At 49.7% G+C, this 144,179-nt stretch overlaps 3 protein-coding genes across 6 annotated transcripts in view; all 3 read left to right on the top strand.

Moving 5' to 3' along the window:
* Positions 1 to 22,439: 22,439 nt before the first annotated feature.
* On the top strand, positions 22,440 to 44,195 carry LOC142310816 (glutathione S-transferase omega-1-like). The gene is made up of 7 exons (XM_075348536.1): positions 22,440 to 22,492; positions 22,571 to 22,630; positions 29,255 to 29,363; positions 30,009 to 30,231; positions 33,624 to 33,725; positions 39,081 to 39,187; positions 43,951 to 44,195. Exons 2-7 carry the CDS (start codon positions 22,600 to 22,602, stop codon positions 44,105 to 44,107), a joined length of 729 nt encoding a protein of 242 aa, XP_075204651.1. The 5' UTR covers positions 22,440 to 22,492; positions 22,571 to 22,599; the 3' UTR covers positions 44,108 to 44,195.
* A 1,619-nt stretch (positions 44,196 to 45,814) lies between these two features.
* On the top strand, positions 45,815 to 69,198 carry LOC142310818 (glutathione S-transferase omega-1-like). 2 transcript variants are annotated; one of them, XM_075348538.1, is made up of 6 exons: positions 45,815 to 45,954; positions 63,612 to 63,720; positions 64,182 to 64,404; positions 64,534 to 64,635; positions 67,866 to 67,972; positions 68,942 to 69,198. In XM_075348538.1, exons 1-6 carry the CDS (start codon positions 45,945 to 45,947, stop codon positions 69,096 to 69,098), a joined length of 708 nt encoding a protein of 235 aa, XP_075204653.1. In that variant the 5' UTR covers positions 45,815 to 45,944; the 3' UTR covers positions 69,099 to 69,198. The 2 variants fall into 2 exon arrangements, with proteins under 2 accessions (XP_075204653.1, XP_075204652.1); XM_075348537.1 differs by lacking the exon at positions 45,815 to 45,954 and adding an exon at positions 60,955 to 61,016.
* Positions 69,199 to 91,101: 21,903 nt separating this feature from the next.
* LOC142310819 (glutathione S-transferase omega-1-like) overlaps positions 91,102 to 144,179 on the top strand; it is a 55,761-nt gene continuing 2,683 nt past the window's right edge. Inside the window, exons 1-6 of one of the 3 annotated variants that reach the window (XM_075348540.1) lie at positions 91,102 to 91,342; positions 94,022 to 94,130; positions 95,052 to 95,274; positions 98,992 to 99,093; positions 100,524 to 100,630; positions 102,643 to 102,893. In XM_075348540.1, coding sequence (XP_075204655.1) covers positions 91,312 to 91,342; positions 94,022 to 94,130; positions 95,052 to 95,274; positions 98,992 to 99,093; positions 100,524 to 100,630; positions 102,643 to 102,826 — 756 coding nt within the window. In that variant the 5' untranslated portion in view covers positions 91,102 to 91,311 and the 3' untranslated portion in view covers positions 102,827 to 102,893. Of the gene's footprint in view, positions 91,343 to 94,021; positions 94,131 to 95,051; positions 95,275 to 98,991; positions 99,094 to 100,523; positions 100,631 to 102,642; positions 102,894 to 137,481; positions 137,589 to 141,778; positions 141,888 to 142,604; positions 142,828 to 144,179 lie in introns of those variants that run through there. The other 2 variants (XM_075348543.1, XM_075348539.1) reach the window with 2 other exon arrangements.

A 144,179-nucleotide genomic window follows, 5' to 3' on the forward strand; every position in this document is an offset into this window, starting at 1 on the left:
CCGGCGGGCCACCGCCCGTCCCCGGTCCTACGGTTCCGCGTCAATCGACCTCTCCTGCAGACGGCCACCACCGTCTGCCAACCTTGCTCTTGGTGCCCGGGCCACGTACCCGGACACGGTCAGTCTGCTCCTCAACTACAACTTCCCTCCTTCTCCTTCACTCTCCCTAACTGTTCTGACTTCCTTTCCCGCCTCCAGGACTGTGAACTCCTCAGTGGGTGGGGCCAACCACCTGGCTCCACCCCACCTGGTGTGGACATCAGCCCCTGGAGGGAGGCAACAAGGATTTGTGTGTGAGTGTGAGACGTGCCTATCTCAGGGTGTGCGGTGTGTTGTAGTACCTGTGACGACCTGGCTTGTCCAGGGCGCCACATTCCCCTTTGGTTAAATGCAGACCGTCCGCGGGCTGCCCGTCCATCACCGGTTTTATTTTGTAAAAGAGGTAGAAAAACAGAACCATTAAACACAAGCATTTTTTATCAATCTTCCCCCCCTAACTGGAGGCACGGTCCTTTTTAATGTTACAACACACATTTTTATTAACAGTTGGCTTCTGCTCTCTCCCGCCCAAACAACCTGGCCCTGATGCTGCCCCTAAGAAGTGGGCAGCACCCCTTGACCCCAGTCCATATCCAGGCTGCCCGAGCGGGTACGGTATTTCATACCCTACGGTGACTTCAGGGGACCCATGTCCATGGGGAATCCCTGACCCCCGGAGGATCGCCACCGGTTGCGGTAGTTGCGGGCCTGGGCCATCCATTTCCTCCAGGCCCATCCTCCAAAACAGCCTCTCCAGAGGCGGTAACGGAATCATGCCAATATTTACATTCCACAAGTTTGTGGTTGCCCTGCAAGTTCTTGGGCATGTCTGTAAGTAGTTCCTTACGCACGGTGCAAAGGGTCCCTACGGGGACAACTTGCCGGCAACGGCCGGTTCAATCACGGTTGATAATCTGGTAACATTTTGGTTGATTCACTCAATCAGTGGACTGCACCCCTAAATGGTAGTTTCCCTGTACCTAAGCGGGGGTCGACCTACGTTGGGACGTGTGGACCTGCGGGGCCCAATGGCAGTGGGACAGAGGGAACAACTGGTTCCTCTTCCCGTCTATCGTGTGGGGCAGGCAGAGGCATAGGGGAGCTGGGTACAGGTGCATCCCTGGGCACTAGCTCATCATCGACCACTTCCATCACTTTCTCATCCCCGGGTTGTGGGAACAGTATCACTGGAAGAATCACTGCGCCATTCTGTGTAGGCCAATCTGCCGGGAAATCTCCCATCATGGTGTGGATTACCCCTTTTTCTTTCTCCTCAGCCGGTCTGGGGACCGGAGCTTCAGTTGCCACCCTCAATGGTGGTGGGCACCTCTTCACGGTTTCCATGGACCACCTGGCCAAGGTCTTCCCCTGGTCACGACTGATCTGGTAGGCCTTCCCATTCGGTGGGTTTGATAACATACGGGGTCTTCTCCCATTGATCATCCAGCTTATGGGTCCTCCCCTTTCGCTTCAGCACTACATCCCCAGGCTGGAAGGGACCTGCAGGAGCCTTCTTGTTGAAGCACTGCTCCTGCTGTTCTCTACTCCGGCACAAGTTCTTTTCTACATATTCTTGAACCTGTCAGTACTGTGCCCTTCGCTGGGCGTCCCATCTAGCAGTTGAAGGGAGGGCTTCTGGGGCTTCCAGACCCATTTTCCAGGTCCACTGGCAGCCGACCGGGCCGAGCTCTCAGGTACGCCGGGGTGCACTTCGTAATGCTGGAAGGGGATGTTGTTGTACATATCGACCAGGTCAGGTAGCTTTTCTGGCCACAGGTTCCGCTCTTCCAGTGGTAATGTCTTGAGAAGGCCCAGGACCAGGTGGTTCATCTTTTCACACATGCCATTGGTCTGTGCATGGTAAGGCGTGGTCCGAATTTTCTTGCAGCCGTACAACTGACAGAATTCCTGAAACACCTCCGCTTCAAAAGCCGGGCCCCGGTCGGTAAGCACCCTCTCCGGGTACCCGTGCGGTCGGCAGAAATAAGCCTGGAATGCTCTAGCGGCGGTACGGCCGGTCAGGTCCTTGACTGGGACAACCACCATGAATCTTGAATAGTGGTCTACAATGGTCAGAGCGTAGGTATACCCACTTCGGCTAGGGGTGAGCTTCACGTGGTCGAGGGCAACCAGCTCCAGCGGCTGGTGCGTAATGATTGGGCGCAGCGGGGCTTTCTGACTGGCCTCATCCCTTCTTCTCAGTGCACAGGGACCACATTCTTGCCACCAGGCCTCCACAGACTCCCGCATCCCACTCCAATAGAACCGCTCCCTCAGCAGCATCTCTAGCTTCTTCCACCCAAAGTGCCTGGCACAGTCATGGTATGCCTGCAGGACAGTGGGCACACTAGTCTGGGGAATCATCAGCTGGCGAACCTTCTCGTGGGTCTTCGGGTTGATGCTTTCCCTGGTGCAGGTACAGCCGGGCTCATTCCTTCCACAGTCCTTGGGCCTCGGCGGGGGCAGCAGGGTCTATCCCGGCGGAGCCCTGTTCCACCAGGGTCTTGACCAAGTGGACGGCAGGTGCCCGATCCTGGGCTTCTTGCCACCCTTGGCTAGGTAGCGGGTCTAAGTTCACCTGTTGTTGATGGACATGTAACTTCTCGGCTGGCGGCCAGTGGAACGCAGGCAACTTGATCTCTTCGAGGTCATCATCGTCCGGCCCTTCTCCCAACAGGTGGGGCATCCGGGAGAGTGCGTCTACATTAGCATTCTTACGGCCGGCTCGGTACTTGATGGTGAAATCATAATTAGCCAACCTGGCCACCCACCGCTGCTCCAATGCACCCAGCTTAGCTGTATCCAGATGGGTTAGCGGGTTGTTGTCCGTATAAGCGGTGAACTTGGCCGCTGCTAGGTAATGGCGGAATCGCTCGGTGATGGCCCACACCAGTGCTAAGAGCTCAAGCTTGAAAGAGCTGTAGTTCTCAGGATTCCTTTCCGTAGGTCGGAGTTTCCTGCTAGCATAAGCGATCACCTTCTCTCTTCCGTCCTGGATCTGGGACAAGACCGCTCCCAAGCCTACATTACTGGCATCGGTGTAGAGGATGAATGGGAGACTGTAGTCTGGGTACGCCAGGATTTCTTCCCCAGTCAAAGCAGTCTTCAGCTGACGGAAGGACTCTTCATGCTTTTCTTCCCACACCAACGGGGTTCCAGGGGACCTGCCACCCTTGGTCTGTCCTACGAGGAGGTCTTGCATGGGGGCAGCCATTTTCGTGTATCCCTTAATGAAGCGGCGATAGTAGCCCACCAGACCCAGAAACTGTCTCACCTCTCTCACCGTGGTCGGCCTCGGCCAGTCTTGAATGGCAGTGATCTTTTCGGGGTCTAGGGTGACGCCTTCCGCGCCCACCACATGTCCGAGGTACTGCACCCTGGGCTTCAATAGATGACACTTTGAGGGCTTAAATTTCATCCCATACTTGGCAAGGGACGCGAACACCTCAGCTAGGTGCTCCAGGTGGGCTTCATACGTCTGTGAGTACACAATTACATCGTCCAGGTACAACAAGACGGTCTCAAAATTCAGATGTCCTAGACAGCATTCCATCAGCTATTGGAAGGTTCCAGGGGCGTTACACAGCCCGAATGGCATGCTGTTGAACTCACAGAGACCCATGGGGGTAGCGAAGGCGGTCTTCTCGCGGTCTTCAGGCGCCACGGCCACCTGCCAGTAGCCACTGGTGAGGTCAAGGGTAGAGAAGTAGTTAGCGGTTCTCAGCGCGGCCAGGGACTCTTCAATACGGGGCAGAGGGTAGGCATCCTTATGGGTTATCTGGTTAATCTTCCGGTAATCCACACACATCCTCATGGTGCAATCCTTCTTTTTGACCAGCACCAACGGGGCGTCCCAGGGACTACAGCTATCCCTAATAACCCCCGCCTCCTTCATGTTCCTCAACATGTCTTTGGCACATTGGTAGTGTGCAGGGGGAATAGGTCTGTATCTCTGTTTAATAGGGGGATGTTCACCAGTGGGGATGTGGTGTTGGACCCCTTTAATCCGCCCAAAATCTAATGAATGTTTGCTGAAAACTCACTCATACTCCTGTACCACCCTATATACCCCTTCTTTGTGATGTGTGGGGGTATCATCAGTGCCTACGTGTAACTCTTGACACCACTCATCTAACCGCCCCGGGGATGGGTGAGGACTGGCAGTAGGCGGTGAGGTCGGAGGGACGGCCTCCTGGATGGTGTGGGGGTCTAGAGTAAGCAACTTGGCGAGGGTAGCGTACCGGGGAAGCCTAACCTCCTCCTCCCCACAGTTTAATACCCTTACGGGCACTCTCCCTTTCTTGACGTCTACAACCCCCCTGGCGGCCATTACTGTGGGCCAGTGTTCAGAGGGCATGGGCTCCACCATGGCGGGGTAGTCTGGGGACCTACCGCTGCCCTACACCAACTCATCATCTCGCTCCTGGGAGGCACAATCAAAGGGGCCGCATCCATCACTCTCACTCCCCCAATCTCCCCTCCTGTTGAGTTCACTTGCTGCCAATACATCAAGGCCCGGATCACACACTGCACAGCCCTGTGTCGGCCTCCTGCTGCTGTCGCAGTAGGGTCAACACCTCACTCATGCAGTGCTCCATCACATTAGTCCCTAGCACTACCTTTGGGTTATGATCGCTGGGCTCATTCATTATCACAATCATTCCCTGGTGCTGCAGTTCAGCCCGTCCTACGGTCATGGCCACTTGTTTGTACCCCACTTGGGTCAAGGGGAGTCCATCGGCTGCGACCAATGTCATGCTACTGTCTGGAGGGGCAAGTTCATCAGTTCCCCAATACCGCTGATACAGTGTGTAGGGTATCGTAGTTACCTGGGATCCAGTGTCCAGGAGTGCCATCAGTGGGACGCCATCCACAACCAGGGGGATGATGAGCCGGGCCCCAATGTACCGGTCCCGCCAGTCGGGGGGGCCACTAGGTTCTACTCCTGAGGATTGGCCCGTGGCCCCAGGGGTTGCTCGTTTAACGGACACTGTCGGGAGTAGTGGCCAGGCTTGCTGCACCTGTAACAAATTGGAGGTCCATATCGTGAGTCATTGGGCCTTCTCCGCTGCATCCATGGGATGTCCTCCGGGCTGTCGGCGAGCTGCATCCTCCCCGGGGGCTGGGATCTTGTCGGAGGCTGGAGTGCGGCGAGGATCTTGGCGAGGTCTCCATCCATGCGACGGACCTGGGCAGCCAGCTCCTCCATCATTCCGCCAGGGGTTGCAGGCGCCGAGGGGGCGGGGAGAGAAGGGGCCACCACGATGGGAGCCGTCTCAGCTGACCATGGGGCCGCTTCAGGTACGTCAGATGCTGGGGGTTGCAAAGCTTTGATGGCCCGTTCTTTCAGCACGGCGAAATCCATGTTGGGGTGTTCTAGGGCCCACAGCCATAGCTGCTTGCGGTCCTCCGGGGATCCCATCCCCTGTACGAACTGCTCGACTAAGATTTTGTTACTGTCCGCATCATTAATGGTATCCACCCACTTCAGTGTGCGGAGGGCGGTTTGCAGGCGCAAGGCATAGTCTCTTAATATTATCTGTAGGCCGCTGTCGGCATTGATAAAACTGCATCCACAGCTCGGCTTCTGTGCTGGTCTCGAAGGCAATCTGCAGCTTCTCAAAGATAGTGGCCATGGAGGACCAGTCCCCCTCAGCCCAGGTCTCCGCCTCCTGCTCAGCCGCGCCGGTTAGCTGCCCCAGCACTACCGCTGCACGTTGCTTATCGGTCAGGGGGTACAATTCTAGGACCGGGTTAAGCTTCTTCCGGAAGACCTGTAAAGCATCAGGTTTCCCGTAGTACTGCGGCAACCAGGTAGCTCCGGGCACATAGGGCAAGGAAAACGGCATCAGCTGAGCAATGGCGGGGGCCGCGACCTCCCCTGCTCGTGCGGCCGGAGCACGGCCAGGCCCATTCTCATTCGCGGGCACCGCTGCGACCGCCGCTTCTCCTGCGGCCTCGTCGGGCGCAGACATCTTGTTTCCGCCCCCCTTGGTCTTTTCTCAGCACCTCCTCTTCAGGGGCGGAGCTTCGGCTTTCGCACCTCCACTGCTCTTGAAGACGCTCGAGCGGTAAAATCTTCGCGCCCAAGATGGCGGCTTCTGAAATTTTTCGTCCGGACACCGCCGGCGGGACACAAGGCACACTTCTACTAGCCGGTAGAACGGTAAGAATCCTGTTTGTGACGCCAAGTTGTCACGAGCGGGGAGGGGGACGCTGCGCTCACCACGCTCTGGTCCGGCGCTGCTGCTGCTTGCTGCTCGGTGGCTCGATCAGTAGGCCGGATCCGGGGACTCGAGCGGCGCTCCTCGCCCGTGAGTGAAAGGGGTGGTTTTTGGGTTTGTGGAGTTGGTTTGTGATGCCACCCACGGTGTGTGGTGAGGTTGGGGGCACCACCGCTGCTCTGGACGGGGATCCGTCCGGGAGCGATGACAGGGAGCAGCCGAGATGTTTCTTTCCCCTCCGTGGGTAGGGGGATTTGGTGGTCCCGGGGCCCGGTGAGGTGAGACGGGGGAGAGGCAGGGTTGGTGAGGTGCAGGGTCGCGGGGGGCAGCGCGGTGCCAGATGGCACGGTGGTAGTCACTCAGCCAAGAATGGATACAGAGTCTCCGGTAAAACAAACGGCTGGATGGACGGGTCTCGCAGCCGGCTGCTGTGGTTACTGCCGGACGGTTGGTGGTGGCTGCCTTTCCCTGCACCTGTTGTGTATCTTCGGTCACGATGGCTTCCCACCGGTAACCCGCTCCGCAGCTTGGATATGTGCCGGAGGAGCCCCTCTTGCCCGCACGCTCTGGCCCTGGGAATTCTAGCTGTGGCGGTAGCTGTATTTCCCTTTCTCGGTTTGGACAGTTGCCTTCAATCGGGTCTTTGCTGCTAGGAAACCCCAGAGGTTCCAGTCGCTAACGGATTTGACCGGTTTAACGGTGACTCCAAGCCTGGTCGAGGTCCGTAGGCCCTGCCGGTTTGTGCTGGCTTCTCTTCGTTCCCCGGTTCGGTACCGGCGGGCCACCGCCCGTCCCCGGTGCTACTGTTCCGCGTCGATCGGCCTCTCCTGCAGACGGCCACCACCGTCTGCCAACCTTGCTTTTGGTGCCCGGGCCACGTACCCGGACACGGTCAGTCTGCTCCTCAACTACAACTTCCCTCCTTCTCCTTCACTCTCCCTAACTGTTCTGACTTCCTTTCCCGCCTCCAGGACTGTGAACTCCTCAGTGGGTGGAGCCAACTGCCTGGCTCCACCCCACCTGGTGTGGACATCAGCCCCTGGAGGGAGGCAACAAGGATTTGTGTGTGACTGATGTGCCTATCTCGGGGTGTGTTGTTGTAGTACCTGTGACGACCTGGCTTGTCCAGGGCACCACATATCTGTCATAGGAGCCCGTTTGCCCGCAGACGCTGGCCCTTTGGATCTCTGGCCCTTGGCGGTGGCACTTATCTGGAATGGTTGGGCTGTTGCCTTCAATCGGGACTTAGGTGGGAATGAACCCCTGAGGTCCAGACCGCAATCAGTTAATTTGACTATGGTGGTGGCTTATAGCCTAGTTCGGGGTCTGAGTACCCTGCCTGGTGCTCCAGTATCCAGTTGGCTCCCCGGTTTGGTTCCGGCGGGCCACTACCCTGTCCCGATCCCTTACGGTTCCACCGGTCATATTCCCGGTCTCCTGCAGGCGGCCACTACCGTCTGCCTCCTTGCCAATGGTGACTGGGCCCCAACCCAGCTTCCTTCACTGTCCAAAACCCACTCTCTACACTGACTTGAACTTGACTTTTTGGTTCCAGCCTCCAGGCCTGTGAACTCCTCGGTGGGTGGAGCCTGAATAAGCGGTGATGTTACAGCTGGAGGTTCCCACGGTCCTTCACCTGTGATTGCAGGTAACCTGAGCTCAGGTGAGGTCACAGAGTTCACAACATGCGTCTCCTGGCAGGAAACCACAGTCTTTGTCTGCACCAAATTTGCACCTCCTGGCAAAAAGTGTTTTGCATTTTTGAGCCAAGAAATGCAAATTGGGTGATTACATTTTTACACCATATTCAGGCCCCCAATCTATACCTCCTGGCAAAAAAAACCTCCTTTATTTGGATAAAATACAAAAGAACCCTATTTCACCACTTTATTAACCGCAACCTACCCCTGCAGTTCCAACATTATCCACACGTTCATCTGACTCTCTGGTGTCATTCTTTCACACATGCACTTGATCCATATCAATTAGGCCAGGAGCAGGCAACTAGGGGACACTCGTAGTGTCCACCCTAACACTGGTATGTATTGCCCCCTCCTAGTATATATGTCCCCATCCCGAGCACATTTTGGTAAATATCCCGCCCACCCATCCTGGCTTCTGCCCCCTTCCTGGTATATATCCTCTTCCTGGACCACGGACCACTTCTGGCATTTGTGTGCTACAAAAAACAAACATTTTACTCACCCTCCTTTGCTCCCACATCGCATGGTATCCTCTCTGAGCGGCGCTTCATTTCAGCTGGATGTGCGCCCACAGACGTGCATCCAGCTGAAGCAGGGGCTGGGGTGAGCTGGCCCTCTCCTCTGTCGGCGATCGTCTTCAGCTCAACAAAGTGCTATCCTGCAGCCCGCGTCCTCCTCACTTCCCGGCTCGGTTACTTGCAGATTTGCCTGTGAGTGGGGCCTGGTGAAAGAGGGGGGCTCAATCCAGTGCTTAGCTTTATTAAGTAAATACCCTGGGCCCCCCTCTTCACCGAGCCTCATACAAGTCATGCTTGTCATGCCCTGATGGCAGTCCTCTCCTGTCTGGAAGTAATAGGTTTTTGTGCTGCTAGCTAATTCTTATCAGTACTGTGGTTCCTGTATCCTCCACAGTCTGATAACTGATAATGATAGACATACTGGGAGTTGTAGGGTGATACAAATGGATATAGGTCTGACCTTACATTACAATTGATGTAGCAAATAAGTAAAAAGTGGCATAAACATTCAATTTGTTCCACTCAATTTCTTTTATATATTCTTTACATATAGCCACAAAACAATTCAGGAAATACATATTTATCATTTTTGTAATAATCAGTATTCCCCATAGTGAATAAGGAACACACTGCCCTCAGTCCATATGCGCCAGTTGGAGGCATGAATGCTGTAGTAGAGGCCGAGACACTGACCTGACGATCCAAGGTCTGCACCTCTCGGGATCGTGGGGTTCACAGTGGTCAGATCTGCAGCAATTGGAAAACTATCCCTTATCTTCTGGATAGGAGGAAACTTCCAAACTTGGGATAACCCATCAAAACAGGTTTTTCCAGACTCTGTTATTGGCCCATAATAATTTAAAAAATAATAACCTAATGATCATCCTCCTAATGACTAATGCCACCCCTGCAACTGACAACAGGACAGGAGAAGTGGTACTGTGCAGTATGTGTATGTATGTATGTATGTATGTATGTGTGTGTATATATATATATATATATATATATATATATATATATATATTGTGTGTTGAGAAGTACACCCAGTATACAGGATAGGAGTGGTGGTACTATACAGAATAATACAGATACTGAGAATTTCCTCCTGTATACAGGACAGGAAAGGTGGTACTGTGCGATGTATTTATACAAGGCAGGAAAAGTGGTACAGTGCAGTATGTATATACAGAATAATACAGACACTGTGGGTTACACCAAGTATATAGGATAGGAAAAGTGGTACTGTGCAGTGTACAGTCATGGCCAAAAGTTTTGAGAATGATACCAAAATTATTTTTTCACATGATTTGTTGCTCTCTGGTTTTTAATTGTGTTTGTCTGATGTTTACATCACATACAGAAATATAATTGCAATCATATTATGAGTACCAAAAGGTTATATTGACAGTTAGAATGAGTTAATGCAGCAAGTCAGTATTTGCAGTGTTGACCCTTCTTCTTCAGGACCTCTGCAATTCTCCCTGGCATGCTCTTGTGAAGCCCCGCCGGTGTTGTGTCGGTGTCGGTGCGTTACCTTCAGGGACTCCACGTTGCTGGATCTCCGTCACTGGTAGGAAATCTTCTGTTTTGATCGTGACGCCACTCTCAGTATTGCGGCCAGTAGGGACCGCCACTGCAGGTTGAGGGTCGCCTGGGGCTGATGGTGTGTGCAGTTAGATGTAGTAGCCTCCTGAGAGTGAGGCAAGCCCCAGGGCCCTGTGTAGGTTTGTAGTACCACAAGTCGCAGGATGACCACACAGGCAGGATGTCTTTCAGGGTTTTTACTCACTTCAGGTGGCAGGGTGAGTAACCCGGGCGTAGCTGGGATGAACCAGGTGGGAACCAGGTATCCTTCAGGCTGACTTTATGAGGGTGACTACTGACTCGCCTTCCTTAGCCCTTGGTGGTTTGGGGTGACCCCGACTTTGAGTCCCTATGGGGGTCACCCAGGGAAGATGCTCCAAGCCTCTCTCCCCTTCTTGTTTCGCCGTGTGCTTGTTCCCCGGACCAGGCCACTCCAGCCTCTTGCCTCCTGTGACCTATGGGCCCAATCTTGCGGTTACGTGGCTGCGGCTTTTGTAGTGTTGTGGTGTGGGCTTTAAGAGCCCCACACCGGCAGGTTTAGCAGGGAAAGGTGAATCTATCCTCGCTTCGGGATCTGCCGCCCGGTTGGGCCTGGTGCTCTCTAGAAGTCTCCTTACTTCCCACTCCGTGCACTCTCTAGCTGAAGCTGGCTTTCAGGCAGCACTCCTAGTTGACCGTTCTCCCCCGTCTGTAGCCACTGCGCGGGCGCTGTTAGACAGCAACAGCCCCACAGGTCTGCTCCTCACTGAGCCCTATGGAGTTCTCTGCTCTAACTGACTCACTGCTCCTCCTCTCCTGTTCTTGCCTACGCCACCTAGCAACCAGACTCTCTTACCACACCCCTTGAGAGGAGATGGAGGCTCTACCCCCTCCACTATTCCAGTGAAGGTCAAGGCTTTTCCCCCTCCTGGGATCCCCAGGGGTCCTCTCATGGGTACATGTGTGAGACCTGATCACTATGCGCCTGTGTTCCACACCCCGGTCAGCCTTCTGGATTACCTGTATTGTACTGTCCCCAGCATGGGTGCAGTACTCAGTGGTGCCTGACCAGGTCAGGGGCGCCACATTCCCCCTTAGTTATCACCAGCACGTCCTCGGGCTGCAAGACAACATTTTAAAATGCATAAAACATTAAAACATGTAAAACATTTTTAAAACCACCAGGTATCAGACATCACCACCCTCCACCCACAAGTCCGTTAACCCACCCAAAACCCTCTCAGGAGGCAGGTCACCGGTCCTGTTGGTAACCAGGTCTGGGCCATCCGTTTCCCCAGACCTTTCCTCCAAACTTCCTCTCCCGTTGGCCGCGGCTTCAGCCACTTCTGGCAGGATGTAGAGGCGGCTTACATGGGCTGGTGGTTTCAGGGTATACCTGGCCTGGTGGATCCGCGCCGTCAGCCTCTTCTGGCAGGATGCAGAGGCGGCCTCCACAGTTGGTGCTGACCAGGTACCCTCTTTGTGGTGGTGAGCCAAGGCCCCATAAACAGGCGTGCTCTCTGGTCGCAGGTGAGCCAAGGCCCTTTTCTACGGACGGGCCCCATGGTTGCAGACGAGCCAAGCCCCTAAACAGGCTGGCCCTGGTGGTGGTGCCACTGGTGTAACTATTTACACTGCGAGAGTTTGTGGCTATAGCCAGTTCATAGCCTTAAGGTTTATTTCTCACAATAGTTTTTGTGGGCGCATTTCTTTAACGTTGCAAACAAAACTTGTCAAAACTTCAACTGGTAACTTGCTGTATTTCTTTACTTCTCTCTACTCTACTATTCCTCTGTAAAGGGGTCCTCTAGCCTGGGCTTCAGACCTTCTTAGGCACCTTTTCTCCTCCAGGTCTCTGGCTGTGACTTCCCTCTGCTCTGGAGACTGTGGTGTTGGAGGACGCTTTGATCTGCTGCGCCGTGTCTTGCGGGCTGGGTTCTGTAGAGGGCAGCTCACAAACTCCCAGGTGAGGTCTTGGGGCTGATCTTCGTCAGCAGACGGTGTCAGGTCTTCCTCATCCCAGCGGGAGTATGGCAGCATTTCCGGCTCTGAATACACATCTGCTGCGGGTGGCACTGGAGTCGGAGTCAACCCTTCTGCTTCCTGGCCTCCTCTCCCCCTTAGTTCTTCTTGGCACTCCGGCTGTGGCAGTGCTGGGGATGGATGCTCTTCAGCCGGCCCAGGTGGGGGACTCTTTGGTGTAGCTGCTGCAGGAGTTATCAGGAGACTCTTTGGGGTATGCGGAGGGGGTATGTACTGGCTCACCAACCATTGTGGAAATTTGGCCTCCATGTCAGCCCTCATCTGCCAATATGCAGGGTCTTCACCCACCGTGGGCTGCCTATCAGGGACCTCTGTGGACCGGGGAGCGGTGTCTCCTCTGGCCTTACAGGCCGGGGTAAATGATGAGGTAGTCTTTTCTTGGCGGGCCGCGCCCTGTATGGCGGCGGCCTGGTCTTGGCGGGCCGCGCCCTGTATGGCGGCGGCCTGGTCTTGGCAGGCCGCGCCCTGTATGGCGGCGGCCTGGTCCAGCATCGCGGTTGCAGCTTGCGTTGCAGTGGGCATCACCACTGCGGCCGGTTCTTGGCGGGCCGGACTGGGCATTGCAGCCGCGGTCTCAATTAGCGTCGCAGCCTCGATGGGGTCCGTGCAGGCTGAGCCGGGCGTCGCTGCAGTGACCGTAGCTTGACGGGCCGCACCCGGCGGGGCTGCGGCCTGGTTCAGCATATCACTTGCGGCGCGGACGAGCGTCGCTGCTGCGTTGGGGTCTTGGCGGACCGGGTTCAGCAGGGTGGCAGCCTGGGTCAGCGTCACACCTGCAGCACGGATGAGCACTGCCGTGGTGGTCGGAGCCCTGCGGGACAGGCGGGGCATGGCTGCAGCAGCCTGGATTTGGCGGGCCGCTTCTAGCGTGGCTGCGGCCTGGTCCAGCGTCGCCGCGCCGGGCGCCTCTTCTGGGACCGCGGGCGTGGCAGCAGGGGTCGGGGCACTTGCGCTGGCCGGGGCATCTCTGGACTCACCCACCGGTAGCAGCATCGGGGTCTGCGTCGTCGCCGCTCGGTCTGGCAGGCGTCGCGTGGCTCCCTCCTCGTAGGTCCGTACCGCCGCAGCCATCTCCAGGAGCTCCGTGCGTTCTTCTCTGATCTGCTCTATGACCCGGGTCTCCAGTCGGTCACAGAACTGGGCCAGCTCCCGATACCACCAGGCAGCGGAGCCTGGTTCTGGGTTCCTGCGGTCAGACGCCATTTCTTCTGCGCCGTCTTCTGCACGATCTCCCAGCAGTGGACTCTTCGCTGCCTCCTGTAACAAGCTGTCCAGTTTCTGCTCTGCCTCTTTCAGCAGCTCCACTCCCAGCAGCAGGCTTGTGGCTCCCTTTCTGTTCCGCCGTTTCTCGACGCTTCCACTCTCATAGCTGGCAAGGTCAGAACTCCGCAGGGGATCTCTGGGTAGCCACACCTCTTCGTGGGCGGTAACTTCTTCCAGCGCGGGCTGCTGTTGTTTTTCAGCGCGCTTTTCATGGTGGCAATATGGCGGCGCTTCCAATTTTTCAAGCGGACCGCCCAGGCACATGGTCACCTGTCTCAACAGGTCTAGTCCTTATCCTGTTCGTGACGCCAGATGTGAAGCCCCGCCGGTGTTGTGTCGGTGTCGGTGCGTTACCTTCAGGGACTCCACGTTGCTGGATCTCCGTCACTGGTAGGAAATCTTCTGTTTTGATCGTGACGCCACTCTCAGTATTGCGGCCAGTAGGGACCGCCACTGCAGGTTGAGGGTCGCCTGGGGCTGATGGTGTGTGCAGTTAGATGTAGTAGCCTCCTGAGAGTGAGGCAAGCCCCAGGGCCCTGTGTAGGTTTGTAGTACCACAAGTCGCAGGATGACCACACAGGCAGGATGTCTTTCAGGGTTTTTACTCACTTCAGGTGGCAGGGTGAGTAACCCGGGCGTAGCTGGGATGAACCAGGTGGGAACCAGGTATCCTTCAGGCTGACTTTATGAGGGTGACTACTGACTCGCCTTCCTTAGCCCTTGGTGGTTTGGGGTGACCCCGACTTTGAGTCCCTATGGGGGTCACCCAGGGAAGATGCTCCAAGCCTCTCTCCCCTTCTTGTTTCGCCGTGTGCTTGTTCCCCGGACCAGGCCACTCCAGCCTCTTGCCTCCTGTGACCTATGGGCCCAATCTTGCGGTTACGTGGCTGCGGCTTTTGTAGTGTTGTGGTGTGGGCTTTAAGAGCCCCACACCGGCAGGTTTAGCAGGGAAAGGTGAATCTATCCTCGCTTCGGGATCTGCCGCCCGGTTGGGCCTGGTGCTCTCTAGAAGTCTCCTTACTTCCCACTCCGTGCACTCTCTAGCTGAAGCTGGCTTTCAGGCAGCACTCCTAGTTGACCGTTCTCCCCCGTCTGTAGCCACTGCGCGGGCGCTGTTAGACAGCAACAGCCCCACAGGTCTGCTCCTCACTGAGCCCTATGGAGTTCTCTGCTCTAACTGACTCACTGCTCCTCCTCTCCTGTTCTTGCCTACGCCACCTAGCAACCAGACTCTCTTACCACACCCCTTGAGAGGAGATGGAGGCTCTACCCCCTCCACTATTCCAGTGAAGGTCAAGGCTTTTCCCCCTCCTGGGATCCCCAGGGGTCCTCTCATGGGTACATGTGTGAGACCTGATCACTATGCGCCTGTGTTCCACACCCCGGTCAGCCTTCTGGATTACCTGTATTGTACTGTCCCCAGCATGGGTGCAGTACTCAGTGGTGCCTGACCAGGTCAGGGGCGCCACACTCTCAATCAACTTCTGGAGCAAATCCTGACTGATAGCTGTCCATTCTTGCATAAGCAATGCTTGCATTTTGCCAGAATTTGTTGGTTTTTGTTTGTCCACCCGTCTCTTGATGATTGCCCACAAGTTCTCAATGGGATTAAGATCTGGGGAGTTTCCAGGCCATGGACCCAAAATCTCTATGTTTTGTTCCATGAGCCATTTAGTGATCACCTTTGCTTTATGGCAAGGTGCTCCATCATGCTGGAACAGGCATTGTTGGGCGCCAAACTGCTCTTGGACAGTTGGGAGAAGTTGCTCTTGGAGGACATTCTGGTACCATTCTTTATTCATGGCTGTGTTTTTAGGCAAGACTGTGAGTGGTGCGATTCCCTTGGCTGAGAAGCAACCCCACACATGAATCGTTTCAGGATGCTTAACAGTTGGCATGAGACAAGACTGGTGGTAGTGCTCACCTCTTCTTCTCCTAATAAGCTGTTTTCCAGATGTCCCAAACAGTCGAAAAGGGGATTCATCTGAGAAAATGACTTTACCCCAGTCCTCAGCAGTCCACTCCCTGTGCCTTTTGCAGAATATCAGTCGGTCCCTGATGTTTTTTCTGGAGAGAAGTGGCTTCTTTGCTGCCCTCCTTGAAACCAGGCCTTGCTCAAAGAGTCTCCGCCTCACAGTGCGTGCAGAAGCACTCACACCAGCCTGCTGCCATTGATGAGCTAGCTCAGCACTGCTGATAGTCCAATCCCGCAGCTGAAACAGTTTTAAGATACGGTCATGGCGTTTGCTGGTCCTTCTTGGGCGCCCTGGAGCCTTTTTGGATACAATGGAAGCTCCCTCCTTGAAGTTCTTGATGATGTGATAGATTGTTGACTGAGGTGCAATCTTTGTAGCTGCGATACTCTTCCCTGTTAGGCCATTTTTGTGCAGAGCAATGATGGCTGCACGTGTTTCTTTAGAGATAACCATGGTTAACTGAAGACAATGATACCAAGCACCAGCCTCCTTTTAAAGTGTCCAGTGGTGTCATTCTTACTTAATCATGACTGATCGCCAGCCCTGTCCTCATCAACACCCACACCTGTGTTAATGGAACAATCACTAAAACAATGTTAGCTGCTCCTTTTAAGGCAGGAATGCAATACTGTTGAAATGTGTTTTGGGGGTTAAAGTTCATTTTCTTAGCCAATATTGACTTTGCAAGTAATTGCTGTTAAGCTTATCACTCTTTATGACATTCTGGAGTATATGCAAATTGCCATTAGAAAAACTTAAGCAGTAGACTTTGTAAAAATTAATATTTGTAGCATTCTCAAAACGTTTGGCCATGACTGTATATATTCAAAATAATACAGGTGCTGAGAATTACACTCAGTATACTGGACAGAAGTGGTACTATGCAGTGTGTATACAGTGCCTACAAGTAGTATTCAACCCCCTGCAGATTTAGCAGGTTTACACATTCGGAATTAACTTGGCATTGTGACATTTGGACTGTATATCAGCCTGGAAGTGTGAAATGCACTGCAGCAAAAAAGAATGTTATTTCTTTTTTTATTTTTTTTTTAATTGAGAAAAGTTTATTCAGAGGGTCATTTATTATTCAACCCCTCAAACCACCAGAATTCTGTTTGGTTCCCTTAAAGTATTAAGAAGTATTTCAGGCACAAAGAACAATGAGCTTCACATGTTTGGATTAATTATCTCTTTTTCCAGCCTTTTCTGACTAATTAAGACCCTCCCCAAACTTGTGAACAGCACTCATACATGGTCAACATGGGAAAGACAAAGGAGCATTCCAAGGCCATCAGAGACAAGATCGTGTAGGGTCACAAGGCTGGCAAGGGGTACAAAACTCTTTCCAAGGAGTTGGGCATACCTGTCTCCACTGTTGGGAGCATCATCCGGAAGTGGAAGGCTTATGGAACTACTGTTAGCCTTCCACGGCCTGGACAACCTTTGAAAGTTTCCTCCCGTGCCAAGGCCAGGCTTGTCCGAAGAGTCAAGGCTAACCCAAGGACAACAAAGAAGGAGCTCCGGGAAAATCTCATGGCAGTGGGGACATTGGTTTCAGTCAATACAATAAGTAACGTACTCCACCGCAATGGTCTCCGTTCCAGACGAGCCCATAAGGTACCTTTACTTTCAAAGCGTCATGTCAAGGCTCGTCTACAGTTTGCTCATGATCACTTGGAGGACTCTGAGACAGACTGGTTCAAGGTTCTCTGGTCTGATGAGACCAAGATCGAGATCTTTGGTGCCAACCACACACGTGACGTTTGGAGACTGGATGGCACTGCATATGACCCCAAGAATACCATCCCTACAGTCAAGCATGGTGGTGGCAGCATCATGCTGTGGGGCTGTTTCTCAGCCAAGGGGCCTGGCCATCTGGTCCGTATCCATGGGAAGATGGATAGCACGGCCTACCTGGAGATTTTGGCCAAGAACCTCCGCTCCTCCATCAAGGATCTTAAGATGGGTCATCATTTCATCTTCCAACAAGACAACGACCCAAAGCACACAGCCAAGAAAACCAAGGCCTTGTTCAAGAGGGAAAAAAATCAAGGTGTTGCAGTGGCCTAGTCAGTCTCCTGACCTTAACCCAATTGAAAACTTGTGGAAGGAGCTCAAGATTAAGGTCCACATGACACACCCAAAGAACATAGATAACTTGGAGAAGATCTGCATGGAGGAGTGGGCCAAGATAACTCCAGAGACCTGTGCCGGCCTGATCAGGTCTTATAAAAGACGATTATTAGCTGTAATTGCAAACAAGGGTTATTCCACAAAATATTAAACCTAGGGGTTGAATAATAATTGACCCACACTTTTATGTTGAAAATTTATTAAAAATTAACTGAGCAACATAACTTGTTGGTTTGTAAGATTTATGCATCTGTTAATAAATCCTGCTCTTGTTTGAAGTTTGCAGGCTCTAACTTATTTGCATCTTATCAAACCTGCTAAATATGCAGGGGGTTGAATACTACTTGTAGGCACTGTATATACAGAATAATACAGATACTGAGAATTACACCCACTATACAGGACAGGAGGAGTGGTACTGTGCAGTGTATATATATATATATAGAATAATAGAGATACTGAGAATTACACCCAGTATACAGGCAGGAGAAGTGGTACTGTGCAGTGTATATATACAGAATAATACAGGTGCTGAGAATTACACTCAGTATACTGGACAGAGGTGGTACTGTGCCGTGTATATATACAGAATAATACAGACACTGAGAACTACACCCAGTATACAGGACAGGAGAAGTGGTACTGTGCAGTGTATATATATAGAATAATACAGATACTGAGAACTACACTCAGTATACAGGACAGGAGAAGTGGTACTGTGCAGTGGATATACAGAATAATACAGATACTGAGAATTACACTCAGTATACAGGACAGGAGAAGTGGTACTGTGCAGTGGATATACAGAATAATACAGATACTGAGAATTACACCCAGTATACAGGACAGAAGGAGTGGTACTGTGCAGTGTATATACAGAATAATACAGATACTGAGAATTACACTCAGTATACAGGCAGGAGAAGTGGTACTGTGCAGTGTATATATACAGAATAATACAGGTGCTGAGAATTACACTCAGTATACTGGACAGAAGTGGTACTGTGCCGTGTATATATACAGAATAATACAGACACTGAGAACTACACCCAGTATACAGGACAGGAGAAGTGGTACTGTGCAGTGTATATATATAGAATAATACAGATACTGAGAACTACACCCAGTATACAGGACAGGAGGAGTGGTACTGTGCAGTGTATATACAGAATAATACAGATACTGAGAATTACACTCAGTATACAGGACAGGAGAAGTGGTACTGTGCAGTGGATATACAGAATAATACAGATACTGAGAATTACACCCAGTATACAGGACAGAAGGAGTGGTACTGTGCAGTGTATATACAGAATAATACAGATACTGAGAATTACACCCAGTATACAGGACAGGAGAAGTGGTACTGTGCAGTGTATATATACAGAATAATACAGATACTGAGAATTACACCCAGTATACAGGACAGGAGAAGTGGTACTGTGCAGTGGATATACAGAATAATACAGATACTGAGAATTACACCCAGTATACAGGACAGGAGAAGTGGTACTGTGCAGTATCATTGAGTTGTATGCAACTGGGTGAACTCAGTCACAGTGTAGCTGAGGCCTAAGCCTCATTCTGTGTGTAGTGGGTGGGCCTACCCCCTACCAGTACCAACAGAGTTAACCCGGAATTGTTAAAGTTGTTTTAATAAAAATGTATTGTAATATGTTGTAGTGTTAGGGCACCCCTAGTGGCCGGGTGGGACGGCTGTTGCCACCGGGGAAGGAGGAGTCGGCTGGATGTCTAGGGAAGGTGTGTGTGTGTGTGGGGAGAGAGATCCGGGACAGCGGTGTGTGAACATCGGTGGCAGTGTGTGTGAGCAGAACATCAGGGGACGCCGGAGCAACGGAGGGGAACGTAACCTCAAGGTCTGATTCCGCTGGTGTGGGTCCGGTGTGTGCTTGACCTAGGAGTGGGAGCCCGGAGAAGCGGAGTACCCAGGGCATATCCCCACTAGAGGGCGCGTTTGGGCAGGTTGTCCCCAGCTCCACAGAAAGTGCCGAATTCTGCTGACCGGATTGTTTTTTTTTTGTTTTGTGCAAATAAATGTCATCTTTTATTATAACCAGCTTTTGCCTGAAGACTGTTTGTGTCCCATCCGGCGAAGACACCGTCACACACTGCCCCACAAGAACAGAGCCTGATTTTCCCGTAATGGTGGAGCCAGGGGTAAGTCAGTCCTCCAGGGCCACGACTACAAGGTCAGAGGCGCCCCTGGCCCATCACTACATGTGGCGTAGTCGGCAGGATGCGAGTCCCCTGCCAGGGACCCACGAAGCTGGAGATCAGGTGGTGCCTGGGGCACAGGATCCCGACTACGAGAGAAGATTTCCAGTCCCCTGGTGGGAAGAAAACGAAGAAAAGGCGCGAAAAGCCGGCGCTAAAAGAAGAGCCTGGGGCTGGCCGGTGCCGAAGAAGAGGTACAGAGTACTCCGCCCAAAGAGGGGAGGCGCCAGTCCCAGGGCATTGTGGAAGACACACGAAGTGGGCGGTATTCAGAAGAAAAAGAAGTACCGCCGCGGAGGAGTCAAGATGATGCGTGAGGCTGGGGGTGGAATCTGTTTAAGAGCGGGAAACAAAGGCCCGCCTCCACTTTCCTCAGTCTCAGCTTTGACGCCGCCGCCACTGCTAGCACGTCGATCGGAGACAATAATGGAAAATTCCGGACAGCCAGAAGAACTTGCCACCACCATGGCTCTGGTTAGCCTGGGCCGGGGGCGCGCCAAGTTTGCTCCCGCAAGTGAGGCATCCCTTGTAGACCTTCCGACCGGACCGGGAGGTTCCACGCGTCCTGAGAAGGTGTCCTGGAAAACCACTTGGGATGCGAAGACCGGAGGTACAATTACAGAAGTACGGGCGACGTATGCCACCCCGCCACCAGGGAGCCGGCCTTTGGGGATTACGGACTTCCCTTGGGAGACCCCACAGCTTGGTGCCGCCGCCGCACCATCTGCCCCCGTGCGGGAGCCGGCTGAAGTGGCTGCCGAGCGGCTGGAGGAAGACTACCTGGGCTTCGTCTGGGACCCGGTAATCGTCCCGTCCACCGCACCGCACCCCAGAGCTCCGTCCCCGGTACCCGACCCTGTCCGAGAACGCCTGCTTGCCGAAACCATTGTCCGGGAAATGTTGTCCGGTCCCGGCGGTGAGGAGCTGGCCCTGCAATTCACCACTGGCATAGTGGTGAAATTTAACCAGCAGGAGGGCTAGGGTTTATCCGCGAGGCAAACACCGGGGACGACTACTTCTACAACCGGGTCCATCTAGACGTAGAGGGGCTGCCGAAAAGGCTCCACACGCTGTATCCGGGCGAGAAGGTTCAATTTTTGCCCGATGCCGGTAGTCGCGGTCTGTTTGCGGTGGGGGTCACGCGGATGCCGACCGCCCGGGAAGCGGCCCAGTGGCAGCAAGAGCTGGAGTGGGAGGAACAACAGGAACGGCGCCGGAACCATCCAAAGCCGGTGCCGACCGCGGCCCCTCACTCCAGGCGCACCTTGGCAGTTCCACCGGAAGTACCATCTGGCACGATCGCCGACCCGGAAAGAGCTGCTCCGGTGATAGCGGTGAGTCAGAATGTGACCAACAGACCGGTCATAGTCCTGGACGCGCCGCCACCCGCGCCACCACCATCCCGGGTAGCGACGCCATCACCCCCGCCGGGAGCTGAAGAAGCTATGCCAGCAGAGCCACCTTTTGCCCCCGTGTCGTTCCGGAGAGTCCGCCGCCAACCTGGACAGTCCCTGGGTGCCTACATCCAGGCACAAGCGGAGGAGTGGAAGCGGTCCTGGCCTCCGGAATAGGTCGCTCCAGCTGGCTGATTCTAAAAAGACCGGTAGTGTTGTTCGACCGGCAAAGTTTAAAGTTTTGTGAAAGTTTGCAGTTGATATGCCTGCTGCTCGCCATCGTAAGACCGGGAGCGCTGTTGAGCCTCCGGGCGCCATCGCAAGACCGGGAGCGCTGTTGAGCCTCCGGGCGCCATCACAAGACCGGGAGCGCTGTTGAGCCTCCGGGCGCCATCGCAAGACCGGGAGCGCTGTTGAGCCTCCGGGCGTTTCCCAAAAGACCGGGAGCGCTGTTGCGTCGCCCATTGTGGACTGGGCCGAAGGGTAGTCTTTTATGCTATGTTCTTTGCTGAAGTTACATGTTTTTTATAAGTAGAGCCTTGCCGGGAGGCTCGGATTTTAAGAGGGGAGGCATGTAGTGGGTGGGCCTACCCCCTACCAGTACCAACAGAGTTAACCCGGAATTGTTAAAGTTGTTTTAATAAAAATGTATTGTAATATGTTGTAGTGTTAGGGCACCCCTAGTGGCCGGGTGGGACGGCTGTTGCCACCGGGGAAGGAGGAGTCGGCTGGATGTCTAGGGAAGGTGTGTGTGTGTGTGGGGAGAGAGATCCGGGACAGCGGTGTGTGAACATCGGTGGCAGTGTGTGTGAGCAGAACATCAGGGGACGCCGGAGCAACGGAGGGGAACGTAACCTCAAGGTCTGATTCCGCTGGTGTGGGTCCGGTGTGTGCTTGACCTAGGAGTGGGAGCCCGGAGAAGCGGAGTACCCAGGGCATATCCCCACTAGAGGGCGCGTTTGGGCAGGTTGTCCCCAGCTCCACAGAAAGTGCCGAATTCTGCTGACCGGATTGTTTTTTTTTTGTTTTGTGCAAATAAATGTCATCTTTTATTATAACCAGCTTTTGCCTGAAGACTGTTTGTGTCCCATCCGGCGAAGACACCGTCACACACTGCCCCACAAGAACAGAGCCTGATTTTCCCGTAATGGTGGAGCCAGGGGTAAGTCAGTCCTCCAGGGCCACGACTACAAGGTCAGAGGCGCCCCTGGCCCATCACTACATGTGTGCACAGTTATCTTTGGTTATATACATGCGAGTAATCACATGGGGGCTCATATGTGATCACTGCCACAGATGGAGGAGCTGGGACTGGATTTGGTGGATCATTAGCTGGGAGGGAGGGCACTGGTTCCTCCATAGACAGCAGAGTGGGGGCTGTGGTGTGCAGGCCTCCTCCTGGTAAGTCAGGCTTTATTATACAGAATACACTGCTGCACTCAGTCACTAACATATGTGTGCTCTCTGCTCATTACACAGGGCTCTCCAGTGACAGATCGTCTGCAGCCATGACCGGATCACAGAGGAGTTTGGCCAAAGGTAAGGAACGATCTGAGAACCTGAGCATCTCCTTATATTAGAGAAATGGGCTTTATACAGGAGGAGGTTATCTCTGGCTGTATATCTAGGATAATTGCTGTAAAGAACAAAGGGGAAGTCATCGAGGAATTGCCATCAGGTCGGCAGGTTCTTTGTGTTGGGTCTGGAGGCAGTTTCCTCGATGTTCCGCTTGTAATCGCCTTCGGTTGGAAACCAAATATCCTACAAGATGGCAAAAAGCATTGGAAGGAGATAAGAGAACCATGTGATAAGAAAGTGTCTAAGAAAGGCTTTGTTGTCTAACAGCTGGTATGGAAGTAGTCTTTCCCACTGTATATAAGGCAGGGGCCAATATATTGGTGCAGCCGCACAGGGGTCCAGGAGGTAGGGGGCCACAACCACCTCCAAAGCAGGAGGAATTGAGCTTTTAGTATGTGCTAGTGGATAGCAATTATAAATATATGTGATTGAGTATTTTCAGCAATCAGGGCCGGCCTAAGCCTGAATGGTGCCCTGTGCACATCTGCTCTTGGGTGCCCCCACCCTACTGATTTTTTATCCAGTTTCCCCGGAAACAAACGAGGACAGGAGGCCATTTTTTCTTTTGTATCCTAAGACAATTGATCTCTTCAAATGTGTGGTATAATAAACTCCTCCAGATTTGTGCTGGAAAATCTGCACCTCAAATCCACATTAATTCAACCACAACTGAGCTCGTCCTTAAAGGGGTCTTCTGATCTCGTCCATTTATGTTGTATCCCTGGATATTATATTATGAATGGTACATACGGATCTCACCAATGGGGTGCACATGTGTCTGGAGAATGAGGCACTGCTGCTCTTCGTGGAGAGATGGTATAAATTCCTGTACAATTAGATGGGAGTTCGGTCATCTCTTGACTGAGAGCAGCGCACGTCGTGGCCACATTAGTGGTATCAGCATCTATTATACAAATCCAGTGCATATGATATAAATGTACAGGATGAGAATACAAAATATTGCACAATGTAGCCAGTGGCCTGTAGTGCTTAGACAAAAAAGGCCCAAATACAGCTGTTAAAGGGGATTGTACAAACTTAGAAAAAATCTCTGCTTTCTCCATAATAATGTGTCCTGGAGTGATATTTGGTGCTGCCTCTCAGCCCCACTGACCTGAGCAGACTGAGGTGCAGTACCACATACATACCATGAGGATGGAGGGCGCTGTGTATGTGTCGCTGCTTCTCAGCTCCACTGACCTAATCAGGCTGAGGTGGAGCATCACATACACACCATGAGGACAGGGTGTGCTGTGTATTTGTCGCTGCTTCTGAGCTCCAATGACCTAAACACACTGAGATGCAGTACTACATACACACCATGAGGATGGGGGGGAGGGCGCTGTGTATGTATCGCTGCCTCTGAGCTCCAGTGACCTGAAGAGACTAAGGTGAAGACCACATACACACTATTAGGATGAGGGGGCGCTGTGTATGTGTTGCTACCTCTGAGCTCCAATGACCTGAACACACTGAGGTGCAGTACCACATACACACTATGAGTACAGAAGGGGGGCTGTGTATGGAAGAACTATGGCATATATTACCATAATCCCTTTATTAACCAGTCTGGCCTCACCCCATTTGGCAATGCTGCAAATAAATTTGTTGGAAAATTTGCAAGACTAATCCATGTTTAATCATATGATATTCTGCAGCACCTCATCATATATGCCTCAGCTGCTGCAGAACCTCATCATACACACCCCAACTGCTGCAGAACCTCATCATACACACCCTAGCTGCTGCAGCACCTCATCATACACACCTCAGCTTCTACAGAACCTCATCATACACACCTCAGCTATTACAGAACCTCATCATAATACATCAGCTGCTGCAGAGCCTCATCATACACACTTGAGCTGCTGCAAAATCTCATCATACACACATTAGCTGCTGGAGAACCTCATCATACACACCTCAGCTGCTGCAGAACCTCATCATACACACCTTAGCTGCTGGAGAACCTCATCATACACATCTTAGCTGCTGGAGAACCTCATCATACACACGTTAGCTGCTGGAGAACCTCATCATACACATCTTAGCTGCTGCAGAACCTCATCATACACACCTCAGCTGCTGGAGAACCTTATCATATATACCTCAGCTGCTGTAGAACCTCATTATACATACCTCAGCTGTTGCGGAACCTCATAATACACATCTCAGCTGCTGCAGAACCTCATAATACATCTCAGCTGCAGCAGAACCCCATAACACAGAGCTAAGCTGCTGCAGAACTTCATATTACACCTCAGCTGCTGGTGATGCATTACATTGTTAGAATGGCTTTTATACCCACAATAAACCATTGCATGTGATGTGCAGACAGCAGTGACGCCATGTAAAGTATGAGACCCCAATGTTATTTTGCCACAATATAAGGAACCTGACAGCTGATTCCTCCTGCACGACCCCCGAATGGAAGGAATCAGACATCCGCTCCATTATTGCAGTTGTGTATATTTTACTCTGATGCTGCCGCGTTTCAAATAAAACATACATGTAACATCTGGCCAGGGATGATGCCACCAGGATGACGAGCCTGGGAGGCCGGTGCCTAATGGTTTCTCCCTGCTCTGATGTCCTAGACTGACAGGTGTCGCCCCTGTGTTTGACATTCTGCGCATTACTCAGTTCACTTGCCTATATGAGTGGTCATCATCTGATTGCTCACATGGGATTAGCAGACTTGGGGGTCATTTGCCGAATAACGTCTCCTCCTGCTTCTCTCATTATTATAAATTTTCAGTTGAGAGAAACCGGAGGGGACCACAAGTCTGCAAATCACTTGTAAGAAATCATATGATGACCACTCAAATCGGCAAGTGAAATCCTAACAGAGCGCATATTACACACCTTTAGGATATAGGAGGTCAATATTCAGAATTACAAACATGTAAATTACACAAAGAGGAAACAAAGAGTAGTCATAAATGGTACATTCTCTAAATGGGCTATAGTCAGCAGTGGGGTGCCGCAGGGATCTGTGCTGGGAGCAGTGGGGTGCCGCAGGGATCTGCGCTAGGACCAATTCTTTTTAATCTCTTTTTATTAATGACCTTGTGGATGGGATTGATAGTAAAGTGTCAGTCTTTGCTGATGACACCAAACTATGTAGGATATTAAAAACTGACCTTGATTGTGCAATATTATAAAAAGATCTGGATAAGATGTCAGAATGGGCAGATACTTGGCAAATGAGATTTAATGTTGATAAATGTAAAGTAATGCACCTAGGACGGAGTAATCCTATAGCTGCGTATACATTAAATGGAAGTAAACTTAGGAGTACAGAACAGGAGAAGGACTTGGGTATTCTCATTACAAATAAGCTGAGCAGCAGCACTCAATGTCAAGCAGCAGCTGCAAAAGCAAACAAGATTCTAGGGTGTATAAAAAGAGAGATTAGATCCCGTGATCCCAACGTATTGTTACCCCTCTATAAATCACTTGTAAGGCCACATCTGGAATATGGGATCCAGTTTTGGGCTCCAGATTTTAAAAAGGACATTCAGAAGTTAGAGTCAGTTCAAAGCCGGGTAACTAGACTATTACAAGGAATGGAGGCCGCCCATATGATGAGGTGGAAAAAGTTAGATATGTTTAGCTTAGAAAAAAGACGTCTCAGAGGAGATCTCATTTCTATATATAAATACATGTGTGGTCAATATAAAGGACTGGCACATGACTTATTCCTTCCAAAGACAAACTAAGGAATAGGGGGCACTCACTGCAAGTGGAAGAAAAGCGATTCCGACAGCTACCGTATTTTTCGGACCATAAGATGTATTTTTTTTCCCCCAAATGTTGGGGGAAAGTGGGGGGTGCGTCTAATGGTCTGAATATAGGGCTGCGGCCGGGAATGAGGGTGCTGCGGTGGAGCGGGTCATCGGCGGCATGAGCAGGCTGTGGCAGCGCCTGCCGTAACCACGTGGGCCTGCTCATTTCATATGCACTCCCTTCATCTCTCAGCGCTGAAGCCGGCACTGACAGGTGGGAAGGATGATGGGAGGGGGTGCGCGCATTGTAAGCAGCCGGCCGTGATCACCCCTGGCAACCACAGCCTGGAGTGATCATGTGCGGCTGTATTCACTGCCCCCGCGCATCATCATCAGCGCGGGGTGCAGTGAATCAGTACGGCATACTCACCATTCCCCTGCAGCATCGCAATGTCCTCCTGTCTGTGCCGGTCAGCTGATCTGTGTAGAGAGCGGTGAACACAGCGATGACGTCATCGCTGTGCGCGCCGCTAGTCACGCAGGTCAGCTGACCGGCACAGATGGGAGGACATCGCGATGCTGCAGGGATGTGACCGGTGACGGCTCCACACTCCAGCGTCGCTGCTGCCGCTACAGAGAGGGGGAGAAGCAATGTTGCATGGAATGAGGAAAGGTGAGTATAAACTTTTTTTTTTTTTTTTTTTTGTGTGATACAGAATACATGCCATATACCAGGATGGGGTTATTTATCAGGATGGGGGTATATAGCAGGATGGGGGTATATAGCAGGATGTGGCAATATAGCAGGATGGATGGGGTATATAGCAGTATGGATGGATGGGTGTATATAGCAGGATGGGAATATATAGCAGGATGGGAATATATACCAGGATGGGGGCATATAGCAGGATGGCAGTATATAGCAGGATGGGTGTATATAGCAGGATAAGGGCATATACCAGGATGGGGTACATATACAAGGCAGGTGGATCATTGTCAGGATGAGGTACCTTAGCAGAGAATTTGGGGACATTACCCCCATAACAGTGTCAGCAGCAGATCCTCGCCCCATAACAGTGTGTCATGACCACATTTTTTGCTTAAAATTTTATTTTCCTATTTTCCTCCTCTAAAACCAGGGTGCGTCTTATGGTCTGGTGCATCTTATAGTCCGAAAAATACGGTAAATAGGAAAGGGTTCTTTACAGTTAGAGCAGTCAGACCGTGGGATGCCGACCACAAGAGGTAGTAATGGCAGATACTATAACAGCTTTTAATAAAGGGCAGGATGATTTCCTCACTACACAACATTGTTGGTTATAAATGACTTAGTGACAAAATATAGAGTTGGTGGAGGAAGGTTGAACTAGACGGAACTAGGTCTTTTTTCAACCTAAGTAATTATATGTAACTATGTACACCAATATAATACACACATACACATTACACACTATACGTGACAGGTACAGGACAGGAGACCCCCACACAGCCTCCTACGCACAGCAGGGGCCTCCTCATAGTCTCCTATACACAGTAGGGGCCCCCACATAGCCTCCTATGTATATACAGTAGGGGCCCCCACATCATGGTTTGTCAGATGCCTAGGCACGGGAGTGCTAGCTGATGCAAGTACCTAAGTAATAGCAGTGCATTATTGGACAAACTACCATATGATCCAAGGACCACATATAAAAGTGACCCTGTGAACAAGGGTACACTGGCCGAAACATCAAAATAATTGGTCGTTCACCTGGTCCTATGTTTTTTCTATTTCATCTATTAAAACGTCATCATGGTTAGGCAAAATAGTGTGCAGTGTTTTTCCACAGATCCCATAGACATTGAAAAATAAGTAAAAATCTGATTTTCTCACCTAATCCTGATTCCCAGCACTGCAGCCGCCGTCTCCTCTTCTATGGTGGCCTGCAGAGGCAGTGCGATGCAATGACGTCACTGCGCTGCCCTCGTGGGCACACCGAGGTCTCCTAAGACACAAGCCTGTAGCGGTCTGCGGCTTAGGAGACGGGCAGTGATAGCGCATGGAGCTCTATCACAGGATTGAACTGTATCGGGGGCAACATGACGTCGACGCAGTTCAATGCGGTGGTCGCAGAAGATTTGGGGCTCTGGCCAAGACGTTAGGGGCCGGAGCCCTGGATCTTTGATGCCAGCGACGTACCCGGCCGGCGGGTCCCCTCTTTCTCCGGTTTGGGGGCCCACCGGGGTTTTGACTGGTGACTCAGTGTGCCAGACCGACACTGGATAGATGATATTTAGACAAATGCATATCAGACAGATAGATAGACACACATGTCTTATACATAACATATAAAGACAGCACATAATACATTACAGATATGACACACAGCACGTTATACTTGCATACATACAGTAAAAGTCTTCTTCCTTCCTTCCCAGCCTCCAGGAGAGCAGTGGGTCTGTAGTAGCAGCTTCTATGGCCGAAGCAGTGCCATTGCCCACTTTCTTTCTGGTGAAGACAAGATGCAGAGCACAGAGGAAGGGAGGGTGCCCCCTGCTGGATCCTGGGCACCACAGGAGCAGCAAGTGAAAGTGAATTTCTGCTCCCTGCGGCGCCCCCTCTGCTGTCTGCCAGCCGGCGCCCTGTGCGACCGCACCACTCGCACATAGTTAAAGCCGGCCATGTCTGCATTTACCATACTGGTGGTGTTTTAGAAAAGATCCCATGTGCGTGTTACTTGGAATAATTATATGGGTCTGAGCTTCAGTAATCAGTGTTTTAGCCCTTTCTCCACAGTTGGCCTACGTTTCATTTACACAGTATGATCTGTACCTGAGACCTTACTGATCTCAATACACTTAATATTTACTTTTGCAGGCAGTGCTGCCCCAGGACCGGTACCGGAGGGAGTAATTCGACTTTACAGCATGAGATTCTGCCCTTTTGCCCAGAGAGTGAGGCTTGTCTTGGCTGCTAAAGGAATCAAGTAGGCACCAAATTTTATACCATTTCTGGAGATTTGATGTCTTTTCACCTTTTTCTTATTTCTAAAGTTTTTGTGGATATATATATATATATATATATGTGTGTATATATGTATATGTGTGTATGTTTATAGATTGGGAATATCCTTTTTGCTCATATAGGGCCAGACCACTGGGATGGCAGCTCCTGGCTAGTTCCATAGGCAGTGAGAGGAGTGGAGGCCGAATATGCAGTGCCTCTGCTTCATTCAGGCCAAGAATACAGCTCCGGTCTTGGGATCACAAGGGGTCCCAGTCCTCGCCCTTCCAGCAAGTCAGCAAGTTATCCCCTATTCTTAGGACTATCCAAAACATTTTTTCTTTTGGGGAATAGCCCTTTAATGTATGTTGTTTGGTAATTGGTTCTTTTTCAGTGAAGTAAGTTGATTTCTTGTAGGCCGTAATAGGGGTTGCAGTCAGACTTCGGCAGTGGTTCATCTGTCTCATTAGTGGTGACACTTGGAGCCTTGTTGCAAATCTTGTATTTGGGCTAAGGAGCTTTAACCCCTTAAAGACGCAGCCATTTTCATATTCACCCTTTTTTTTTTGTCTACAGAGAGACTGTAATACTTTTCACCTGAAGTGACCGGTTTTCTTTTTCTATTCAGACATGAAATTGTCAACATTAACCTTAAGAACAAGCCGGATTGGTTTTTTGAGAAAAGTCCTCTGGGATTGGTGCCATCTATTGAAATGTTCGATGGTAAAATCATCTACGAATCTCCAATAGTTTGCAATTACCTGGATGAAGTATTTCCTGAGAATAAGCTGACCCCGGCCGATTTCTATGAGAAAGCCCAACAGAAGATGCTCCTGCTACTGTTCTCTGTGGTAGGTACTTTCTGTTTTGTTGGAAATATAAAACCCACTTTAATGGTCTCAGAGTTTAGGAAAAAGACTGCCTTCTTCCAAAAAACTATTTCATTGTATTGAAGGGTTTCATCTAAAGCGGGCTTTACACGCTACGATATATCATACGATATGTCGTCGGGGTCACATCGTTAGTGACGCACATCCGGCATCATTTGACATATTGTAGCGTGTAACAGCTACGAGCGAGTGTGAACGAGTAAAAATACTCACCTTATCGTTGCTCGTTGACACGTCGCTCATCTTCAAAATATCGAACATCCTTCTGCGTGCCGGTTGTTCATCGTTCCCATGGCAGCACACATCGCTCCATGTGACACCCCGGGAATGATGAACTGCAGCTTACCTGCGTTCCACCGGCAATGCGGAAGGAAGTGGGCGGGATGTTTACTTCCCGCTCATCTCCGCCCCTCCGCTTTTATTGGCCGGCCGCTGTGTGACGTCGCTGTGACGCTGAACGTCCCTCCCCCTTCAGGAAGTGGATGTTCGCTGCCCACAGTGAGGTCGTTTGGAAGGTAAGTACGTGTGACGGGGGGTTACGACATTGTGTGACACCTGCAACAAATTGCCCGTGACGCACAAACGATGGGGCAGGGTGCGATCGCAAATGCGATCGCACGATTAATTGCAGCGTTTTTAAACAGGCTTTAATCCCCCAAAAAGGTCTGTTCAGCCATGACTCCTTTTGGTTCTCATTTGACACTCTAAAAAATGGGAATTTGATGAAAATTCCAAGAATCATGGATGTGGTACAAAACCTACTGAGAACCCAGCTTAAGTAGTTTTTCATTTTTGTTAACATGTTGAGGGGGGGGGGGAAAGGGGCAGTAGTCATGGGTGACGGGGTGCTTCTGCCTCTGGATAGCTCTCCATCGATCATCTGCGTTCCAGGCCACCTCCACTGTGCAAACAGGGTTAACGTGGTCATAAGATTTCCTGAGGGAAGACACTAAAACAAAGCTCTTTACTGGCAACATCATGCAACAGTGACTGAGCTTATATCTTGCGGGCTTGCTTGTTAAACATTCGAGAACCATATAGTTCACATTTATTTAAAACTTAGTAGCAGTCTGCTCCCCTGGCTCCGGTTTCTTATTTTTCTTTTACTTGACTCATGATTTTCCCATCTAACGTCACTGTTACGTCAAATAGTCTGCAAGGCTTCAGTCCTGTCCCACCCACAGAGATTTTGCTCCGAAAAACTAATGGGACAGCTGTGAGACGCGGCTCATTCAGTAATGCGTTGATGGCCCGTTCCCCCAAATCTCAGTTAAAGGGGACCTCAACACGGTACCGGAGGGAGACCGTTGTAACCTGGTTACATTCTCCTAAGAGTTCGGCGTTGTTCCACATGGGCAGATAACTGAACTAAGTTTTTTTCCTTTTCATATATTCTACATGTCCAGAGCCCGGACAGGTCGGTCCAAAGTTATGTTCCTTAGCCACTGCTCGCCACACCTCCCACAGATGCAGCTTCCTAATCCTCTCCTCCTTTCATACAACTCCTAACTCAAAAATGGCTGAGGCCTACCTACCTTTATGTACTAAGCTCCCCACTACAGGGCTTTGTCTATAAATCTTAACCTCCTCACCAACTTATTAAGGAACCAGGGAGCAGTCATTAAAATCCTTGCCACTAGATGGCCACATTACACATAATAATCAAATACTCTCAATATACATTTTATACTGAGACCTACTATGCATCATGGTACAATACAAATTAGTTCACTTCTCATTACTCTTCTTATACCATAAGAATCTACTGAGGAAATGTAAAGGTGGTCGAGTCCCCACTGTTTTATGCTATTTTGTCTACTTGTACTGTGAAAGGTGTTTTATACTAAATATATTTACATGGTGTTGGTTGTTTTATAATTCTGTTTTATAAGCGTGTATTAACATGTAAATGCTGCTGGTCGAGTACAGGTTTTCGATGTAGCAGATCCGGAGCTATTTAGAAATTCCGAATAATTCAAATGACCCAAATTCTCATGAAACATTAAATTCTTTATTATTTTATTTAGACAAACACACAAGAAAAATATTAAAAAGATGGGTAATGATATAAAAATATCCTGGGTTCAACAAGTGTTAATTTTTCTTTATTTTAATATTGTACAAGATAAATTCACACAGGTTCATCACACAATTTTTTTGAACAAATTTTTTGTACATATGTTTTTGTGAAGTTGGTCTCTTGCAAAAGTATTCAACCCCTAATCCGCCCGCATCAAGGTCAACTATAATATATAATTTGTGATCTATAGGAAAGTGCTAGTGCATTAGCATACAGCTAAAAAAGAATAAACAATTTTTAATATTTTTTTTAATATTTTTCTTGTGTGTTTTGTCTAAATAAAATAATAAAGAATTTAATGTTTCATGAGAATTTGGGTCATTTGAATTATTCGGAATTTCTGATATTTGATGACCCTGAAAATAGTTTGATAAGTTGGAAATTTTTCCGGAGCTATTTAATAGCGGGCACCACCTGGCGGGATGGAGCAGAGGTAGATTTGATATTAGATAGGACAGGGTTAAGTTGAGTTAGAGGAGTGACAGGTGCCAAGTGGGTTGGCTAGTAGTGCGGCCCTCTTCGGGTGCCATTTCTGGATAGAGGTCGAGTAAGAGACATCAGGGAACCCCTGTAGTAACCTTAAGAGGTCCACAAATCTACGGCTCACCCCGGCGGGCTTAGAGTCGTGTGACTAGAGAGCCATAGGGGCCCAGAAGCTGGTAAAGGTGTAAGGAGGAAGGGGGGAGAAACGGAAACAGACCCAGCAGCTTGACAAGGTCCAAGATTGCGGGGGACAGGTCGAGAGAATACCCCAAAAACAGTAGAATTATAATGGTGAGGAGTGAGGCTATGTCTGTTATAATGTGTGTGAAGAATAAAGTGAGCAAATTTGGCTGCCAAGTGAACTCGTGTTGACTCGGTTAGTATTTCGTCTACGACAGGGACCAGCAGTGGGTGATAGAGACCTATTTGAAGGAACCAGTAAGTGTGATGCACCCCACCCGAAGTCCCACCCGTACACTGAGTCTCCTTGGTGAAAGAGCGCGGTGCCCGTATGGCCCAGCATCCGAGCCTTCTTTCAGAAGCAGTGTCTCGCCGGGGCGGCAGAGCCTTACACCCCCTTTCAACTGTATTGCTGCTTCACAAAACTGTCCAAAGGAGGTTCACTATTTGGTGATTTTTAGAGTTGAAGGAGGAGTAATGTTAGTTTTATTCTTACATTACTGCATTTTTTGTATTATTTATTTTTCCCAGTAAAGGGTTTTATAAACGTCTGTATTAGGAAATGCCTAATGAGACAAGTAATGTGGTTTTGTGTGCTTGACTTCTTCAGGTTACCGACGCTCTGTACAAGGTTATGCAAGCCAAAAAGGAAAATGAAGATACAACTGAAGTAAAGGCGCAGTTTTTTGAGAAATATCAAAAACTTGAAGAGGTAGGAAAAGTTTTTGCAAGATGTAAAGATCAAGAAAGTTTTTGGTGACATGTTAACTTTTGAATCACACTAGGATAATTTGTGTAACTGGGGAGGGGAAGCCAAGAAAAAAAAATATTTAAAAAAAAATGGTCACCATTGTTTTGCCCCCTAATCTGAGATCAACATAATGTATAGAGACCCTGAATCTAGCGATGTTGCTTACTGGGCTGTCTTCTGTAGTTTTGATTCTTTAATCAGCAGGAGTTTTACTAGTAAACCTGCTGCCATGTACTGTACCGCCCCGTGTCAGCAGCCGGTCTGCTCGGATCCGGATCGCGGTGGCTCGAGGGGTGTCCGGACCTGGGGATCGTGAGGCCACTCAAATGAAGGGGTTATTTACAGGGGATTGTGTTAGAGTTTGTGATGCCACCCGTGGTATGTGGTAATGTGGAGTACCACCGCTGCGGTTGGGAGTACCCGGGGGTGATGGAGTGGTGCAGCCAGGTGTTACAACCCTCCACGGGTAGGGGAATGCCCCGGGGCTCGGTGATGGTGTTGGGGGAGTGCCGTGGGGAGTGAAGGGGTCACTTGCGTACTTACTCAGTCCATAACGCTGACACCGACAACTAGATAAACCAAAGTTCTGGATACCACTGCCGCTGAGGGGAGCTAGTTCGGGTCCCATCCCCTATGGTGTTGTCTGGTGATCCGTGACCTGCCTCCTGGCACTGAGTTTACTTCTCTGTTGGTCCCGGTAGTATGGAACTAACTTGCCGGGTTCCGCTCCCCAGTATGGCTAACTGTGGGAGCTCACTATCAAGGTTCATGCTTGGGATTTTCTGGACCGTTTTAGTGGAAAGTCCTATCCCCCTCGTTGCGCTAGTACCTCGATTCTGGAGCAGGTCGAGAGCGGATTTTGAAGGCTCCATTCTCGTCGGGTAAATTGTCAGGTTTCCTGAAGCTACTCCCTGACCTAGGGTCCATGTACCCCGTCCTGCCCTGGTCCCAGCCCGGTGATGGTACAAGGCCGCCGGCTGTCCTCCTCGACAGTTCCGTGCCCCTTGTCACGATCCCCTGGGACAGGGGGTCTAGCTCCTCTAGGCCCAGACCACCGTCTGCTACCTCGATGGCTTCCTAGGAGCCCTGCTCCTGACCTAGTCTCTCCTTCACTTCCAAACTACTTCTCTCTCTTCCTGACACTCCTGACCTCCCCTAACCAACCCCCAAAGTTGGCGACCCTATTCCACTCAGGCTGTCCACTGGTGTGTCTGGTGGGTGTTGTGCAGAGTGTACCTAGGATTTTAATCAGCTGATGTAGGCAACACCATATAGTTGGGGACCCATAACCAAGAAGGAGGTGGACATTGCACGGGTGGGCAGATTGCACAATACCCTGTGATGACCTGATAGTCCAGGGGCGTCACATTCCCCCTTGGTTAAATGTAGCTTGTCCTCGAGCTACAGGACATCAGAGGTTTTATTTTATTTTTTTTTTTTCAAACTGCAAAGGTAGAAAAAGGAAAATTTTTATTTACAAGATATTTCCCACATTAGGGAGGCTGGGTGCTTGAACATTACGTAATTTAGAGTTCACCATTCCAACGATGGAACGCTACTGGTTTAGTTAGTAGCTGAGGCTCAACCTGCTCCATTGCAGCCTCTTCCTGCATCAGTCCAGTCCCAATGTCCCAGATCCCATTAACCCGCCACCCAAACAACCTGACCCGCTGCATACCTATTGTGGGTCCATGACCAGGTTAAGGTCCCGGTTGTTGTAATAAACGACTCTGGTGGGCACAGGAGGTGCAACTATTTACAAGAACACAAGTCTGTGTTGGTCACAATCAGTCCTATGACCATGGTCCATATTTACTACTATATATGTAACGAAGTCCATGTACCGGGTGTACACACTATAAAAATCTTCTCGTCAATCAGATAACTCTCTCTGTTCATTTAAACTATGTTGATTAAGTACTTATCTTCTAACATTTTCTATATGAAAAATAACAAATTTTGAAAAATAACAAACAAAACACAGACACCTAACAGTTGTGAAATAGCATTACACATTACACTACAGGATCCCATAGCCAAGCTTCCTTGCGGCTACACAGCACAGATGCAGGCACAAACTCCTCTTCCAGCATCACGTGCTTGGTCACCTCTAGGGCATACCAGCCCCGTTCTCCACAATGCCGGGTGTAGGTAACCATATCTTTTGGCTCTAGGTTTCGCTCGGGGTGTTCCCTGGGGAGATGCGGTGCCACGTCCCGTCGGGATACAAACACTCCAGCTGTGAGGCCTGCCTCCCGAATGAACCCCCATCCTTGCACAGGGTCAAAACGATCTACCAGACAATGGCACCGTGGCCCTCGGACTCGGGCAACAGCGCACCTCACCTGCTCCTTCTCTTCTTGGTTGCGGGGCGGCAAGCTCCCGTCGTCGCCAGTCTCATGTGGTTATCTCCATCTGTAGCTGTTGTTGATGTCGTTCCTAGTAGGGGGCGTCAGCGTCCGGCCTTGGCTCCCTAGCTGGCACTGACTTTAAGTGCACTCTTGCGGCCCCAACAGCCATTGGGATACCACGCGGTTGTGGAACCGGCAGATACTCAGGGTCCACCTCCGCCGCTGTTAAAGGAAGAACTGACTGCTCCGCAGCCGGGGTTGCAGAATTCGGGTGCTCCGCCTCCATGGAAGGGCCCAGTGATGCGGCCAGGCTGGTGTCTGGGTGACCACTGTCGTGACCGGGTCAAGAGACGGAACCGGGGGTTCTGCAGCTGCATTTTCATATGCAGGGGTTGAAGATTCCGCTGCCATGGTGGGAGCAGGCAGCTCGGCGTCTGCCGAGGACGGGGTTGGTGGCGACGGAGCGTTCACTGGGAGCGGGTGCGGTCCGGATCCCTCAGCCGCATCGGCCGGATTGGGGCAATCATTAGGGACTGGGTAACTGCTTACCCTCTCTTCACGTGGGATTTCAATCTCACGGGCTCGCACCGCCATCACCAGGCTCCTAATCTCTTCCCTCCAGTAAACCAGTATAAACAGGAACTGCGTCTGCATTCTCCTGCAAAGCTGCTCCGTCTCTTCCTCAATCCAGGTCCCGGTCCTGGGAACAGCACGTTACAGTGACCAATCTCGCGCAGCAGCCATCTTTCCTCTGCGGGGTCCAGGAAAGTTATGGCAGAGTTCTGGCATCCCTGCTTCTCTTCCGCTGCTACATGCCGTCACGCCCCCTCGGTTTTCACTCAGCACTCTCTTCAATGCTGTGGCCCTCTGGGAACTTCCGGTTCCGGGCTGACTCTCAGGACAAAGGGTGGGGCTTCGGCTTTGCGTGCTTTTGTGGAGAAGACGGCGTTTTTGGGCCAAAAGATGGCGGATGATGGCGGGATTGGCGGTAAACGGGATCTTGACTCGCGGTTCCGACTTCTAAGGCGCACGTCACCCAGGTAAGTAGGTCCTGCTCGTATCCTGTTTGTGACGCCAGGAATTTGAGGTGTGCCGCCCCCGTGTCAGCAGCCGGACTGCTCGGATCCGGATCCGCGGTGGCTCAAGAGGTGTCCGGACCCGGGAGTTGTGCGGCCACTCAAATGAAGGGGTATTTACAGGGGATTGTGTTAGAGTTTGTGACGCCACCCGTGATATGTGGTAATGTGGAGTACCACCGCTGCGGTTGGGAGAACCCGGGGCTGATGGAGTGGTGCAGCCAGGTGTTAGAACCCTCCACGAGTAGGGGAATGCCTCGGGGCTCGGTGATGGTGTTGGGCGAGTACCATGGAAGGGAAAGGGGTCACTTGCGTACTCACTCAGTCCATAACGCTGACATCGACAACTAGATAAACCAAAGTTCTGGATACCGCTGAGGGGAGCTAGTTCGGGTCCCGTCCCCGATGGTGTTGCCTGATGATCCGTGACCTGCCTCCTGGCACTAAGTTTACTTCTCTGTTGGTCCCGGTAGTATGGAACTTGCCAGGTCCCGCTCCCCAGTATGGCTAACTGTGGGAGCTTGCTCTCAAGGTTCACGCTTGGGATTTTCTGGACCGTTTTAGTGGAAAGTCCTATCCCCCTCGTTGCGCTAGTACCTCGATTCTGGAGCAGGTGGAGAGTGGATCTTGAAGGCTCCGTTCTCGTCGGGTAAATTGTCAGGTTTCCTGAAGCTACTCCCTTACCTAGGGTCCATGTACCCCGTCCTGCCCTGGTCCCAGCCCGGTGATGGTACAAGGCCGCCGGCTGTCCTCCTCGACAGTTCCGTGCCCCTTGTCACGATCCCCTGGGACAGGGGGTCTAGCTCCTCTAGGCCCAGACCACAGTCTGCTACCTAGATGGCTTCTTAGGAGCCAGGCTCCTGACCTAGTCTCTCCTTCACTTCCAAACTACTTCTCTCTCTTCCTGACACTCCTGACCTTCCCTAACCAACCCCCAAAGTTGGCGACCCTATTCCACTCAGGCCGTCCACTGGTGTGTCTGGTGGGTGTGGTGCAGAGTGTACCTAGGATTTTAATCAGCTGATGTAGGCAACACCATATTGTTGAGGACCCATAACCAAGAAGGAGGTGGATATTGCACGGGAGGGCAGATTGCACAATACCCTGTGACGACCTGATAGTCCAGGGGCGTCACAGCTTTAGGACCCCACATGTCCAGGCTGTCAGTTTGACCCTGAGGATCAGATGTAATCTTTATTTTGGGATTCTTCACTCTTGCTCCATCCTGGGGACTCTCTTCCTCTTACTTGCCTCTTTTATAACCTACAGTTCTCCTTGTAACTAACCCCTTCCTAACCAAGGAGTGCCATGGAAGCGTTCACTTGGGCCACACTGCCACCTGGTGGCCACACACCATACAACAATAAACTTTATTAAACAGCCATACCACATCGGCTACTTCTGCAGGGCTGGCAGAGCCTTGTACCCCCTTCTAGCGGTTGGGCAAGAGCAGCAGTGGGATAGATGATAGATAAGAACAGGGAGGAGTGACAGATAGCCGGTGGGTTGGTTAGGGTGTCCCAGGTCCAAAGGCAAATTTGCATCGGGGCCTATCAGACTATAGTTACGCCATCTCATACTATCTTATCTTGGATCTGTCACAAATATGGTGAGTAGTGTAATTTTTAGATTGTTGTTTGTCATGTGGAATGCTGTGTTCTGTAAGTGGCACAAGTGGTGCACACACAGGGCCCATGGGTTCTTAATATGGTTGAGTATGGTGCGACCATCTGCTAATTCACAAAACCTTCCCCAGGCCACAAAGAGGATTCATCATTTATGTGGAGTCCTCCCTTCCCCTTTTTTTGCATCCACTCTGGTCAGGGTTGAGGGTCTGTGCGGTGTTTTGTTTTGTTTTGGTCTTTTTTCACGTCTGCTTTTATTTACAGGCCTTGACCAAGAGGAACAGCCCTTACTTTGGTGGAGAATCCGTGTCTATGATCGATTACATGATCTGGCCTTGGTTTGAACGGTTCATTTTATTTGATGTTCTGGAGTAAGTAAGATGCTAATATGTATAATACTAATAATATTTATTCCCTCCCTCTCTCTCCCCTCTCCCCCGCCTGAGAACAGAGGACGCTCGTAACCAAGGTAAACATCGGGTAACCGCGGTCTTAGTTACCCGGTGTTTATCTTGGTTACTTGTGCAGGGAACCGGCTCCTAGCAGCTGCAGACGCTCGTAACCAAGGTAAACATCGGGTAACAGCGGTCTTAGTTACCCGGTGTTTATCTTGGTTACTTGTGCAGGGAACCGGATCCTAGCAGCTGCAGACGCTCGTAACCAATGTAAATATCGGGTATCCAAGCAAGTTACCCGATGTTTACCTTGTTACGAGCCTCCACAGCTGTCAGATGTCGGCTTCCAGTCTTTTACGTTCAGTTCCCCTCACTCCCGATCACATGACTCCAATGCCCGCCCATAAACTTAAAGTGACAGGATCTTGCAAAATAACACATGCGTTTGCATGCCTTTTTCTTTGCAAAAACAGGATCCGCTTTTGCAGCAAAAAAACGTTCAAGACGCATGCTAAAAAAACGTAGTGTGAAAGCAGCCTAATCTGCTACTTTTTCCCAGTCTCACCATCCATAAAACGTACTGATAAGTAATTTGTCATCTCTCAAGATGTTATAAGTAAAGCACTGCAAAATGTGATGGCTAGTTTCATTTGAAGGTCCCCGTTTTCTGTTGGTGAGGACGACCTCGCTCACATGTGGAGGTAGGGTAGTTAGGGCTTTACTTGGCACCTCTAAGAACCAATTGTCACTGCATGTAGAATCCTTCAATCAGGGGCGTATTTCTAATTGGGCCCCCCTCCCCCCAAATAAAAAAAAAATATTCGGCTGAGTCACAGAAGAGCATATCTCACAACTTTACAGCCCTTACAAAGTAATTTCTTCCTATTGAAGCCGCTAGATTCCCCTTTCATTGCAGCCATAAAATATGATGGCAACAAAAGTGCCCGACAAACACTGTATGATACCCCCACAGTAAATTCCTCCACAGTACCCCCCATACACACGGTATGATGACCCTACTGTACCCACTTTAAACTACCCTGGCAATGAATGGTGACCCCGACACAGTAAGATCCCCAACTGTGACCCCCACACAGCCCTCCATGCAGTATAATGGCCCTTACTATCCTCCAAATAGTATAATAGCCTCCCACACAGCCCTCTACACAGTATGACGGACCCCACACATACGCACACCTTCACACTGTATAATTTCTTGCACATAGTGTAATGGCCCTCATAACTCTAGATAGCCCTCCAAATATTATAAGGGCCCCACAAAACCTTCCATATAGTTTAATTGGTCTGACATAGTCCTCCATATAGTAATAGGCCTCACATAGTCCTCCATATAGTAATGGGCCTCACATAGTCTTCCATATAGTTATGGGCCTCACACAGTCCTCCATATAATATAATCCTTCCACATAGTCCTCCATAGAGAATGGATCCCACATAGTCCTCGATATTGTCTAATGCATCCCATAATCCTCCATGTACTATAATACACTCCCCATATTCATCTACATAGCGTTATGCACCCCCAAATTGGGTTATGCAGCCACCCACATAGCACTAGGCACCCCCACATATATATCCATAACTTTGTCCATTCACAGAGGGAAGAACAAAAAGATTCTTCTCACCTTCCTGCGCTTCCCCGGCGTCCTCTTGCGAATTCATATCTGGCGCGGTCAAATGGCCACCTTCCCATCCGAGGCCACACGATGACATCAGAGTGCGGCGCATAGTAGTGATGTTAAAAGATGTGATGTAGGCCTATATACATGCATACACATGCAGACAGGCACACACTGACACATGCATGCAGAAGAGCACACGCACACATACACATACACAGATGCGCTGACATGCAAACGTATTTAGACACACATACATGCACACACGCTTACATACGTAGACACACAGACATACAAAGGCAGTCAGACAAATACATGCAGACAAGGACATAGATACACAGACATACTGGATGCACAAAGACATACACAGACAGGCAAATGCATACCAATACACACAGACAAATGAACACATACATGAACACTCATGCAGACAAGTACACACTCATACATACGTAAACACACAGGCATGGACATACATGAAGACATGCACACAGACATGAGAACAGGCACACATATGTAGACACAGATATGCGCATATACACACATGTACGCTTACATACAGTACGTAGACACAGACAAATCTGCGATGGCGATACATTTGAAAGTGCGATCCTGGGCAGGGGACCCGATGCTGGCGCTAACACCGAGGACAGAAGCCGCGGGCCCTCCCAGCTCATGGGCCCCATAGCAGTGGTGTGGCCTGCCTCTTTTGGCGGTACGTCACTGCCTCCAATAGTTGTAGGTGCTCCTAGGATAATAAGCAAAAGGAAATATCCAAGACCAAATGTTAAAATCTGGACTGTGCTCAGCTGTCCATAAACACAATCCAGACAAAGTAGTATCTAATTTGACGCATTTCGGATTGTAGGTGATGCTTAGTAGAAGATATGACTAGGAGGTTATCTATGATCTGAAATGTGTAAGATGTACAGATGTTTTTCCTTGTGAAAATCTGAGGTTGTGGGTTGTGTTAATATACAAGGCAGGTTAAAGATGCAACAATTTTATTTTTATTTCTTCCATACACAACACTGTCTTACAGCAACCATAGTCCTTATGCTCTTCCAGACAACTGATATCACCACAATAGTGCATGTATCCAACTCCAATCTCTTTAGTCCATTCATGGGCACCTGGACCCACAGCAACAGGTCCTCGCCCCTCCACGTCCCAGATCCAACCCTCTAAGTATGTGGCTCACTTTTCCACCTCCCCTGGGATCAGCTCCTTAGTTTAGGAAAGGTAATCAAATCCCACTTCCTTAGACATTTTTTTTACATGTAACTCAAAGTATTAAAGTTCCAGAAGCCCAGTCTGAAAAGATGTTTTTTGGGGACTCACCTTGCAGAGATGACCAAAGATGTACAATTCCCCCACCAAGGTGCAGGACAATGAATCCTACTTTAGGCCTGATTAGATTAGTCCCATGGAGACTAAGAGTACCGTCACACTTTAGCGACGCTCCAGCGATCCCACCAGCGATCTGACCTGGTCAAGATCGCTGGTGCGTCGCTAGATGGTTGCTGGTGAGCTGTCAATCAGGCAGATCTCACCAGCGACCAGTGACCAGCCCCCAGCGACACGTGGAAGCAATGCTGCGCTTGGTAACTAAGGTAAATATCGGGTAACCAAGCGCTTGGTTACCCGATAATTACCTTGGTTACCAGCGCACACTGCTTAGTGCTGGCTCCCTGCACTCGTAGCCAGAGTACACATCGGGTTAATAAGCAAACGGCTTTGCTTATTTACCCGATGTGTACTCCAGCTACGTGTGCAGGGAGCAGGGAGCCGGCACTGGCAGCCTGAGAGCGGCGGACGCTAGTAACTAAGGTAAATATTGGGTAACCAAGCAAAGCACTTTGCTTGGTTACCCGATATTTACGTTGGTTACAGCTTACCGCAGGCTGCCAGAAGCCGGCTCCCTGCACATTCAGATAGTTGCTCTCTCGCTGTCAAACACAGCGATGTGTGCTTCACAGCGGGAGAGCAACGTCCAAAAAATGAACCAGCACTGTGTGTAACGAGCAGCGATTTCACAGCAGGGGCCAGGTCGCTGCTCAGTGTCACACACAGCGAGATCGCTGATAAGGTCATTGGTGCGTCACAAAAACCGTGACTCGCTATGTGAGAAATACCCCTAACTAGAATGACACATTTTTACAACCCCTTCCCCCTTCCAATTGTGTACAAGAGACCTTTTAAAGTGGCAAGCAAATCTTTACTAAAACACCACAATAAGATCATGTAACCTGTGTTCTGTGCTGGAAAAAGTCCAATAGTTTTTAGTTTGTGGCCAGCTCCTCACAGTCCAAAATGGGTTTATCGATATCTAATAAGTCCACTCATGAGTTTAACATCTGGTGGTGGATATTTCCTTTTGTCTGTTGGATTTATTAGCCTGTGTTCCCTGCATCTTTGAGTTGGTGAGTGGGCTGGACTTTAGCTTTGCATTCCTACAAGAATATGCCAATACTGGAGTCTATGCTATTTAATGAACTACATTTTACAAAAGGATAGACTCTAAGAGATAATACAGGAGAGCTTTTTCATATACTGTAGATACTGATTATTTACTGACCGCCATTCCTGGCTCTGATCTCGAAAAATCCTCACCACATGGGGTGTGCATGATGTGAAGATTCACAAGTCTGCAGTCATAGAGTGACTGCAGACTTGTCATTTTAGACTGGACAACCCCTTTTTTAAATAGGGAATGTATAGTTACATCGCACAACAAGTTTTATTTATGTTGAAGCTGGTTGCCAAAACGTGGGGGATGATGGGGCAGTCACATTGTATTTCAATGTGCTTCTAAATGTCGGGGGGGGGGGGGGGGGATGTACACTACAGCTCCATCCTCTGTTTATATCTGATTTCTGCCAGAGCAAGTAATTGCTGATCTCCCAGTGTTGGATCCCCACTGATCTGATATTGTATCCTAAGTCTCGAAAATGTATGTAAATAGGTTGACTCCTCATGAGGACTTGTAGATATTGGGGGTAATACTGGACTGGTATCCGTTATAGTATATGAAATTACACTAGTGCAGGGTGTACATCAGGAATTTGGTCATAATAATTTATTTGTTTATTGTCCTAGGTTTTTGGAGAAGACTCCACGTGTTAACGCCTGGTATGAGCGGATGCTGCAGGACCCAGCTGTGAAAGAGACCTTCACTGAACCAGAAGTTCTCGTTGACTTTGGCAAACTTTACTTTGAAGACAACATAGATGCGGGCGATTATGGTCTTGACTAAAGTCACCGATACCTGTGCGATCTGAATTTCTAGTTCTTTATTTAATGTATTAAATCAAATTGTTTCCTACCTCAGAGCACTGCAAGCTATAAATAAATTTCAAGGATTGATCTGTCATTGTGTAGTTAATAGACAACCTAAGGACAATCATCCATGATATGCAGTATTCAGCAAAACCCCTAGATCGGAAAAATAGAAAGCTATAGGGATTGCTTCGTACGTATGTATACACAATATGAAAACAGCTCCGAATGTTTTATAAAATCAAGAAAGTCCTTCTCACTGGTTCACCCTCCCCTGGTTATGATGCTTTCTAGCTGGTTTGTGTACTTTCTCGCAGTTGATCTTATGAGGTTTGGACTTTGGCAGCCAATCACCCCACCCCCATGAACAGTTGAAACCAGAAGTGTACATGCACTATCTAAAAAAAGGACACATCTGCATGTTTTTCTCTCTATCTGACATGAAACTGACTAAACCGTTCCCATTTTAGGTCAGTTAGGAACCAAATTTTTTTTATATTTGCCATATGCCAGAATAATGAGAAAATGTTTTTAAGGCATTTTTATTACTTTTTGCAAAGTCAAAAGTTTACATACACTACAAGGTGCTTTACACGCTGCGACATCGCTAGCGATGTCGAGCGCGATAGCACCCGCCCCCGTCGCTTGTGTGACATTTGGTGCTCGCTGCCGTAGCGAACATTATCGCTACGGCAGCGTCACACGAACATACCTTGTCAGCGACGTCGCTGTGACCGCCGAACAATCCCTCCCTCAAGGGGGAGGTACGTTCGGCGTCATAGCGATGTCACTAAGCGGCCGGCCAATAGAAGCGGAGGGGCGGAGATGAGCGGGACATAACATCCCGCCCACCTCCTTCCTTCCGCATTGCCGGTGGATGCAGGTAAGAAGATGTTTGTCGTTCCTGTGGTGTCACACACATTGATGTGTGATGCCGCAGGAACGACGAACAACATCGTACCTATGGCAGCAGCGATATTAAGGAAAGGAGCGACGTGTCAACGATCACCATTTTTGAACGATTTTGCGCTCGTTGATCTTCGCTCCTTGGTGTCACACGCTGCGATGTCGCTACCAGCGCCAGATGTGCGTCACTAACGATGTGCGTCACTAACGATGTGACCCCGACGATATATCGGTAGCGATATCGCAGCGTGTAAAGCACCCTTAAGAGTACTTTGCCTTTAAATAATATGGGACAGCCCATATGATGATGGCATGTCTTTGGAAGCTTCTGATAGGTTTATTGGCAACATATGAGTTAATTAGAGACACACCTGTGGATGTATTTTAATGCACACATGAAACACACTGCTTCTTTGTGTAGTATCATGGGAAAGTCAAAAGAAATCAGCCAAGATCTTGGGAAAGGAATTGTGGTCTTACACAAGTCTGGTTCATCCTTGGGTGTAATTTCCAGATACCTAAAAGTGCCTCATTCATCTATACAAACAATTATACACAAGAGGGTGGAGCGATGTAGCTATGCTGAACAGATGCATGTGAGAGGGGCTCCCACTATCCTGCAACATATTTCGGCCTTTGCATCTTATTGCCTGCTCTCTCTCACCTGCATGCTGGTTCCCAGGTAGGGGACACTGTCAAGACATCGGAGCTGTGCCCCAGCTCCTGGCACCGGGTAGTGCGCCATCTGAGGGCTGTGTGTAAGTACAGGTGGCCATCTTCCTGGATTGCAGCCCTAAAACTGCGTGGCGTGTAGCGCCGCAAAGTCCCAGCATCCGACAGCCAGTTCACCCGTGGCAGAGCTGGTGGAGGCAGCATCGCAGGCCTGTGGGGACGAACGGAGGGAGGACATGGAGAGTGGTGAGCGCTACTGATAGGATTATCGTCAGCCGCACCGCTAGCAGTCAACGGACGGCACATCAGGGAGCTGGCGGCAGTGAGAGAGCCATTAACCCTTGAGAGCCTGAAGGGACTGTGGTGTGCTCCCTGAAAAATTGGGCCCTGCAGGTATCTCTCCGGCACTGGAACCACATAGCATAGACATTTGTTGAGTTCCCTGTGCCAGACAGGCTTTCAGCACCCCTGCACATTATCTTTGGGCGCTGTGCTGATCTGGGACCTCTCCTTTGCTGCAGATTATTATTATTATTATTTATTATTATAGCGCCATCAATTCCATGGCGCTTTACATGTGAAAGGGGTATACATAATAGGGACAAGTACAATATTCATAAACAATACAAGACACAGACAGGTACAGGAGGATAGAGGTCCCTGCCCGCGAAGGCTCACAGTCTACAAGGGATAGATTATATATAGAATATATATATACTTATGTGCAATTGCCTCCTGTCTGCCTGAGCTGGGTAGGAAAGCAGGGGTGCTCACATCACTGGACGCACACTAAAGAGGCACAGATCCAAGGGTGCTGAGGTACAGCAGAGGTGTACTCTGTAGATATCCAACCAGCCATTATGAGACCCCCTAAGCAATCTGGAGCTATTGATAAACTTAAGAAGTTTGCCAGTGGTGGTCAAACAGATACCCTAAGGCTAAGAGGAATGCCTCCTTCAAAGCCCAAACACCGGCAGGAGGATGGTGATCAAGATGAATTAACCCTGAGAGAAGTGTATGAGCAGCTCATGCAGGCAATATCTACATGTAAAAGCTCCCTCACGGGCAAGATTGAGGAGGTATACTCAGAAGTCGGTCTTCTACGTCAAGATATGCAGACTCTGAGGGCCCACACAACAAAGGTTGAGACAAGAGTGTCTGAATTGGAGGATAAAGTAACACCGCTGATAAAGCTGAACAAGGCAGCCGGTTCTATGAATTCAAGGCGCCAAAAGGCAGATAACCTGGAGAATCACATGTGTCGAAACAACATAAGAATTATAGGTCTACTAGAACATTCCGAGGGTCAGCACCCTGAACAGTTCCTAGAGGACTGGCTTAAGTCTACCCTCGGGGATGAATTTTCTCCGATCTCGGCGGTTGAAAGGGCGCATAGAGTCCTGACCAGACCTTCTCAACCAGGCGCACCACTACGACCTTTCTTGGCACGACTACTCAATTGTAAAGACAGAGATGCAACTCTCCGTCTGGCCCAGCAGAAAGGCCCTCTTAAGTATAACAATGCAATTCTCTCAATCTTCCCGGACTTCTCTGTGGATCTCCAGAAACAGAGGGCTCACTTCATGGAAGTAAACAAGAAATTCAGGGAGCGAAACATTGTATACTCTATGCTGTATCCGGCTCGACTCCGAATAGTCTATGAAGGATCATCCTTGTTTTTTGCTACACCTGCGAAGGTAGAGGACTGGCTCCAACTTCATCCAGAACCTAGGGTGAAAAGGCATTGAGACTGTGTCTTTGTTAGACTGCTTCTTCTATGCCCCTATATGGTTTTCCCGTGAATTGCCCGTGACGCACAAACGACGGGGGCGGGTGCGATCGCTCATGCGATCGCATGAAATATCGTCCCGTGTGACGCCGGCATTAGGTTGGACGGTGGTGGACAATGTTCAACTTCTGCCTTGACTGATTTGCAGCAGTGTGCTGAGGGAGATGGGTAGATTACGTCATCCCAATACCCGGGAATATACCTTTCATTCCTCTACAAGACGCACGCTGTCACATTTAGATTACATCTTTGGATCAAGTAACATGGCGACTTGGGTAGACGGTGTGGTGCATGGGGTAAGGGGTATATCAGACCACTGTCCGGTGATCCTCACTTTTAAATTTGACCGGAACGTTAATAAACCCCTTTGGTGGTTAAACCCTTTTTGGCTCAAACTAATTGACTAAAGTGACAGGACCCTATCCCAATTGGTGGACTTCTTAGCAATTCACCCCAAACCCCAGAATAATAACTTGGTGTGGGACACTCTCAAAGCCTACCTCCGGGAGTGCCTAACGTCAACCATAACACATTTTAAACGGCTGACTAAGGTGGAGGATGATATAAAAGAAAGAAGACTCAGAGGCGAGATATATATCTAGTCCAACTGAGAGGAACAGGGCGGCCTGGTTACATTCATATAGGTCGTATGTGCAGCACTGTGAAACTAAATCCAAACGTAATCTTTTCTTTTACCCGACAGTCATATTTCAAGCTTGGGAACCAGTCCAGTAAATTACTTGCATACATGGTTAGACAACATAATACCTCAAAAACAATACTGGGTATATGGGAGGTGGACGGTTCAGTGGTCACATCCCCTGAGGATATCTCAAAAGTGCTTTTATACGTTTTATAAAACTCTGAACAGCTCTAGAAGTGTCCATGGGGTCCAAGATTGTTTGTTATATCTGTCAGATTTGGCGTTCACAACTTTGAACCAATCACAGCGAAAGTTAATGAAGGCAGACATTACAATAGAGGAAGTAACAACAGCCATCTCAGATATGGCTGGGGGGAAGTCTCCTGGCCCAGATGGCTTCCCTATATAATTCTATGGCAAATATTGTGACGCCTTGGCCCCGGTCCTTTTAGATGTTTTTTCGCATTTTTCAATTGGTGATTCTCTACCTGCCTCTCTGTTCGAAGCGCATATAGTTGTGCTGAGGAAAGAGTGGAAAGATCCACTAGATTGCGGCTCATACGGCCCTATATCACTGGTTAATGTAGATTATAACATTTTTACCAAGATACTGGCATCTAGGCTTTATTCAGATATATTCGATATAGTGCACCAAGATCAAACCGGATTTATGCCTGGGAAAACACCTCTAAAAATATTAGATAGGTCCAGTCCATAGTGCAATACAGTATGTTGATCTGGGAAAACGAGTGGGCCTTGGCCTTGCTGGACACGGCCAAAGCATTTGACTCGGTGGAGTGGCAATTTTTGTCTGCCTGCCTTCAGGGATTCACTTTTGGTCCTAAGCAGGGCCGGCTCCAGGTTTTTGTGGGCCCCGGGCGGAAGAGTCCCAGTGGGCCCCATCCACACACAGACACCGATACGAACATATACATATTTAAAGACAAACTCACAAAAATACATATAAACAGACAAATATATACAGTCATATACACTTACAGACACACACACACACACACACACACACACAAGTCTGCTGCATACAGACAGACACACACAACTCTGCTACATACAAACACATACAGCTCTGCTACATACAGACAAACACACACACAAACTCTGCTACATACAGACAAACACATACAAGTCTGCTACATACAGACAAACACATACAAGTCTGCTACATACAGACAAACACATACAAGTCTGCTACATACAGACAAACACATACAACTCTGCTACATACAGACAAACACATACAAGTCTGCTACATACAGACAAACACATACAACTCTGCTACATACAGACAAACACATACAACTCTGCTACATACAGACAAACACATACAACTCTGCTACATACAGACAAACACATACAACTCTGCTACATACAGACAAACACATACAACTCTGCTACATACAGACAAACACATACAACTCTGCTACATACAGACAAACACATACAACTCTGCTACATACAAACACATACAACTCTGCTACATTCAGACAAATGCACACAACTCTGCTACATTCAGACAAACACAACTCTGCTACATACAGACAAACACATACAACTCTGCTACATAGAAACACATACAACTCTGCTACATACAGACAAACACATACAACTCTGCTACATAGAAACACATACAACTCTGCTACATACAGACAAACACACACAACTCTGCTACATACAGACAAACACATACAACTCTGCTACATACAAACACATACAACTCTGCTACATACAGACAAACACATACAACTCTGCTACATACAAACACATACAACTCTGCTACATACAGACAAACACATACAACTCTGCTACATACAAACACATACAACTCTGCTACATACAGACAAACACATACAACTCTGCTACATACAAACACATACAACTCTGCTACATACAGACAAACACATACAACTCTGCTACATACAGACAAACACACACAACTCTGCTACATACAGACAAACACATACAACTCTGCTACATACAGACAAACACATACAACTCTGCTACATACAGACAAACACATACAACTCTGCTACATACAGACAAACACATACAACTCTGCTACATACAGACAAACACATACAACTCTGCTACATACAGACAAACACACACAACTCTGCTACATACAGACAAACACATACAACTCTGCTACATACAGACAAACACATACAACTCTGCTACATACAGACAAACACATACAACTCTGCTACATACAGACAAACACATACAAGTCTGCTACATACAGACAAACACATACAACTCTGCTACATACAGACAAACACATACAACTCTGCTACATACAGACAAACACATACAACTCTGCTACATACAGACAAACACACACAACTCTGCTACATACAGACAAACACATACAACTCTGCTACATACAGACAAACACATACAACTCTGCTACATACAGACAAACACATACAACTCTGCTACATACAGACAAACACATACAACTCTGCTACATACAGACAAACACACACAACTCTGCTACATACAGACAAACACATACAACTCTGCTACATACAGACAAACACATACAACTCTGCTACATACAGACAAACACATACAACTCTGCTACATACAGACAAACACATACAACTCTGCTACATACAGACAAACACATACAACTCTGCTACATACAGACAAACACACACAACTCTGCTACATACAGACAAACACACACAACTCTGCTACATACAGACAAACACATACAACTCTGCTACATACAGACAAACACATACAACTCTGCTACATACAGACAAACACATACAACTCTGCTACATACAGACAAACACATACAACTCTGCTACATACAGACAAACACATACAACTCTGCTACATACAAACAAACACATACAACTCTGCTACATACAAACACATACAACTCTGCTACATACAGACAAACACATACAACTCTGCTACATTCAGACAAACACATACAACTCTGCTACATTCAGACAAATGCACACAACTCTGCTGCTCTGTGGGGCCCACACCCGCGGCTTGGCGGGGACAGCACCAGCGGCACTGGCAGCACCCGCGGCTCGGCGGGGCCAGCACCAGCGGCTCGGCGGGGCCCACACCCGCGGAATCGGCGGGTGGGGGCATTGGCAGGGGCCAGGGCATACATCCAGGGGGTAGAAGCAGCTCACCGGGGCCTATAATGGGGAGGCGGGGAGGGCACTTACCCGATTAGGTCACGGTGGAGAGGGGGCCCACACAGCGCCGGACAGAAGCTCGCCTCCTTCATCTGTGGGACTGAGAAGGCGGTAGCTCCGCCCACAGATGAAATTCAAACGAGGATGTCTGCGCGCCTTAAAGTGACGGCGCCGCAGATTGCTGCCGAGGACTGCGGTCCCCGGAACTCGGCCGGGGACCGCAGAACTGTAAAGGCGAGTGGGCCCCGGCCAAGGGACAGGAGAACTGACGAGGCCGAGTGGGCCCCCCCGGCTCTCCAGGGCCCCGGCATTTGCCCGGGTTTGCCGGGTGCTGACGCCGGCCCTGGTCCTAAGTTTAGTAATTGGATCCACATGTTGTATAGATCCTCAATGGCCAGGATAATAGTCAATAATGTTTTGTCTGCACCCTTCTTATTGGGACGGGGCACGTGACAGGGGTGCCCATTGTCCCCGTCCCTGTTGGCACTTGTCATCAAAGCTCTGGCAATTAGAATCCGTTCCCATCCATCTATCATTGGAATTACTGTAGCTGATCGTACAGCTAAAATAGGATTATATGCGGACGATATGGTTGTCTTTATGGACAGGGTGTGGGAATCCCTCCCGGTAGTCATAGACACTATAGATACATTTGGAGAGTTTTCTGGGCTGCACATTAATTGTGACAAATTGGCTTTAATGCTGTTAACGCATGGGTCCGGGATCTTGTTGGAGGGTATGTCTCCTTTGCCGGTTGTAACTAGTTTTAAGTACCTGGGCATACACATACAGAAAGACCACACACTAGACCTTCATGTGAGTATATTACCGCTTTTGGAACATGTTAAACTTAAATTTAACTTGTGGAATAAACTACCTCTCTCGGTGGTCTGCAGGATAAACCTAATTAAAATGATACTGCTTCCAAAGCTCAGTCACACTTTACAACATAGCGCGGTGCCGAGATCCTTCTTCTCATCGCTGAATTCACTCACTTCCTCCTTTTTTATGGGGGAAATCTAGACCCAAGCTTCGGCTATCCATCTTACAGAGATCTAAAAAATTAGTGGGGATGGCTTTGCCGGAGTTCTTTTTGTACTATCTGGCAGGGCAGCTTAGGGCACTGGATGCAAAATTGTCAACTGCCAAACTCTGAAAATCATCTGGCACATGCAGTCGGGGCCAATTGTTTGCTGGGCTTCCTGGAGTTGGACAGACAGAGGGTACCAAAACTGTTGCCTATTCTCAGGTTGGCACGATCAGTGTGGGGGCAGGCCAAGAGGGTGATGCGTTTCGAGGGGACGGTGGCGGAACTCTCATTGTGGGGAGACTATTAGTTCCCTACTCTGATGGATCATCCCTCAGCGCAATTTTGGGTCACTCACAATGTCCTTGTGCTGGGAGATTTTTTTACCGTGGGAACCAGCACTTTTAAATCCTTTGAGCAAATTCAAACTGAATATGGCATCCAAGATCCCAGTTCTTTAGATGCCTTCAGGCTTGCACAGTGATTCAGTTTCATATGTAGAAAATTGGAGAGAGGGGACCGATATCATCACTCCCTATGATAGGCATCCTGAAATCACAGGGATCCTGGGGTCTGATAGCGGCTATATATACTTACCTGTTATCAGTGGGGGTAGAGTCAGCTTCCTTACCAGCCCAGGACATATGGAAACTTCTAATTCCCTCTCTACAGGGAGAGGAGTGGGAGTGTGACGCCCTGGCAAAACCAGGTAGTCACAGATAGGCCCCTGCATAACACCTTACCTCACTAGGAAACACACAGCCAACCATTAAACCCTAGTCACCCCCCTTAGGGAAAGATAGACACACCAGTGGGCATGACCAGGCGGTTGGTACACGCCCACCCAGGGGTCCAGACAGCCGGGGGCGGGAAAGTAAAGCAGATCAGTCTTGGAGTTCAAGGACAGAGGAGTGTGGAATGGAGGTCAGGCCTGTATATCAGGCCTGAAGTTGACTGACAGGTACCAGGGTAGGAGCCCTGGTGCCTTGGCTAGGAGGCAGACGGTGGTCTCAATCAGCAGGAGACAGGAAGACGGCTCGGTGGAACCGAGGTGGACCGAGCCAGGGTTGTAGCCCGCCGGTACCGACACAGGGAACCGACCCAGAAACCGTAGCACAAAGGGGGGTACTCGGACCCTGAAGCCAGGAGCCAGAAACAAGTGGAACTGGTTAATTAACTGATTGAGGCCAGGACTAGAGGCCCTGTGTGACGACATGGACTCTCTTGGGTTAAAGTTTCTTAACATTCAGCCAGACAGGATGATAGATTGTTTATAGACGAGGGATAAGTCCCTCATTGTTTTTACAAGACTCTTGTGGACTCATGTAATTGTGTTGGCCACATAAGCCAGACGTATTGTTTCTCTAGACTTTTCCAGTAATCATTGTATTGTAGTTGTGTATTGCTAATGTGATTACCTTAGTAGCCATTGTCTAGTTGGTGACTCCCAGACTACATGTATACCCTCAGTCTTTCTGTAGACATCATTTGGATGAACATTGTCCATGCAGCATGAGATTCATCCAATGGGAGAGGCGATCTTGTCCAACCAATCGATGAGGACGCAGTGTATCCAAGTGGAAGGCTGTGGCTATAAAAGGGATTTCTTTAAGCCACCAGGTTGTTAATGGATGCTGAGGGATCCAGTCTAAGCTCTCAGGAGCTGACTAGAGGATCAGGATATCTTATGGCTTCAATCTAGGGATTCCAGTTCCGGTTGGAGACCATATCCACAGCCTAGGGATTTCGACTCCGGCTGCCAGGATTGTATCATCATACCAGGACTACCTAAGGAGGACACTCCGGTTGGGACAGTTCAGTCACCTGTTACAGACTTTGCAGACCTCAGCCAGCTTCCTAAATCTGGCATTATTCCTTTCTCAGTGGGTGCCCGCCAAAAGTGGGGTGCTGCTGGATTGGAGTAAATAGCCCTGGAACCTCTGAGGCATGGACATTCTAAATCCCTGGTGAGCCAGCGGAAAGGTGAGACTCTGTTGCCTGTTACATTTGTGTGTTTATGTGTTATGTGCCGTTAATTGTTTGGGGATCCAATAAAGTCTAATTATTGTGGTTCCCTCACCCTGTGTTGTCTGAGTAGTGTTGCGCCCACGGTTAAGGAAGCCGGCGTTCAGTTGAGCCACGCTGTCTTTCTAAAGGCGGCGGGTTTTAGTGGACGAGAGCACCCACTGAGCCCCGTGTTTCCACACCCTGTCCCACCCAAAGTCCCTCATAGAAGACAACAGCCCACTGATTAGGGATAAGAAGTCACCGCCAGGGCCCATAGATCCCACGGGCCAGCGTCTGTGGGTACGGCTCCTTAGGCCACATCCAGCCGGGAGCGAACAACTACGTTTCAAACTGGGAAGTCTTTTCTACTTTAACAGTGCAGGAAAAGGATAGAGACCACCAGCCGGGTGGGGGATCCCAAACGCAACCGGCCACGGCACCGGCCACCACCACCTTGGTTTACCAGAGACTTGTGTATTTACTGAAAGTGAGTACACCAACAACCCCTGCAGTCGTCATTCCCCCTGCACCAGAGCCATCGGGTCCTGGGGCCACCATCCCTGCCCGCGGAGAGGTTAACATCTTGCTGCACAACATCTCCCCTGGGTGCCCCGTAACAGCAACGGTGGTGTCCCACCTCACCACACACCGTGGGTGGCGTCACGAGCCTATTACGTACATCTACATCCCCCATTTTATTCGGCGTGTCCGCGAAACCCCTGGGTCCGGAGACCCTCGAGCCACCACCCCTGAAGGTCCGGATCCGAGCAGCGGCGGCTGCTGGCACGGGGGCGGCACAGGAGGAAGTACTGAAATCTCCAACTACAGTGTCCCCATCTGCCAACAATAGGTTGATTCAATGCTACATTATCCATCAGGCATACCTCGTCTGTTCAATATGGGCCGCTCTCGTATGTCGGTATACCCACGATGTCACGTATTAGGGTCAAATTTAACACACATGATATGGAACTACGCAGCAGTCATATCATCTTTCTGGCAGGGGGTGACTTTACTGTTATCGTCTGTTTTGTTGATTCCTGTTTTGTGCGACTCCCTGTTGTGACTGTTTGGAGTAATGGAGGAGGAATCATGGGATCACTACATCAAACTATTTCTTAGGGAAACCTTATTTATAGCTAGGAAATTGATAGCCCTAAGATGGATGAGCGGTTTGGATCCAACTGTATGGTCCTGGGTTAAATTAGTTAATGCAATCATACCTTATGAACAAGCAGTGTATCATAAGTTCATAACAGATCATAACAGGGGGTGCCCGGAAAACTTCAATAAAATCTGGGGTTCATGGAACTCCTCTCCCAGTATACTCAGAAAAGCCTAAAGGAAGTCACAATGGTACTGGTGGTTCCCTTTGGATGTTAGGGTATGGAATGCTGTCCAGCGGTATACTGAAATATTGCAATGCAATGTAGCTGTTGTCTTTATTATTTATTTTGGTTTTATGGTATGATCATACTGATTGATGGAGTTGCATGTATGCTCAACATAAAACCAGGTTGCATATAAATGACAAAAGGTGTATAGATAACAATATTATAATAATAGATTCACTGCACTCAATATGTAAATTTGCAAGAAGGTGAAAAATCATTTATTTTAAACAGGTGATCAAGCAACATCCAACGACGTTTCGACCCACCAGGGTCTTAGTCAAGTTGCTGTATAATAGGTGACTGAAGGGTGAGGGCACAAGATTCTAATAGCAACAGCGCTGCTGCGCTTGCATAACAAACATATATATCCCCAAGGCACCTTTTCCATATACTTCTATGCTTCAGTGCACATCATCCCTCACCCTTCAGTCACCTATTATACAGCAACTTGACTAAGACCCTGGTGGGTCGAAACGTCGTTGGATGTTGCTTGATCACCTGTTTAAAATAAATGATTTTTCACCTTCTTGCTATATCCATTGTTATATCATCATATAACATTCCATTGTTATATCATCATAGATAACAATATTCACTATTATGTTTATGTTTGTACATATCATTGTTCATGTACCGGGGTAATGTAACATTGAAAATGTCAGTTGTACTGTGTTTGATATGATGATGTTGTTAATAAAACAAAGTTAAAAAAAACAATTATACGCAAGTACAAACACAATGGGACTATCCAGCCATCATACCACTCAGGAAGGAGACGGGTTCTGTGTATCAGAGATGAATGTGCTTTGGTCAGACATGTGCATATCAACCCAAGAACAAAAGCAAAAGACCTTGTGAAGATGCCGGCGGAAGCTGGTAAAATTGTGTCACCACAGTAAAATGAGTACTGTATCAACATGGGCTGAAAGGCCTTTAAGCCAGGAACAAGCCATTACTACACAAAAAAATATTAAAAGGCCAGATTAATGTTTGCAAATGCACACAGGAACAAAGACCTTAATTTCTGGAGACATGTCCTGTGGTCTGACGAAACTAAAATGGAACTGTTTGGCCATTATGACCATCCTTACGTTTGGGGCAAAAAGGGAGAAGCTTTGAAGCCTAAGAACACCCTCCCAACTGTGAAACACGGGGGTGGCAGCATCATGTTGTGGGGTTATTTTGCTGCAGGAGGGACTAGTGCCTCACAAAATAGATGGCATCATGAGGAAAGAAGATTATGTGGCAAAACTGAAGCAATATCTCAAGACATCAACCAGGAACTTAAAGCTTGGGCAGAAATAAGTCTTCCAAATGGACAATGACCCGAAACTACTGCCAAACTGGTTACAAAGTGGCTTAAGCATAACAAAGTCAATGTTTTGGAGTGGCCATCACAAAGCCCTGATCTCAATCCTATTGAAATTTATGGGCAAAGCTGTAAAGGCCCCAGTGGGACCCATCCACACATAGACATGCACAGATACTTACACATACAGGCATACGTACACATATATATTCAAAGAGAAATTCACAAAAAAACATATAAATAGACATAAATCTAGACACAGTCATATACACTGACATACATAGATACACATCATACATGCACACACAAACACATTATTTTTATATTTTTATATATTTATATATATTTCTAATATTGGGAAGCCGGCAACAGCCTCATTCAGCTCCCCGCTTGTCTCCATCCAGCTCCTCCTAGATTGGTGGCAGTCACTAACAGACATGGCCGCACATAGAGCACACTATCACTACTGTATATACATCACAAGAGAGGCTGGGGACATACACATTACTAGGGGGCATACATATTACCGAGGAAAGGGTTATACAGCAATGGGGGGGCATACAGTTCTAGTGGGGGGCAGTGGCTCTGAGGTGGGGGGATAAACAGCTCTGAGGTGTAGGGGGTGACATGCAGCTCTGGGGCTATACAGCTCTAGGGTGAGGGGGACATACAGCTCTTGGGGATATACAGCACTGGGGTGGGGGGACATACAGTTCTGGGTGGTACACAGTACTGGGGCCGGGGGACATAAAGCTCTGGGGGTATAGTAGTATGCAGACACCATATTCCTCCATATAGTGCTATGAAGCCTCCATAGTCATCCATATAGTATTATGTAGCCCCCATGTAGCATTATGCAGCCCCCATATTGCACTATGCAGCCCCCATATGGTACTATGCAGCCCCCATATGGCACTATGCAACCCCCAGATAACATAAAGCAAACCCCATATAGCACAATGCAGACCCATATCCATATATCATTAGGCACCCTCATGTAGTATATAGCCTGCATATAGCACAGTGCAGACCCAGATAGCATTAGGCACCCTCATGTAGTATGCAGCCCGCATATAGCACAGTGCAGACCCAGATAGCATTAGGCACCCTCATGTAGTATACAGCCCCTATATAGCACAATGCATACCCAGATAGCATTAGGCACCCTCATGTAGTATACAACCCCTATATAGCACAGTGCAGAGTCAGATAGCATTAGGCACCTTCATGTAGTATACAGCCTCTATATAGCACAGTGCAGAGTCAGATAGCATTAGGCACCTTCATGTAGTATACAGCCTCTATATAGCACAGTGCAGAGCCAGATAGGATTAGGCACCTTCATGTAGTATACAGTCCGTATATAGCACAGTTCAGACCCAGATAGCACTAGGCACCTTCATGTAGTATACAGCCCCTATACAGCACAGTGCAGAGCCAGATAGCATTAGGCACCTTCATGTAGTATACAGCCCGTATATAGCACAGTGCAGACCTAGATACCATTAGGTATCCTCATGTAGTATACAGCCCGTATATAGCACAGTGCAGACCCAGCACGTAACTGAAGCATGTTGTATCCAAAACGCTGCAAACACTGATCGTGGGCACGCACCCTAAGGGAATTAGTAAATACATCAAAAAGTGGTGGAAAAAGTTTTGAAGAATATGAAAACGCCCCCACCGCCACAAAAGTTCAAATCTCCTGCCTTTTGCAATATTAAAAATAAAATAATTAAAAAAAAAAACAAAACCCACATATTTGGTATCTGTGCATTCATAACATTTCGATCTATCAAAAGCTAAAATAAATTAATTTGATCGGTAGACGGTGTAACGAGAAAAAAAAAAAAACATTCCAGAATTAATTTTTTTGGGTTGTCGCAACAATACAATAAAATGCTATAAGAGGCGATTAAAATATCACATCTACCCAAAACTGGTATAATAAAAACGTTAGCTCAAGGCAAAAAAAATAAGAGAATCTTGAAAAATGAGAACACTGTGGGTAATGGAAATGGTTAAAAAAGCGAAATTTTTTTCTTACAAATTTCCGAATTTTTTTCATCACAAATAATAATAAAGAAGAAACTATACATGTTTGGTATCTGTGTGCTCAAGCTGACCTGGGGAATCATATTGGCCCGGTCAGTATTACCATATAGTGAACATGGTTAATAAAAAAAAATAAAAACTATAGTGGAATTGCACCTTTTTTTTGCAGTTTCAACACACATGGAATTTTTTTTCCCCGCTATCTAGCGCATCACACGGTGAAATGAATGATGTAATTCAAAAGCACAACTCGTCCTGGAAAAAAAAAAACACAAGCCGTCATACAGCTATGGGGATGGATAAAAGAAAAGTCATGTCTCTTGGAAGAAAGGGAGGAAAAAATAAGGCTACTTTCACACATCAGTTTTTTGCCATCAGGCACAATCCGGTGAAAAAACTAATGCGGATCCGTCGCATCAGTTTTTCCCATCTATTTCTTCCGTTTTTCGACGGATCCGTTGTGATACTGAGCATGCTCAGTTTAAAAAAACGCAATCCCTCGTTGGGTTCTGTCATATGACGGATGACGACGGATCTGGCAGCCATAGGCTTCCATTATACAACATGCTGGATGGCGCTGGATCCGGTGCAGTCCGTTTGTTTGCCGTTGCCAAAACGCTACATGCTGCGTCCTTTCTGGCAGCTGGCCAGACAAATTTCGCCGGATCTAGCGCACGTCGAATGAAACACAAGGCCATGCGGCACAATCCGGACCTAATACAAGTCTATGAGGGGAAAAAACGGATCTGGCGCCGGATCCATTTTATCCGCCATTCGCCGGGTTTTGCCTGATAGCAAAAAACTGATGTGTGAAAGAGACCTAAGGCTGGTTTCACACATCCTGTTTTTCGCCGGTTCTGGCGCACGCCTGTGCAGTGGCAGCGCGACCAGCGCCGGTCACATGCTGTCATGTGACCGGAGCATGTGACCTGGAAGTTGCAGCGCTGCCATTGTACTGTATACACTGTACTGGCGTGCGCCGGAACCGGCGAAAAGCCGGATGTGTGAAACTAGCCTAAGGCTAGTTTCACACTTGCGCTATTTTGACGCAAATGGAATCCGTCACTAATGTAGTACAGTTCATTTATTTACAGTGGAAGCGCACTACTATGGCGCGTGTGTGTCATGCAGTACCCACTTGTGTCCACATGATGTCGCGCTTCCACTGTAAATAAATGAACTGTACTACATTAGTGATGGATTCCGTTTGCGTCAAAATAGCGCAAGTGTGAAACTAGCCTTAGGCCCCACTCACATTTGCGCTATTTTGACGCAAACGGAATCCGTCAGTAATGTAGTACAGTTCATTTATTTACAGTGGAAGCGCGACACCATGTGGACACAAGCGGGTACTGCATGACACACACACGCGCCATAGTAACGCGCTTCCACTGTAAATAAATGAACTGTACTACATTACTGACGGATTCCGTTTGCGTCAAAATAGCGCAAGTGTGAAACTAGCCTTAGGCTGGTTTCACACATCCGGCTTTTTGCCGTTTTGCCGGATGCGGCGCTCTCCCGTACAGTTAATACAGTACAATGACAGCGCAACAAGCGCCGGTCACATGCTGTCATGTGACCGGCGCATGTGACCCGGAAGTTACAGCGCTGTCATTGTACTGTATTAACTGTACGGGAGAGCGCCGCATCCGGCAAAACGGCAAAAAGCCGGATGTGTGAAACCGGCCTTAACAGCAAGGTGTTGAAGGGGTTGAACTTTTTCCCTACAGCTGCAGCCCAAAGAGTTGTATGTAATTGGGTGAACTGCAGCTGCCACTTAATAGCTAGAATCAATCAGTAACGCTTCAAAAAGTCACAGGCCTAATCCTCATTACACAGGGCTCTCCAGTGACAGATCATCTGCAGCCATGGCCGGATCACAGAGGAGTTTGGCCAAAGGTCAGTAAGGCACAATCTGAGGATAGATAGATAGATAGATAGATAGATTTAAACACACCTAATTGGCTACATGTGTAAAGGTAACCTGTCACCACATTTGGGGCCTATAAGCTGTGCACCACTGGGCTCTTATATACAGCATTCTAACATGCTGTATATAAGAGTCCAGGCCACTGTGTAGAATGTAAAAAGCACTTAAGGGTTGGTGTGGTGCAGATTGGTTGGATTGATGTGTCTGTTCTCCAGGTTCGGCGCCTCCTCTTGGCCATCTTTGTGCTCCTTTTTCTGAAGCCTGGGTGCATGACGTGTCCTACGTCATCCACACTCACCGGCATTGAGGTCCTGCTCATGCGCCCTTTGTTCTGCCCTGAGCAGTGCAGATCAAAGTATTGTAGTATACCTGCATGGGACCTCAATGCCATCTAATGTGCATGACCTAGGATGCGTCATGCATGCCGGCTTCAGAAGGAAACCAAAGATGTCTGAAAGAGGAGGTGCCGTACCCAGAGAACGGAGACACCCATCTGACTGGTCTGCAGTGCACCACCCAGTAGGTGAGTTAAAAACTGATTTTTACGTTCTACACAGTGGCCTGGGCTCTTGTATACAGGATGTTAGAATGCTGTATATAAGAGCCCACTGGTGGTGGTCGCAGCTTATAGGCCCCAAATCTGGTGACAGGTTCCCTTAAATTGATTTTCACAACTATTGAGTTACCTATACTAAATGGATAATCTTATGAAGCTGACAGTACCAGAATGTTGTATATAGCAGAGCTTGTGTTGTGCATTAGTTTGAAACTTTTTGATATGGTAATGCTATCTGGATTTGCATCTCTCTCAAGGTGTTTGAGAAGTTGTCTTTATGAGCTTTACATTGATGTATACCACCCCTTTAAGCAAATGGCTGTTATGCAGCTATGCGGATGTGCAGATGTTGTGATTGAGTCAGATGAGAGGGAGAGATATAAAAGATAGTGGGGTACAGTTAAGTTTCCCTCCCTCTTACCCCTGATTGTGGCGCAACCCCCCCCCCCCCCCCTCCTTTTTTGTTATGGTTTGGCCCATACTTGATTATGGGGTATGTTGGCACAGCTGGAGGGTTCTGTAGACCCTGAGAGGTGTGTGGTGTGTTTTTTCTTGGTGCGATTTTTAACTTTGGTAACGCTAAGTTCACATTTCCATTGTTTAGGATCAGTCACAATCTGCCGCTCTGATAAACTCAATCCGTTTGGTGGCTTTTCTGTTTCCCATAGACTTGTATGAGCGTCAGATTGTGACTGATGACCCTGCATTGCATCAGTCACTGACTGTCGGGCAGGAGGGATGCAGTATGCAATGTTTTTGTAGTGGCAAAAAAAATCCCACCCCGCAGGATTCTATTGGAATCTGTCAGGAGACATAATGTATCTCTATGGTGCAGGAATCCATGTTTTACTGAGCATGTCCAAAATCGTGTAAAATCAGTTCCTCTTTTCAGAGCGCTCAGCTGATCTCCGGGTGGCCGGCTTTTCAGAGCGCTCAGCTGATCTCCGGGTGGCCGGCTTTTCAGAGCGCTCAGCTGATCTCCGGGTGGCCGGCTTTTCAGAGCGCTCAGCTGATCGTTCTCTAGTTTCTATACTGAGAATTTCACCAAAGGAATGCGCTTCCTCCTGACAATCCCATTTCTTGTCACCTGCTGTACAACGCATCAGTCACAAGCAACGCAGGTGACTGCATAAAAAGTGAAATGTGAACAATGCCTTATATAAGCGGTAATGCAGAGTGTGGCTGCACGGTGTGTATAGCTTTCATTATTTTGCCTGATGCACTTATAAGGCTACTTTCACACGTGCGTTCAGCTCATTCCGTCACTGGAGAATAGCGCAGTCAGTTAACGCACTGCGCTAGTCTCCATAGACTTGTATGGATGACGCACTGTAACGCAAGTGTCAGCGTTGCATCCGCTGGACGACGCAGCGTCGTTATTTTGACGTTGCGCCGGACAGATGGAACGCTGCATGTAACGTTTTTTTGAACAGCGGAAACCTCTTATTTTTCACTGCGCATGCGTGTTTTTTTTTTTTTTTTTAAATCACAATTTTATTTCTCGGTGGCCGAACACTCAGCTGAGCGCTCGGCCGCCGGCATGTCAGGGCGCTCAGCTGAGCGTTCACAATAGTCGGCTGCCGGTACTGTAAAGAAGAAAAAATTAATAAATAAATAAAGCTTTCCGTTATTTTGTACGATCCGTAGCATTGCGTTGTGCCACTATATGCAACGCATCCGTTACACAACGCAATGCTACGGAAGCCGTCCAACGCAAGTGTGAAACTAGCCTAAGTGTGCACATTAAAGAGCTACTGGAGACTATGTGGAGCATGTGCCCAGATATTATAAAGTTATTTAATGTTGGAGTATTTTCAGAAATTTTTACAAAGCTGATGGCATTTTGGGTGGGGGGGGGGGTCGTGTGTCACTTGGAATATTTGGGTCTGAGCTTCAGTCAGTAGTTTAGCCCCTTCTCCACAGCTGGCCTCTATTTCATTTGCACAGTATGATCTGTACCTGATACCTTACTAATATCAATACACTTAATAAAAATCTACTTTTGCAGGCAGTGCTGCCCCAGGACCGGTACCAGAGGGAGTAATTCGACTTTACAGCATGAGATTCTGCCCTTTTGCCCAGAGAGCAAGGCTTGTCTTGGCCGCCAAAGGAATCGAGTAGGCACCAATTTTATACACTCTGTAGACTTGCCATTTTTCACATTTTTCACCACCTTGTTTTGTGTACTCTAGAGGGGGAAAAAAGATATGGATGGGGGGGGGGGGGGGTGGGTTATAACAATTTGTACTCATTTAGCAGAGGCTGAGCATGCTGCACTTCTTCTTCATTCAGGCCGAGAATAGAGCCCGGTTCTGGGTGTATGAATGCTCCGAGCTTCGGATCACCAGGGTCCCAGTCCTCTTTCAGCAAGTTATCCCTTAACTCTTAGGGCTACGTAAAACATATTTTTTTTCTTTTAGGATTTTTTTTTTTTTTTTTAAATGTATGTTTTATGATATTGGTAAATGGTGTCTATGGAGCATGCCGCTATAGTTTCTCAGCATACTGTTGTTGTTGTTTATAAAGTGACTGACACCGAAAACTCTTCAGCTGAACTTACCGGTGTTCTTCTATTCAGACATGAAATTATCAACATTAACCTAAAGAACAAGCCAGATTGGTTTTTTGAGAAAAGTCCTCTGGGATTGGTGCCAGTTATTGAAACGTCTGATGGTAAAATCGTCTACGAATCTCCAATAGTTTGTGATTACCTGGATGACGTATTTCCTGAGAATAAGCTGACCCCGGCCGATCCCTATGAAAAAGCCCAACAGAAGATGCTCCTGGAACAGTTCTCTGTGGTAAAAGAACTGTTTGTTTGGTTTGTTTTTTTTTCTCTCCTCTAACCCAGCCCAGTAAGGGTTTGTAAACTTCTGTGGTTAGGAAATGCCTAATAAGACAATGTGGTTTTGTGTGCTTGACTTCTTCAGGTTTCCAACGCTTTGTACAAGGTTATGTTTGCCAAAAAGGAAAAACAAGACGCAACTGAATTAAAGACAAAGTTTTTTGAAAAATATCAAAAACTTGAAGAGGTAGGAAATGTTTTATTTTTGGTGATGTTTAATCACACCAAGATAACAATATATGTAACTTGGGAGGTGAAGCCAAGGGAAAAAAATCTCAAGATTAGTCGCCAGAATTTTGCCACCAAATCCGAGAACAGCATAATCTAGACAGATGTGGAATTTAGCAATGTGTCACTGAGTTGCTTGCTGTAGGTTTGACTGTTTATCAGCAGGAGATTATCCATAGTAAACCTACTGTCATGTAAACTGCCATATACTTGCCCTTTGTGTAACCCTGCTCCCACCGCTGATTGTACACTGTCAATAGGCAAAGCTGCCAATTAGTGGTGAGTGGGGTTATTCAGCATTCCACATTTAAATATCTGATCTGCAGCAGATAAAGCAGATTTTTATCAAAACTACAGCATGTAGCCCAGAACATGTCAGTTTGCTGGGGGGGGGGGCTCTGCCACCACAGTATGCTGATCTCAGATGGAATATCGTACTGGTAGGTTCCTTTCATTGGGAACCCATAAAGCTACTCTGGCTGCTCTGTCCACAGGCTGCCTGATATTCCTCCCCATAGACAGCGAAAAAATGTTTGGCACTGCCTACACAACTGTGGATGGTGACTCAAAAACACAACACTTTCTTGGTTAAATTGGATAACTGTTGTGCTACAGGTAAAATCTATCAACCACTGAGGACTTCAGTTCTTTTAAACAATTTTTTTATAACCGTTGTGCAACACTTCTGGAAAATTTCTGGGCTGTTTTTGTGCCGCCCCTGCAGCGGATCTAACTACTCATATCCGGGGTGCTGATTACTCGTGGCTCGAGGGTCTCTGGACCCAGGGGTTTAGAGGCCACTCAAATGTGAAATGGGTTATTTACAGGGGATTTGATAGTTCATGACACCAACTGTGGTGTACGGTAATTGGGAGTACCGCTGCTGCCGTTGGGAGTACCTGGGGTGATGGAGTGTGGCAGCTAGGTGACATTGCCCTCCACGGGTAGGGGCAGGCCCCGGGACTCTTTTTGGAGATACTGGGATGTAGTGCAGGGGTCAGTTGGGTACTTATGAAGCAGATGCTGACAACAGGGTAAACAAAGTCTCTGAACGCCGTTGCCTCTCGAGGGGAGCTCGTCCGGGTCCCGTCCCCTGCAGTGCTGCCGGTGGTCCGTAACCTGCCTCCTGGCACTGAGTTTTAGATTGTCCGTTGTAGCTTGGAGTGAGCTATCCGGACCCCACTCCCCACTGTGGCTACGTGAGGAAGCCTGCTCTCAGGGCTCATGCTTGGGATTTCAATGGGCTAGTGCCCCCGCTCTCTGAGCTGGTGGGAACAGTCCATAAAGGCCCTGTCCTCCACATTTTAATTCCTGTTAAAAGCTCCTCTCCCCCCTAACCTAGGTTACGTGTACCCAGTCCTGCCTTCAGTCCAGGACCAGTGATAGGACCAGGCTGCTGACCATCCTCCGACGGGTTCCAATTCAATCCCCTGCGACCTCTAGGTCCAGATCACCATCTGCGACCTAGTTTACTTTTCCCCTGGTTGCTCCAACTCCCAGCTTCCTCAGAGCTCCTAACAGCTCGAGGGCTACCACTGAACTTGACACCTCTCACCTCCCTGTCTGACCCCTAGGTGGGCAGCCCTATTCCTACTTAAGCAACCCATGGGTGTGCCTGACAGGTGTGGTGAACAGTGTTTCTAGGATTTGTGAATGCTAATGGAGGCAGCACTGCAGGATAGAGACCCAGAACTATTGGGGGGGGGGGGGGTTGAATACTGCCCGGGGAGGGCAGTTTGTGCAGTACCCTGTGACTACCTGAATACTCCAGGGGTGTCACATTTTCAGGTAAGCAAAAGTTCAAGTGGCACTCTCCAGTCTAAACTAAAATTATTTATTTCTCAAACTTTAAAATCCATGCAGGAGAATGTGCAGGTTGAACGACAGCTGTTTTGCTACACAATGAGCTTCTACAAGGCCTCACCATTTCACATTTAGAGAGACCATAGATTGAAGTGGCTGAGCCATACTGGTCGGGCGAACTCTGGTTATGGTCCCTGGCAGGCTCTTCCAAGCACAGGTCTCAATCATATGTACCTGGAAAGAGACTAGTCCATGTACGTGTAGCACCCACGGGGCAAGGGGTTAACATGACTAGTTACCAGGCTGGTGATATCGGGGTTAGGAGGATGTCACGGGTAACCCTTTTGCCCAGTTTCATGATGCCACCTGCGGTACACAGCCAGGGAATAGCCGCTGCTGCTGTTCTCCTCCAGGGCTGATGGTCGTAGCAGCTAAGATGTTTCTGCTCCCCACAGGTGGAGCGGGCCTCTGAGGATGAGGGTTATAGTGATAGCTGGTGCCAAAGCATGGGGCGCCGGCAAGGTCAGGCAGACAGTCTCTGCGGGTTCAAGGTCTCTTTACTCTGTCCTGGTTTACCAAGGAGATGCTGGTCACTGCCATGATGGGCCCCAGTCGATCTTGTGCAATTTAAGGTCCCTGCCGGTGTTCCCACTGAGTCCTTTCTAGTCAGGATCCCTCCAATCCCAGTGTAGGTGGAATGGGCTGTGGGTGTTTCCTGCACTCTCCAGACCCTGGAATCCCGTGTAGCTGTAGAGCACCCTGGCTGAGCTGCGGGTCCTTAGGCACTCCCAGAAGTGAGGTAAAAAGTCTCGACCGAGGTCCCAAGTGTCTCGCCCCAAGCTGTGCCCAGGGTTGACTGGCCATGTGTAGAGGGGTCCACATCCCCCCCCCCCCCCCCTCTCCCCGGTGGTTGTCCTAGTGACCAGGAAAGTCCCATACCATGTGGGGGTGGGAAAGCACCTGTTTTGTGTGTGAATGTCAGACACTAGCAATAACATCTACATCTTAAGGGAGATGGAGTGTCCTGTGGTGACTGAAGCCTCAGGAGTGCCACATATGCGAGGGAGAGACCTGTCAATCATGAGCATGGAGGAGAAAGCAAGCTGGGAGCAGTGCTGGATTAGTCTGGTCCCAGATTACGGTCCTTACCCAGATCTTCAAAGTATATTTCTCAGATACCAGACCAGAGAAAATTATACCAGGCTGCAATTGTGCAGCCAAGCTGTGATTCATGCTGCCCAGTGGTTTTGTACAGGTTCCCATTAAGAGACCATTAAATGCCATGTTCACATAATCCAGATTAGATTGACATCCACAACAATTCTACATTTAAAAGTTGTGTAACGTGTCTGGGGTTTATTTTTTCCATCTGCTTTTTATTTTTAGGTCCTGGCCAAGAGGAACAGCCCTTACTTTGGTGGGGAATCTGTATCAATGATTGATTACATGATCTGGCCTTGGTTTGAACGCTTCATTATTTTTGATGTTCTGGAGTAAGTAAGACGCACTAACTGTCCAACAAATGTTTAAAATCTTGATTGGGCTTTATAGGTATCTCTAAACCTAATCAGGACAAAATAGATTGACACTTCAGACATCCATATTAGCTGCTACAACTAGGTATCGCAAAGAATAAAAAGGGAATAAATGGGGAACTCACCGCAAATATGTCCAGACTCCATAGGCATAACCACACACGCGCGCACACACGCTTAGCACAAGGAATGTGACACTTGTAGCCCATGTTCTGGATAAGTCTGTGTGGTGTCTCTTAAAGCACTGACTCCAGCAGCAGGCCACTCCCTGTGAATCTCCCGAAAATTTTTTTTTTAAATGGCCTTTCTTAATCCTTTTGAAGGCCCGTTATGGTTGCTTGTGCACTTTTTTTTTTTTTTCTACCACACTTTTTTTCCCTGCCCCCCCCCCCCCCCCTCAACTTTCCATTTTATGCTTGGATACAGCACCCTGAACAGCCAGCTTATTTAGCAATGACCTTTTGTGGATTACCCTCCTTGTGGAGTGTCAATGGCTGTCTTCTGGACATCTGTCAAGTCAGCAGTGTTCCCCCATGATTGTGTAGCCTACTGAACCAGACTAAGGGGCCATTTTAAATGCTTAAAAAGCCTCTGCATATGTTTTGTGGTAATTATTATAATTTTCTGGGTTTTCATTGGCTGTAAGCCATAATAATCAACATTAACACCTGAAATAGGTCACTCCGAGTAATGACTTTCCATTTTTAGTATTAAATTACAGAAGTTAACTTTTTGAGGATATTCTAATCTATTGAGGCACTTGTAAATCAGCAGTATCAGACCCCACTGACCTTGTACTGATGACAACATGTTTAGTCCACTCATAACAAGGAGTTATAGGTTTGGATATATAGGAATTAATACTGGACTATGGTGGTACAGGATCTACATTAGGAGTTTGGTCATAATACATTTTTCCTTTTCTAGGTTCTTGGAGAAGACCCCACTCATTAATGCCTGGTTTGAGCTGATGCTACAAGACCCAGCCGTGAAAGAGACCTTCACTGAACCAGACGTTCACGTCACCATTGTCAAACTCTATGGTCAGGACGTCTCTGATGCGTGCGATTATGGACTTGACTAAAGTCGCCAATAGCCATGCGAACTGAAGATCTAGTGACTTTTTAATGTTGTATGAAATTTTCTGAATTTCCTCCTGCCAAAATACTGTAAGCTGTGAATAAAATTTCAAGGATTGATCGGTCATTGTTTTTAATATACAACCTAAAATACTCATTCACTTGTACATAGTATCCAGCAAAACCCACAATTCAGAAAAAATTAATTTTAAAGGGGGTTATCTATAAATCCATAAACGGCTAAGAATGTTATAAAATCAAGAAGTCCGAATCACTGGCCCAATGCTTTCTAGCCAGTTTGTGTTATCTCATAGTTGATCTCACGGTTTGGCTACATGATTTCTGCAGACGATCACCTTCACCTTTGTGCATATTCAGAGGATTTTAGCTATATAATGGAATGGTCAGATAGTGGTATGGATTAAGTCTATCTAGATATATTGCTTCTTGACCTCAGGTGTGTATTGTACAAAGTGTTGCTGACCTCTGGACTACACCAGACTAAAGCTGGTGTCACACTAAACGACAGCGACAACGACGTCGCTGTTACGTCACCATTTTCGGTGACGTAACAGCGACCTTGTAAGTCGCTGTTATGATCGCTGCTTAGCTGTCAAACACAGCAGAAGCAGCGATCATAAGGTCGCTGTGCTACATGTTCAGAGAGCAGGGAGCCGCGCTTAGCGCTGGCTCCTTGCTCTCCTGCAGCACACATCGGGTTAATTAACCCGATGTGTGCTGCAGCTACATGTCAGTTCAGAGAGCAGGGAGCCGCGCTTAGCGCTGGCTCCTTGCTCTCCTGCAGCACACATCGGGTTAATTAACCCGATGTGTGCTGCAGCTACATGTCACAGTGCAGGGAGCCGCGCGCACTGCTTAGCGCTGGCTCCTTGCTCTCCTTGCTACAGTATACATCGGGTTAATTACCCGATGCATACTGCAGCCACATGTCACAGTGCAGGAGCCGGCGCTGGCAGCAAGAGCGGAGGCTGGTAACCAGCGTAAACATCGGGTAACCAGGGAAAGGTCTTCCCTTGGTTACCCGATGTTTACGCTGGTTACAGCTTACCGCAGCTGCCAGACGCCGGCTCCTGCCCGCTGCTCGCTTCATTTCGTCGCTCTCTCGCTGTCACACACAGCGATGTGTGTGTCACAGCGGGAGAGTGACGACCAAAAAATGAAGCTGGACATTCAGCAACGACCGGCGACCTCACAGCAGGGGCCAGGTCGTTGCTGGATGTCACACACAGCGACGGGACGTCGCTGCAACGTCACAGAAAATGGTGACGTAGCAGCGACGTCGTCGTCATGTGTGACACCAGCTTAAGTCATACCATTACTAACTTCTCATGATCCAAATCTGATATTACTGAAGTAAATGATGAGCAGACTGTCAGAATAAATACTCTGGAAAACTAATTTACTACAAAGTAAATTGTGCAATTAGTAATTGCAATGGTTAAAAAAATAAATAAAAATATATGCCCATTATTCTCATTCAGAACCTATATGCATTACATACTAGACATTATACAGAGAGGGTAAATGTGAGGAGACAACATGGTGGGAGAAAAAAAAGTGAAGGGGCACGAAATAGATGCCAATGTGGAGATGTTGCGGGCGGAGGAGGGGACGCTGCGCTCTCCCACTGCTCAGGTCTGGCTGCCGCTGCTGCTCGGTGGCTCGAGCGATGGGCCGGATCCCAGGGACTCGAGCGGCGCTCCTCGCCCGTGAGTGAAAGGGGTTTGGTTTTTGGGATAGTTTATTGTCCGTGACGCCACCCACGGATGTGGTTAGGGTAGGGACACCACCGCTGCTCTGTATGGGAATCCCGGGAGCGGTGACAGGGAGCAGCTAGTTGTTGTTTGACCCCCTCCGTGGGTAGGGGGTTTGGTGGTCCCGGGGCCCAGTGATGGGGTTGGAATGGTAGACAGGCGGGTTATGGGGCCTGTGGAGGTGCAGGGGTAGCGCTGTGCCGTCTGGCACGGAGGTACTCACTCAGCCCAAGGATGATGACTACACAGTTCACGGTAAACAAACTGCTGGTTGGACGGGTCCCTCGGACGGCTACGGTGCTGATGTTCCCTGCAGTTAGCGGTGATGGTCACTTTCCTGCACCTAAGTACGGTTCTTTGGTAGCGATGGGTTTCCACCGGTAACCCGCTCCCCAGCTTGGATAGGAGCCGGAGGAGCCACTCTCTTGCCCGCAGGCGCTGGCCCTGAGAAACTGGTGCCGTGGCGGTGTCTCTCTAACGGTTGGACTGTTGCCTTCAATCGGGACTTGATTGTTGGGAGACCCGGAGGTCCCCTTCACTGACGGATTTGGCAAATTACGGCGACTGCAAGCCTTGCCGGGATCCGAAAGGCCCCTGACAATGGTGCTGGCTTCTCTTCGTATACCGCTCCGGTACCGCCGGGCCACCACCCGTCCGCAGTCCTTTCGGCAACCTCCAAGTAGCCTCTCCTGCAGACGGTTACCGCCATCTGCCAACCTTGCTGTCTCAGTCCGGGGCACACACCCAGACTAACTTCAGGCTTCTTGCTGTCACTTTTCTCTTCCAACTTTACTCCTTTCTCTTGCTCCTCTATCACTTCACTCTTAACTCACACTCTCCCTAAACTGATCTCTCCTTTCCCTAAACTGAACTCCTGGTTTTCCCACCTCCAGGGCTGTGAACTCCTCGGTGGGTGGAGCCAACTGCCTGGCCCACCCCCTGGTGTGGACATCAGCCCCTGGAGGAAGGCAACAAGGATTTGGTTCTGACTCACTCATGGACAGCATGGAAGGCAGATATTTTTAGTCAGGAGCACTATGTTACTATTTTGAGTACAGTGTAGGGATGTGCTACAAAAAGATGGAAGTCTGCAGAGACAAGCTGTGGATGTTAAGTCATTTTGGTTCTGGAAAAGATGGAGAACTTGTCTAACAGAGTTCGCAAACTCCAGTCCTCGATCCACAAACTGCATGTCTTCAGGACTTCATTAGCAATGTACACGTGCTGGAATAATTACCTGTGCAAATAATGATTCCCCTCACCCACGGGCAATTTTCAATTCCCCCCCCCCCCCCATCTTGAGTTGACGTCGTTTTTTTTTTTTTATACAATTTTCGTTTTCGTGTTGGTTCACTGTTTTGATTACCTGTTAATGCATTTCAATGCAATGTTTTTTTTTCTTTCCACACTGATCAGATTGCTTTAATTTTATAGTTTAAGGCATGGACTTGGAACAATGCCCCAAGTTTTCTGGAAGTAATAGTTTATTTGTGATGCTAACTAATTCTCATCAGTACTGTGGTTCCTCTATCCTCCACAGTCTGATTGCTGATAAAAACATACTGGGAGTTGTAGGGTGATACAAATGGATATAGATCTGACCTTACAATTGATGTAGCAAAATAAGTAAAAATGGCATAAACATGCAATCTGTTCCACTCAAATTCTTTTATATATTCTTTGTGACACCCTGGATTATCCAGGACGTCCCAGGTAGTCACACACAACACCACCCCCCCCTTCCCAGTTAGGTAACATCAGTAAAACTTAAAAGCCTTGTCACCACCCTCCAGGTTTGAGGTCCACACCAGGGGGGTGGAGCCAGGCGGTTGGCTCCACCTACCGAGGAGTTCACAGGCCTGGAGGCGGGAACCCAAGTAGTGTAGTCGGTTCTAGCTCAGGCTCTGGAAGAGTCCTGTGTCCAGGCTGCCCGGAGACTACCAGGTGCCTGGGTCATAGCCCAGTCGCCACTGGCAAGGAGGCAGACGGTAGTGGCCACCTGTAGGAGACCGGGAAAACGACCGGTGGAACCGTAAGGGACCGGGACAGGGTAGTGGCCCGCCGGAACCGAACTGGGGAGCCAAATGGATACCGGAGCACCAGGCAGGGTACTCAGACCCCGAACTAGGCTAGAAGCCACCACCATAGTCAAATTAACTGATTGCGGTCTGGACCTCAGGGGTTCATTCCCACCTAAGTTCCGAGTGAAGGCAACAGCCCAACCATTCCAGATAAGTGCCACCGCCAAGGGCAAGAGATCCAAAGGGCCAGCGTCTGCGGGCAAACGGGCTCCTACGACAGATACATGTCGGGGAGCGGACTACCGGTGTCTAGGCACAGGAGTCAAGAGTCACACACAGAGGTGCAGGAGAAAGGCGGGCACCACCAACCTAATCTGGGAAAAGCTGCAGCCGGCTGCAGGCCCCGTTCATCAATCCATTTAGTTTACCAGTGACTCCAGTGTCTTGTGTCAGAGTGAGTACACCAGTGCCATCAGGCACCGCAACACTATACCCTGCATCCGGACCTCGACCCCGGGACCAACATTCCCTACCCACGGAGGGGTCAACACCTAGCTGCGCTACTACATCGCTCCCGGGGGTCCCCACACCTTCACCGCAGCGATGGTGTCTACGGTGGCGTCACAAACTATCATTTCAAACCAAACACCCCAAATCCCTGCGTGTAGCGCCAACTCCCTTGCAGAGCGACGTGACCCCCGGGTCCGTGAGAGGCTCGAGCCACCACTCGCAGTACAAGCACGGATCCAAGCGGCTCGGCGGTCGCAGCCGAGCCCGCGGGGCGGTACACATCGACTCTTCTGGCGTCACGAACAGGATTGAACCAGTCCACTTACCAGTGGAAGTGCGCCTTGAAGTCCCCGTCAGCGGCGTCCCGCTGAAAAATTTGAGAATCCGCCATCTTTGGCGCGAAGAGTTCCCGCCCGAGCCGTCTTCCCTGAGCAGAAAAGGCGCGAAAGCGAGGCCCCGCCCCCCGAGAGTGGGGCAAAGCAAAAAGCAAGCGAAGTGCTCGGAAAAGACCAAGGGGGCGGGTGAAGAATGGCGACATGTAACTAGCGCTGTGGAGTGCAGGGACGCCAGGACTCTGCTGAAACCTGTTCCTGGACACCAACGCAGCAGGATGTGGCGGAAGATCCAGGCCCAAGTCCACTTCATGCTGGCGAAGTGGACGTCGGGGATGAAGGGCCTGGCCGCAGCTGTCCGGGCGCGCGAAGTGGAGATAATCTCAGAGGAGCGGGTAAGCAGTGACCCACGCCCCTATGTCCCCCAGGGATCGGCCGCTGCGGCTGAGGGACCTGGACTGCTCCTGTCCGGCACACCGTCTCCCTCGTCACCCGTGTCCGCAGCCAATGCCCTGACTGACTCGCTGCCCCAGTCCGTGGCAGTGGAGCCCGCACCACCTACGGGGGAGGACCCAGTTACTGGGCACTCAGGCTTTACTGTCACCATCGCTCCAGCACCGCCGACGACATCCTATCCGGCCCTGAGCATGGCCGCAACAGAGATGGTGATGGCTCCGGCAGTCCGCCCGGCCGCAACGGAGGCGACCCTCGCCCAGAAGCCCAGACTTCCGGCCTCGGCTGAGGCCCGGCGGGGATGCAGCTGCCAAGTGGCAGAGCAGGCCACGTCACAGCGGGGTCCCTCATTACCGAAGGTGCCGGTCGTAGCCGGCACGGAGGGACTCCAGCTGGGCCCGTCCCTCACACAGGCTGATCCGAAGCAGGCCACTGATCGGTGGGGCCCACGGCAGTATGAGAGGCCGGTCGTAGCCTGCGCTGCGGGCACCCAAGTGGTCCTCGCTCCTGGGCAGGAGAGCGGATGTGCATGCCCGCGTTTATAATGAAGAAAGTTAAAGTGCGGTAGCGGTTCCCGGCTACCATGTTACAGTCCCCGTTGGGACCTATGTTGTTAATGGTAGCGGACCAGCTACTGAAGCGCCCGTCCCTGTTGGGACTTTTGTTGCCCCTTTTGTGACATGAGAAATCATGAACACGGCTGAGAACTAGCAAGCCACCCAGTAAGTTTTGGGCTTGTAAATAGTGCCCTTATTGCCCTTCCCGCAACTGCCGGTCTCCGGAGAGGCTGGTTGGAGGGAGGACCCGCAGCACAGCAGGCTGGGGTCCGGTCACCACAGGAACCGGTGACCATCCTCCGGGTCAGGGGTCCCCTGGACGTGGGGCCTCTGAGTGACTGCCGGGTGCGAAGCACCGTACCCGTTCCCGCTTGGGTTGCCTGGCCAAGTTCCTGATCCGGACTGGGGAAAAGGGGTGCTACCCACTTCTTGGGGGCAGCATCAAGGCTAGGTTGCTTGGGTGGGAAAGCGGAAGGACATGGACCCGTTATTAAAAATGTTTGCAACGTTAAAAGTAATGTGCCTCCCATAAAGGAAGAAAAAGAAAAACCCACATATTCTTGAAAATGTAAATATGTTATTATAAATGTACATGTGTTTATTATCTTTTGCAGTTTTACAACAAAAATAAACCGGTGATGGACGGACAGCCCGCGGACGGTCTGCATTAAACCAAGGGTGAATGTGACGCCCTGGACTATCCAGGTCGTCCCAGGTAGTCACACACAACACCACACACCCCTTCCCAGTTAGGTAACATCAGTCAAACTTAAAAGCCTTGTCACCACCCTCCAGGTTTGATGTCCACACCAGGGGGGGTGGAGCCAGGTGGTTGGCTCCACCCACCGAGGAGTTCACAGGCCATGAGGCAGGAACCCAAGTAGTGTAGTCGGTTCTAGCTCAGGCTCTGGAAGAGTCAAATTCAAGTTCACGGGCAGTCCTGTGTCCAGGCTGCCCAGAGACTACCAGGTGGCTGGGTCAGTGCAGGAGACCAGGAAAACGACCGGCGGAACCCTAAGGGACTGGGACAGGGTAGTGGCCCACCGGAACCGAACCGGGGAGCCAACTGGATACCGGAGCACCAGGCAGGGTACTCAGACCCCGAACTAGGCTAGAAGCCACCACCATAGTTAAATTAACTGATTGCAGTCTGGACCACAGGGGTTCATTCCCACCTAAGTCCTGATTGAAGGCAACAGCCCAACCATTCCAGATAAGTGCCACCGCCAAGGGCAAGAGATCCAAAGGGCTAGCGTCTGTGGGCAAACGGGCTCCTACGACAGATACACGTCGGGGAGCGGACTACCGGTGTCTAGGCACAGGAGTCAAGATTCACACACAGAGGTGCAGGAGAAAGGCGGGCACCACCAACCTAATCTGGGAAAAGCTGCAGCCGGCTGCGCGCCCCGTTCATCACTCCGTTTGGTTTACCAGTGACTCCAGTGTCTTGTATCAGAGTGAGTACACCAGTGCCATCAGGCACCGCGCCGCACTGCACCGCAACATTATACCCTGCACCCGGGCCTCGACCCGCCAGACCCCGGGACCAATATCCCCTACCCACGAAGGGGTACACCTAGCTGCGCTATTACACCGCTCCCGGGGGTCCCCACATCTTCACCGCAGCGGTGGTGTCTACAATCACCACAACCCGTGGGTGGTGTCACGAACTATCATTTCAAACCAAACACCCCAAATCCCCGCGTGAAGCGCCAACTCCCTTGCAGAGCGACGTGACCCCCGGGTCTGTGAGAGGCTCGAGCCACCACCCGCAGTACGAGCGTGGATGCGAGGAGGTACATTTACATATAGTCACAAAACAATGAAACAAATATTTACCATTTTTGTAATAATCAGTATTCCCCATAGTGAATAAGGAACACACACTCCGGTGCCCTCAGTCCATATGCGCCAGTTGGAGGCATGAATGCTATAGTAGAGGCAGATACACTGACCTGACGATCCAAGGTCTGCACCTCTCGGGATCGTGGGGTTCACAGTGGTCAGATCTGCAGCAATTGGAAAACTATCCCTTATCTTCTGGACAGGAGGAAACTTCCAAACTTGGGATAACCCATTAAAACAGGTTTTTCAAGACTTTTTGTTATTGGGCCATAATATTGTAAAAAATAATAAACCAATAATCACTCTCCTGAAGACTAATTGTGACGCCCTGGACTAGCCAGGTAGTCACATACATAACAACATAGACACCCCCACCCTAGGCAGTTACACAAGCCAAACCAAAAACCCTTGTTGCCTCCCTCCAGAGTCTGATGTCCACACCAGGTGGGGCGGAGCCAGGCGGTTGGCCCCACCCACCGAGGAGTTCACAGGCCTGGAGGCGGGAAAAGCAGTAGTGCGGTTCAGGAGGTGAAAGTAAGAGGTCACAAACTGCAGGTGTCTGGGTAGGAGCCCAGGCACTGACAGCAAGGTTGACAGACGGTGGTGGCTGTCTGCAGGAGTTGGTGGAACTCCGCAGAGCCGTAAGGACCGGGGTCGGGCATCGGCCCGCCGGTACCAGACCGGGGAACGGAGTGAAGCTAAGCACACAGGCAGGGCCATCGGACCCCGACCAGGCTTGGAGCCGCCGTCAATAGTCAAATCCAAATGTGACAGGAACCCCAGGGGTTTCTCAACTACTAAAGTCCCGATTGAAGGCAACCGTCCACCCAGGGAGGATATACAGCCACCGCCACAGGCTAGAGATCCAATGGCCAGCGCCTGCGGGCAAAACGGGCTCCTACGGCACCTATACGCCGGGCAGCGGACTACCGGTGGGCAACCACAGGAGTCAAGAACATTCTCAAAGGTGCAGGGAAAGACAGCCACCATCAGCCGTCCAGGGAGAGCACAACAACAACAACACTGCAGCCGGCTGCGGGACCCGTCCATCCAGCCGGTTGGTTTACCGGAGCCTTGGTGAGTCTGTTGCTGAGTGAGTACACCAGTGCCATCCGGCACCGCGTCGCGCTGTCCCTGCAATCCTGCACCTCACCAACCCTGCCTCCCCGTCACACCACCGGGCCCCGGGACCACCAACCCCTACCCACGGAGGGGGAAAACAACATCCCAGCTGCTCCCTACCATCGCTCCCGGGATCCCCGTCACCAGCAGCGGTGGTGCCCATCTTCACCACAACCCGTGGGTGGCATCACGGACTAAAGCCCCAAACAAACCACCCCCTTTTCACTCACGGGCTCGGAGCGCCGCTCGAGTCCCCGGATCCGGCCCACCGCTCGAGCCACCGAGCAGCCGCAGCAGAAGCCCCGGACCCGAGCGTGGCGAGCGCGCCCCCCTCCGCCCGCAACAACTTGGCGTCACGAACAGGATAGAACCGATCTACTTACCAGTAGAAGTGCGCCTTGCAGTCCCCGCCGGCAGCGTCCGGCCGAAAAATTTGAAGTTCCGCCATCTTTGGCGCGAAGATTTCCCGCTCGAGGGTCTTCCCCGAGCAGGGAAGGCACGAAATCGAAGCCCCGCCCCCAACAAGCGGAAGTGCTGGAAAGAACCAAGGGGGGACGGGAAAAAGATGTCTGCACCCGACGGAGCCGTTGGAGGAATGGCGGTCGCAGCCGCAGCAGCGCCCATAGATGGAAACGGGGTAGCCCGTGCTCCGGCCGTAAGAGCGGGGGAAGCCGCGGGCCCAGCGGTCGCCCAGGTAATGCCGTTCTCCCTGCCCTATGTGCCCGGTGCTACCTGGCTGCCGCAGTACGACGGGAAGCCTGATGCTTTGCAGGTGTTCCGGAAAAAGATTAGCCCGATCCTCGACTTATATCCCTTGACTGACAGGCAACGGGCAGCGGTAGTGCTAGGGCAGTTAACCGGCGCGGCTGAGCAGGAGATGGAGACCTGGACCGACGTGGACCGGGCCTCAGTGACTACCATTTTTGAGAAACTCCAAATCGCTTTTGAGACCCGCACGGAAGCGGAATTCAGTTCTATCAGTGTCGACAGCGGCCTGCGGATAATATAAGAGACTATGCCCTGCGCCTGCAAACAGCCCTCCGTACGCTGAAGCGGGTGGACATTATTAATGATGCGGACAGCAATAAGATGCTAGTGGAACAATTCCTGCAAGGGCTGGGGTTCGCGGAAGACCGCAAGCAGCTACGGCTGTGGGCCCTAGAACACCCCAATCTGGACTTTGCAGTGTTGAAGGAGCGGGCCATCAAGGCCCTGCAGGCCCCAACGCCAGACACTCTTGAGGCGGCCCCATGGCCGGCTGAAACCGCTCCCATCACGGTGGCACCTCCTCTCCCGGCTCTACCGGCCCCTGCAGCGCCCGTCGGGATGATGGAGGAGCTAGCTGCCAAGGTCCGCCGCATGGATGGAGACCTAGCCAAGATCCTCGCCGCACTCCAGCTTCCGTCAAGAGTCAAGCCCCCAGGGAGGATCCAGCTCGCTGACAGCCCAGAGGATGTCCCCTGGATGCAGCGGAGAAGGACCAATGACTCACGGTATGGGCCTCCTATTTGTTACAGGTGCAGCAAGCCTGGCCACTACTCTAGGCGGTGCCCGTTAAACGAGCAACCCCTGGGGCCAAGGGCCAATCCTCAGGAGTAGACACCAACGGCTCCCCCGATTGGCGAGACCGGTACGTCAGAGCTCGTCCCATCATCCCCCTGGCAGTGGACGGCATCCCGCTCATGGCCCTCTTGGACACAGGATCACAGGTAACCACTATACCATATACAATGTACCAGCAGTATTGGGGTATTGACGAACTTGCCCCCTCTGATGATAGCCTGACCCTTGTTGCAGCCAATGGACTCCCTCTAACCCAAGTGGGATACAAACAAGTAACCCTGACCGTGGGACGTGCGGAGTTAAAGAACCAAGGGATGATTGTGGTGATGAATGAACCCAGTGACCATAACCCAAAAGTAATCCTAGGGACCAATGTGATGGAGCATTGTATGAGTGAGGTGCTGAGTCTGTTGCAGCAGTTGGCCGCCCCAGCAGGAATAGGCTGACAGAGGGCTGTGCAGCGTGAGATCCGGGCCCTCCTATATCGGCAACAAGTGAATTCAACTGGTGGAGAGATTGGTGGAGTGAGGGTGATGGATGTGGCCCCCTTGGTAGTGCCACCCCGAAGCGAGATGATGATTTGGTGCAGGGCAGCAGTAGGCCCCCAGGGGCGCGACTACCCAGCGATGGTGGAACCCACGCCTTCCGAACACTGGCCCACGGTGATGGCGGCCAGAAGGGTGGTTGACGTCAAAAAGGGGAGAGTGCCTGTAAGAGTGTTGAATTGTGGAGAGGAGGAAGTTAGGCTTCCCCGTTACGCTACCCTTGCCAAGTTGCTTACCCTAGACCCTTATACCATTCACGAAGCTGCCCCTCCTACCTCAGCATCCCCTGCCAGTAACCATACACCCCCTGAACAGTTAGGAGAGTGGTGCCAGAAACTACATGTAGGCACTGAAACCACACCCACGCATGACAAAGAAGGGGTATACAGGGTAGTGTAAGAGTATGAACAGGTTTTCACCAAGCACCCATTAGATTTCGGGAGGATTAAAGGGGTTCAACACCATATCCCTACAGGTCTAAATCCACCCATCAAAGAAAGGTACAGGCCCATCCCGCCAGCACACTATCAATGCGCCAAAGACATGTTGAGGAACATGAAGGAGGCAGGGGTCATTCGGGATAGTTGTAGTCCCTGGGTAGCCCCACTGGTGCTGGTAAAGAAGAAGGACGGCACCATGAGAATGTGTGTGGATTACCGGAAGATCAACCAGATCACGCATAAAGATGCCTATCCTCTCCCCCGTATCGAGGAGTCGCTAGCTGCGCTGAGAACTGCTAACTTTTTCTCTACCCTTGACCTTACTAGCGGGTACTGGCAGGTAGCGGTCGCACCAGAGGACCGTGAGAAGACTGCATTTGCCACTCCCATGGGACTCTGCGAGTTTAACAGCATGCCGTTCGGGCTGTGCAATGCCCCTGGAACCTTCCAACAGCTTATGGAGTGTTGCCCGAGACATCTCAATTTCGAAACGGTCCTACTGTACCTGGACGATGTGATCGTATACTCCCAGACGTACGAGGCCCACCTGGAACATCTGGCTGAAGTGTTCGTGTGGCGCCCTGGACAAGCCAGGTCGTCACAGGACAACACCAACACACCCTACACCCCGGTTAGGCACACCAGAGCCAAACACAAAATCCTTGTTGCCTTCCTTCAGGGGCTGATGTCCACACCAGGGGGTGGGCCAGGCGGTTGGTCCCGCCCACCGAGGAGTTCACAGTCCTGGAGGCGGGAAAAGTAAGAGATCAGTTTTGGAGGTTGAAGAGTGAAGTGGTAAAGGAGGAGACTGACCGTGTCTGGGTGTGTGGCCCGGGCACAAACAGCAAGGTTGGCAGACGGTGGTGACCGTCTGCAGGAGAGGCTGATCGGAGCAAACCGTATGGACCGTGGATGGGCGGTGGCCCGGCGGTACCGTATCGGAGAGTAAAGAGAAGCCAGCACCATCCGGCAGGGCCTACGGACCCCGACCAGGCTAGGAGTCGCCATAAAACCGGTCAAATCCGTTAGTGAAGGAACCTCCGGGGTTTCCCAGAAGCCAAGACCCGATTGAAGGCAACAGCTCACACCGTAAAGGGAAACACAGTCACCGCCAAGGCTACAGTTCCCAGGGCCAGAGCCTGCGGGCAAAAGGGGCTCCCTCAGCATCCATCCAAGCTGGGGAGCGGGTTACCGCTGGGAACCCATTGGAACCATACACACTACACAGGTGCAGGGAAAGGCAGTCACCATCAACCTGCCGGGAGGAGAACAACCGCAGCCGCCTGTGGGACCCGTCCATCCAGCCGTTTGTTTGACCAGAGACTCTGTGTGAATTACTGGCTGAGTGAGTACTACCGTGCCGTGCGGCACAGCGCTGCCCCCGCGACCCTGCACCTCACCAGGCCCCGTAAGCCGCCTGCCATCCATCCCTAAAACCTCCCTGGGGCCCCAGGACAACCAACCCCCCCTACCCACGGAGGGGAGAACCAAGATCCAAGCTGTTCCCTGTCGTCGCTCCCGGGATCCCCGTCCAGAGCAGCGGTGGTGTCACAACTTCATCACAACCGTGGGTGGCGTCACGGACAATATCCCCAAACCACACACCACCCCCCTTTCACTCACAGGCGAGGAACGCCGCTCGAGTCCCCGGGATCCGGCCCACCGCTCGAGCCGCCACCGAGCAGCAGCAGCAGCCGGACCCGAGCAGTGGGTGAGCGCAGCGTCCCCTCCTCCGCTCGTGACAACTTGGCGTCACGAACAGGATCTTACCGCTCTGCCGTCTGGTAGAGGTGCGCCTTGTGACCGCCGGAGGTGTCCGGCCGAAAAATTTGAGAAGCCGCCATTTTGGGCGCGAAAAGTCCCCGCTCGAGCGTCTCCTCGAGCAGTGGAGGCGCAAAAGCCGAAACCCCGCCCCTGTAGAGGAGGGACCGGAAAAAGGCTAAGGGGGACTGATGGCGTCTGGCCGCATGTAGCCGGCGGCTATAAAAGCAGGGACGCCAGGACTCTGCAGCGATACCGGGTTCCTGGAAAACCTCATTGCCGAAATGTACAGTCCGACTACCAACGATGAAGCCCCCGCACCCGGCACGGCGACGTGGCTGAGAGACCAGACCGCCCCACTGAGTAACCGTCTGCAGGCAGCTCCTCCTGGAGGAGTGGGAGACCGACATGGCGGACGTGGTGGCTGCTATGCGGAGACGCGGGGTGGAGGAGGATTCGGAGGAGCGGGTAAGAGACCCACGCCCCTGTATTCCCGAGGGATTGGCCACTGCGGCTGAGGGGCCCGGCCTGCACCCGCTCACCCTGCCGCCTCTCCCGCTGCCCGTGTTCGCCGCTGCCGCCCCGCCACTAGGCCAGCTACCCGTCCAACCGGTAGCGACACCCTGCCAATCCGCCCCGGCGGACCGACTGGCTGCAGACGCGCGGGGCCGTCCTGAATCGCCCCTGGGGGAACCGCCGAGATCGCAGCCCCTTAATGAAGATGTATCAGAGGCCCCGGCCAGGATGGCACCAGGCGCTGTGCCTGAGACCGGGACCGTGGCGTGGATGAAGGCCAGAGTGGTCGAGTTCCACCAGCGCCAGCAACATCAGATATATCTCATGATGGAGCATTGGACCCATGAGGTGGAAATGCTGGTTGCGGCTACCCCAATGTATGGGATGGGAGCAGATGTGACGGAGCCGACGGGTAACCCACGTCCCCATGTCCTACCAGGACCGGCCACTGCGGCTGGGGGGCCCGGTCCCGTCTTGGCCCTCGCGTCGTCCCTGCCGTTACTCATGAGGCACCTCAGTGTTGACCAACCCGACCTGCTACCTCGTGCTACTACGGACGGATCTGATGTGCTGGGTGCTGGAAGCCTGGAGGCTGTGGCAGCTGGCGGCAACCCGCCTGGCGCAGAGACAAGTGATAGTGATTCCAGCTCCGGCGCCAAGCCCACCTCTGAATTCGAGAAGGCGGGTGAGCGTCTCCGCTATTACACCCCGCGCATCGGTGGGAATGGATACCGAGCACCCCTCTCCCAGCAGGCCTGTCACTGCATGTTCAATATGTTGGTGGCAGAGGATGAGGCCACCGCAGCGGAAAGTGAGCAGTAATGGCAGCGGAGCCCCGTTGCAAGTTGTCCCCGTTGGGACCACCAGTTAAAAAGTTTGCAAATGATAAGTGAAAATGATTACCGAAGAAGTCACCTGATTGAGAACCCTGATTAGAACCGGTCGTTGCTGGCAACTGTTGTCCCCGTGGGGACGGGGTTTACCAATGCGTAGAAACTGCTACGGACAAGCCCGAGAACTAGCAGGGCAACCACGAACTTGTGGTATGTAAATAAAAATGTTAGCTTGAAACCGTGACCGCCTCCGGAGAGGCTGATTTGGAGGATGGGCCTGGAGGAAAGTGATGGCCCAGGCCCGCCACTACCGTAACCGGTGGCAATCCTCTGGGGGTTCAGGGGTTCCCCATGGACGTGGGTCCCCTGAAAAGGACAGAACCCACTCGGGTAACTTGTGCTGGACTGGGATCAAGGGGTGCTGCCCATTTGCTTAGGGGCACCATCAGGGCCAGGTTGCTTGGGTGGGAGAGAGCGTAAGCCGTTACCGTTAGCAAAGTTTAAGAAATATGCCTCCCGATGTGGGAAGAGTTAATATACTTGTATTACATGTTTTACCGTTTTATCTCTTTTCAGTTGTGAAAATAAAACCGGCAATGGACGGGCAGCCCGCGGACGGTCTGCATTTTGCTAAGGGGGAATGTGGTGCCCTGGACAAGCCAGGTAGTCACAGGACAACACCAACACACCCTACACCCCGGTTAGGCACACCAGAGCCAAACACAAAATCCTTGTTGCCTTCCTCCAGGGCTGATGTCCACACCAGGGGGTGGGCCAGGCGGTTGGCTCCGCCCACCGAGGAGTTCACAGCCCTGGAGGTGGGAAAACCAGGAGTTCAGTTTAGGGAAAGGAGAGATCAGTTTAGGGAGAGTGTGAGTTAAGAGTGAAGTGGTAGAGGAGCAAGAGAAAGGAGTAAAGTTGGAAGAGAAAAGTGACAGCAAGAAGCCTGAAGTTAGTCTAGGTGTGTGCCCTGGACTGAGACAGCAAGGTTGGCAGATGGCGGTGACCGTCTGCAGGAGAGGCTACTTGGAGGTTGCCGAAAGGACTGCGGACGGGTGGTGGCCCGACGGTACCGGAGTGGTATACGAAGAGAAGCCAGCACCATTGTCAGGGGCCTTTCGGATCCCGGCAAGGCTTGCAGTCGCCGTAATTTGCCAAATCCGTCAGTGAAGGGGACCTCCGGGTCTCCCAACAATCAAGTCCCGATTGAAGGCAACAGTCCAACCGTTAGAGAGAGACACCGCCACGGCACCAGTTTCTCAGGGCCAGCGCCTGCGGGCAAGAGAGGGGCTCCTCCGGCTCCTATCCAAGCTGGGGAGCGGGTTACCGGTGGAAACCCATCGCTACCAAAGAACCGTACTTAGGTGCAGGGAAGTGACCATCACCGCTAACTGCAGGGAACATCAGCACCGTAGCCGTCCGAGGGACCCGTCCAACCAGCAGTTTGTTTACCGTGGGGGTGGGCCCACCCCCTGGTGTGGACATCAGCCCCTGGAGGAAGGCAACACGGGGGTGGGCCAGGAGGTTGGTCCCGCCCACCGAGGAGTTCACAGTCCTGGAGGCGGGAAAAGTAAGAGATCAGTTTTGGAGGTTGAAGAGTGAAGTGGTAAAGGAGGAGACTGACCGTGTCCGGGTGTGTGGCCCGGGCACAAACAGCAAGGTTGGCAGACGGTGGTGACCGTCTGCAGGAGAGGCTGATCGGAGCAAACCGTATGGACCGTGGATGGGCGGTGGCCCGGCGGTACCGTATCGGAGAGTAAAGAGAAGCCAGCACCATCCGGCAGGGCCTACGGACCCCGACCAGGCTAGGAGTCGCCATAAAACCGGTCAAATCCGTTAGCGAAGGGAACCTCCGGGGTTTCCCAGCAGCCAAGACCCGATTGAAGGCAACAGCTCACACCGTAGAGGGAAACACAGTCACCGCCAAGGCTACAGTTCCCAGGGCCAGAGCCTGCGGGCAAAAGTGGCTCCCTCAGTATCCATCCAAGCTGGGGAGTGGGTTACCGGTGGGAACCCGTTGGAACCATACACACTACACAGGTGCAGGGAAAGGCAGTCACCATCAACCTGCCGGGAGGAGAACAACCGCAGCCGCCTGTGGGACCCATCCATCCAGCCGTTTGTTTGACCAGAGACTCTGTGTGAATTACTGGCTGAGTGAGTACCACCGTGCCGTGCGACACAGCGCTGCCCCCGCGACCCTGCACCTCACCAGGCCCCGTAACCCGCCTGCCATCCATCCCTAAAACCTCACCGGGGCCCCGGGACAACCAACCCCCCCTACCCACGGAGGGGAGAACCAACATCCAAGCTGCACCCTGTCATCGCTCCCGGGATCCCCGTCCAGAGCAGCGGTGGTGTCACAACTTCACCACAACCATGGGTGGCGTCACGGACAACATCCCCAAACCACACACCACCCCCCTTTCATTCACGGGCGAGGAACGCCGCTCGAGTCCCCGGGATCCGGCCCACCGCTCGAGCCACCACCGAGCAGCAGCAGCAGCAGCCAGACCCGAGCAGTGGGTGAGCGCAGCGTCCCCTCCTCCGCCCGCGACATTCGTGTCCCTAGTCAAGTATGGGATGAAACTGAAGCCCTCCAAGTGCCACCTACTGAAGCCTAGGGTACAGTACCTCGGACACGTGGTGAGCGCAGAAGGTGTCGCCCCAGATCCCGAGAAGATCACTGCTATCCAGGACTGGCCGAGACCGACCACAGTGAGAAAGGTGAGACAGTTCTTTTGCCTGGTGGGCTACTACCGTCGCTTCATCAAGGGGTACACGAAGATGGCCGCCCCCATGCAAGACCTCCTCGTGGGACAGACCAAGGGTGGCAGGTCCCCTGGAACTCCGTTTGTGTGGGAGAAGAAGCATGAGGAGTCCTTTCACCAACTGAAGACGGCCTTGACAGGAGAGGAGATCCTGGCGTACCCCGACTACAGCCTCCCGTTCGTCCTCTACACCGACGCCAGCAATGTGGGCTTGTGAGCAGTCCTGTCCCAGGTCCAGGACGGGCGAGAGAAGGTGATCGCCTATGCCAGCAGAAAACTCCATCCCACAGAAAGGAACCCTGAGAATTACAGCTCCTTCAAGCTTGAGTTCCTAGCGCTGGTGTGGGCCAATACCGAGCGGTTCCGCCATTACCTCGCAGCAGCAAAGTTCACCGCCTATACGGACAATAATCCGTTAACCCATCTGGACACGGCCAAGCTAGGCGCTTTGGAGCAGCGGTGGGTGGCCAGGCTGTCTAACTATGACTTCACGATCAAGTACCGAGCCGGCCGGAAGAACACCAACGCGGACGCGCTATCCCGGATGCCCCACCTGCCGGATGAGGGGTCGAAAGACGATGACCTTGAAGAAATCGAGCTGCCCGCGTTCCACCGGCCACCAGTCGAGAAGTTGCATGTCAAGCAGCAACAGGTGAGCTTGGACCCGCTACCCAGTCAGGGATGGCGAGAAGCCCAAGTCCAAGCGCCTGCCGTCCAATTGGTCAAGACCATGATTGAACAAGGCTCTGCTGGAATGGACCCTGCCGCTCCTCCCGAGGCCCAACGGCTGTGGAAAGAACAAGCCCGGCAGCACCTGTGCCAGGGGAAACTGCATCGGGAACCGATCAACCCGAAGACTCATGAGAAGGTTCGCCAGCTGGTGGTTCCCCAGGTTAATGTGCCCACCGTTCTACAAGCTTACCATGACGTTACCGGGCATTTTGGGTGGAAGAAGCTAGAGATGCTGTTGAGAGAGCGGTTCTATTGGAGTGGGATGCGGGAGTCTGTAGAGGCCTGGTGCCGAGAGTGTGGTCCCTGTGCACTGCGAAGAAGGGACGAAGCCAGCCAGAAGGCCCCTCTATGACCAATCATTACCCATCAACCGCTGGAGTTGGTCGCCCTGGACCACGTCAAGCTCACCCCTAGCCGAAGTGGGTACACCTACGCCCTGACTATCGTAGACCACTATTCAAGATTCATGGTGGTTGTCCCAGTCAAAGATCTGACCGGCCGTACCACAGCTAGAGCCTTCCAGGCCTACTTTTTCCGCCGCATGGGTACCTGGAGAGGGTGCTTATCGATCAGGGCCCGCCTTTCGAAGCGGAGGTGTTTCAAGAATTCTGCCAGTTATAGGGCTGCAAGAAGATTCGGACCACACCATACCATGCCCAGACTAATGGCATGTGTGAGAAGATGAACCATCTGGTCCTGGGTCTCCTTAAGACGCTACCGTTAGAAGAGCGGAACCTGTGGCCAGAAAAGCTGCCTGACCTGGTAGACATGTACAATAACATTCCCTGTAGCTCTAGCAAATGTACACCAGCGTATCTGATGAGAGCCCGACCGGGCCGGTTACCGGTGGACCTGGAAATGGACTTGGAAGCTCCAGAGGCCCTTCCTTCGACTGCTGACTGGGATACCCGGCGGAGAGCGCAGTACCGACAGGTCCAGGAGTACGTGGAAAGGAACCTGTGTCGGAGCCGGGAACAGCAAGAACAGTGCTTCAACAGGCGAGCTCCAGCTGGTCCCTTTAAGCCTGGGGATGTGGTGCTAAAACGGAAAAGGAGAACCCATAAGCTTGATGACCAGTGGGAGAAAACCCCGTATGTTGTACTACCCACTGAATGGGAGAATGAGAAGACCTACCAGATTAGTCGTGACCAGGGGAAGACTTCGGCCACAGTTTCCAGGGACCACCTGAAGAGGTGCCCACCTCCATTGAGGGTGGCAGCTGAAGTTCCGGCCCCCAGACCAACCGGGGAGAAAGAAAAAGAGGTGATCCACACAGTGATGGGTGATTTCCCAGTGGACTGGCCTATGCAGAATGGCGCGGTGATTATTCCGGTAATAATGTTCCCACAACCCGTGGAGGAAAAGGAGACGGAAGTAACCGCCAGTGAGCCAATGCCCAGGGCTGCATCTGTACCTAGTTCCCCTAGGTCTCCGCCTGCCCCACACGATATACGGGAAGAGGAACTGGTTGTCTCCTCTGTCCCCTCGCCTGTTACTACTGACATTGGGCCCCGAAGGTCCGCACGCTCCAACCTAGGTAGGCCCCCGCTTAGGTATAGGGAGACCGACATTTAGGCGTGCAACCTGTTGATTGTTACAGATGTGAGTGAATGAAAATTAATCAATCCGAAAAATCACCAGATTTCCGTCCGAGAAGAGAACCGTCCCCGTTGGGACTGGAGTGGCCCCTGTTGTTAAGATAACTCCCCATACCCACATGAGAAACTCCTCATGAACATGGCCGAGAACTGGCAGGCCACCCACGAACTTGTGGGCCTGTAAATAAATTGTGGGCTATTTTCCATCCGTGACGCCTCCGGAGAGGCAGATTGGAGAAAGGGCCCGCAGCAGAGCAGGCTAGGGCCCGGCCACCACCAGGACCGGTGGCCATCCTCCGGGGGTCAGGGGTCCCCCTGGACGTGGGGTCCCCTGAAGTGACAGCCGGCTGCGAGACACCGTATCCGTTCCCGCTCGGGTAACCTGGATCAGGACTGGGGAAGAGGGGTGCTGCCCGTTTCTTAGGGGCAGCATCAAGGATCAGGTTATTTGGGTGGGAGAGCAGATGACCATGAACCCGTCCGTTTAATAAAAATGTTTGAAACGTTAAAAATAATGCACCTCCCGTAAGGGAAGACTTGAAAGTATGCTTATGTTTTATGCTTTACCGTTTTACCATGTTATTTATCTTTTTACAGTTTTGATAAATAAAAATAAAACCGGTGATGGACGGGCAGCCCGCGGATGGTCTGCATTTTACCAAGGAGGAGTGTGACACCCTGGACTAGCCAGGTAGTCACATACATAACAACATACACACCCCCACCCTAGGCAGTTACACCAGCCAAACCAAAAACCCTTGTTGCCTCCCTCCAGAGTCTGATGTCCACACCAGGTGGGGCGGAGCCAGGCAGTTGGCCCCACCCACCGAGGAGTTCACAGGCCTGGAGGCGGGAAAAGTGACAGTTTAGAGGAGGAGGTTGAAGTGAGAGGAGTAGAGTGGAGAGTGTCTGGGTTTGTGGCCCAGGCACTGACAACAAGGTTGGCAGACGGTGGTGGCCGTCTGCAGGAGTGGTGAATCAAAGCGGAACCGTAGGACCGGGGTCGGGCGGTGGCCCGCCGGTACCGACCGGGGAGCGAAGTGAAGCCAGCACACACAGGCAGGGCCATCGGACCCCGACTAGACTTGGAGTCGCCGTCAACAGTCAAATCCGAGTGTGACAGGAACCCCAGGGGTTTCCTAACAACAAAAGACCCGTTAGAAGGCAACCGTCCGCACCGTGAGGGCATACAGCTACCGCCTAAGGCTAGAGACCCAAGGGCCAGGGCCTGCGGGCAAACGGGCTCCTCCGGCATCCATACACCAGGGAGCGGACTACCGTTGGGGACCCATCGTAGTCAAACAGTACACAAAGGTGCAGGGAAAGACAGCCGCCATCACCTGTTCGGGGAGAGACACTGCAGCCGTTTGGTTTACCGAGGACTTTGTGCATCTCTTACTGAGTGAGTACACTCGTGCCATCCAGCACCGCGCCGCGCTGTGCCTGCAACCCTGCACCATACCAACCCTGCCTCCCCGTCATACCACCGGGCCCCGGGACCACCAACCCCTACCCACGGAGGGGGAAAACAACATCCCAGCTGCTCCCTACCATCGCTCCCGGGATCCCTGTCACCAGCAGCGGTGGTGCCCATCTTCACCACAACCCGTGGGTGGCGTCCCGGACTAAATCCCCCAAAACCAACTACCCTTTTCACTCACGGGCGAGGAGCACCGCTCGAGTCCCTGGATCCGCTCGAGCCACCGAGCAGCAGCCGCAGCAGCGCCGGACCCGAGCGTTAGCGAGCGCAGCGGCGGCGTCTTCCCCGCCCGCGACAAACTTGGCGTCATGAACAGGATTGAACCCATCTACTTATCAGTAGAAGTGCGCATTGTGGTCTCCGCCGGCGGTGTCCGGCCGAAAATTTTGAAATGCCGCCATCTTTGGCGCGAAAATCTCCCACTCGTCCTCCCCGCCCGCGACAAGGAGCGCCGCTCGAGTCCCCGGATCCGGCCTACCGCTCGAGCCACTGAGCAGCAGCAACAGAAGCCCCGGACACGAGCGTGGCGAGCGCGCCCCCCTCCGCCCGCGACATAATGCCACCTCTGCAACTGACAACAGAACAGAAGTGGTACTGTGCAGTGTATATATACATATATACATAATACAGATACTGAGGATTACACCCAGTATACAGGACAGGAGAAGCGGTACTGCGCAGTGCATATATACAGAATAATACAGATACTGAGAATTACACCTAGTATACAGGATACAAGGAGTGATACTATGCAGTGTGTGTGTGTGTGTATATATATATATATATATATATATATATGTATATATATATATATATATATATATATATATATATACATAATACAGATACTGAGGATTACACCCAGTATACAGGACAGGAGAAGTGGTACTGTGCAGTGTATATATACAGAATAATCCAAATACTGAGGATTACACCCAGTATACAGGACAGGAGAAATGGTACTGTGCAGTGTCATTGAGTTATGTGCAACTGGGTGAACTGCAGCTGCTACAAAAAGTCAGTGTAGACGAGGCCTATCCTCATTCTGTGTGCACATTAATCTTTGTGCTGCTTTACATTAGTGCAGATATTTGCAGAGTCATTGCCTGGTCATATACAGGCGGATCATATATGACGGGCTCTTATGTAATCCTGCACAGATGGAGGAGCTGGGACTGGATTTGGTGGATCATTAGCTGGGAGGGGAGGGCACTGGTTCCTCCATAGACAGCAGAGTGGGGGCTGTGGTGTGCAGCCCTCCTCCTGGTAAATCAGGCCTTATATACAGCACACGCCCAGTCACTAACATATGTGTGCTCTCTGCTCATTACACAGGGCTCTCCAGTGACAGATCGTCTGCAGCCATGACCGGATCACAGAGGAGTTTGGCCAAAGGTAAGGAACGATCTGAGAACCCGAGCATCTCCTTATATTAGAGAAATGGGCTTTATACAGGTTTATATACAATCTAATGCAAACATATTGTATATACTCTGTAGTACAGACATATATACTCTTAATGGCTAAAAGGGAAAGTTTAAATGGATTCTTATAAGCTACATATATGAATTGTGTCCTCTTCATAAAGCTGCCAGTAGCAGAATGTTGTAGTGCTGCGCCTCTGCATATAGCAGAGCCTGTGCTATGCGTTGGGTGATACTTCTCGAACTGGCAATGTTATCTGGGTTTGCATGGGGCTTTTATCCAATTTACGGCCTCTACTTGGATTGTGTGTGTGTGTGTACTAATAGATGTCTGTGTGGATGTACCTCCGAAGGGATTTTTACCATTTTTGTGTGTGTGTGTGTGTGTGTTGTGTGTGGGGTTTTTTTTTTTTTTTTTTTTTTTTTCTTCTGAAGCCATGGAAAATGTTCCCCCTACATACTACAAAATCTTTGTACAACGAATTGTGGTTAAGGAGATGTGGTTTAACCATGACCTATCCTCCTCTTTCTCCAAAGGCTCCATGGCCAACTTTTATATATGTACACCATTTGCTTTTTAGTACCCCCACAAAGCCAGGCAATACCCCGAAACAGCTGTCTGTGGATGGATACCAGGCCTTGGTATTTTCCTTGTCATATCTTTAAACTCCTCCAAAGAGTTGGATACTGACTAAAAGGGCTGCTGAATTTGGTTATGGTGGTCTCCTAAAAAAAAAAAAAAAAGCCACTCCTTGGCTAGGTCCTTCCCGGAGGGATATCTGGCTATTTTCTGTGTCGAGACTCCTAACAGAGGCTCCACGGACCCTTTTTGATTTTCAAACTTCCCAGGGGGCAATGCACCTAGGATTTCACTGTGTTGAGCGCCTTTGCTGGCTGCCGGCAGTGTTTTCTCTGGCTAGTCTCCCCGAGATCAATGATTTATGTTGTCATGTGGGGGAGTTTGGCATTTATTCAGTAGCCTTCTCGCATGCATGCAGGCTGTCAGACCAGCTCTACATGATGCATTGTTAAAGGGAGTCTGTCAGCAGGTTTTTGCTATGTAAACTGAAGACCGCATACTGCATGAGTTAACACAGGGAATTCAGCGCTGCCTGCTTTGTTGTCAAGGTGTGATTTTTTTTTTTTTTTTTTTTTTTTTTTTTTTTTTTTTTTTTTTTTTTTTTTTTTTTTTATATACGTTGTTTTAAGCAGCAGGATCCTTTTATCAATGGCAGGCTGACATGCCCCCTCCTCTGACACCTCACTGTCTATGTACAATCTCTATAGAGAGCCTGGTGTGGGCGGGACAGCTCTGTAGACTCTACTGCATGGTTAAATCTTAAAATTCCGACTGTCAGAATTACTGCCACCAGTAATCAAAGTGATACATTGTTGGATTCAGAATCTCTTTGCCTATATGATGCTGCTCTCAGATGAGGTAGCAAAAACCTGCTGACAGATTCCCTTTTAAGGTGTGTGTCTGTCTGTCTGTCTGTCTGTCAACTCCTCACAATCTCTCTCAGGTTATTACCATTAGGATTCATACACTCATGTAACATAACTTCCCCCTCTAAAGAAAAATGGAGTAACCTCTGACAACTGAGGAACCGGCAATGGTAAATGTCACAACTCAGATGAGGTTTTTCTACAGCCTGGAAATGTCGTAGTAGCAACGTGTTAGGCTATGTGCGCACAGTGCGTTTTTTGGGTGCGTTTTTGGCCTCAAAACTGCAGGACTTTGCTTCCCCAGCAAAGTCTATGAGTTTTCATTTTTGCTGTCCGCACACATCTGTTTTTTTTTTTTTTTGTTTTTTTTTTTACCTGCGTTTTTGAGTTAAAAAAAAAAAAAATGGACATGTCGGTTCTTTCCTGCGTTTTCCGCCCATGCAATGCATTTGAAAAACGCAGCAAAACGCAGAGATCAAAAACGCACCAAATCGCGGCAAAAACGCATGCGTTTTTTGATGCGTTTTTTTGACGCAGGTGCGTTTTTGTGCGTTTTTTAGCGGCCAAAAACGCAGCGTCAAAGACGCAGTGTGCGCACATAGCCTTACATGCTCTGCTACATTCCGGGAGTGTAATCTAAAGTCCTCACTTGTGATATTATCTCTGGGCTGTATATCTAGGATTGCTGTAAAGAACCTGAGTCTCAAGGAACTGCCATCAGGTCGGCAGGTTCTTTCTGTTGGGTCTGGAGGCAGTTTCCTCGATGTGCTGCTTGTAATCACCTGCGGTTGTGACTTGGAAACCAAATATCCTACAAGATGGTGAAATGCATTGGAAGGAGTGTAATGAGGAAGTGTCTAAGAAACGCTTAACTCCTTGTTGTCTGTTAGGTAGTCTTTCCCACTGTATATAAGGCAGGGGCCGACATATCATGGGTGCAGGTGCCCAGGAGGTAAGGGGGCCACTACCACCTCTAAAGCAGGAGGCATTGGGCTTTCCTATCCACTAGCGCATAATTTATAAATGTATATAATGTTGGAGTATTTTTACCAAACTGATGGCATTTTGGAAAAAAATCCCACTTGGAATTTTTGGGTCAGAGCTTCAGTAGTTTAGTCCTTTCTCCACAGCTGGTCTACTTTTCATTTGCACAGTATGATCTGTACCTGATATCAATACACTTAATGAAAATCTACTTTTACAGGCAGTGCTGCCCCAGGACCGGTACCAGAGGGAGTAATTCGACTTTACAGCATGAGATTCTGCCCTTTTGCCCAGAGAGCGAGGCTTGTCTTGGCCGCCAAAGGCATCAAGTAGGCACCAAATTTTATATTTTTTCTAAAGGTTTTTGTGGAGAGAGATATAGAAGTTTATAGCCTGGGGCTAACTTTTAGCTTACGGTATTTAGGGCCAGACCTCTGGGATCATAGTTCCTGGCTAGTTCCATAGACAATGAGTGGAGGCCGAGCATGCCACAGCTCTGGAGTCTTGTATTTGGTCTCAGGAGCTGTGACCCCCTTAAAGATGCAGTTACTTACATATTTGCCTCTTCTGCCAAGAGTCCTAATTTCCCCCCCTTCTTCTTCTTCTTTTTTTTTTTTTTTTTTTTTATGTAGATGTGTCACTTTTAATATGAAATTGTTTGTTTATGTTTATACCATAATTTTTGCAGTTTGTCATACAAAAAGACTGCACGGGTCACCCAACCGTATGGTGACTGATAGCAGGAAGTAAAGAGTTGGCTCCAGTTGCTGCTGGTGGTTGCTGTATAAAACAAGCACCTGTTGTCTATGGAGCAGGCAGGTCTCCTGAGCCAACTCCATACACCTGCAATTGTAAGGGGGTTTAACACTAGAAGTCCCAGAGAGGGGTCATTTAACATTTCTACCTTTTGGAACCCAGAGACGGGTCGAATGACCTGAAGGATTTTAGCTAACATCCTATAATCACCGTCTTTTGTTCTGTAATTAAGGACATTACTGTCGCACCACAGAAGGTTATTGTTTTCCATTGAGTTTAGCCATTTAGTTTCTAGTTAGTTCTATTCAGTTTGGACTAAGGGTCATTTGACCCTCTTTCGTGATTTCAGGGGGGAGCTCGAAATTTCTGGGACTTCTAGTGTTAAGTTGCCTCTCTAGGTTCTTGGTATTCTCTCCCTCCCGTGTCAACAACAAAGTGACTGTCGCACCTAAACACCTTTCACCTGAACTGACCGGTTTTCCTTATCTATTCAGACACGAAATTGTCAACATTAACCTAAAGAACAAGCCGGATTGGTTTTTCGAGAAAAGTCCTCTGGGATTGGTGCCATCTATTGAAACGTCCGATGGTAAAATCATCTATGAATCTCCGATAGTTTGTGATTACCTGGATGAAGTCTTTCCTAAGAATAAGCTGACCCCGGCCGATCCCTATGAGAAAGCCCAACAGAAGATTCTCCTAGAAAAGTTCTCTGTGGTAGGAACTTTATTATTTTGTGCTAGAAAAGTAAAACTTACTTTACTGTTCACCAGTGATTAGAGAGGAGGGGGATTGACTTCTCCCAAAAACTTTCATTGTACTAAAGGGTTCTCTTAATCTCTGAAAAATGGCTCTTCAGTAGAGCTGAGCGACTACCTAATTATTCGTACTCATATGGAGTACTGTCAAATACTCACGTATTCATTCCACATAGTGTGTGCAATGCAAGTCAATGGGGAATACTCGCAATGTAAAGTGTAACCCAAGTGCCACACTATTCGTGCGAGTAGCAAATAGTGTGGTATTTGGGTTACTCGTTACGTTGCGAGTATTTCTCATTGACTTGCATTGCACATGCTATTCAGAACGAATACGCGAGTATTAGACAGTACTCGTTATGAGTATAGCAAGTATGAATAGTTGGGTACTCGCTTTACTCTGCAGCCATGACTCCTTTTGGTTCTCATTTGATGCTCTGAAAAATGGGAATCAGATGAAAAATTTCAAGAATCATGGATGTGCTGCAAAACCTACTGAGAACTTGGATTACGTGGTTTTCACTTTTGTGACAGTAAGGGGGGGGAGGGTTGGTGGCACGGAGCAGTAGTTGTGGGGGTGCTTTTGCCTCTAGGTAGCTCTCAATCGATGATCCGCACCCCAGCCACCTCCACAGTGCAAAGAGGGTTAATGTGGTCATAAGATTTTGAGGGAAGACACTGAGGCTACATGTGCATGCAACTTTTTTTTTTTTTTTTTTTTTTTTTTTTTTTTTTTTTTTTGTGCAGTTTTGTTGTCAGAAACTTCTCACTTTTGACTTCCCAGCAAAGTCTTAGAATTCAGATTTGCTCTGTAGCATGTTCTTTCTGCGTTTTTCTGTTCTAGTGATGTGAAGTCTCGCAAATCAATCCCCCGTCGACTCTGGTATCTGGCTGGATGCTTTGAAAAGGGTTAGGAGCAACGGCTTAATACTTAGTCACCGATGCAGATGTACACTCCAGTGGCTGCTCATTAGGCTTATGCATATTCACTTTTTCCCCTGCCCACCAGTGTCTGGTTGCAGTCAGATGCGCCCCCCCACACTGAGTGACAGCCTGTCTAACACTTCTCTCACAGACCCGGTCTGTGGGCCTATTGTACAGTTAGATAAATAAAAACTTGGCTTAGGGTCCCCACTTATTATGATACCCAGCACAAATAAATCCTCTTGGCTGTGTATCAAAATAGGAGTATGTATGTATGTCTCTGTCTGTCTCCAAAATTGTGTCCTTACGGTGACAAACAGCGGATTGGCCGTTCGCCTCGGCTCTGCCCCCCTTCCCCCGCACAGATTGGCCTCTCGCCCCGGCCCCCTGCACGCATTAGTAACTCGGCTACGCCCCGCCCCCCTCACGCATTGCACGCTCGCTCTGGCCCCGCCCCCTGCACGCATTCCCTGAAACGACACGGAGCCCCGACTCCCAGGTGAGTGCTGTACCCCCGGGAGCCCACATCAGCGTACGCCGCCAACCCAGCCGACACATACCCTCGCAATGCTGGGGTTGCCGGCGTACGCTGGTGTGGGCTCCCGTGCGAGCGGGGGGCGGGGTACGCTGGTAACCATGTAATATTGTGTAGCATGGTTACCAGCGTACACCGGCTCCCAGGTGAGCGCATCAAGGTCCTGCAGCGGCGGAACACACACGCACACGCACACACATCCCGTGATATCGCTTGCTTCTCGGCGGCGATCCTGTGCGTGCAGTGACCTTTCAGGACCTGCCGGAGGATCACATGGCCAGAAGCATGTGGTATCTCCGGATGTTGTGTGTGTATGCGATAGGATGTGTGCGTGTCGGTAGAAGGCAGAGGAGCACGGCGTGCAGCACAGCTGCTGGGACCGCCCACCGGAGGACACAGGCAGAAGTGGGGTGTGAGTGTATGCGATCAGATGTGTGCATGAATACTGTCTGGTGTGACTGTGGAGCACGATGGGGGGTGCGCAGCATGGGGGGGGGGGGGGGGATGGAGCACGATGGGGAGTGCGCAGCATGGGGGGGGGGGGGATGGAGCACGGTGGGGGATGGAGCACGGTGGGGGATGGAGCACGGTGGGGGATGGAGCACGATGGGGGGTGCACAGCATGGGGGATGGAGCACGATGGGGGGTGTGCGCAGCATGGGGGATGGAGCACGATGGGGGGGGGGGGGGTGTGCGCAGCATGGGGGATGGAGCACGATGGGGGGGGGGTGCGCAGCATGGGGGATGGAGCACGATGGGGGGGGTGTGCGCAGCATGGGGGATGGAGCACGATGGGGGGTGTGCGCAGCATGCGGGATGGAGCACGATGGGGGGTGTGCGCAGCATGGGGGATGGAGCACGATGGGGGGGGTGCGCAGCATGGGGGATGGAGCACGATGGGGGGGGGGGGGGTGCACCCCCCCCCACACACACATACACACATTGCACAAAACATACCTCCCACCAAAACACACACCCCACACAAACCGCGCAACACACAACGCAACACACAAACAACACCGCTCTCACCCCCCCCCCGCCACACCCAGACAACACCCAGAACATGTACAGTGCCCTACACAAACACTTGGTGACTACACACAACAACATCTATAACAAAAATCATACATTAACTACACAATACGTAAATTCTAAAATACACGATGCGTAGAATCTGGCCACCTTCTAGTAATATATATATATATATATATATATATATATAATATATATATATATAATATTATTCCTGATTGCCCAAGTGTAATGGCAATTGGGGTAATAGGAGGTTAATCTCAACTCCAGGCTGTCACTAAACCCTAGATTAGAAATAGGAGGCATCTGTAACCCCCCCTCCCCCTTCCCCCTTCCTTTTTAAATCACTAATCTGTAAGTGAAAAGAAATAAACAAACACCTAAACTCCTTTCTTTGAAATAATATAGAAAATAAACCACCCAGGTCCGACGTAATCCACACGAGGTTCCACGATGATTCAAGTGCTGCTAATCTGAATTCAGAGTGGCCATAGAACATGACTGCATGCTGTAAGGTTCAGGCAGAGACTGAGTGAGCTGCGCGATAAGCAGTGACATCACTCACTTTAGATACGGCCGCGGCTAACCTTAATGTCACCGCTCATTGCACGGGTCACTTGGTCTCTGCCGGCATGCTTAGTTGTGTGACTAGAGAGCTGTCGGAGGCCCAGAAGTTCACAAAGGTGTAAGATCGTGGGGGTTAGGTCGAGGAGAATACCCCAGAAACAGTAGAATCAGAACCGTGAAGAGTGAGGCCATGTTTGTCATAACGGTGTGAAGAGTAACCAGAACAAATTTGGTTGCCATGTGATCACTGGTGCAGAGTGGGTTACTATAGTGTCTACAATGGGGACCGACAGCGGGGTGATGGACAGCTGCTTGATGAAACCAGTAAGTGTCATAGACTACCACCTGTGCACTCCTGTGAGTCTCCTTGGCGTCTGAGCCTTCTTTCAGAAGCCGTGTCTTGCGAGGGCAGCAGAGCCTTACACCCCCTTTCATCTTTATTGCTGCCTCACAAAACTGTACTAACGAGGGTCACTATTTGGTCATTCATAGAGTTGGAGGGAGAGTAAAGTTCACTTTATTCTAATAAACTACTTATTTTTTCCAGTAATATTTTTGTACACTTGTGTTTTAGGAAATGAGACTAGTAATGTGGTTTTGTGTGCTTGACTTCTTCAGGTTACCGCCGCTCTGTACAAGGTTATGCATGCCAAAAAGGAAAATACAGATGCAACTGAAGTAAAGGCGCAGTTTTTTGAGAAATATCAAAAACTCGAAGAGGTAGGAAGTTTTTTTTTTTTTTTTTTAAAATATGATCTAGAAAGTTTTTGACTTGTTTTGGCTTTGAATCATTCTAACAATTTATGTAACTAGAGGGGAAGCAAAGAAAATTATGCTCACCAGTGTTTTGCACAATAATGTATAGAGACCCTAATCTAGTGCTGTCATTTACTGTAGTTTTATTTGCAGATTTAGTAGGAAACCTGCTGCCATGTAAATTTGCTCCTATCACTGATTGGCAGCTTTCTGCCAAAGCTAAGGCGGGCTTTGCACACTGCGACATCGCAGGTGCGATGTCGGTGGGGTCAAATTGAAAATGACGCACTTCCGGCATCGCATGCGACATCGCAGTGTGTAAAGCCTAGATGATACGATTAACGAGCGCAAAAGCGTCGTTATCGTATCATCGGTGCAGCCTCGGCGTAATCCCATGATTACGCTGACGCGACGGTCCGATGTTGTTCCTCGCTCCTGCGGCAGCACACATCGCTGTGTGTGAAGCCGCAGGAGCGAGGAACATCTCCTACCGGCCTCACTGCGGCTTCCGTAGGATATGCGGAAGGAAAGAGATGGGCAGGATGTTTACATCCTGCTCATCTCCGCCCCTCCGCTCCGATTGGCCGCCTGCCGTGTGACGTCACAGTGACGCCGCACGACCCGCCCCCTTAACAAGGAGGCGGGCCGCCGGCCACAGGGACGTCGCACGGCAGGTGAGTGTGTGTGTGAAGCTGGCGTAGCGATAATTTTCGCTACGCCAGCTATCACCACATATCGCTGCTGCGACGGGGGCGGGCACTATCGCACTCGGCATCGCAGCATCGGGCTGCGATGTCGCAGTGTGCAAAGCCCGCCTAAGTGTATGTTCAGTGGTGGGGGTGGGGTTGTACACTGGGCTGCAGTTCATGCTGCCTGTTTTGTACAGGTTCCAGTTAGTGGCATAACTAGAGTCTGATAGGCCCTGGTGCAAAGTTGGAGCCTGCCTGAAATCTGAATTGAAATAAACAAAAATAGTCTTAATTGCTGCACACATTAATGCAATTTTTGCTGCTGGAATGCACCAAATAAAAACAAGTAAATAATGTCTGCAGATTTTATTGTGCTTTAAGTGCCAAGAATACTATTAATGTAACTGATAACATGACGACTGCTGCTACTGAAGTCCTTCTCTCTGATGTAGCAGAGCTGGGACTGTGTAGCAGCCGCCACCATCTAGTGGTCGGGCAAGAGCAGCAGTGGGTTAGATGCTAGATTAGAAAGGGGAGGCGTGACAGATTGTTAGGGGGCGCCTAGGTCCAAGTCCAAATTTTGCATCGGGGTCCCATCAGACTCTAGTTACGCTACTGCATACTCTTATCTTGGATCTGTCACAAATATGGTGACTAGTGTAATTTTTAGATTCTTGTTACTTATGTGGAATGCTCGATTTACAGGCCCTGACCAAGAGGAACAGCCCTTACTTTGGTGGGGAATCCGTGTCTATGATCGATTACATGATCTGGCCTTGGTTTGAACGGTTCACTTTATTTGATGCTCTGGAGTAAGTAATACACTATATATGGGGTTATATTATTATATTTTTTTTTTTTTTTTTTTTTTTTTTTTTTTTTTTTTTTTTTTTGTTATCCCTAATCTACTGCATTTTTCTCACACTAACCATCCATAATATAAGGAATTTGTCATTTGTCATTTCTCAAGATATAACAGGAAGTCTTGTAAAATGTATTGGCGCTATATAAGCAACCAAGCTAATGTCATTTTCAGGAGTCTGTTTTCTGTTGGTGAGGACACCATCGCTCATATTTGGAGGAAGGTTGATTAGGCTTTACTTAGCATCTCTAAGGAACCTACTATCACTGCGAATAGAATCCTGTGGTATTAGTAGATGCTCTTAGGATAATGGGCAAAAGGAAATATCAAACACCAAATGTTTAAAACTGTGCTTAGCTGTCCATAAACACAGTGTAGACAGAGTATTACCGGTATGTAATCTGACACATTTCGTATTGTAGGTGACACTTTGTAGTACTTATGACTGGGGGGGAGGGGGTTCCATCTATGATCTAGAATGCATAAGATGTACAGCTGTTCTTGTGAAGATCTGAGGTTGTATTAATCAATGAGGCAGGTTAAAGATGCAGCAATTCTCCCCCCTCCCCTTCCGTACACTACATTATCTTACAGCAACCATAGTCCTTATGCTCCTCCAGACAACGGATATCCTGACAATAGTGCATGTATCCAGCTCACGATGCTTCTATAATCTATTCATGGGCACCAGGACCCAGCCGCAGCAACAGATCTTTCCCCCCCCCCCCCCCCCCCCCCCGCCTTTCCATGTCACCAATCTTCTAAGCATGTGGCGCACTCTACCATTTCTCCTGGTATCAGCCTCCTAGTTTAGGAGAGGTGATCAACGTCCACCCCTTTAAACATTTTCTATATGTAATGCCAAGGTATGAAGGTTCCAGTAGCCCAGTCTCGAAAGATGGGCATTGCAGAGATGAACAAAGATGCACAATTTCCCCCACCAGGTGCAAGACTATGAATCATATTCTAGGCCTTCTAGGATGACACCCTGTTACTACCCCTTCCCTCTTCCAATTGTGTACAAGTGACCTTAAATAAGCAAGTCTCAAATAAATCATCCATGTAACTGGTGCTACATGCTGGAAAAAGTCAAATAGTCTCTCGTTTGTTGCCAGCTCCGGATTAGGTTTATCAATCTAATAAGCCCAGTCATCAGTTTAACATCTGGTGGTGGATGTTTCCTTTGTCTGTTGGATCCATTAGCCTTGCATCTTAGAGTTGGTGCGTGAGTTGGACCTTAGCTTTTCATTACTAGAAGAATATGCCAGTATTGGAGTCTATATTTAATGAACCACATTTTACAAAAGGATAGACTCTATGAAAAGCTTTAATGTGTTGTATAAGATACTCATTGTTCTCCTGAGCAGCATTCACAACTGTTGGCTGCCGTTTAGAACTTAAAACAGCACTGATATATCCTTACAATGCAAAATTAATGGGGTGTAAGATATTTGACCATTCTAGGGAAGTCCTTAATATTTTATCAGAGGGGTCAGACCCCCAGCGCTTCCACCAATCACCTGTAATTTGCTCTGGATATGGTCTGTTAACAGATGGAAAAGCAGGCTTCATAATGTTGAGGGTAGTGGGTGTCCTCGTACTTCAGCTAGTATCAAAGAGAATGTAATTTAGATTCGCAAATTCCATGATCGCCCACAATAACAGCTGAACACTACAGCCTCATTCTGTTTTTATATCGGACTACCACCCAGAGCGAGTAATGGCTGATCGGTGTGGATGTCGGGTGTCCAGGCCCCCACTGATCTGATATTGATGACAATATTCTAAGCCTGAAAAACCTATTTTAAATAGGTTTACTCCTAATGATGAGGTTGTAGATATGGGGGTAATGCTGGACTGTATCAGAGTATATAAAATATGCTAGAGTAGGGTGTACATTATAAACTTGGTCACACTTTTTTTTTTTTTTTTTTTTTTTTTTTTAATATTCCCTCCCTCCAGGTTCTTGGAGAAGACCCCACTCGTTAACGCCTGGTACGAGCGGATGCTGCAGGACCCAGCTGTGAAAGAGACCTTCACTGAACCAGAAGTTCTTGTTGGCTTTGCTAAACTCTATTTTGAGGACAAACATAGATGCGGGGTGATTACGGCCTTGACTAAAGTCACCGATAGACGTGCAATCTGAATATGTAGTGCCTTTCAATATAGTAAATCAAATTGTTTCCTACCTCAGCAATAAAACTTTCCAAGTATTGATATGTCATTGTGTGTTCAATAGACAACCTAAGGACAATCTTCCATGATATACAGAATCCAGCAAACACCCCCCCCTCCCCTCACCCCCCACAATCAGAAAGTTCTAGGGGTTGACCTGGTATGTAATATAGAATGTTTTTTATAAAATCAAGAAAGTCCTACTCATTGCTTCACACTCCCCTGGTTATGTCTATATAGCTTGTGTACTTTCCACTCAGTTGATCTCATCACCTTTATGTATAACCGCGGGGGTGGGCGGCGGCTGCTGCATCTCGCCGTGTACGTGTTCCAAGTGTCATATACATTTTATAGCATTTAACAGTCTGTTTTGCATCAAAAGCGAGTCGACTTTATATTCAATATAAGATAGGGTAGAGGGAGGAGTGGCAGATGGCAGGAAAGAGAACAAGAGGGAAGGCTCGAGAGGGGACCATTAGAGAATAAGGTTCAAGTGTGAACAGACGTGGTCTCAGTGCTAGGGCTAGTCAGAACTCTGAGATAACCGCAAAATGCAGTAATATAGTTTTTAAATGACCGAATAAAGTTTTTGGATTTTATTACATTGGAATTGGTGCTGGGTCCTTCCTCCCTCTTCTCGTAACCCACAAAAGTGTGGGTGCCTACGGCTCACCCTGGTGGGCTTAGCGTCATCCAGCTAGAGCAGTCAGTGCCCAGAAGCAGAGAAAGGTGATCAGAGTTGGGGGGAGGAACAACCCCTGGAGATTGACGATGAGAGCCAAGATAGCTGGGACAGGGCAAGGAGCAGTACCGCACACTGTGAGGCAATGTCTGACATAACAATGTGACTTATAAAAGTGATTCTGGTTGCTAAGTGAACTCAGGTGTTACTGTCTACAATAACTGCCAGCGGTTGGACATGGGCCTGAAGGAACAAGTTAGTGTCCCGTGCCCCACTCAGTCAAATCTGTACACAATCTCCTTGTCTAAAAGCTGCTTTACACCTTACAATTTCTCGTGCGATCGCATTTGCGATTGCACCCGCCCCCATCGTTTGTGCGGCACGGGCAATTTGTTGCCCGTGTCACACAATGTTGTAACCCCCATCACACGTACTTGCCTTCCAAACGACCTCGCTGTGGGTGGCGAACATCCACTTTCTGAAGGGGGAGGACGTTCGGCCGTCACAGCGACTTCACACAGCGGCCGGCCAATAGAAGCGAGGTGCGGAGATGAGCGGAACGTAAACATCCCGCCCACCTTCCTTCAGCATTGCCGGCAGGATGCAGGCAAGCTGTGTTCATCGTTCCCGGGGTGTCACACGGAGCGATGTGTGCCCAATTTTATAGCCAAAATCCGGAAGAAAATCCGCAACAATAATTGACATGTTGCAGATTCGGAAAAATCCGCAGGCGTGGACACAGCATTTCCCAAATGCCATAGAAGTGGCTGGGGAGTAGCTGTGCTGCAGATTTTCGGGAAATCCGCGGCTTTTCCTCGAGAAATCCGCGGCAAAATCTGTGCATTTTCCGCAGCGTGGACACATAGCCTTAAGATATAATAAAGTAATTGGTCAACTATTTGTGTGTGTGTGTGTGTGTGTGTGTGTGTGTGTGTGTGTGTTTTTCCCCTGCTTCATGAAGTGTTGCTGACCTCTTTACTACAACAGGAAAAAATGTTATATGAATATTAACTTATCAAGCTATTTATTCAGGACAATCTAACTGCACTAACTACAGTATTAGTGCAGACTGTCAGAACTGCAAGTACTTTAGAGAACTAATTGGAAGTTTTGTACAATTTCATTCCTTTTGTAATTAGTTATTGCAATGGTTTATTGGGGAAAAAGGCTTATTTACCTTCTAGAAAAACTAATATATAATTTTTTTTTTATATATATATATATATATATATATATATATATATATATATATATATATATATATATTTTAAATTCTTATATATTTACTAATACACACGTTTAGTGCTGCCGAACCTCTTTTTAAACTGAAATGGGAGTTTCCTCCCGTACCAGGACCTTTTGACTAAATCAAGAGGAGGGGGCAGGCTTTGCAGGGGTGTGGGGCATTTTTACGTGGTGCATGGGGGGGAACTGTAGGAGGTAGTCAGGCCCCCTACTACAATGAAAAGTGTTATGTGCTGTAAATGTATTAAGACCACGTCTCACTAAGCGACATCGCTAGCGACATTGCTGCTGAATCAGTTTTTGTGACGCAACAGCGATCTTGCTAGCGATGTCTGTGTGTGACATCCAGCAACGACCTGGCCCCTGCTGTGAGGTCGTTGCGGAATATCCTGGACTTTTTTTTTTTTTTTCTTTCTTTTTTTTGTTGTTGTTGTTGTTGTTGTTGCTCTCCCGCTGTGAAGCACACATCGCTGTGTGTGACAGCGAGAGAGCACCGATCTGAATGTGCAGGGAGGCGGCTTCTGCGGACGCTGGTAACCAAGGTACACATCGGGTAACCAAGCAAAGCACTGTTTGGTTCCCCGATATTTACCTTGGTTACCAGTGTCCGCAGCTTCTAGAAGCCGGCTCCCTGCACACGTAGCCAAGGTACACATCGGGTAACTACAAGCAAAGCGCTTTGCTTTAGTAACCCGATGTGTGCCATGGTTACGAAGCACAGCGTTGTTACACAGGTGGCTGATCTCTGAACGCTGTGGAGATCTGCCTGTTAGTGAGCTGTCAAACAACCATGTAGCGACGCTCCAGCGATCCCTGCCAGGTCAGATCGCTGGAGCGTCGCGAAGTGTGAGGGTACCTTTTAGTCAGAGATAGCAGAGTGGAGAATGTTAAAGGGAACCTGTCAGGTGCAATATGCACCCAACACCACGAGCAGTTCTGGGTGCATATTGCTAATCCCTGCCTCAGTCCCTATATACACTAGCATAGATAAAGAGAACTTTTGAAGTATTTTTAAAGATCTTTTATCTTATGCTAATGAGCGTAGGGACTAGTCCTGAGGGCGTTTCTCCTCATAGCTAGTCTGCCCACGGCATGGTAGCACGTCCCTGTGGGCGTACTAACATGCTAATGAATGCGCAGCAACACCGCATACCTCACTGTTCATGGTGGCCGGCGGAGGATGGATGTGCATTGGGCATGATCCAGAGTACTCAGCACACGTCAATCAAAGTGCAGTACATTTCCGCAACTTTTGATTTAAAGATATTTCATCAATCAAGCATTTGGATCTTTCTACAACAGGTATGCTTACAATCAGCATCTTAGTACAAGTATGGTACTGCCTTTAGTACATATCACAAAATCCTAGTGGGTTTTTTTTTTTTTTTTTTTTTTTTTTAAAGCTTTGTGAGTAGTTGTGTCCAAAAAGGTCAGAGCCAGTTGCAGGGAACAGTCTGACTCCATGTTAGACCTACTTGACACATTCTGTTTGGACATCCATATGGTCATCTGTGCGCTATCTATGCGACACATGGGTGTGTGACCGGTAGCAGGAGGAAACGCATGATGCTGAAATTATTTTTGTATGTATTAGAGATATGCAAAGCCAGAAAAATGCTAGATTAATAAATGCTATATAGACAGACCGACAGAGAGCTTGTACAGCTTTTTAGCAGAATGAATAATTTAAAAAAAAAAAAATGATGTGAGGTCCCCCCCTAATTTTTTTTTTTTTTTATAACCAGCACAGGTACAGCAGCAACTGCCTGCTAAGGTTTTCCCCCTATGATTGGTTGCATGCAGTCGCGCCCCCATGCTGAGTAACAGCTGTCTCACTGCAATTAATCACAGCTGCCGGTGGGCAGGGTTTATATATTGTGCAGTGAAATAAATAAAAAAAACCAACCTCCAGGTACGACGTAATCCATACGAGGTCCCACGACGTTTTCAGCTCTGCTACATCGGAAGCTGACAGCGAGCGGCCACAGACCACGACCACTCTGAGATTCAGCAGTTCTACTATTCATATGTGAGGCCGTATGACACATTTTATAAAAATATTTTAGTGTAGGACTGCCCCAAATGAAATTTGCTGTGACGTGGCGGGGTAGCTCAAGAAATTGCAATTTTTTTTTTTTGCCAAAAATCTCAATTTTTATAATAGGTACAGTTTGAAATTTTTAGTGCTGAAGTGCACATTTAGTGCTGGCTTTTTTTTTTTTTCTCTTCTGTGAGATTCATGCAGCAACTGAAGTGAGTCGCGCTATGAGCGATGACATTACTCAGGTTACCAGCGGCCACCGCTGGATCCTCCAACTGTGACAGCAAGTCGCCCAAGTGTCTGAAGTGCGCGATCAGCTGTGCCCTCACTCAGGTGTATTGCTGTCTTGGGTGGAGGACTCCAGCTGGCTGCGGGTAACCTGAGTGACGCACCGCTAATCGGGCGGCTCACTTCAGTCACTCAGGGGATTTGCGGTCACCGGTGAGTCCTTCATTGGTGACCGAAAATCAGGACGTGGCACACAGAGCCGCGTGATGACAATGAAGTCAGATGAAGTTCATCCGAGTTCATTCTGATTGCGCGGCTCTGTCTCGCAGCCAGCCATTCTCTATGGGGATGTAGCAGAGCCGAGTGGGAACACACTGTCAAAAATGCAGCCAAAATGCATGCGTTTTGGATGCATTTTTTTTTTTTTTTGTCAAACAGTGTTTAGAGTTGACAAACTGCAGCGTTTTGACAAGTCAGAACGCAGCGTGCGCACATACCCTTTCTCCTGTGCTACCATTCTGCTGCCATTGCTCAATGGACTGACCTGTCCAGCACTTGCTCTGGGCAATATTCCTCCAGCAACCCAGTCTGACTTCTATGGTCCTCGTCTCTTGCAGTCGTGCCTGTAGCCCTAGGGGCCTCTAGGGGTCTCTCTTCTTGTATGTGTTTACAAGCAAGTGGGAACTCGCTGGTACTGTAGACAGAGTGCACTGCAGGCAGCAGAGAAAGATGTTAGAAATAGGAGATATGTGAGGAAAACACAAGAACAAGATGATTCATGGCCTTTTGAACAATATCCTGATACCCAAGATAACGAGGCAGCAAATCCAAGCCAAGTACCAACAGTGACTGCTGACCATCAGGGTGAGACTGTTAACCAGAGACAGGCAATATCAGAAGGCACATTACCAGAATCAGAACAACTACCAGAGGTGGACATTGACTCTTCTTATGTTACTAGGGCGGGCAGAATGGTCAGAAAGCCTGCGCACCTCAAGGATTATATCTAACTGTATATATTGTAATTCTCTTTTACTTGGTCAGATTAACTTGTGTTTATTAAGTTTGATTGTTCTTCTTGTTAAAGAAAAAGGATGTAGCAATATGTATATGCTGTATGTCCCCCAGGGGCCTCTAGGGGTCTCTCTTCTTGTATGTGTTTACAAGCAAGTGGGAACTCGCTGGTACTGCAGACAGAGTGCCGGCAGCAGAGAGAGATGCAATGGCTGACAATACCACCTAATAAATAGCCTGAAGATCTCCACTGAGTGTGATTTACTGAGAGACACAGCAACAGAACAGTGCCCATAGGAAACAATGGAGGGTTCCTCCTGAAGGCCTGGGCAAACTCTGGAACAGAGCTCGTGATCCCAGGACCTCCTGTGCAGATCACTTGGCCATCTTCACTGAACTGAACTGCTTTTCTTGCTCTGTCTGTAATTACAACCTTTCCTCCACCCACTGTGCTCCGTCTCCCCGCTCACCAATGTACCGATATCCAGCTGCTAACATCCTGCACATCCTAATGCTAACACTCTATGAGCACACTATCTACCACTGAACTATCTGTACCTGTCCTAACACTAATCTACTACTCCCATCATCCACTCCAGAACATTTGTTTCCCTACAATAAGCATCCTATCCAGTTCTATCATATCAATACTCTATCTTACCTATTAGTCCTTCTCTATAATGCTCCTGGCTGACACAGCACAAGGAGTCAATCCCTATTTACCTTACACATTGCATCATAATATACACATAATATACAGTACAGACCAAAAGTTTGGACACACCTCATTCAAAGAGTTTTCTTTATTTTCATGACTCTAAAAATTGTAGATTCACATTGAAGACATTAAAACACATGGAATGAAATACTTAAAAAAGTGTGAAACAACTGTAAATATGTCTTATATTCTAGGTTCTTCAAAGTAGCCACCTTTTGCTTTCATTACTGCTTTGCACACTCTTGGCATTCTCTTGATGAGCTTCAAGAGGTAGTCACCAGAAATGGTTTTCCAACAGTCTTGAAGGAGTTCCCAGAGATGCTTAGCACTTGTTGGCCCTTTTGCCTTCACTCTGCGGTCCAGCTCACCCCAAACCATCTCGATTGGGTTCAGGTCTGGTGACTGTGGAGACCAGGTCATCTGGCATAGCACCCCATCACTCTCCTTCTTAGTCAAAGAGCCCTTACACAGCCTGGAGGTGTGTTTGGGGTCATTGTACTGTTGAAAAATAAATGATGGTCCAACTAAACGCAAACCGGATGGAATAGCACGCCGCTGCAAGATGCTGTGGTAGCCATGCTGGTTTAGTATGCCTTCAATTTTGAATAAATCCCCAACAGTGTCACCAGCAAAGCACCCCCACACCATCCCACCTCCTCCTCCATGCTTCACGGTGGGAACCAGCCATGTAGAGTCCATCCGTTCACCTTTTCTACAAAGACACGATGGTTGGATCCAAAGATCTCAAATTTGGACTCATCAGACCAAAGCACAGATTTCCATTGGTCTAATGTCCATTCCTTGTGTTCTTTAGCCCAAACAAGTCTCTTCTGCTTGTTGCCTGTCCTTAGCAGTGGTTTCCTAGCAGCTATTTTACCATGAAGGCCTGCTGCACAAAGTCTCCTCTAACTTTTGGTCTGTACTGTATATACATACACATGGGGAATACACCTACATATTGGAGGTCTCTGTTCTCTGTAACAATTCCCTGTAATAAAACAGATAAATATACGGACGCTACAGAGTGCAGTCTAATGCACCCATCCAGCTCTGTTACATCGATGGCACAGCAATGTACTAAAATATATTCAACATATTTATATCACAGTATTGTGCATTAAGGGAAACACTATCGTAGGAGGGGGAGCGAATCAACTACCTCCTACAGTTATTTGGCCCTTGCTAGCCTAAAAATAGCAGCCCACAGCCGCCCCAGAAGTCGTGCATTAGAGGCTTTGTTGCTGTGAATCCAAAGTGTTTTAAAATTGAACTAAAAGAATGTGCCGCTGTCTCAACTGTAAAGTCGGAATTGTTCAACTAAAAGTTAACCAGAAAAAAACGGTTTCCCTCCATGTTTGCTTCCATCCCTGGAGGGACCTAAGTTGTCTGAGCTATTGGCAGCTATGTGCAGCAGCTCCAAAGGTATGACCTGCATGACACCACACTTCACACCCAGACAGATCCCCCAAACTGGCCAATGTAATATCCCCCCTGCTTTGTACGGATGTCGGGGCACAGACGAAAGGAGGGTATCCATCGACCGTGGCTAACGCCCCCTACCAGACTTAAGCTGGGGTCACACTAAACGACAGCGACAACAACGTCGCTGTTACGTCACCATTTTCTGTGACGTAGCAGCGACCTTGTAAGTCGCTGTTATGATCGCTGCTTAGCTGTCAAACAGCAGCCGAAGCAGCGATCATAACGACAGTGCTGCAACATGTGCAGAGAGCAGGGAGCCGCGCACACTGAGCGCTGGCTCCCTACTTTCCTAGCTACAGTACACATCGGGTTAATTACACGATGTGTACTGCAGCTACATGTGCAGAGAGCAGGAGCCGGCACTGGCAGCGTGAGAGCGGCGGAGGCTGGTAACGAAGGTAAATATCGGGTAACCACCTTGGTTACCCGATGTTTATCTTGGTTACAGCTTACCGCAGCTGCCAGATGCCGGCTCCTGCTCCCTGCTCGCTTCATTTCGTCGCTCTCTCGCTGTCACACACAGCGATCTGTGCGTCACAGCGGGAGAGCGATGAACAAAAAATGAAGCTGGACATTCAGCAACGAGCGGCGACCTCACAGCAGGGGCCAGCTCGTTGCTGGATGTCACACACAGCGACAGCGACGGGACGTCGCTGCAACGTCACAGAAAATGGTGACGTAGCAGCGACGTCGTTGTCGCTGTGTGTGACACCACCTTTACATTGGAGATGATCCCAGGGACCTCTGGTGTTGGCAGATAAAAGTTTATTTCTTCGGCTTCCTTTATAGAATATGTGGATTAACTGTGCACATATCTCCCTCTAGTGGACTTATGTTTGTATTGCAATTATAACATAGCCAGAACCCAACTAAGTATCTGGAGTTATGTATTTTGTTTTTTTATTTTTTACATTTGCTGGAATAAAGATAGACATTTAGCAGCACAACTGTATTTCCAGTTAGCTTTTTACTACCTTACACAATGTGTATGCATCCGTTCTCAAAAGGGCAGTCTGGTTTAGAGTAAAGGCCGCTTTACACGCTGCGATATCGTTACCGATATCGCTAGCGTGCGTACCCGCCCCCATCGGTTGTGCGACACGGGCAAATCGCTGCCCGTGGCGCACAACATCGCTCAGACCTGTCACACTACTTATCTGCCTAGCAACGTCGCTGTGACTGCCGAACCGCCTCCTTTCTAAGGGGGTGGTTCGTTCGGCGTCACAGCGACGTCACTAAGCAGGCGCCCAATAGAAGCGGAGGGGTGGAGTTGAGTGGGACGTAACATCTCGCCCACCTCCTTCCTTCCGCATTGCTGGCAGTGTGTGCTGCCGCAGGAACGACGAACTACATCGTACACGCAGCAGGAACGATAATTGGGAATAGGGTGTGATGTCATGATTAGCGATTTTGCATGTTTTTGCGACGATGCAAAATCGCTCATAGGTGTCACACGCAATGACATCGCTAAAGCGGCCGGATGTGCGTCACAAATTCTGTGACCCCAATGAGATCGTTTGAGCGATGTCGTAGCGTGTAAAGCGGCCTTTATTCTTTTCAAAAATCATATTAGAGCAGGGCCGCCATCAAGGCAGTATTGGCGGTACATTTGTAAGGGCGTGCTGGGCTCTACGGGCCCTGCCCTAAAGATGCCAGTCGTCGCTGTAAGACAATGATGTAAATAGTGTTGATGTTTAATGCTTATGTGCCGCCCCCGTGCCGGCAGCCTGCCGCTGCTCAGGTCCGGGCCTTCCGGTGGGTGGCTCGAGGGTCTCCGGACCTGGGGGATCCCGCGGACACTACGAATGAATAGGGTTTGGGGGTGGTGGATGTAGGACGTATATGTACGGGCTGGGCCGTACTAGGTTTGTGACGCCATCCATGGTATGTGGTGAGTTTGGGCACCACCGCTGCAATTACGGGGCACCCGGGGGAAGATGATGTGCAGCAAGTTGTTAACCCCTCCGTGGGCAGGGATGGTGGCCCCGGGACCCGTTGGGGTTTGTTGGTGCAGGGAGATGGGCGACCGCAGGGTACTGGTGTACTCACTAGTGAAGGAAACACACGAGTCTCTGGTAAACCAAGGTGATGGTGGTCGGTGCCCGCAGCCGGCTGCGTTCTGGTCCCCCACCCGGCTGGTGGTCTCTGTCTTTCTCCTGCACCTTTGTGTAGACTGTGGCATCATGAAAAGGGTGGTCTGGGGCTATTTACAAGACCCAATAGTTTTTGGGTTGGCCTGCAAGTTCTCAGCCTTGTCTTTTTATATAGGTATTGAAATGGGAACATCAGCAGGGTCCCAACGGGGACTTGCAGAAAGGTAGCCGGGAACCACTACCTCTTTAACATTCTGAATCAAACTCAGGATCGGAGGATGGCGTAGAGGGGCGGACGTATAGCTGGGCTCCCATGGTCACCCTTCTTCTTCCATCCAGGGTAAACCATCCCCTCTCGCCGCAGTGCCGTGTGTAGGTCACCAGCTCTCCGGGCTCCAGGTCCCGGTTGGGATGGTCGACGGGCAGGTGCGGGTATACATCCCTCCAGGACACAAATATTTCGGCCTCCATGCCCGGCTCAAAGATGAAACCCCATCCTCTTCGGGGGTGAAAGTGCCGGACTTGGCCTTCATGTGTCGGGACCCTCACCCGGTAGGTGTCGTTTCTAAGATTGTCCTTCTCCTGGATGGTTCGGGATAGGACTTCCGCTTTTCTTTTCTCACGGGCCGCAATTTCTCGGCCCAGCTAGCGCTAAAGCCGCTCCCAATATGGAGCATCTGCAGCCTGCTCCAGAGTGACCTGCGCAGGGGCCGAGCCCAGCCGGAGCACCTCCGTGCCGGCTACGACCGACACCTTCGGCAGTGGAGGGCCCCGCTGTGACATGGCTTGTATGGCTGCCCCGCAGGCACATTTCCGCTGCACCTCAGCCGAGGTTGGGAGTCTGGGAGCGGCCAGCGTTTCTTGTCGCGCCGGCTTCCGGTCAGGGACCGCCTCTGCCGTGGTTGGGCAGACTGCCGGGGCCTTTGTCGTCTCGGGCGCGGCCTCCTCCGGGATCGGTGGTGGGTCCAGGAACCAGAAGGGTGGCAGGGTCCTGGAGTCCCTGCCCTTTATCTGCTCGGTCACATGTCGCAGAATCTTCACCCGCCCCCCCCCTTGGTCTTTTGCTGGCACTCCTCTTTTATACCGGTAAGTTTCGTTTTGCGACTTCCGGCCGTATTCCCAGGGGGCGGGGCTTCGGCTTTCACGCCCTTTTCTCGGGGAAGGAGACTCTGGGCGGGAATCTTCGCGCCAAAAGATTGCGGCAAGATGGCAGTTTCTGGAAATTTTCCAACGGATCACCGCTGACTTCAATACAAGGCGCACTTCCACAAGGTAAGTGGATGGGTAAGTATCCTGTTCTTGACGCAAATTTTCGGGGTGTGCCGCCCCCGTGCCGGCAGCCTGCTGCTCAGGTCCGGGCCTTTGGGTGGGTGGCTCGAGGGTCTCCGGATTCGGGGGATCCTGTGGACACTCCGAATGAATAGGGGTTGGGGGTGGTGGATGTAGGACGTATATGTACGGGCTGGGCCGTACTAGGTTCGTGACGCCACCCACGGTATGTGGTGAGTTTGGGCACCACCGCTGCAATTACGAGGGAGATGTTGTGCAGCAAGTTGTTAACCCCTCCGTGGCCAGGGATGGTGGCCCCGGGACCCATTGGGGTTTGTTGGTGCAGGGAGATGGGCGACCGCAGGGTACTGGTGTACTCACTAGTGAAGGAAACACACGAGTCTCTGGTAAACCAAGGTGATGGTGGTCGGTGCCCGCAGCCGGCTGCGTTCTGGTCCCCCACCCGGCTGGTGGTCTCTGTCTTTCTCCTGTACCTTTGTGTAATGGTGAAGTTGCAAGCCTGTGCTTGCAACTTCAGGAGTCTGCTCCCGGCTGGATGTGGCCTAAGGATCTCTTGCCCGCAGACGCTGGCCCGTGGGATCTCTGAGCTGTGGCGGTGGCCTTTTATCCCCGTCGGTGGGCTGTTGCCTTCTATTGGGACTTTGGGTGGGACAGGACCTCTAGTCCTGGCCTTAATAGGTTAATTAGCTGGTTCCAGTCACTTCTGGTCCCGGCTTCAGGGTCCGAGTACCCCCCCTGTGTGCTCCGGCTTCCGAGTCGGTTCCCCGGGTCAGTATCGGCGGGCCTCTACCCTGTCCCGGTCCACCTCGGTTCCACCGAGCCGTGTTCCCGGCTCCTGCAGACGGAGACCGCCGTCTGCCTCCTAGCCAAAGGCACTAGGGCTCCTACCCTGGTACCTGTCAGTTTACTTCAGGCCTGACACACAGGCCTGACCTCCACTCTCCTTGAACTCTGAAACTGAACTGTCTGTAGACTCACTGTTTTCCCACCCCGGGCTGTCTAGAATCCTCGGTGGGCGTCTTCCAACCGCCTGGTTCCGCCCCCTGGTGTGTCCATCTAGCCCCGAGGGGGGTGACTAGGGTTTTAAGGTTGGCTGATGTCACCTGTGAGGGAAAGGTGTAGTGTAGGGGCCTATCTGTGACTACCTGGCCTGGCCAGGGCGTCACACTTATTTTATGTGGCCATCTAGTGGCCGGTGTTAGGTCCTGCACCTTAGCAAGATATTTTAGGTTGCTTACGACAGGTGCAGTGAGATAGTAAACAATTAAGAATAATGGGAGGAGTTAAATATAAGATATAGTCGGGCAGAAACAAAAGACTAGAGTTAGTTAAGTTGAAAGAAGTAGTACGGAAACCTGCTTAACAGCGGAGGCCCAGAGACGGGGTGGTTGTGGCAAGACCCCAAACCAGTACTAGAGATTTACATGCAGGACAGGACAACAGAGTACCCCTATTCCACCATAGTGAGTAATAGACCCCATCACGGGCAACTCGGGTCGTGACTGATTCCAGCAGTACTAGTTTTATAGCGGAGGCCTGACATAGGAAGGCAAATAGGTTGGCACGGAGAAACCCAGTAGATGAGCTTTGTCCAACTAAGGTTGGAAACTGATAGCAGGAGCCAGACCCCAAGGGTTGAGGGTGACCATGGCTGTGCAGGACTCCATGACTTTACTGGAACGGTGGTGTAAGATAGTGATGGAGAGAACAGTGGAACAACACCGGTAGTGCCAGGAACGATGGAGCAGTCTGCAGTAGAAGTGGGCTTTGAAGTCAAATGTTCTGTACCTACAATGTTCAAGTGTTGTGTCCACAGTAACTACAGTATGTGAAAGAAATACTGTGCGTAACTATTAAAAAAAGACTGTTGAATGATAACAATGCTTCTGTGTCCATTAATCCTTGGCGGGAGATTCCTGGTTTGACTGAGGGCCTGAGGTATGGCTTGCTGACACACACCCCACCAGAAATCCCACCAACAACTATCCCTTCCCCCTTGCTCTGTGGAGGGGACCAGTGCGCGGGCCAAGGAGACAGCGCGGCTGAGCTGAAACACAGGGAGCCCACACCCCCGACATCCCCTCTTCACGTCCATAAGGGGACTAAATGAAATTCAGAAAATTTGGGAGCCAGTGCTAATGTGACGCCCTGGGCAAGCCAGGGGTCACAGGTCATTGCACCAACATACCCTACATCCCCAGTTAGGAACATCAAAGCTAAACTAAAATCCTTGTTGCCTTCCTCCAGAGGCTGATGTTCACACCAGGGGGTGGGCCAGGCGGTTGGCTCCGCCCACCGAGGAGTTCACAGCTCTGGAGGCGGGAAAAACCAGGCAGTGTAGCCCAGGCAGGGCTTGAGTGAACAGCTAGGGACGGAAAGGAGTAAACAGCTAAGATGAGCTAAGGAAGTAAAGTGGTAAAGGAGGAAAGTAAGAACAGTGACAGTAAGAAAGCCTGAAGTGGGTCCAGCTGTGTGCAGGACAGAGTCAGCAAGGTCAGCAACGGTGGTGATTGTCTGAAGGGGTGACCGTTTGGAAGTTCCTGGAAGGACCGCGGACGGGTAGTGGCCCGGCGGTCTGGAGCAGTGTACCAAAGGACAGTCAGCACCAGGGCAGGGGCCTCTCGGACCCCGGCAAGGCTTGGAGTCGCCGTAATTTGCCAAATCCGTCAGTGAAGGGGACGTAGATACCCCAACAACCAAGTCCCGATTGAAGGCAACAGCCCAACCATTACAATAGAGACACCGCCACCGCCAGGGCACCAGTTTCTAAGGGCCAGCGCCTGCGGGCAAAGAGTAGAGCTCCTCTGGTCCAGCTTGAAGCCGGGGAGCGGGTTACCGGTGGGAACCCATCGGAACCATCCACAACTAAAGGTGCAGGAAAAGGGACATCACCGTCACCTTCTGGGGAAAGCAAGTGCAGCCGTCCATGGGAACCGTCTTTCCAGCCGTGTGGTTTACCGTAAAACTGTGTCAACGTCTCAGGCTGAGTGAGTACCACAGTGCCGCAAGGCACAGCGCTGCCCCCGCGTCCCTGCGCCCACCAGGCCCTGCATCTCCCACCTCATCACCGGGCCCCGGGATCACCAGCCCCTACCCACGGAGGGGCAACACAACAACTGGCTGCTCCACGTCACCACTCCCGGGTTCCCCATATTGAGCAGCGGTGGTGCTAACAAATCACCACAACCGTGGGTGGCGTCACGGACAATAAACAATCCCCACACCCAACAACCCCCTTTCACTCACGGGCGAGGAGCGCCGCTCGAGAGCCCCCGGGATCCGGCCCACAGCTCGAGCCACCACTGAGCAGCAGCTGCCGGACCCGAGCAGAGGGGTGAGCGTAGTGCTGACACCCTCCTCCCCGCCCGCGACAACTTGGCGTCACGAACAGGATCCTACCGCTCTGCTGTTTGGTAGAGGTGCGCCTTGTTACCGCCGGAGGTATCCGGCTGAAAAATTTCAGAAGCCGCCATCTTTGGCGCGAAAAGTCCCCGCTCGAGCGTCTTCTCGAGCAGCAGAGGCGCGAAGGCCAAAACCCCGCCCCAAAAGGGGAGTGGTGGGAGAGAAGCTAAGGGGGACGGAAACAAGATGTCTGCGCCCGACGGAGCCGCTGGAGGAGCGGCGGTCGCAGCCGCAGTGGCACCCGTGGATGGGAATGGGCCTGCCCCGGCCCCAGTCGCGCTAGCGGGAGGTGCCGCGGCCCCCGCACTCGCTCAGGTGATGCCGTTCTCCTTGCCCTATGCGCCCGGAGCTACCTGGCTACCGCAGTATGACGGGAAACCCGACGCTTTACAGGTCTTCCGGAAAAATCTTAACCCGTTGCTAGAACTGTACCCCCTGACCGATAAGCAACGTGCGGCGGTAGTGCTGGGCCAGTTAACCGGCGCGGCGGAGTAGGAGGCGGAGACCTGGGCCGAGGGGGACCGACTCTCTGTAGCCGCCATCTTCGAGAAGCTACAGACTGCCTTTGAGACCCGGACTGAAGCTGAGCTGAGGATGCAGTTTTACCAGTGCCGGCAACGGACTGTGGATAGCATTCGGGACTATGCTTTACGTCTGCAAACCGCCCTCCGCACGCTAAAGCGGGTGAACCCCATCAATGAGGCGGATAGCAATAAGATGCTAGTGGAGCAATTTGTGCAGGGAATGAAGTCCCCCGAGGATCGCAAACAACTCCGGCTGTGGGCCCTAGAACACCCTGATGTGGACTTTGCTGTGTTAAAGGAGCGGGCTATTAAAGCACTACAGCCCCCAGCTTCAGAAGTCCTGGAGCCAGCCCCGTGGCCTGTTGAGACGGCCCCCGTTGTGGTGGCTCCTGCCCCGCCAACCTCTTCAATACCTGCAGCCCCAAGCAGCACCGTGGAGGAGCTGGCAGCTCAGGTCCGTCGCATGGACGGAGACCTCGCCAAGATCCTTGCCGCACTACAACCTTTGACCCGATCTCAGCCTCCCGCACAGATACAGCTTGCTGACAGCCCCGAGGACGTCCCCTGGATGCAGCGGAGAAGCACTAATATCCCGCGGAACCGACCTCCAATCTGCTATAAGTGCCGTAAGCCTGGTCACTACTTCCGACAGTGCCCGTTAAACGAGCAACCCCTGGGGCCCCGGGCCAATCCTCAGGAGTAGAACATCGTGGCCCCCCGGACTGGCGAGACCGATATATCGGGGCCCGACCCATCATCCCCGTGGCTGTGGACGGCATACCAGTGATGGCTCTCTTGGACACTGGATCACAGGTAACCACCATACCATACACGTTGTATCAGCGGTATTGGGGAACAGACGAACTGGCACCCCCAGATACTAGTATAACACTAATTGCTGCCAATGGACTCCCATTGACCCAAGTGGGGTATAAACAAGTGGCTATGACAGTGGGGCAAGCTGAACTGCAACATCAGGGTATGATTGTGATCATGAATGAACCCAGTGATCATAACCCGAAGATAGTGCTAGGAACCAATGTGATGGAGCACTGTATGACTGATGTGTTGACCCTATTACAACAGCTGGCCGCCACAGCGGTAGGAAGCCGGCAGAGAGCTGTGCAGCGTCAGATCCGGGCTCTGATGTACCGCCAGCATGTAAACTCAACAGGAGGGGAGATTGGTGGAGTGAGAGTAATGGATGTAGCTCCGTTGACTGTGCCCCCTAGGAGTGAGATGATGATTTGGTGTAGGGCAGGAGTAGGGCCTCAGGGGCGTGACTACCCGGCCATGATGGAGCCCATACCCTCTGAGCACTGGCCCACTGTAATGGCCGCCCGAGGGGTGGTGGATGTGAAGAAAGGGAGAGTGCCTGTGAGGGTGTTGAACTGTGGAGAGGAAGAAGTCAGGCTTCCCCGGTATGCCACCATTGCCAAGCTGCTCACCCTGGACCCCCACACTATCCATGAAGCCAGTCCCTCAGTACTCCCACCTACCACCAGCACTCCCCCGCCCCAAGGGGAGGCAAAGGAGTGGCACCAACAGCTACATGTAGGCACTGATGATACCCCTACACATCACAGGGCAGGGGTATACAGGGTGGTGCAGGAGTATGAACAGGTTTTCAGTAAGCATCCACTAGACTTTGGGCAGATTAAAGGGGTCCAACACCACATCCCCACCGGTGAACATCCCCCTATCAAAGAGAGGTATAGACCTATTCCCCCTGCACATTACCAGTGTGCCAAAGATATGTTGAGGAATATGAAGGAGGCAGGGGTTATTCGGGACAGCTGTAGTCCCTGGGCCGCTCCGTTGGTACTGGTGAAGAAGAAGGATGGTACCATGCGGATGTGTGTGGACTACCGGAAGATTAATCAAATAACCCATAAAGATGCCTACCCACTGCCTCGTATCGAAGAGTCTTTGGCTGCACTAAGAACTGCCAACTACTTCTCTACCCTTGATCTCACCAGCGGGTACTGGCAAGTGGCCGTGGCCCCAGAAGACCGGGAGAAAACCGCCTTCACCACCCCGATGGGGCTCTGCGAATTCAATAGTATGCCGTTCGGGCTGTGCAATGCCCCAGGAACCTTCCAACGGCTGATGGAGTGCTGTCTGGGACATCTAAACTTTGAGACCGTCCTGTTGTACTTGGATGACGTGATTGTTTATTCCCAGACGTATGAAGCCCATCTGGAGCACCTGGCCGAGGTGTTCGCGTCCCTTGCCAAGTACGGGATGAAATTGAAGCCCTCTAAGTGTCACCTGCTGAAACCCAGAGTGCAGTACCTGGGGCACGTGGTGAGTGCAGACGGTGTTGCCCCCGACCCTGAGAAGATTACTGCCATCCAGAGCTGGCCGAGACCAACCACAGTGAGGGAAGTAAGGCAGTTTCTGGGCCTGGTGGGGTACTACCGGCGCTTTATCAAGGGGTACACGAAGATGGCTGCCCCCATGCAAGATCTCCTCGTGGGACAGACCAAAGGTGGTAGACCCATTGGAGCCCCACTGGTGTGGGAGGAAAAGCATGAGGAATCCTTTTGCCAGCTGAAGGCGGCCTTGACCGGAGAAGAGGTCCTGGCGTACCCTGATTATGGCCGCCCGTTCATCCTCTACACAGACGCCAGTAACGTGGGACTAGGAGCAGTCCTGTCCCAGGTCCAGGATGGAAAGGAGAAGGTGATTGCCTATGCTAGCCGAAAACTCCGGCCGACTGAAAGGAACCCTGAGAACTACAGCTCCTTCAAGCTCGAGCTCCTGGCGTTGGTATGGGCTATCACGGAGCGGTTCCGCCACTACTTGGCTGCAGCAAAATTCACCGCGTTCACGGACAACAATCCGTTGACTCACCTGGTCACAGCCAAGTTGGGCGCGTTGGAGCAGCGGTGGGTGGCCCGGCTAGCCAACTATGATTTCACCATAAAATACCGAGCCGGTCATGTCAACATAAATGCTGATGCACTCTCCCGAATGCCCCATTTGTCAGAAGAAGGGTGCGAGGATGACGACCTCGAGGAGAGCGAGTTGCCTGCATTTCACCAGCCGCCCACTGAGAAGGTACAAGTACACCAGCAACGGGTGGATCTGGACCCACGGCCCAGTCAAGAGTGGCAGGAAGCTCAAGACCAGGCGCCGGCTGTTCGCCTCGTCAAGACTCTGGTGGAACAGGGTGCTGTGGGAATGGACCCTGCCGCTCCAGCCGAAGCCCAGCGCTTGTGGAAGGAACGGAAACGGCTTTACCTACACCAAGGGAGGCTGTACCGTGAGCTGATCAACCCGAAGACCCATGAGAAAATCTGCCAGTTGGTTGTTCCTCAAGCTGATGTGGCTACTGTCTTGCGGGCATACCATGATGGTGCTGGGCACTTCGGGTGGAAGAAGCTGGAGATGCTGTTGAGGGAGCGGTTCTACTGGAGTGGGATGCGTGAATCGGTGGAAGCCTGGTGCCGAGAGTGTGGTCCCTGTACGCTGAGGAGAAAGGACGAGACCAGCCAGAGGGCGCCCCTACACCCAATAGTCACCCATCAGCCGCTGGAGCTGGTCGCCCTAGACCATGTCAAGCTCACCCCCAGCCGAAGAGGGTACATCTACGCGTTGACCATTGTAGACCACTACTCAAGATTCATGGTGGTAGTCCCCGTCAAGGACCTAACTGGTCGAACTGCTGCTCGAGCGTTCCAGGCTTATTTCTGCCGACCCCATGGATACCCAGAAAAGGTGCTGACTGACCAAGGCCCGGCTTTTGAAGCAGAGGTGTTCCACGAGTTCTGCCAGTTGTACGGCTGCAAGAAGATCCGGACCACCCCTTACCATGCCCAGACTAACGGCATGTGTGAGAAGATGAACCACTTGGTCCTGGGACTCCTCAAGACGCTACCGCTGGAAGAATGGAACTTGTGGCCGGAAAACCTACCCGACTTGGTCGACATGTACAACAATATCCCGTCTAGCTCGACGAAGTGCACCCCAGCATATCTGATGAGGGCTCGGCCTGGCCGCCTGCCGGTGGACCTAGAGATGGGGTTGGAGGCCCCAGAAGCGCTCCCTTCGACAGCTGAGTGGGAAAGTCGGAGGAGAGCACAATACCGGCAAATTCAGGAATACGTGGAGAAAAACCTCAGTCGAAGTCGAGAACAGCAAGAGCACCGATTCAACCAGAAAGCGTCTGCGGGTCCTTTCCAGCCAGGGGATGTGGTGTTGAAGCGGAAGAGGAAGACCCACAAGCTGGATGATCAATGGGAACAAATCCCATACGTCATACAACCCACAGAATGGGAAGATGGAAAGGCCTACCAGATCAGTCGTGACCAAGGGGGCACTCTGGCCACAGTTTCCCGGGACCATCTGAAAAGGTGCCCACCGGCGTTGAGGGCGGAAGTGCCAGTACCTCCACCAGTAGAGAAGGCAAAAGAGGTGATTCACACTGTCATGGGTGACTTCCCAGCAGACTGGCCTACACAGAACGGCGCGGTGATTCTTCCAGTGATACTGTTCCCACAACCTGTGGATGAAAAAGTGGTGGAAGCGGTCAACCGTGAGCCAGAACCAGTGCCAGTGCCCAGGGATGAACCTGCGCCCAGCTCCCCTATGCCTCCGCCTGCCCCACACGATAGCAGGGAAGAGGAACCAGTTGTTCCCTCTGCCCCATTGCATAGCCCCACTGACACCGGACCCCGGAGGTCCACCCGTCCCAACCTAGGTAGACCCCCACTTAGGTACAGGGAGACCGTCCTTTGAGTAAGGGGGCCAGGAAGTGTAAAGAGTTGTTTGTTTGATTGAAAATAAGTGAAATGAACCGAAGTTTAACCTGATTGTCTGCTTGATTTGCAACCGGCCGTTGCCGGCACCGTTGTCCCTGTGGGGACCGTTTAAAAAGTTTTTGCATGGGAACTATCCATGGACAAGCCCGTGAACTTGCAGGGCACCCACAAACATTAAGTGGCTTGTAAATAAGTTGTTTGCCGTTACCGTTTTCCGCAATGCCGCCTCCGGAGAGGCAGGTTGGAGGGAGGGCCCGCAGCAGAGCCGGCTGGGGCCCAGCCACCACAGGAACCGGTGGCTACCCTCTGGAGGGGAAGGACAGATCCTGCTCGGGTACCGTGTGCTGGACTGTGGGTCAAGGGGTGCTGCCTGGGTTTTAGGGGCAGCATCAGGGCCAGGTTACTTGGGTGGGAGAGAGCGGAAACCGTAACCGTGAACCGTTTGAAACGTTAAAGTAAAAGTGCCTCCCGATATGGGAAGAATTATTAAAAATGTATATATGTTGCCGTTTACAATGTTATATTTTGCAGAAAAATAAAACCGGTGTTGGACGGGCAGCCCGCAGACGGTCTGCATTTTGCTAAGGGGGAATGTGACGCCCTGGGCAAGCCAGGGGTCACAGGTCATTGCACCAACACACCCTACATCCCCAGTTAGGAACATCAAAGCTAAACTAAAATCCTTGTTGCCTTCCTCCAGAGGCTGATGTTCACACCAGGGGGCGCCTGCGGGCAAAGAGTAGAGCTCCTCCGGTCCAGCTTGAAGCCGGGGAGCGGTTTACCGGTGGGAACCCATCGGAACCATCCACAACCAAAGGTGCAGGAATAGGGACATCACCGTCACCTTCTGGGGAAAGCAAGTGCAGCCGTCCGTGGGAACCGTCTTTCCAGCCGTGTGGTTTACCGTAAAACTGTGTCAACGTCTCAGGCTGAGTGAGTACCACAGTGCCGCAAGGCACAGCGCTGCCCCCGCGTCCCTGCGCCCACCAGGCCCTGCATCTCCCACCTCATCACCGGGCTCCGGGATCACCAACCCCTACCCACGGAGGGGCAACACAACAACTGGCTGCTCCACGTCACCACTCCCGGGTTCCCCATATTGAGCAGCGGTGGTGCTAACAAATCACCACAACCGTGGGTGGCGTCACGGACAATAAACAATCCCCACACCCAACAACCCCCTTTCACTCACGGGCGAGGAGCGCCGCTCGAGAACCCCCGGGATCCGGCCCACAGCTCGAGCCACCACTGAGCAGCAGCCGCCGGACCCGAGCAGAGGGGTGAGCGCAGTGCTGACACCCTCCTCCCCGCCCGCGACAACTTGGCGTCACGAACAGGATCCTACCGCTCTGCTGTTTGGTAGAGGTGCGCCTTGTTACCGCCGGAGGTATCCGGCTGAAAAATTTCAGAAGCCGCCATACTGTGTGGCTTCAATCACCTCTATCATTGGAGAATTAGGAGCTAATAAAGAGATACCTCATAGAGACATAGTCATGCACAGAGCAGGGGTGTGGAGTTCAGGATCCTCATGGAATTTCCAAAACAGGCAACCATTTTTCTCTTTCTGGAGAACCTAAAATAAAGAGTACTCAAAACACAAATTTCCCCTTAAGTTATTAGGTTTGTATGATATTTTGATCTGTTAAACCAGCGTTTCTCAACTGGGGTGCCTTTGCAATCCTTCAGGGTGCTGCGACACTCGGCTCAAAAATGGTAGTGGAAGAATTCAAAAAGACAACTTAGTGCAGGTCAATAAACTATTGGTCACCGCCTGAAGTGATGATGAGCTAACATTTTAGGCAAGTAGTGGTGAGACCCAAGAGTGACCATCCTATAAGTAAGTAGTGGGCCACTAAGGGGACGGGGGCCTGAAATGTGAGCGTGAAGACGTTGCTGAGAGTAAGAGCTGGCTGTGCCGTATAATGACCAGATGAGGGAACGTCCCCTACAAAAATAGGAACAGTGCCCATTTTTTTTATACAGATGTGTCTGACTTTTTGGTCCAAGATGAGTGGCTTGAGATGACCGGCTTGGAAAGACCATGATTTCACATTACTTTGACAAAAGATGTACAGTATACTCTACAGTGTCTTGAGAAAGTATCCATACCCCATGAACTTTTCCACATTTTTTTACATTACACCCACAAACTTAAATTAATTTTATTGGATTGTATGTGATTATACCAACACTAAGCAGCAAATCCCTGGTTTTCTAAATATTTTACAAATATAAACCTGAAAATTGTTATGTACATATGTATTCAGGGTGATGTGTAGTGTTAGTTTTTTAGGACACATAGAGTTTTGCATTTAGCGCAAAATGTTCTACTTTGGTCTCATCTGACTAGGGCACCTTCTTACAAATGTAGCGCCCCTGAAACCATCAGGGTGCTACAAGGTTCTGCATCCCCACAAGGATGCAGGGCCTACCCCCTAGAGACCTAGAACCCCAGTGCCGGTAACAAAACACCCAGGTAATCCCAATTTTCCCCAACAATCCCCCATACGATGGTACCCTGCTAGGGTGGGACCAATGGATGGCCGCCTAGAGGTGGAGCCACTCCAGTCCACTAGTTGACCAAGTGGGAGGGGCAGACTGTGGAGAGTAGTCGGAAAGACAGGACAGAGAACTGCAGTGACAGTAGAGAGAACTGAAGTAACTGCTGAAAGTGTCAGACCGCAGGGGTGTGAAGGTGGAAGCAAAGTGACATCCTGACTTGGGTTAACGGTGACTTGGTACCCAGGAGAGGTGATTGCCGGTGGAGTACGGTGGAGTACTCCCAGAACTACGCACTGACAGGGTACAGGACCCTAGGACAGGAAAGAGCTGTTAACACCTGCACAGCAAAGGGGACCATCAAGGACCTTGCTGACCCTAAAGAATCCAAAGACTCAGTAGCAAAGGGAGAATCCGGGACAGGACCAGAGACGCCAATACCACAGGGTTCACGCTACCGTCAGGCGGACAGTAGTGGACAAACCACAGAACGGGGACCCCTAGTTGTTCTATACCACAGGGACCCACTTACCAGAGACAGGTGCAGGGGAAGAAGGTACCAGAGAACCAGACTGGCATTGGGATGAAGGGGACCTGGAGGCAAAATCAGCCGGCCTCGGGTAACCAGTTAACATCTTCTATAGAAAGTGAGTAAACCAGTTGCACTGAATATCTGTCTGGACTACCTTCTTCCGACACCCACTGCACCATACACCCCCTGGGGGAAAACCCTACTTGCGGAGGGTCTACGATACTAGCTGCCAATACCATCTATTCTGTCTCTTCCTGGTAGCTGTGAATCCAACCGCTCTAATTATCAGTCCCTTAGATAACTGTATGATTTACTCACTCTACCGGCATCAACAGATAGCTTTAACTCAGCCCAACGATGACTTGTAGGAAGACCAGGAGAAACGCTGTAGTTTTCTTCTAGAATCTTGTATTAAGTACAAAGTAAAGGCAGGTGAAAAGGAATAATCTGTACAGGGTTATAGACATGTCTTCAGCAATGGTTCCTCTCTAGATAGACTAAACTGAATGAGTAGGGAGGAGCTTTCTATACAGAAGCCAACTAAGGGAGGAACATAGGGACAAAATTCATACAGTCTAATCTACCTAGTAACAATAAGGAATTTCCTGATAGGAGGAAAAATATGCAATGCAAGAAATATATACAACACGTTGTTCCCATTCACGTCTGAAATCATCTGATTTCACAAGTCCTTCTACGACGTAAGGAGTCGATCCTGTCCCTTTATGTCACGAAACCTGTAACGAGAAAAGAGACAAACACAAAAAAAATGCAACGGTAATGCACTGAATTCAAGTCCATGCTTGGTCGATGACGCATTGTCCTTGCGTAAAAATGTAAAGGTAGAAAAATGGAAAAAATGAATCCAAGTTCAACAAACCTGTCTTCAGATTGGGGAAGCCACAAACATGCCAACTCTTCCTTCAAGCTAATAATCCAACGGTAAAGTTTTAGTCCAAAGGAAAAGTTCAAGGTTCAATTGGACACGGACAGTTGTGTCTCAGTACAGCAGGGGTAAGGAAAGGTACGCTCCCCGCTGTGACAGTGTCCAACGACAAAGTTAGTTCATGTAACATCCTCCTTCGGTAAAAGTAGCATGAGTTTGGTGACATCAGGATGATTCACCCACATGTGCCAGTCGTGGCACGTTGAAGACTTGTAGAAACAGTGAGCGATGTGAATAAGACGAGCTATGGCTCGCACCACAGATGACCAACTTGAGAAGCGCTCGAAGCGATGAGGTCTCAACTTCTGTTTTGATGTCACTGAAGTGTAGCAAGCACAGACGATTGGTCTAATTTCCTTGTCGGATTCTGGTTCCACCAGCTTGTACATGTTGCCGGCGTAGTTATCGCAGGTCTCCTCGTATAAGATACTTAGAGGTGTCAGCCACATGTTGTCGCCGAGTTTGGACGCAGCAGTGAGTCTCGTTCCTCGGTCAGCTGGCTTTTGTTGGGTGGGAACAAGGTGCCACTGTTCAGCATGATCTCTGTCGAGGATATTTTGGATAAACTCGACAAAGTGTTTCTCCATCTCTGGTTGTCTTTTCAAGGTGCGTTTTAGAGAGAAGAACATTGCGGTTGCTTGCTGGGAGTTGTTTGGCAACCTTGGCCTTGGAGACCGAAAAGGTAATGGGGCTACCCAACTGTTAGAGTCATTTTGAGAGAACTCTTTATCCATAATCTTTATGAATTCCTTGTCTTCTCTCGTCAGTGCCAACTTGATGTCTTCATTTGTAGACTCAAACACTGTTGACCCGAAGTCGTCATCCCAGAGATGGTATGCGTCCGCGTAGTCGGGCGGCTGCTGTTGCCACCTGGTGTTGCTCAGCCTCTCTTTCACCCCGTAGTGATGCGGACATGGTTGAAAGTGAGTGCCGTGACCGTTTGGGAGGATGTGCGTCTTGTAGGAGGAGATCGCGTCGGGACTCTTCATTTTGCCTACGCAGACGTTTCCTATGATCACCCAGCCTAAGTCGTAGCGCTGAGCGAATGGCGCGTCGTGTGGCCCGTTGATGTGTTGGCGTACTTTGTGTAGCCAGAGGATGTCCCTTCCAAGCAGAATAAGGATTTTTGCACTATGATCGAGAGCTGGGATCTTGCTGGCATTAGTTCTCAGGTGAGGGTGGTGAAGAGCTGTCGGAATCTCTTCCCGGTTAGCCAGTATCTGGTTGCACTTGACGAGTGTCGGTAAAGGTATCTCTACGGTATTTTCAAGAGATGTTACCACGAGACAACTGGCTCTTCTTCCGCAAGCTTCTGAGATGCCGCTGCAAGTACCTAGTGTGTAAGGGTAGGCATTTCCTTTTAAGCCGAACAAGTCGAAGAGTTCAGATCTGGCAAGTTACCTGTTGCTCTGGTCGTCCAGGATGCTGTACACCTTCACGGCCCTTTCTGGGTGACCTTTGGGATATACCCTTACTAGGCATATTTTCCCAGAGATCTTCTCCACAGACTTCGGTGCACGAGGATGATACTGTGAGGTGGCTTGCAGCTTGGCCTGTACTCTCCCCGCCGTGACTTGTGGTAGGAGAAGGTGTAGGTGCAGGATCAGGCTGAAATGGGTGGAGCGCTTGCACGTGATCCGTGCTGTCACACTCCATGCACTTAATTGTAACCTTACAGTCCTTGCCAAGGTGTTCTGTAGAGGCACAACACCTGAAACATACCCCAAACCTTTTCAAGAGTTCCTTTCGTTCTTGGAGGGGTTTCTTCCTGAAGCCAATGCACTTCTTCAGGGGGTGTGGCAGTTTGTGAATAGGACACTGGCGGTTCAGATATTCTGCCTTCCCGCCTTCATTGCCGTTGTCTGGTGCTGACGTTGGTGTAGGTGGTAGAACGTCGGTCTTTTTGACTGATACTGGGTCCCTACGTTTTCTGTCATTTTGATGAGTGCTCTCATACCTGGAGCTGGTGAAGTGGAGTCGGTGGGTTCTCCACAGGTGAAGCTGGGGTCTGCCTTACGTTCCGCGATACCGTTGATAAACTCGCAGAAGTAGGAGAATGGAGGGAAGGAGACTTGGTGCTCTCTTTTATAGTTTGTTCCTACCATGGTCCACCTTTCCTGCATGTTGTAAGGTAACTTGGCGACTATGGGTTTCAGGTAGCTGAGACCAGGTAGGTGTGTGTCTGTTTTTGCCAGCTGGAGCTCGGACAGCAGGTCGCTGAGTTCCTGATACTTTGAAGCATCCTTGCCAGATATTTTGGGACGGTCGTATAGTTGTTTCAGCAATGCGTCTTCAATTGCTTCAGGACTGCCGAAGCCTTTCTCTAGTCTGTCCCATGCGGTTGCGAGACCAGTTGTTGGGTCGCTGATGTAGACAGATCTGAGTCTCTTGATTCTCTCAGTAGAATGTGGCCCTAGCCACCTGATTAGCAAGTCCAGGTCTTCAGCAGCCGTAATGCCAAGGTCACGCGTTGCGGTTTTGAAGGCACACTTCCACCCTCTGTAGTTTTCGGGCTGGTCGTCATACTTTGTGAGACCGGTGTTGGTGAGTTCTCGGCGGATCATGTACCTCGCAAAGTCGGACATGTCTGATCTTTCTGACATTTGGGGCACATTTGCTGACTGCGTGGTGCTGGTTGCGTGGTTCGTAGCTTCATGGTTCGGAACATGGGAAGGTAAGGAGTGGCGTAGGCATTTAGACCAGCGACCGCCGGTTTGGTGTATACAGTCTCTGTTGTATGAGGGGCCGCAGCTACACAGTTGTTGGGAGTGTAGCACCTTGCCGGCATGTTAGGTTGCATGTAGACATGGGCATACAGAGGTTGCTGATGCGCAGGGTGTAGCTGTGCATTAGAATATGAAAGCAGGTTCAGGCTTGAAAGTCTGAGGTGCATTGGACTGACCTGGAAGGCTGGAAGCTGTAGGTGGATCAGTGTCTTGAAGCTCTGGAGAAGTGTTAGTGCTAACGGGAATGTTGATGGTAGTTGGCAGTTCGTCAGCTTGGCTCAGCACGTAATCTCTTGTATGCTTAAGTGAGTCTTCTGTGTCGAGATCACACAAACTGGCGCTGCCTTCTTGGCTCCCACCCAGAGCTTGCTCAAAGACCTTTAGCCTTGCCATGGCTGCCACATGTTCACATTCCTTCTGTAGGGCTTCAATTTCTGCTTCCTTGCGTGCAGATTCTACTTTCATTTCTGCTTCTCTGCGTGCAGATTCTGCTTTCATCTCTGCTTCTCTCTGGGCGAAGATGGCTTGTACTTTCGTTGTTTCTGCTTCAGCGCGTGCCTTTATGAGCTGCTCGTTGAGGGTTGAGTACCTTGATGAGCCTGATTTGAGTGAGTGCCTTGAGCTCTTAACGGACCTGGATTTGTAGGATGCCACTCCTGACATTTGCGCAATTTTTGCTTCAGTCTCGCTCACAATGTCGCGCATGGTTTGGTCTCGTTCAGCATTAAGCTGTTGGAAGTCCTGTAGTTCTTTTTGAGACTCGGACGTATGTGATCTCAGCAGGGTAGAGGAATATTTTTTACAAATTTCTTTGTAGGACTGGTATACTGAGTACAGTTGTTCCAGGGCTCCCTCTGATGGTAGCTCATGAGCACCGGGCGCAGATAAAACAGTCACTTGTTTTTGCACTCTTTGCCACAATAATGCTGTGTGGGTAAACAGTTCACTTCTGGCTGTTTCTAGGTTCTCTTTAACCTTCCATGTTGGTCTGATCCACCGCTTAGATCTTTCACTGTAATTTGATTGTCAGTTCATGTCTTTCTCTTGTTGCTTTAAAACAGGTAGTGAAAGGGTTCTCCTAACCTCCATCGAGAAGGGTGAATGCTGCTCTGCACTGGTTGTCAGGGAAACCAATACAATGTTGCAATCTGAGCTTGCAGAATGTATTTGCAGAGTCTCTGCTGCAGCTTACAATTAGCTTATTATGGGTTATTCTAGGTTTATAGCTGCACACAGTTCTGATAACAGGTTAATACTTTACATTGCACTTTGTCTGAAGCTGCTATAAAGTTTTATGCTGTGGCTTGTTATCAGCCCCTTGGGGTAATCCTTTCTCTGGATTGTATGCAGTATAGCACTCCTGGAAACAGGTTCTTTACTGATATATGAATACTAATCCCGGTCACAGCTAGTCCTTTTCACTATTCTGTCTCTTCCTGGTGTCTCTTCCCACTGCACCATACACCCTCTGGGGGAAAACTCTACTTGCGGAGGGTCTACCATACTAGCTGCCAATACCATCTATTCTGTCTCTTCCTGGTAGCTGTGAATCCAACCGCTCTAATTATCAGTCCCTTAGATAACTGTATGATTTACTCACTATACCGGCATCCACAGATAGCTTTAACTCAGCCCAACGATGACTTGTAGGAAGACCAGGAGAAACGCTGTAGTTTTCTTCTAGAATCTTGTATTAAGTACAAAGTAAAGGCAGGTGAAAAGGAATAATCTGTACAGGGTCATAGACATGTGTTCAGCAATGGTTCCTCTCTAGACTAAACTGAGGAGGAAGGAGGAGCTTTTTATACAGAAGCCAACTAAGGGAGGAACATAGGGACAAACTTCATACAGTCTAATCTACCTTGTAACAATAAGGAATTTCCTGATAGGAGGAAAAATATGCAATGCAAGAATTATATACAACACGTTGTTCCCATTCATGGGACACAACACCATCAGCCCCAGTAGAGACAATGCAGCGGCGGCGCCATACACTTAGCCGCAACACCGCAAGTGGCGTCACAAGTGAACATTCTCATAATCTCCCCTGTAAATATCCCCCATTACAAAAAGGGCCCAGGGCATGGAACCGGGTAACAGCCACCACCGTGACATTCCCAATAGAGACTCTGCCCGGAACCAAGTACCCCATATGCTACACAAACACCATGGGGTATGAATACTTTTATAAGCCGCCTTACATGTGCCTGTAAGTGGTCACCCAGTGGTTGTAATGTAAACTACAGCCTGCTGAGCATGTCCTCATAATGTATTGTATTTGCATTATGAAACTTCATCCGTTCATCCTTTTGCTGAACCCCGAGGAGTCTGGTTATTACATCCAGAATACAGACTGGTAAACATGGATAGATATGTCCGTCTGAATGAGGCCTAACGTTTACTTAACCTTTAAAGATTTTAGACTTTTTTATTATTATTATTATTATTATTATTATTATTATTATTATTATCATCAGATAAATGGACGGAAAAGTCCACAGTTGTTAATATCATAACCAACCACATGAGGACAGAAATGTACAACAATATGAGTTACACAATGACCTCAGGACGCAGGTAACATACATTAGATACAAGAAAATGCTTTTTCAGTGTGACAGCCAAGGACGTCTTAGGCATTATATGGAGGTGCATTAAATGGCTCTAATGTACGGGAATATTATTTTGCATTGTATTGCAGTATTCATGTCTAAAAAGCTAAGGTACAAACTGTCAAATTCTGTATGGAGAGATGGAAATAAAGCGAAAAACCATAAAAGGTGCACGAAGTAAAACAGATCGAGGTTTTCAATTTTGCTTCATTGCTTGGGTCTGAATTATTTATTACACTGAACCCTTCATGTTATGCTCCTGCCCCCGTTTGGGTTGGCTCCACGTCTGGCTTTGCAGGTAACCTGGCACCCTAAAATTGGAGGATTCATTTGGGCCTTTTTAAGGGCTTGGAGGACTCTCACCTGCGCCCTGGTAATGGCTGACTTATGCAGACTACTCTTGTTTGAGGTCTGGAAAATGAAATAGTTATGTGACGCCCCTGGACTATTGGGTCGTCACAGGGTATTGCACAATCTGCCCTCCCATGCAGTAGCCACCTCTTTCTTGGTTATGGGTCCCCAACTACATGGTGTTGCCTACATCAGCTAATCAAAACCCTAGGTACACTCTGCACCACACCCACCAAATACACCAGTGGACGGCTTGAGTGGAATAGAGTCGCCCACTTTGGGGGGTTGGAGAGGGGAGGTTGAGAAGTGAAAGAGAGAGGAGGTCAGGAGCAAGGCTCATTGGAAGCTATCTAGGTGGCAGACGGTGGTCTGGGCCTAGAGGAGCTGGACCCCCGGTCGCAGGGGATCGTGGCAAGTGGCACAGGTCTGACGAGGAGGACAGCCGGTGGCCTTGCACCATCACCAGGCTGGGACCAGGGCACGACAGGGTACGTGGACCCTAGGTCAGGGAATAGCTTCAGGCAACCTGACAATTCACCCGACAAGAACGGAGCCTTCAAGATCCGTTCTCCACCCGCTCCAAAATCGGGGTACTAGCGCAACGAGGGGGATAGGACTTTCCACTCAAAACGGTCCAGAAAATCCCAAGCGTGAACCCTGAGAGCAACCTCCCACACTTAGCCATAGTGGGGAGCAGGACCCGGCAAGTTGCATACTACCGGGACCAACAGAGAAGTAAACTTAGTTCAGGAGGTAGGTCACGGATCACCAGGCAGCACCATTGGGGACAGGACCCGAACTAAGCTTCCCTCAGCGGCAGTGGTATCCAGAACTTTGGTTTATCCAGTAGTCGGTGTCAGCTTAATGGACTGAGTGAGTACGCAAGTGACCCCTTTTCACCCAAAAGCACTTCTCCACAATCACCAAACCCCGGGGTATTTCCCCTACCCGTGGAAGGTCACAACACCTGGCTGCCCCATTCCATCATCCACGGGTACTCCCAATTGCAGCGGTGGTACTCCTAATTACCATATACCACGGGTGGCGTCACGAACTCTATAACCTCCCTTGTAAATACCCTCCTTCATTTGAGTGGCCGCACGACCCCCCGGGTCCGGAGACCCTCGAGCCACTGAGAACCCGGATCCGAGCAGCTCGGCTGCTGGCACGGGGGCGGCACAGTTGGGCGGCACAGTTATGGCTCTTGGAAGAAGGGATGAAAAAACCAAAGCGCAAAAAATGGAAAATTGGAAGGTCGTCGGTTAAACATTTTAACTGCAGCTGAAGTCCAAAGCATTACATTGAGCTGTATGCAATTGGTTGAACTGCAGCTGCCACTTAACCCCATCACAACCCTAGACGTACCAGTACATCTGATTTTTGGGAGACATCCTGACTTTGGACATATTGGAAAGTCCTGACAATCATTCATGCACAGGAGCTGCCGGGAGCTCGGTACTCGTGACAGCCGAGACCCGGCTCTCACAGCCAGAGATGGTCCCCATGCTGTCTCTGGCTATTTAACCCACTAAATGACACAATAAATATCGATCACAGCATTTAGGGAGCTGGGAGAGGAAGTGCTCTCCTCTCCAATTTGTGCCCCTCTTGACATCATCACCAGGGCCCAATCATCGCCATGGTGACCTGAGGTCATCTTGATGACTTCTAGGTCACTCAGCTACGGAAAGACTCTAATGGGGAGACAAAAATGACTAATGCACTAACCATGGACCCATAGAAGCGCACGGTTCGCGCAAAACGGCCGTAATCCTGGGGGAGCTCGCACCCAGCTCTGTCACTGCCTTTTTTATGCACACATTTTTGTACCAATAAATCCTTTTTATGGACCTTGGAGTGGAGCCACTTTTTCTTCTTTTGTGGATTACGTGTTGGATATCTGCCTCTTTTGGAGTGTGCCCCTCCGAGCATGTTTGATTTTCAGATCTGGAGCAGCGTTTCTCTGGCCACCCAAATATGAAAGGTAAACCCTGGTAGTGCAGGATCATTCTTTGTTTCACTGAACATAAACAACTTACAACAATTACCAAAAACAATCACAGCAGACAACAGAAGTAGTAAGTACATGTCCTTTCTGCTCGCTGGCTAGCTCCTAACTGAATAGATTAACCAGCCACCTCTCCAGGAAGCAGAAGGATTAAATACAGGGTGGAAGTGCTCAACTGACGACAGCTGAGAAAGTCTGCTGCTGCACCAGAGAAAGGATTAATTGTTAAAGCAATGTTTAAATGTGCATGGTCTCAGATGGTAAATGAAAACGCTAATCCTGAGCCTGTCCTTATACACGTTACAGTACCCTCCCCTTAAGGAGAGACCTGAGGACTCTCAAGAACATGCACTAACAACCACCTTTAAAGGGACAATGTGAACCACTATCTAGGATCAATTGGAATTACACCTCCCGTGTGCTGACCTGCGGGTGAGTCTTGAGAATCCAGATGCACGGCCGTAGCATCATTAAAATCCGCAACTGGATAAGGATCAAAATAGCCCATACTAAGACTCTCAGATGCACCCCTCCACTTGATTTGATTAGTGGGCACCCATGCAAAGTCGTTTCCTGCACGGTTTTTTATCCTCATGCTTACATACGTGCTATTCTGGACATCCATACATGCACCCAGATACTGCAGTCGCCCCCTTCTGACCACCTCTCTGGGGAAAACACCAAAGGCTTAAGTTTATTCATACACCCAGATATTGCAGCCGTCCCCTTACTACCACCTTTCCAGGGGGAATACCACGACTTACGATTAGGCTGGGGAATGGGAGAAATAGTCCTGTCCATCTCCGATTTCAACCCCAGGGCCCAGGGAAGTAAGGACATTATGAACAGCGGAGATGGCAACTTCAGGACCACTTCTACAAAGAAGGTCTGCTGTGAGTGGTTTTCTGTAGGAACTAGGCATCCAAAACCAGGCTTGCGGTCCGAGCATTCAGACTGAGGCTGAAGAGAGAGATGGGCATTCCTCCCATGTGCTGCAAGTGGTGTGGTCGGCACTGAGGGAAATAAAGCGGCAACCATAAAGCCCTGGTGGCCCAAACTCAAAGCGACCAGAACAGCGAGGCTCCTTTGGAGGGGAACCCTGTTTGGAACGAGATGGACACGCACCAATAAAATGACCCTCACGTCCACAATAAAAACAGTTTCTCGTGCCACGGCGGACCAAAACTTACTGGCCGCTAGAGGAGAGCACCCCCACCTGCATGGGCTCATCTTCCTCTACCTGTGGGACCTCCACCTCCGGCATGGCTAAAGGAACCCTGGTCTTGGTGCATCTCTCCCTGAGGCGTCTATCCACCCTGATGGCAAGGGACATGGTGGCCTCCAGCGACGTAGGTGCAGAGTAATGCAGCAAAGAGTTCCTCAGCCAAACAGAAAACCCCTGGATGAACTGACTCCGGAGAGCTGGGTCGTTCCATATGGTGTCCGTGGCCCACCTCTGGAATCTGAGCAGTACACCTCCACTGGGCACATCCTTTGCTGGATCTTGCGGAGCTGGGACTCTGGCATGGAGACGCCATCAGACTCACCGTAGACCATTGTTAATGCAGCGAAGAAATCATCTACTAACCGCATAGCCTCCAAATCGGCTGGTAGAGAGAAGGCCCAAGATTGAGGATCGCCCTACAACAAAGAAGTGATGACCCCCCCCCCAAGCACTGGGCCTCAGTCCCCAAAGAATGGGGACAGAGCCTAAAATACAGACGACAGGCTCACTCAAATACCTGGAACCTATACCCCCTTCCCCCGAAAACTTGTCAGGGATGGCCACCTTAGGTTCTGGTGGATATTGGGCCACAACCAAAAGGCCAACAACCTGTTGCAGCTGCTGCACCATCTACGAACGCAGATACCTCACCTCTTCTGTGAATTTCTTGGCAAGATAGGCCCACCCTGCAGCCATACTGACTCTCACAAAAAGGGAAAAAGGTTGGGTAAAGGTATAAGCTAGTTATTATGTAATGGGGAGATATGGTTAATACAGGGACTCCTCGGCGGACATAAGACTTAAAGGTAGTCAGGGTTAAGCCTCCAACCTGGCCCTGTCTCCTGTCCTGGCCCTCTGCTCTCTGGCTAGCTCCTAACTGAATAGAATAACCAGCAACCTCTCCAGGAAGCAGAGGGATAAATACAGCATGGAAGTGCTTAACTGATGACAGCTGAGAAAGTCTGCTGTGCATCAGGGAAGGTATTAACCCTTAAATGCCCAAAGGAAAAAAGCAACGTTAAAATGTGCATAGTCTCAGATAGTAAATGAGATTGTTAATCCTGAGCCTGTCCTTATACACGTGTTGATTTGTTTATTCTGCCTCCCAAAGATTGCAGTCAGGCACAGCTCACATTTATCCTGCGCTCTACGTTGAGCGATTACTCTGGGGATTACATGTAAATCTCTGAAAAACTTGATTCAGACAAAATTTCCAATGGAAAATTCACTATAATGAGGCAGAGGGTGTTAAGGGTGCTTTACACGCTGCGACATCGCTAACAATATATCGTCGGGGTCATGGTGTTTGTGACGCACATCCGGCGTTGTTAGCGACATCGCAGCGTGTGACAGCTAGGAGCGAAAAACGTCAAAAATCATTGATCATTGATCGTTGACACGTCGCTCCTTTTCATAATATCGTTGGTGGTGCATGCCGCTGGTTGTTCGTCGTTCCTGCAGCATCACACATCGCTATGTGTGACACCGCAGGAACGAAGAACATCTCCTTACCTGCGTCCACCGGCAATGAGGAAGGAAGAAGGTGGGCGGCATGTTCCAGCCGCTCATCTCCGCCCCTCTTCTGCTATTGGGCTGCTGCTTAGTGACGCCGCTGTGACGCCGAACGAACCTCTCCCTTAAAGGAGGGATTGTTCGGTGTCTCCAGCGACGTCGCTAAGCAGGTATGTGCGTGTGATGCTCCGTAGCGATATTGTTCGCTACGGCAGCGATCACCCCCATGTCGCAGCGTGTAAAGCACCCTTTACTGACATGGCTTGTGAAAAGAATCGCAGATGGACGCTGCCCCATAGTTTTACACTGGTGCGAGTGCAATCCGATGTTTTATCGGATTGCCCTCTTTGCGTGTTAAATGCAAATGGATCCGAGGCCGTAACCTCATAAAGTGACACGGGTTAGGATTAAAAAAAATTGGCCTGGTCATTAAGGTGAAAACAGGATGGGGGTGAAGGGGTTAATAGTTAAAATCAGTCAAAAAGCCTACGTATAGCCGAGGCCTAATCCTCATTCTGTGTGCACATTAATCTTCGCTCTGCTTTACATTAGCACAGTCATTTGCAGAGTCATTGCCTGGTCATATACAGCCAGGTAATAATATGACGGGCTGTTATGTAATCCCTGGTTTTGGTGGATCATTAGCTGGGAGGGAGGGCACTGGTTTCTCCATAGACAGCAGATTGGGCGGCTGTGGTGTGCAGCCCTCCTCCTAGTTTTTCAGACCTTTTATACAGTGTATGCCCAGTCACTAACATATGTGTGCTCATTACACAGGGCTCTCCAGTGACAGATCGTCTGCAGCCATGGCCGGAACACAGAGAAGTTTGGCCAAAGGTAAGTAAAGAACGATCTGAGAACCCGAGTGTCCCCTTATATTAGAGAAATGGGATTTAGGTCTATATACAATCTAATACAAACATACTGTATTTACATCATAATACAGACATATACTGTATATACGCTTAATGGCTACAAGAAAAAGTTATATATACTAATTGGATACTGCGCCTCTGTATGTAGCAGAGCTTGTACTGTGCACTGGGTGATACTTTTTGATATAGTAATGTTATCTGGGTTTGCATCGGATGTTTCGGTTGTTCTGATGATGGTTTGTTTTTTTTTACACAATCTGAGCGACTGTGAAGGGAGAAAAAAAATAAAACTGCAGCATGGATTTAAGTCTCAAACGTGTTTTGGATGAGTATAACTACAATGTTAAAATTATTATAAAAGCATGAAGTCCATAGGATTGCTTCACCACAACATAATTATAGTATAATATACATACATGTAATAATGCCAGTTAATTAACCGGGTCATATGCGACTGGGAAAAAAAGGGGGGGTGGATATAATAGCAGTAAAATAACAGATTTTTAAGGGTATAATGCACAGTGCATAGAGGGTAACTTAAATGCCAGTGCTAATAAATGTATATAATTCCAATACAATAAGTATCTGTAACCAACTAATGTGCATAACCTATATCAATATCCACCCATATATCCCCTCAGTTCAATTTGTTACCATTAGTGATAATACTGACCCGTTAAAGTAGTGATGTAATGCCTCATAAGTCCCAACGCGCGTTTCACCTCTTCATCAGGGGACATACGTTGGGACCTGGGAGGCTTTACATAACTTCTTTAACGAGTCAGTATTATCACTAATGGTTACCAATTGAACTGAGGGGATATATGGGTGGATATTAATGTAGGTTATGCACATTAGTTGGTTGAGACGTACTTATTGTATTGGAATTATATACATTGATTAGCACTGGCATTCAAGTTACCCTCTGTGCATTATATCCTTAAAAATCTGTTATTTTACTGCCATTATATTACCCCCCCCCCTTTTTCCCAGTCGCATATGACCCCGTTAATTAACTAGCATTATTACATGTATGTATATTATACTATAATTATGTTGTGGTGAAGCCATCTTTATGGACTTCTTGCTTTTTTAATAATTTTAACATTGTTGTTATACCTTAAATAAAAATTAGTTTTATTAATTTTGGGTTGAGCACCATTTCTTTCTCTGGATGAGATGTTGTTATAGATTAAATTGGGTGGTTCCCTATACTAAATAGTTAGGTCTATTATAGCCATCAAATTCTAGATGTTTTGGATGAGGCATGCATAATGAAATCAATGGATGCACAAAACCAAATCAAATCCGATATGGACCATCCACATTGCATATAATGTATATGGATACTTTTCAGTTCTTAACGTGGGAAACTGTATGTGGGCTTTTACTTTTTTTTCCCTGGATGAAAATCAGATGAGTTTCCACACACTTGTCTGAATACTGCATTAGGCCAGCTTCTTTTCCCACAAACAAAGTTTAGTTTTAATAAATAGATCTTGGATATATTAAAAAAAAAGTTCCTGTGCTGAGATAATCTTATATTTGTGCCCCTGCTATGTACTGTGTAATGGCCGTGTCTGACCGTACAGGGACATGGTCTGATCATACCACATCTTCTACGCAAAAGAGTATACAGACATTATAGTACGGAATCGCAAATAATTCTTTCTTTGAGGTAAAATATTTTTTCAAAACAGGCAGAGAGATGTTTTACCTCACAAAAAGAATCAGCTGTGATCCTGTGCTGTAATGTCTGTATACGTCTTTACTTCTGCTCCTGCCCAGGAGATATGGTATGATCAGACCATGTCCTATACGGTCAGACACGGCCATTACACAGTACACAGCAGGCATATATAACATTATCTCAGCACAGGAACATTTTTAAACACATCTTATTGTGGAACTTATTATTCCAAGATCTATAGACTACAATCATCTTGAAAATGAAATTTGTTCGTTGGAAAATGCCTTTTCGACAAGCCACAATGCACGACCTCCTACCTACCTTCTAGACAATCATAAGACTGTTGAGTTTGGGCACGGAGACCGACAGCCTTTCTGTGCTTTGCGTTCTGTCCTCTTGTAAGAGGGTGGACAATAAAGTATGCCTGAACTGTGTCTATGTATGTAATGTGTTCCTGCATAGAATATGTGTGGCCATCTAATGGCCGATTTTAGGTAATGCTCTCTGGTGTACATAATAGATCAGTGATGGGTAACTTTTTGAGTTTGGAGTGTCAAAATTCGATAAAAAAACTAGCATAACTCGGGTGGTGTGTTACATTTAAAAAAATCCATAATTTTGTGATATTTGTATCTCTAATAACAAAAAGTTATCTGATAATAACTGCTGGAGGAGAGGGTGAGAGGAGATGATGATTATCTCCTCTCCCCCCAGCAGTCATTATTTCCTCTCCCTCCTCCCCTCCAGCAGTCATGATAATTTGCTCATTTGTCCCCTGTAGTAATGTGCCTATCCTTTGCCCCTGTAGTAATGCGCCCATCTGTGTCCCTGTAGAAATGTGTTCATCCAGTCTCCTGTAGTAATGTACCCATCTTGTCTCCTGTAATAATGTGCTCATCTTGTCCCCTGTAGTAATGCCCATCTTGTCCCCATCCTGTAGTAATGTGCACACCCATGTCCCCTATCGTAATGTGCCCATCTTGTCCTCTGTAGTAATGGGCACATCCATGACCCCTATAGTAATGTGCACATTTTGTCTCCTGTAGTAATGTCCCCATCTTGTCTCCTGTAATAATGTTCCCATCTTGTCCTCTCTAGTAATGTGCCCCTCCTTGTCCTCTGTAGTAATGTGCCCAACCTTGTCCTCATCCTGTAGAAATGCACTCATTCTTGTTCTCTGTAATAATGTGCCGATCTTGTCCCCATCCTGTAGCAATGTGCCCATCCTGGTCCCCTTGTAGTAATGTGCCCATCCTTAATCCCATTCTGTAGTAATGTGCCTATCCTTCTCCCCATCCTGTAGTAATGTGCCCATCCTTGTCTTTTGCAGTAATGTGCCCATCCTTGTCCTCATCCTGTAATAATGTGCCCATTCTTGTTCTCTGTAATAATGTGTCGATCTTGTCCCCATCCTGTTGGAAATTGCCCATCCTTGTCCTCTGTAGTAATGGGCCTATTCTTGTCCCCATCCTGTAGTAATGTGCCCATCCTTGTCCCCTTGTAGCAATGTGCCCATACTTGTCCCCTTGTAGTAATGTGCCTATCCTTGTCCCCATCCTGTAGTAATGTGCCCCTTCCTTGTCCCCATCCTGTAGTAATGTGCCCATACTTGTCCCCATCCTGTAGTAATGTGCCCCATCCTTGTCCCCATCCTGTAGTAATGTGCCCATCCTTGTCCTTTGTAGTAATGTGCCCATCCTTGTCCTCATCCTGTAGTAATGTGCCCATTCTTGTTCTCTGTAATAATGTGCCGATCTTGTACCCATCCTGTTGTAATGTGCCCATCCTTGTCTTCTGTAGTAATGGGCTTATTCTTGTCCCCATCCTGTAGTAATGTGCCCATCCTTGTCCTCTTATAGTAGTGTGCCAATACTTGTCCTCTGTAGTAATGTGCCCAACCTTGTTCCCATCCTGTAGTAACGTGCCTATCTTTGTCCCCATCCTGTAGTAATGTGCCCATCTTGTCCCTTGTAGTAATGTGCCCATCTTGTTACATGGCTATGTGTAAAAATACTGATTGTATTAGAACGGCTGCTACAACCAGTAATCTAAGTGATTCATTGTTGGATTCAGAATCTCTTTGCCTACATCATGCTACTCTCAGATGAAATAGCAAAAACCTGCTGACAGATTCCCTTTTAAAGCAGATTTTTACAACTCTTAGCAATCTCTATATCTTGGGTTAAAGCAGGTGGGATTGTGCTTTATTATGTGCTATTGGACTATAAATATTATAAATGTTTGTAATTTTGGAGTATTTTCAGGAATTTTTACAAAACTGATGGTGTTTTGAAAAACAAATCCCATGTGTGTGTCACTTGGAATAATTCTTTGGGTCAGATCTTCAGTAGTCAGTATTCTAGACCTTTCTCAGCAGCTTGCCTACATTTCATTTGCACAGTATGATCTGTACCTGCTACCTTAATGATATCAATACACTTAATAAAAATCTACTTTTGCAGGCAGCGCCGCCCCAGGACCGGTACCGGAGGGAGTAATTCGACTTTACAGCATGAGATTCTGCCCTTTTGCCCAAAGAGCAATGCTTGTTTTGGTCGCCAAAGGAATCAAGTAGGCACCAGATTTTATGCCATTTCTTGAGCTTTTGACATTTCACCTTTTTTTGTTTCTAAAGTTTTTGCATAGTTAAAAATAGGTTATAGATGGGAAATAACTTTTTGCTCATTTAGGACCAGAGCTCTGGGATTGCAGCTCCTGGCTAATTCAATAGACAATGAGAGGAGGCTGAGCATGCTGCACGTTTGCTCCATTCAGACCAAGGATGCAGAGCCCTGTACTGGGTGTATCACAGCCCCGACCTTGAGATCATTGGGCGTCCCAGTCCTCGCCCTTCCAGCAAATCAGCACGTTGTTCCCTATTCTTTGGACTAACCAAAACATGTTTTTCTTTCAGGGAATGGCCCTTTTATGTGTGTTTTTAAGATATTGGTAAATGGTGTTCTTATAGTGAAAGTAGCTTGTATTCTTGTAGGCTGTAATTATAAGGGTTGCGTCAGATTTGGGCACTGGTCATCTGCCCCATTAGTGGTGACACTTGGAGTCTTGTTACAGATCTTGGCTCAGGAGCTTTAACCAAATTTCATATTCACTTCTCTTTCTGCCAAGAGTGATATCATTTTTTTTCCCCCTTATAAAGAATTTCAGTTGTAAGGGGTTAAGCTGCCTCTCTAGGTTCTTGGTATACTCTTTTATTTTGTGTCTACAAAGTGACTGTTGCACCTAAAAACACCTTTCACCTGATGAGACCGGATTTCTTTTTCTTTTCAGACATGAAATTGTCAATATAAACCTAAAGAACAAGCCGGATTGGTTTTTTGAGAAAAGTCCTCTGGGATTGGTGCCATCTATTGAAATGTCCGATGGTAAAATCATCTACGAATCTCCGATAGTTTGTGATTACCTGGATGAAGTCTTTCCTAAGAATAAGCTGACTCCGGCTGATCCCTATGAAAAAGCCCAACAGAAGATTCTCCTGGAACATTTCTCTGCGGTATGAAATTTTTGTTATTTTTCTTGGAAATTTAAAACCCACTTAATGTTCTCGCAGGTTAGGAAAAAAAATGGGATGCCATCTTCCAAAAAACTATATGATTCTACTGAAGGGTTCTGTCTTAATCCCTGAAAAATGACTCTTCAGCCATGACTCCTTTGGGAGCATCGGTTGAAGCTCGGAAAAATGGGAATTAGATGAAAACTCTAAGAATCATGGATGTACTGCAAAACCTACTGAGAACCCAGCCTGAGTGTTTGTCACTTTTGTGGCTGTATTGTACTAAGGGTCACTTTTTGGTCATTCATAGAGTTGAAGTGAAGTGAGAAGCCCAATCCTGGCTGAGGGTCATTTGCCTCAATATGTCTGTCCATGTAAAGCTCCCGTTGTGGCGTGAGGCACTTACAATTATATCCGGTGATACCTCAATCTTCACTGCGGGTCCTCGTGTAATTCAGTAACAAGTTTATTGGAGGTCACCACTTTTCTCTTACATTAGACCCCCAGGGCCACTTGTGCTGTCACTGCTCTTCTCCAGGGCAGGGAGGGGAAGTTTCTACTTGGCAGCACTCGCCCTAGGAACAATCCTCCAACAGCTAAGTCCAATACGTGCTTCCTCCCTCCGTAACCTTTGACGTGTCTCACTTGGGCCCTCGGACGACTTAACAGCTCCCAACCAGTTCAGGATCCTGCCAGCGGTCTCTATACCCCGGCGTCCCACTGATCTTGGGACACGCTACAGCCCATTTGCAGGGTGAGGTCTTGATTCATGTGAAGAATCCTCCTGTCCTGGACAAGGCCTCACGTCTGGCCCTGTTCACACACTTGGACTTCTGCCGCTCGACTCCCTTCTCACTTTCCTATCTCCCTAATCCTACTCTGCTCACACCTTCCTCCTGGTCTCCGTTTCCCTGGTTACCAACTGGCCAACTGGCTATTTGCAACTGCTCCCGCTCTAACCTACCAAAACAACTAACTACCCCTGATACCCCACTCCTCCACACTTGGTCCCTAGTTACACTACACTAAAACATCCTACCTTACCTATAACCCTTTATCTACAGTACTTCTGACTTTCTACACCATGTCTCCTGCGTGACACAGCATGAGGGGCCAGCATCCTACATTATACATTCCACATTATTTACAGTATTATAAAACTTACATATTATCAAATAGATTACTTGCTATAAAACATATGACATCCGCAGTCGCTAGGGGGCATCGAATGCCGAACCAATCCAGCCCTACTGTATCCTACATTGAATACATTACACTTTTATATACAATACACTTATAATACAATAGCACTTCACGGTAGGAGTGGACGCAGTTTGTCCACCTCCTACAGA

Source organism: Anomaloglossus baeobatrachus, chromosome 5, assembly GCF_048569485.1.
Source record: "Anomaloglossus baeobatrachus isolate aAnoBae1 chromosome 5, aAnoBae1.hap1, whole genome shotgun sequence".
NCBI classification, from domain to species: domain Eukaryota; kingdom Metazoa; phylum Chordata; class Amphibia; order Anura; family Aromobatidae; genus Anomaloglossus; species Anomaloglossus baeobatrachus.

Bases quoted from the DNA above. Each gene is read 5' to 3' on its own strand.
- LOC142310816 (XM_075348536.1), top strand. From the start codon at position 22,600: ATGACCGGATCACAGAGGAGTTTGGCCAAAG. The intron at 22,631-29,254 runs GTAAGGAACGAT...TTACTTTTGCAG, and splicing joins ACAGAGGAGTTTGGCCAAAG to GCAGTGCTGCCCCAGGACCG. The intron at 33,726-39,080 runs GTAGGAAAAGTT...TTTTATTTACAG, and splicing joins AATATCAAAAACTTGAAGAG to GCCTTGACCAAGAGGAACAG.
- LOC142310818 (XM_075348537.1), top strand. From the start codon at position 60,986: ATGGCCGGATCACAGAGGAGTTTGGCCAAAG. The intron at 64,405-64,533 runs GTAAAAGAACTG...TGACTTCTTCAG, and splicing joins TCCTGGAACAGTTCTCTGTG to GTTTCCAACGCTTTGTACAA. The intron at 64,636-67,865 runs GTAGGAAATGTT...TTTTATTTTTAG, and splicing joins AATATCAAAAACTTGAAGAG to GTCCTGGCCAAGAGGAACAG.